Genomic DNA, 121,896 nt, shown 5'->3' on the forward strand with positions numbered 1-121,896 from the left:
CAGCAATGGAGTTTGTGACGAGAGTGTGTCCCAGGCTTTCCTACCAATTTCAATGAGGGTATTTTCTTGTTCACCCAATGTGTAGGAGCTGCTCAGCTAGTTTCTATATATTTTTCAGAGAGAGTTTCTCCGTATGCAACTGTACATTTTGTGTGTCCATGGAGGAGGGGAGGGGGGAGTTTAGGAGTCTCCTATGTCACCTTCTTGATCAGCTCTCTTCTTATTCATTTATTTTAAATGAATTAAGTAAATATTTAGAAATACCTGTTTTAATTTTGAATGCTACATATTAATAAATATAACCTAAAGAAACAAAAGCTCTTTGGGTCGTTGATAATTTTTAAGAGGGTAAAGGGGCCCCAAGACCAGAAGTTTTGAGAAGAACCGATTTTTATCACTTATTGGAAGGTGAAGACTTGCTCTCAAGAAAGGGTTGAAAGGTTGGACATGTGAGAAAGAAGTCGAGGTGGAGAGTCCTATAACAACAGACTTTCCAGCTACTGTGACCTACAACTCTGAGAGGATAGCCAGAATATATGTAAAAAGTATCAGAAAGATACTCTACGCCTGGTTTTCTGGCTTTGAATAATACTGAGAGTATCTATTTAATAAATAATTGTTATGAAAAATTGAACAAGTCATTCTCTATATATACATATGTATGTCTATATCTGTGTATAAAAGAAAATGGTATATCTTCGCAATTTCCATGAAGCCCATGTATTTTAATGCTTAGAAGTTTGCTTTTTTTCTGATTATGAAAGCGATACATGTTCACTGTAGGAAATATAAAAATTCTGAAAAGTGTTAAGAAAATATGAATTAGTTATAATTCCACCTCACGGAGATAATGAGTTGGTATATTATCTATTTCCCTATGTCTCTATTTCTTAAACAAAGTTGTTATCATGTTGTATATATAATTTTATATCTACTCTATTTACTTGACCTTTTATTGTGAACACTTTCCAATTAGACAATCATTTGAAATCATTATATATAGTGAAGTAAATATCCCATTGAGATTACACAATCTATTTAGCCAGTCTGCTACATTTTGACATGAGTTTTTTCTCATTTTAATAAAGAATATTTGAATATGTTCCTCTCTATATACTTATTTATTCTGTACACATGCACACACATACATGCACATGCCAAGAGCTCTGCATATGTTCTTGTCAACATCACTGGTTCAAAAGCATTCATTCTACTGAAGGAATAAATATTTCAAAGACGTAACCCTCTCTCAAATTAACTTATAAATTTATTGTTATATTTATTGACTATTACAATAAAAGTACCAGTGGATTTTAAAAAAACGATTAAATGAGCCTAAATGTTATGTGAATAAATTAATGGACAAGAAAGATTTTAAAATCGAAGACATAATTGTATAGCAGATATTAAAATGTATTATAAAACTGAAATAATTAAAACAGGATGGTTTTGTAATAAGGATCGACAGATAAAATAACAAAATTGTCTGAAAACAGTGTAGCATATATACAAATTTAGTATATGATTAAAAGCAGTATCACAAATAAGTAGTGACACTGAAGAATATTCTATAAATATTGCAAAAATGCCATTAATTCTTTGTAAAACAATAAACAAAAACAAAAAAAACAAATCTCATTGCTAACAAGCTAGTGTGAGATAAAATTAGAAGGAAAGATGCATGGTGCCATCTAGTGGTTAAACAGATAACTGCATGCATGTTACTTAACGCAGCATCTATTGGCACAAATTTAAAACGAATGGAGACTCCAGGGAGGTAAATTATTCATTAATAAAAAGATTTATACCTCCCACTTTAGCACTAATTTAAGAAAACTTTTGTTAATGCTTATAAAATTATATTATTGTTTTAGAGACTATTATAAATGGTAGCCTATATAGTGATCCTAAATAACAATGTAAGAAATTACAGTTGCAGACATGCACATAAACAAGCATGCCAACCTGTCATACCTTTTTTTTTTAGTAACACGATGAAACAAAAGAATAATTTGAATAAAATAATGCTGATTGAAAATTTATATGTGAGAGTTGAGCCTGCCAGCAGTTTTAATTTTGAATAAAAACACATTCCCAGAAACCTATTCCTTGGATTGTGGAGCCTGATGGAGGCCCCGAGCTTGCCCTGGGCTTCTAACTAGTGTGGCTGTGTGGTTCCTGGGCTTAGTGGAAGTTTGAACTCTTCTCATTATCCTCAGGTACAAATTCTACACATGCAACCATCTCTATATTTGCTCTGCCTCTAGGCTTTCCACCAATGTATCTAAATTGTGGCCAAGACACACAGAGGAATCTGTGAAGAAGCCTTTCCATTTCTGGGAAGAAGCGCTCCTTCTTCCAAGTGGCTGCAGCACAGCTGCCCTGTTCTCATCTACCTCTGCTCCTCTTTGGTCCAGAGATGAGCTCCCCGACTAACGCTGGGCCTAGAAGTCCTCTCCTTTGGCATTTTGGATTTCAGACTGAGAGAATCGAGTCAGTCTGTCTGTGAGTTATCAAGACTGAGACCTTAAAATCCAGGAGCTTTTAGTGACCATTAATGAAACTGAAGAAATAGAAAGAGGAGGTAAAGGGACGAAACCCAAAGGAGTGGCAATGGAATATGAATAAAGGGCCACCACGCTCCCATCCTTGGCTCCATTGCTCCTAATAAGTATCTTTGCCATTTGCTCAGCTTGAATGTTTGGTTAGTTAGTTCCTCCTTGGATTCCTCATATTCCCAATATCCTTCTGATAAACTCTTCCTTTTGCTGAAGCAAATGCAAATATTTTTGTGTTCTTCGAATTAAAAAGTGTACCAATGTATTTTTTGAAAGGGCCAAACTGACCTATATCTTTCAACGTCTGCTCATTACCCTCTCATCAAGTCCAAAGTCTTTAGGATGACCTATGAGGCTTCTCGTGGTCTCTCAGACCTCATTGCTGACTTTGCTTGCTCTTTCCTTCCTCCCATCCGCCCTTCACCTCATTTCTCCATCTTCCATGCTTGAGCCATACGCAAAAAACTCTCACGCACTACACCATGGCACTCTACTCGCCTCTCGGCCAGGTTATTTCCTCTCCAAGAAATACTCTTCCACCAACCTCTTCCCCCAGCAGTTCCTATTCATCCTTAGATCCTAGTTTAGGCATCATTTCCTCTAGAAATCCTCTTAGATTCCCATCATGCTGGGCTGGTTGCTCCTCCTTTATAAGTACCATGTCTCTAACTCCATTACAACTTTTATCACTCTGCATCAAAATGACCTGTTTGTTTGTCTCTCCCAGGAGGCTCTAAGCTCCATGAGGGAAGACAGCTCTGCTTCACTGTTGCATGGAAATGCTTTGTGCATAACCTAGAATATGGTCAGTACTCAAATATTTGTTCAATGAGCAAATGAATATACACGGAGAGCCTTATCTGTTATCTAAGTGAGAAACACAAAGGCCCAACTGAGCTGTGAATATTTTCAGAGCAAAGTGTCCAATCAACCTCATTTCTGCTTAGACGAGGATCTGTAAATCTCTAATAACATTTTTGAGAGCTACTGCCTCATATTTAAAAATCAGACAAGTACTTCTAACATATGCAACTTCTTCTTATGCTAAGTCAAAGCTAAATGCACGTGAATCAGTATAAGGATTATCTGTATTTTGTGGACATGGGTGATCCAGACACCCACAAGGAGATAAATAAATGTTTTAGGTGAGTCCTTCAATGATTTTTACAACTGATGCCAATTTGGCAAGCTCGACTGGGCCCTACCAGTGTGGGGAACCATGATTTTGGTATGATGTTGGGGAATTTGTGGCTTCCATCTGCTGGTTATCTCACAAAATGTGGAGCTGAGAAAAAGAAAAAAAAAAAAAATCACATACTGATTAAATCATAGAATCCCACACTTGGAAGGGACTTCATGAGATGATCTGGGCCCGCCTCCTGAAGGTCAATGCATAAATCATCTTGTGCAGATGGCTGTTTATACTATTTTTAAAGCTCTTTAAGGATGGAGATTACACAGCTTCCCTTGGTAGTCTGATCTTCATGGTCAAGAACTTCCTTTTTTAAAAGCCCAGCTCCTCACTGCAGTTTGGCCCATTTCCTCTTCTTCTTCCCTCCCTCTCCCCCCACCCCCAGCTCTCTATGAATATGGAGAGTACATGATCAACCTTTCCTGCTAATTATCTCTGGCCCACACTCCATACTGTTGCAATTAATCATTAAGATTTATGCTATTCTCCCCCACCTAATCTACACAGTTCTAATTCCTTTATTTTTCAGAAGACTTATTTTTTTCCCTCTACAAGAAGTTGTGTTATTTAAAAATTTCTCCTTAGACTCTATTCCATAGCTCACTATATAAAACTGGTAATGACATTTCTGTTCATGTCCTAGTCAGCTGTAAATAAACAAAGTTTTCTTCTTTTCTTATCCGAATATCACATTTACTGTTTAAATTACAGCATGTCCTTTTTGTTTCTGGCCTAGATTGTGTTCCACAATAAATCTCAAGCCTTTTGCTGTCAAACTGCTACTTTCTGTATGTCATAGCTATGTAAGTTGTCTTGGGTTTTGGGGTAGGCTAAATAATACCACCACCCCACCCCCACAAAATAGTTCATATCTGGATCCCAAGACTTGTAAATACGTTATCTTAAGTGGAGGTGGGGCGCAGGGGAGGGGAGGGAAAAAAAAGCCTTTGCGGATGTGATTAAGTTAAAGATCTTAAGATGGGAAGATTATCCTAGATACCCAGGTAGACCCAAGCAATAACCAATATCCTTGTACGACAGAGACAGGAAGATTAGGGTCAGAGAGAAAAGAGATATGAAGATGGGAGCAGAGATTGGAGATATATACTTTGGAGACAGAGGAAGAGGCGACAAGTCAAGGAATGTAGGCAGCCTCTGAGAAGCTGGAAGAGGTGAGAAAATGGATTCTTTTCTAGAGCCCCTGGAGGGAATGTGGCCCTGCTGACACCATGATTTCAGCCCATTGAAACCCATTCTGGGCCTCTGACTTGCAGAACTGTAAGGTGATTATTGTGTGTTGTTTTAAACAATAAGTTTATGGTAATTTGTCATGGCAGCAATAAGAAACAAATACTACTTGATTTGTGAAAATATCTGCACTTGTTTTGAACATCATGGTTTTATTTAACAGACCATTTTTCGATTTATTAAGTTTTCTTAGTTATGGTCCCATCATCCAAAACCACAACAATACTAGTGAGTATTTACTAGATTATTGATAACTTTTTATCAATTATTTAAAAATAATGTATGTAAATAGAAGATCCCATTTATTGAAAGGGTTCTAGGTGCAAGGTACTACACCATGAGCTTGGAATGAACTCTCTCATGGAAGTATCACCACAAAACCACGAGGTAGGAATTATTATCCCCATTTTACTGGGGCTCAGAGAAGTGAAGCACCATGGCCAGTCACTTACAGCGCTGACATTCAAGCCCCAGTCTGAGTAATTTTAAAGCCCATCTTCTCTCTACTCTACCACCTTGACTTGTTACTGCTCTATGCTCAATTTTTCTATCTGGGGTACAAAATTAAGAATCTGAAGCATCATGAATTTTCAAGGAAGATGTGTTACTATAAATGTATCTTTCTTGGGGAAAAACAAAAGCTAGTTTCCCAGAAATATCATGTATTTGTTCCAGATGTCAGATGGAAATGATTTCAAACATCAAAGTGAAATAATTTTTGGAAAAGTGAGAGAGATCATTCAACAACATTGAGGGGGAAAGCAAGAACTCTCTCTGTCTTGGCAGGAAACTGTAATTTGCCCAAGGAAATATCATTCCTAAAGAGTAAAACTTTAGAATTAGTATCCAGCATGGTTATGGTTTAAACTCATATTCTGCCTATAAAGTTTTCTGAAATTGTGTTATTCTTCAGTACACTTTTGTTAGACATGTTGAGTAAGGACTGATGCTATTTATTTCTGTGCCCTCTTCTTTCTCTCAGTTCTCTCTGTTTGAAGGAGAAGAGGGTGCAATTTCATTTTGAATACTAACCTTTCCCAACTCTGCTTTCCATGTAGTCTGTGCAGGCTGGGCGGATATACAATTATTTTCTCCAGTTATCTCTTCTGAACAAAGCAACTGACACATATTCAATAAACTAATAACAACTCTTTGGTTCTACTAATCAGCCCTCTCTTTTCCCTCTTTTACATATGAACAATTAGTAAGTTTTCTCAATTTTATATAACACATTTTTCAAATATAGTATCAAGTTCTACCCTTCTTCCAACCATACTGCTCCTATGTCCTCCATATGTCTAAACCTCACAGCTGCCCCAACACCTTTTTATTTTCAAGCAAAACTTGAAAGACCACAATGATCTATATGTGTTATCTGTACCCCTAATTTTCTTGTCTTTTCTTAATTCACTATAAGTCAGTCTGGTCCATCAGTCTTCTGTGGGACAAGTTCTAGTGGGTTCTTGTGGGGGCAGGGATAGGTGTTGAAGCCAACTGGGTATCTTTTATATTTCCCTCCAGCCTCTAAAATCATTCCTTATCCAGTATTTATAGCAGATCCTTGAATAATGTTTCATTCAATGTCATTTTGTTATAGCGATGAGATGACATAGGCATTTAATTCTTGTTTATATCAATTAGCTTACGGTAAAGATGGTTTCGTTATATGTCGTTTCACTTAAAGTCACAAAACCTATCAACGACGATAAGTGAAGATTATTGTACCTTTCAGTGAATGACACCATCTAAATGCCACACCAGAAATCTAGGATGCAGCCTCTATGCCACCTTCTTCTATCGATGTTGCCTCCTTAATATTTTGCTTAGCTCTTCCTTTCTGTTCACTCTCTTACAATTTTCTTTAATTCTTCCTTTGGCGATCTTATTGCTCTGGATGTCTTTTGCTTTAGGTACAGTTATCTATGTCTCCTCCATCTGAGCAGTCTTCTCTCTTTTCTTTTTTCTTCCTTCCCCTGGAATGAACTATTAATCTCATAAGAGAATTAAAGATTGGAGGAAAGCAGCAGTGTGAAGAGGACTTCGGTAATTCAGTTGAAAATGATGAAGACTTGAATTGAAAAACTGTAGTCTCTGTAAACATATATTATGCAGTGAGAGTTGTTGTGGTGATGAGAGGAGCTGAGTTTATAGAAATGTAACCAGAATCACCAGCTATGGCTACAAAATAATAATTGACGATGAGAATGATGAGTCATTATTCTGATTATTTTATATTCATGGGTGTTTTATTGAAAAGTTTGAAAACAATAGCTTTTCTTTCTCATTCTTTCCTTATCTTTATTTAATCTACAACTTATTATGACACATTTAAGACATTCAAAAAGATATGAAGAATAAATGAACGCCAATATACTCCCCACCAAACTTAAAATATAAAATTCCAAATACTGTAACAATCGAAGCACTGTGTTCAGTCCCTCCTTACTCTGACTTCCTACCAGGGGTAACACACTATTCTGAAATTGGTATTATTTACTACCATGTTTATTTACTTTTCATGCCCAAATTACAATGGCTCTCACTCACCTGACATAGCATCTCAACCAAACTACCCCATTGTTGAAGATAAAATATTAGGGGTAATTCTGATTCATCACCTTTTCTCATCCTGTGGAATGATGGTGGGTTCATATACTGGGGAGAGGCAAGAGTGCACATCTCTTCCCAAATCCATGTTCAGTGAGATTGGCCATGGTGGGAGCAGTCTGTTTGGAAACATTGGCAATAACTAAAAATCAAGGGTCTCTCCCCCACAACTAAGTGCAAGATGTTAAACATTTATCAACATGCTACTGTTCATCCTACACATCCAACTGATTCTGCTCTCCCTCCAGGTTACATTTCAAACCTGCCAGTTGTCTCAGAGTCATTGCTACATTCTTGGCCAAACCACTGTTATCTTTCTTCTTCTTTTTTATTTTAAAAATTTTCAAACACAAAGAAAGTAGAGAGAATAGCATAATACACTCCCATACACCTGTCACCCAACCTCAATAATTATCAATATTTTGCCAATAATATTTTATCTATTCTGCCTCCCTGTTTTTTTTGTTTGTTTGTTTGTTTTTTGATGGAGGAGACTAGAGTAATTTGGGCAAATCTCATCATTTCACCCATATATTCTCAATACGCATATCTAAATTACATGTATATATATGTATATGTATATGCATAGATAATCATTATTAGTATTCCTTCCAAAATTAACAATTAGTCCTTAATATTTTTAACACTAAAATTATTTTCAAATTTTCTAATTTTATCAAAATGTCTTTCTATAGTTTGAGTCAGGATCTAAATGAGGTCCACAATTGCCTTCAATTACTGTCTTTACCATGTCTCTCTTATTCTACAATTGATTCTTTCCTTAAAAAAGTTATCTGATGGAGAAAAAATAATTTGTCCCATAAAGTGTTTTGGATTTTTCATTTAGCTCACAGTTTCCCCCATATTTCTTATCACTTGATATTTAGATTAAGAAGTCTCATAGATTCAGGCTCAATCTTTAGTCAACACTAGTTCAGGGTGGTTCTTACTATTGCATCACATCATGACGTCAGATGTTAGCCTGACCCATGCATTGCACAGTTCCTCATCAAATTTGCATCTAATGCTATTAGTATCTTTTGATGATGATTGTTGTCTAGATCAGTTATTTTTATCAAAGACTACCAAATGATGACTTTTCTAATTCTATAACTTCTTTTTTATTATTTAACTGGAATTCTATTTAAAAATATTTCTCTTACTATTTACTGTGAAAAATAATTTGTGCATAAAAAGTATAACAAATGCCTGCTTCTTTCCCTGTTTATCATTTTTTGAAGTAATGTGTTGATATCTCAGCAATCTTCAATGATAATGAATATTTAAAAATGACTTTTACATAGAAAAAAATTAACCCTTGAAAGAAGTTGAAAGAACAGTGCAATGAGCACTCATATACTCCTTATGTTCAAGGTACACCAGTTGGTAGCATTTTGTTACATTTGTACCCCCTCTCCTACGAGTGTTGAGCATTTTCCTTGTTTTCTAGAACATAAAGTCCAAGATCACATTGTGTTTTATATAGCTCAGTGGAATCAAGCGCTTCTCTAAGGAGCTCTTGATATTATTGGTATAAAATGGTATTGCAAATTGTGTGTGTGCACACATGCATGCGTGTGTGTGTGTGTGTATGTAAGAGAGATATATGTTGTTGTGACTTAAATTCACATTTGTTAGGTAAAATCTATGGGTATGGGATGGTGAACCAAGGTTCAACAAAAGAAGACAAAAGAAAGAAAAATAGAGAAGTTTATTACTCACATATCCTTGAGGAGGGATACAACAACCTTGTGGGGGACCACATGGGGAAGTAAAGGCAGGGTGCAGGAAGAAAGAGAGAGAGAGGGAGGGAGAAAGGAGGACCTGGGGCACATGTTTTTATTAGGATCCTAGTGTGGAGTTTCTGGGCTAAGGCTGGATTGGTCAATTCAAACCAAAGGAGTGAAGTTTCGGTAAGCTCCGGGGGTGTCTTATCTAAAGGATGCTCAAAGGGAAGGCCCTGGGAAGCATGGAGAATGTTTATCACAGGAGCAGTCAAGGGAGCCCTATCAGGGACCTGCATTTACTCATGACTCTGCAGCTGTTATGTGGGGCGTGTGCTCTAGGGAGAGGCTAGAGTCAGTTCAAGGTGACTGCAAGCCACGTAGGCACACAAAATGGATGCTGAGGCAGCAATATTATGGAGCAATTTAGCTAAATTCTCAATATTGTATATATATGTGTAATAATACATGTGTGCATGTGTGTGTGTTCTATATATGTTATATATGTGTATCATATATGATATATGTGTACATCTGTATATGTCGATATACAGATATACAATTTATTTACATGTATATAAACAAGCACACGTATATTCATGCACACATATATATACTAAACCTTTAATTCAAATCTATGTATTATTTCCTTACCTTTCCTACTTCATATTTGTTTCTCCCTTCTCATCCAGTGAGAACCTGATTCTTAAGAGTTTCAGAATTATTACACTAACTTAAAAATACACATATTTTTATGAACGTTCTTTTTTTTAATGGCTTGAACGGGGACTATTGAATTGAAGGGCAAATGTTTAAGCAGTTTAAGTCGTCAAATTCCCCTCCATAAGGGGTAATAACTGTTTGCAAGCTGATCTGCGGTGTTTGGAAGACTCTGTCAAGATTTTAAATTAGAAATAAGATCTCAGTATAGTTTTTATTGTTTTATGTATATATATTTTGCATATTTAAATTCATTTATTAAGGCATAATTTTATGTACAGTGAAATACACAGATCTTAAGTGTTCATTTTGCTGACTTATGGTAAGTGTATATACTCATATAACCCACATCTCAATCAAGAAATAAAACATTTCCATCCCCCTAGAAAGCTTTCTTGTGCCCATTTCTACTCAAATTCCATACCTTCATCCGCAGAGGCAACTACTAAGCTAGTTTACCACCATTGCTTAGTTCAAACTGTTCTTAAATTTCATATAAATACAATAATGTAGTATGTTTTATTATATATCTGGCTTCTTTTGTGCAATATGTTATTTGTGAGAATTATCTATGTTGATGCATGTACTAATAATTAGTCCTTTTCATTGCTGTGTATTATTTCATTTTATGAATATCTGTTGATGAACATTTGTGTCATTTTTAATGTTTTGGCTATTATAAAGGCCACTAAGAACATCCTTGTTCAAATCATATACACACATGTACATAAATATTTAATGCTTATGTAGTGCTTCATTATTTTTGACATAACTTGATTCGTTTGATCAGGTAAGATAGATAAATGAGTATTTTGGTTGTTTATAATAATCTGGTTCTTTTTGTTAATATATACATAGGGTAAGTGTATGTTTAACTTTATAACAAATTACCAGTTTTCCTAAGTGGTTGTCTAATTTTACATTTCTACCATAAATGTATGAGACTTTTAATTTGTTTTACATCTTGGCCACCATTTAGTCTGCTGGATTTTGCAAATTTATATAATTGTATGCATTAATTTTATTTGACTGAATTTTTGTATGAAGAATGAGTGTTGATTTTTGTCCAATGTCTATGCAGCATGTAGAGAGATAATGATAAAATTTTTCTTTTTAGATCTCTTAATATGTTATATTACTTTAATAGACTTCCTTATATTGAAACACCCTTCACAATTTTAAAATAAGTTACATTTGGTGATGGTATATTAATATTTTTAATATCCTGTTTAATTCTATTTGCTGATATTTTTTAGGATTTTAAAATCAACATTTATAAGTGAAATGAGCCCACAATTTTCTTTTTGTTTCTTTTATCTTTGTAGAGTTTAGGTATCAATGTTATACTCACTTTATTAAAAGAATTAGGATGTTTTTCTTCTCCTTTTTTCTCCATAGCCTATGGAATAATTTATGAAACATTGTAATTATTCACTCTTTAAAAGTTTGATAATCTTAATATAATAAAGGCCATGTATGACAAACCTACAGCTAACATCATATTCAATGAGGAAAAGCTAAAAGTGTTTTCCTTAAGATCAGGAACAAGACAAGGATGACCACTTTCACCATTCCTGTTCAACATTGTGTTGGAAGTCTTAGCCACAGCAATAGCATGAGAAAGAGAAATTAAATGTATCTGAATTGGAAAGGAAGAAGTAAAACTCTTATTCGCAGACAACATAATACTATGTATAGCGAACTCTAAAGATTCCACCCCAAAACTGTTAGAATTGATCAATTAATTTAGTAAAATAACAGAGTACAAAATTAATATTCATATGTCAGCTGCATTTTTATACACCAATGATGAATTTTCAGAAGGAGAAATTTAAAAAAATCCCATTTATAATTGCATCAAAAACAATAAAATATCTAGAACTCAACAAGGAGGTAAAAGATCTGTTCTCAGAAAATTATGTCATTGAAAAAAGAAATTGAAAAATATACAAATAAATGGAAGCATATATTGTGCTGATGGGTAGGAAGAATCAACATCATTAAAATGGCCTTACTACCCAAAGCAATCTATAGATACAATGCAATCCCTATCAAAATACCAATGGCATTTTTCAGAGAGCTGGAACAAATAATCCTAAAATGTATATGGAACCGTAAAAGACCTTGAATAGCCACAGCAATCTTGAGAAAGAAGAACAAAGTTGATAGTATCACACTACCTGATATCAAACTATACTAGAAGGCTACAGTAATCACAACAGCATGGAACTAGAATAAAAGCAGATATATTGATCAATGGAATAGAATAGAGAATCCAGAAAGAGAATCCAGAAATAAATCCATGCCGATACACTCACTTAATATATGACAAAGGAGGCAAGAATATACAATGGGGTAAAGACAGTCTCATCAATAAGTGATGTTGGGAAAATTGGACAGATACATGCCAAAAAAGAAAAAGAAACTGGACTATCTTCTTACATCATATACAAGAATAGACTCAAAATGGATTAAAGACTTAAATGTAAGACCCGAAACCATAAAACTTCTAGAAGAAATCGTATGCAGTAATCACTCTGATATTGCTACTAGTAATTTATTTTCAGACATATCTCCTCAGTCAAGGGAACCAAAAGAAAAAATAAACAAATGAGAGGACATCAAACTAAAAAGTTTTTGCACAGCAAAGGAAACCATCGACAAATGTAAAAACAACCAACTGAATGGGAGAAGATATTTGCTTATGATACATCTGATAAGGGTTATATCCAAAATATATAAAGAACTCATACAACTCAACAACAACAATAACAACAACAACAACAACAACAGCAACAATCCAATTAAAAAATGGGCAGAGGATCTGAATAGACACTCTTCCAAAGAGGAAATACAAATGGTCAATAGACATATGAAAAGATACTCAGGGTCACTATCATCAGAGAAATGCAAATTAAAACCACAAAGAGATATCACCTCACACCTCTCAAAATGCCTATCACCAATAAATCAAAGAACAAGTGTTGGCAAGGATGTGGAGAAGAGGGAACCCTCAAACGTTGTTGGCGGGACTGCATATTGGTACAGCCACTGTGGAAAACAGTCTGGAGTTTTCTCAAAAAATTAAAAATGGACATACCTTTTGACCCAGCAATTGTACTTCTGGATATTTATCCAAAGAAAACCAAAACAATAATTCATAAAGATCTATACACCCCTATATTCATGGCAGCCCAATTACAACAGCCAAGATATGGAAGCAACCTAAATGCCCATCAGCAGACGATTGGATAAAGAAGTTGTGATTCATATATACAATGGAATATTACTCAGCCATTAAAAACATGAAATCCTACCATTCTTAACAACTTGGATGGACTTAGAGGTTATTATGTTGAGTGAAAAAAGACAGAGAGATAAATACTATATGATTTTACTTATATGTGGAATATAAGGAACAAAAAGAACAAACTAATCAAAAACAGACTCACAAATATAGAGGACAATCTGTTAACGGCTAGAGGAGAGGGGAGTTAGGGGACTAGGAGAAAGAGATGAAGGGTTAAAGAAGTACAAATTAGTAGTTGATAGATAGTCATGAGGTTGGGGAGCACAACATAGGCAATGCAGCCAGTATTAATGTAATGGCTAGAGGTAGAGCCAGAGGAGAGAAAAAGCAATAAAGGGGATCATTTCATAAACTATATAAATGTCTAACCAATGTACTCTATACTTGAAACTAATAATAAACAAAAATTAAAAAAAAAACAACTGATGGAATACAGCCACACACACAGAAAAGAGTTTGATAGCAGTTGCATGCAAACCATCTGGATCTGATGTTTTTTTCTGATACTTTTCTCCATTTCCTCTATGGAAATCTGTTTATTTAAGATTTTTTTTTTCTACTAGTGTCAATTTATAAAAAAATACAATTCCTATAAAATTTTATCCATCTCTTTTAGATTTTCAAATATATTTGTTCAGCACTTTTGATAGTCTCATATTTGTTTTAATTTTATCTGTTTAAATGGTTGTTTTCCAATTTATTTTCTTTAATATATTACTGGTTCCTTTTACTCCTTGCTTAAGTTGGTTAGTGGTTTTCTCTTTTATTCCTTTTCATATAATCATAATTTTGATGTATTATTTCTATAGTAAGTGATAGATAATAAATACAAATTATTTCTTTTTGTTTCCTTTTCTATCCAATTTCTTGCTATTTTTAACTTTGTTTCCTTGTGAGAGTTTAAAAATTGTTAATGGGCTTTGAATTTCATCAAATGTCTGCTACATTTATTAAAATGAGCATATGAATCTTCTGTTTGTTTCTGTTAGTGTTGTGAATTTCATTGATTTTTTTCAAATAATAAACCACTCAAATTCTTAGAATATACCTCGTTTGTCTGTACTGTAATATTCTTCTTATATGTTGATAGATTTGATTCTTTGTGTTTTGTATTCAATTTTTCACTTGTGTTCATGAGTCAGATTGGTTTGTTATTTTCCTTTTCTATAAAATCTTTGTCAGATTTTTGCCTCAAGGTTATCCTGGCCTCATAAAATGAGCTGGGAAATATTCCTTATTTTTCCCTTATTTTGAAGAGTTTATGTAATATTGGTGTTTTTTCTTTTTTAAATGTTTAGAAAAATTCACCTGTTAAACCATCTGGCCTGAAGTTCTTTCTGGAAAAGTTTTCAAAATAACAGATCTAACTTTTTATGATACACAGAGGACTATTAAGATTTTCCTATTATTTTTGTCTATTTTAGTACCATTTTAAAAGGAGTTTATCCATTTAATCTAATTGTAAAATTTATTAGGTATATACTTTTATAATTGTACTTTTGTCTGTAAGATCTTTAGAGATGCCCCTTTTGTTATAACTGTTGGTAATTTTTCTTATTTTTTTCTTGACTAGTCTTGCTAGGGACTTATTAATTTTATTAATCTGGTCAAAGAAACAAATTTTGGCTTTGTTCATTTTTACTGCCAGTTTTCCTATATTTCATTATTTTCTCCTATCTTTTTCACTTCCTTTCTTTTACTTTTCGAGATTCGCTGTTTCCGCGCCCTCTGGGTTTTTGAGGTGAAAGCTAGGCTATTGATTTTCTAATTTATAATTTTCTACCACATGCATTTAAAACTATATTTTACCCTTAAACACTGCTTTAGTTGCATCTCCAGTTTATAGTTATTGTTTCTTTATTATCACAGAGCTCAAAAGTATTTTTAAATTTACTTTATGATTTTTTCTTGGATTCATGGGTTATTTAGAAGTGATTGCCTAGTTTTGAACAGTTGTGAATTTTTAAGATAGCTTTTGTTTTTGCTTTCCAGCTTAATTCCACTGTGGCAACAGGGCACACCATGAATGATTTCAATCTTTGAAATTTATTGAAGATTTTTGATCTTCAAACATTTTACGAGCACTTGGAAAACATATTAATTCTATTATTACCAGGCGCAATGTTCTATAAATGTTAAGTTTATTTTGTAGATTGAGTTAATCAGATCTTACTAATTTCTCTGTCTGTTTTCTCTGTCAACTATTAACCAAGTTGTTTAAGTCCTCTGATTGCAGATTTGTCTACTTTAATTCTGTCATTTTTAGACTCATCTGTTTTTGAAGCTATGATTTTTGTCGCATAAAGATATAAAATTATTATATATTCTTGATGGATTGATTCCTTTTTTAAAAAATGCCCCTCTTTATCTCTAGCAATTCTAGTTTCTTTAAAGTCTACTTTCTGATATCAATATATCTACACAAGCTTTCTTGTGTATTTGCATGTTATAAACTTTTGTAATCTTTTTATTTTAATTAAGTTTTTATGTATAAAATATTTCTTTTGTAATAGTTGGTTGCATTTTATTTTTATCTAGTCGGATGACCTTAGTCTTCAGTATGAATATTTAGTTCACTTACATTTAGTGTAAAATTACTATGTTTGGGATTATATCTGCCATCTTACTTTGATTTCTATTCAAACTATAGTCTACCTCATTTTTTGCTGATTCTGTGTTTGAAAATTCACCTACTCATTAAAATTTATTTGTAACCCCAAAATCAATACCTAGAGCAATTCCACAGTCATTCATGAACATATACAGAGTGTAAAAAAATTAAGGTAATAAAAATGTGATCCTCTGCCTTCTTGTTTCAGCTCTCATACTCTAAGTGTCTTTTTTGTGGTCTATTTTGTGTTATGTTTTTCACATTTTTGTACTTTTTGTTGGTGATATCACTTCAGCAAATAACATTGAAAGACCTGGGTAACCACATACACAAAAATGAAATTGGGCTCCTATCTTACACCACTCACAAACACTAACTCGAAATGGATTACAGATTTAAACATAGACCTGAAACCATAAAACTTTCAGAAAAAAGAGATAGAGAAGAAGCTCCTTGACATTGATCTTGACAATGATTTTCTTGGATATGACACCTAAAGCACAAGTAGCAAAAGCAAAAATCTACAAGTGAGACTACATCAAACCAAAAAGCTTCTGCACAGCAAAAGAAACAACCAACGAAATGAAAAGGTAACTTAAGGAGTGGGAGAAAATATTTGCAAACCGTATATTAGATAAGGAGTTAATATCCAAAATACCGAAAGAACTCATACAAGTCAACAACAACAACAACAACAACAACAACAGCAACAACAATAACAACAAAAAGTCCAATTAGAAATTGGGCAGAGGAACTGAATAAACATTTTCCAAAGACATCCAAGTGGCCAAACAGAGTCGTGAAAAGATGCTCGACATTACTAATCAGGAAAATGCAAACCAAAATCGCAATGAGATATTATCTCACATCCATTGCAATGGTTATCATCGAGAAGACAAGAGATAAAAGTGTTGGTGAGAATGTAGAGTAATGGAAACCCTCGTGCACTTGTTAATGAGAGTGTAAACTTGTACAGCCACTGTGAAACAAATGTAGAGGTTCCTCAAAAATTACAAATACAAATATCATGATCCATCAATCCCAATTCTAAGTACATACACAAAAGAAATGAAAACAGGATATTAAAAAGATATCTATACTCCCATGTTTATCGCAACATTATTCACAATGATCAAGATATGGAAACAACCTAAGCATCCATTGACAGATAAATGGATAAAGAAGATGTGATATATAGGTATATAGACACCTATATAAATATATACTCTATATATAATAAAATATTCAGCCATGAGAAAGAAGGAAATCCTGCCATTTGTAACAATATGGATGGATCTTGAGAGCATTATGCTTAGTGAGATAAGCCAAACAGAGAGAGATAAATATTGTATAATATTGCTTATATGTGGAATCCAAAAAAGCCAAACTCATAGAAACAGGGCCTGGGGGTGGGAGAATTGGGCAGATGTTGTCAAAGTGTACAAACTTGCAATTAGAAGATGAGTAAATTCTGGAGACCTAAGGCACAGCATAATGATTATGGTCCATTATACTGTATTATGTACTTCAAAATTGCTAAAAGAGTAGACCTTAAATGTTCTTATCCCCTAAAAGGAATAATAATAGTGTGACTTGATAGGGGTTTTAGCTAAACCTAAGGTGGTAATTAAATTGCAATATATGTGTATCAAACTGGCTCATTGCATATCTTAAACTTACTCAATATTATTTGTTCATTATATATCAATGAAAAAGAGAGATAGAGGAAGAGAGTTGGCAATGCTGTATACAACACACAAGTCTCTGGCATGGCAACAAGCAGCAGTCTGGGGCAAGATACTGGACATTGCAGGACGGAAAGATAAACGTACAAGGTATGAGAGACAAATTTAAATGTCGGTAGGTGCCAGGCAAGTGAGATGTATAAATAAAGTGGGCCAGGGGAAAATGCTTTCATGTGTACGTTACGTGAGTCTTGGTGTGTGAGCATGTACAGGTGTGTATTTTGTGCACGTGTGTGTGTATGTGTGTAGAGGACAGAATAGTGAGCTGAAGAGCATATGACTCTTCAGAAGACAACTGGTATTGAGCTCCAGCAGAGATTTGTTTTATGGGTCTAATATTGCCTGATGTCCAAATGTTTCAGAAGAAGCCAGAAATCAATATATTTATATAAAATACCATGAGTTTTTAATATTGGCTCAAAATGTTACAGCACTGTGCAGCCGTTTACAACATAAAGCAATACCTGCGCACCCGATTTGGCTTGTGGGCTATCAGCTTAGGAAAAAGGGGTGCTTGGAAGGAGTAGGGACATGAAGAAGAAAGAAGACAATGGTAAAGAAGCTTGAAAATTTTATTTGTCTATTTTTGATATATTGAAAGCTGGACATTTTAATGACAAAAATCTTTTTTCAGTTTCACCACTATAGTAACCGGTCTTTCCCTTACTCTGTTATTACACTGTTTGATTGCAATACAATTTACATGTACAAATTATATCATGAAAAACAATTTCATTGCGAAGAATAAGTAGGTTAGTGTACTTCACCCAAAATAAGAAGGAAATAATAGAATTTTGCATTTTTATATTTTAAAGCTGATATTTTAGCAACATTTTGACAATGGCTTATTCCATTTATAATTTTTGGCAACACAATATTAAAAGAATATCTATTTATTGGCATGCAAAGCAATATGGCTTCAGTATACGCCTCTTAAATTTACAGAACTTAAAATTCCAGACATCCTACATGGCTGGCAGATGATGCTGTGATGATCTTGAATAGTGAAGTACTTACTTCCTAAAGACAAAAAACAAAAGACAGTGATTTAACACAGCTATAATACCCAGATGATATAGTTAACTTATCCAGGAAATATTTCAATCATTTATTTTGATAACAGTTATTTATCAATATTTTAATCTTACAAATCCCTAGTCTTTTGGACTCTTCAAATATTTGCATTAAAATATTACTCATTCTTAAGTTTCCCTACCATGAAGTATAAAGTGTATGAATAATTACAAAGAGCAATTATTACCCATTAAGATAAGTGGTTAATTTTTGGTGTTTAGATTTTTATTACTATGCTTATTACATTAAATATATAATACAGATATACTGGTATTTTACTTTATGCTAAAAGTTCAACATATATAACAATTCATAAGGTGACATTAATCTGTGAATGACTTAACATCTCTCTGTTTAATTCTTATCTGTGTTCCTAACACCCTGTCCCTTATAGACACTAAGGAAATGTTTTTGGAATAAATGGGTGAATTGATAAAACTGTAATAATCGAAAACAAATATAATAATATACTCTTACATGACTCGTAATTTTAATTATATACCAAGAAGGTAAAGATTCTTCCCAACATAGACGACAACCTGTAGCAGTATGATATATTCATGAAAGTTTTGATGGTTGCAGAATGAACTAAAATTCAATCACCTGTCAGTAATTTTGGTCTGAAGCAACCAGTTTATAAAGTCTCGGGTAGCAAGATTATCAAGAACCGTGTTCATTTCATCAGAGAAAGAGCCATCGGCGTGTCTGCGGCGGAGTTCTTCAATGATGGTGACTTCTTCTGGAAAACTGAGCAAAAGAGAGACAAAATCAGCAATTGTTAAATGCTTTATTATTTATTTATTTATTTGTTTGTTTATTTATTATGCCTACAGCACCTGGTCTTCCTAGGTGGTCTCCCATCCAAGTACTAACCAGGACTGACCCTGCTTAGCTTTAAATGCTTTAAATAAATGTTTATTGATTGCCTATCACTGGTACCATGTGTGAGGGTCATTGAGAAAACAATACGTTTCTATTTACAGAGGACCTACTGTGAAAAGTCTCATAGAAAATCCATTTGAACTGGTGCATGTCAGAATGGAAATTATACAGGTATAAAAGAGCAGAGCTGGGTTGTTAAACAAAGACTGTCTCTTCACGTCCTTTTCAATATTCCAGTTACTTGAAAGATTATTAGTATATTATCAACACTGAGGTTATTATTAAGTCTAATTATTTATTTATAATTCAGAAAAAAAGTATTAAATATTATAAAAGTAGTGATTATCAGAACAGCTTTACAAAGTGCAGTATTAAGGGATTAAATCTTAGTCTACATTAGATTTTCTCTTTAATCAGTTTAATTAGCAGACTTTTTGGTATCCCTTTAAAACACCAGAAATATCCTCAAGTGCGACTATTTTACCGCTGATTTTGTAAATTTGATCATTAATGTTTAAAAAATCAGCGACAATACTAGTTCTCTTTAGTCATGAGATTTCTTTAAGTCTCAGTAAGCTTGTTTTAAATCTCTCTAAAAGAAATTGAGTTGAACACGAATTTCCTACTTCTCATAATTCAAATGTCAATCAAAATGGTCAGGAGAAAATGAGATGGTTTAAGTTTTCAGCATTATTTCTTCTTTTTTCCTATCCCCAGTTTTCCTAGGACAGTCCTGGTTTAAGCTTGTTGTCCTGGTGTAGTTATCAAAAACACTTTACTTTCAAAAGTGTCTTGGATTGACAAATTAATACCCTAATTATAGCACAACTATAATTAGAGATAAAAATGCCCCTTTTGACTCCGTTAGTAGTACTTGCTACCAGAGATAAAACAGATGAGGCTTTTATAGACTGTCTCCCACCAATAGAAATTATTTTCCTCCTTTGCGAGACTATACTAATTGCTTCTGTAATTCAGATCCATATATAGACATCTGTAGTCTAAGTTTTTAGCATGAGGCAAAAAAAAAAAAAAAAAAAAGTTAAATAAGAGTGTGTAGACTTACTCTCGCCTTCCTCGGCCTTTCACCAGCCAAGCAATAAATTCCTTGGCAGCTTGGCCTTCCAAATAAGAACTTACATCACTAGTAAAGGTCCCTTCAGCATGTCTCTCAAATTCATCATGACGTTTGGCAATGTTATTCCTGAAAGAAATGTGAAAATTAAATTGAAGATCTGTCTCTTTAGCAATATGGTTCTCACCTATAAGCAGTGGCAGCTTCGGGTTCGAGATTCTACGTACAAGGGGTTCAGGGAGACTTGGGAGATGAGGGTGCTTAGGACACTCATCTTCAAATTACATTAATTATCTGGACTGAAGATTGAGAGGAGAGGGCTAATAACAATTAAGGGAGCCTAAAGTTCCCCCGTACCACCCAGTGCACCCAGTTTTCACCTCTCCTGCTTATCTATACCATTGATTATTAATGCTGTATTTACTTCAGTCTTGGTGTATGTGGGCTCTCCACTCTGCTATGCTACTTGCAAACAAGGCAGCTGTTTGTTATTAGTACATACGGGGTCAGAGTTAGTTAACTGAGTCAAGGAAAAGCAAATGATCACCGAAAGTGTCATCAAAAAGACCACATAAATGGGTGAAAGGAAACGTGATAGACAGCAATGAGGAAAGCTAATACAATGACCCCATAGCACTTTCAAGTGTGTGCAGTGTTCTGTGGAAGTGATTGACCAGCTACCTTCTGCATATATTAACCTGGAATGTCTCATGTTAAACACACAATAGAAACTGCCTGAGAGCAAGGATTATTTTGCATTAGTTTACCAAATCGTGGCATTCCCTTTCTAGAAGAGAGTTGTTTTCATTTGTTTTTTTCAAATTCGTGCTTACTCACATTTCACCAATGGCCCCATCTGCAGTCCTTAACAAGGACTCCTCATAGTATCTGCTCTAACCGCAACCACTTTTCTTTCCGTGCCCTCTACTTTAAGAACTTCTGGTCAACCGCCCTGTATCTCCAATTCCTCCTGCTGGCTCATTCTCTCATTCTTTCTCTTGCGCTCTCTCTCTCGCACTCTCTTTCTCTCTCCCTCATTCTCTTTCCTTTCTCCGTTCTATTCAGATAAATCTATGCCCTTTTCCTTCAGCTACTTTGTATGCATAACTCCCATCCCCTGTGGGCCACCCTCCAAAGAAATTGTGAAATTCTACCATCTCTGTGAAACTCTTGTGGATGATTTCCTTCAGTAGCCTAGATGCAGCAAAAAACCCAACACTGTCAACGAAAATGCAACATTAAAATGTATGCCTTAACGATAGGCTTGTGTTCTTATTTGCCTTCTTCTCTCTTTATGCGGTGCAGCTAGACTATAATTTTAAATGTGTATCTTGGATTGTACTCTACAAGAAAAAGACTGCATCTGTTTCCATGCCTTACCATGATTAACTTGGCTAGGGGATACTTTAATGTGATCACAGTCATGAGTTTGAACCTACAAGGGAATGTTGAATTTGCTCTTATTTTTTGGTCAGAGATTGGATTCCTAAACTTGCAGTTCTACAAAAGTCAGCTTTCAATTTTAATGGAAAGTGCATAAGAGAGTAAATATTGCTAAGACCACAGTTGGAAAAATAGTTTAAAATTTATGTTCCATAAGAGGGTAAGAGGATTGGAGGGGTGAGAGGTCAGACATTCAGATGCATAAATACAAAGGACAGCATCACCAACCATGAAAACCATCAAAATTGAAAGAACTTATGGGCACAATTTGATGAGTGTGATGACTTAAGGAAGGTGGAATAAGTTTTAGACACATTTAAATAATTCATTTATGTGCATATTTTGGACGATGTTTAAACTCTTACTTGTTCCTCTTAGTGTTCATCAACCACTGCACAAAATCCTGGGCACGCCTGGAGTCCAGATACTTGCTGTAGTCACTGGTGAATGTGCCCTGTGAATGGCGCTTGTCTTCATTCATCTGATCTGGATCGCTGAATGGGTCTGTCTGGGGAGCTGGGAATGAGCTGTGAAAAATAGTAATTGGTGCAACTAAATCTCTCCTCAAGCTCAGTCACTTGAGGAGCATCTTCTCACAGAATACGGGGCCACATGAAGCAGAATGGCAGGCACCTTGAATATTTCAGTTGGTACTTCTGAGAGATCTTATTTGTCATGGGAATCCCAGAGTTTTATTAGAGTTGGATACACTCTGATTCTGAATTTTAGCAACAGATTTTTCAACTTGCTTTTTTTTCTGAAATAGGATTAAATAAATCTTTTTTTAAAAAGCTAATTCATCTACTTATGATTATGCTAATAATGACAGAAGAGAGCAATGACTTGAATTAAATATTTTAAGAGTGAAGAATCCTAAATCATTTGGTAGCATATTTATGTTTCCAATTTTGTTTTGCATGTATTAATATAAAAAAGTAGTTCTGTTACCAGAGCGCATGGTAGCTAATGGTGAAAGAAAGACAAAAGTTAAAAGAGAGACTAGAAAAAGCCCATTTGTTAATTTGAAACTGTGTAGTGGATATTCTGCATGCCAGTAATCAAGTTTATTGGCATGGCAAGTATGGGAAATATTCAACATGATTAATACTCAGAAATAGAAATGAGACACTATTTTCACCTGTCAAATTAGCAATGATTAAATATGGGGGGAAGATATTGTGAAAGGAGTATTTCTATAATGCTGATAGGAGTGTGCATGTATACAACTTTTCTGGAAAGCAAATTGGCAAGATATTATAAAAGATTTAAACTCATTCAAATCCTTTGACATGGTAATTTTACTACTAGAAATGTATCCTCAGAAAATGGTAAGAAATGTAGGGAAAAACGTTTGCAGCATTCTGTTTTGGAAAATTTGAAGAACTCAAGTGTTCAATAGTGGTGGAACAGTTAAATAAATATTGTACATTTAAGTATGAGATGAAATTGTATGCAGCCATTAAATATTATATGTTTAATAGATATTTTTAATGATATAAGAAACAGATAATAGAACAATGCTAAGAGAAAAAGCATAATATGAAACTGTATAATGATCTGGTATATATTTATATACAGTACATACATAACTTTTTTGGTATATTTTCTATTGTGAACATGAATGACTTTTACAATTAGCAAAATTATTATTTAAAAAAAGAAATAAAAAGAAAAATTGTTGTGAATAATTAAAATAATGTACTATGCACTGTGTGAGTAAGTAATGGGTAGATAGGATAAGCTGCAAATTTCAAAGAGCTATAATTTCCCATGTAACCTATTTTTCAACATCGTCTACCCCATTGGTTGTGAAACAACATACTCAAGTCTATACTCCATAAACAACTTTATCACAATGATATTTTAAACATTTGAAAATCATGCAGAGTATTTACTCTAAATTTCTGAGACCTAGTCACTAATCGTAGTTTTCACAGGCTATATTCTAACTATAGTGCTATGTTAGTTCCAGTCTAAAGATTTAATACCTGGATTTCATCTCCGTGTCCTGAAGGGAACGTTGCCAGCTGCCTTGTACCAGCATCACAAACAATCCAGCCAAAAAGTAAATGCTTTTCATTTTTGCTGCCTGTTGGAACACAGAGTCAAGGGAGGTGGGGGGAAGGAGACAGGCAAACATATTTAAACATGTCAGGCTAAATTAGTTTGGTTTTGACTAAGTAAATATTATAAATAGAAATAACAAGCTAGTCATCAATTTTAATCTGAGTATATTTCCAGCTTATTTTAAATAGTAGATTATATTTTCCCCCCAATTTTTTAGAGGCAAAAAAGGATACAAAAGATGTGTACCACCATTAAGATTTTTCATTACTGTAAGACACTTCTGTTAATAATTAGAAGGCTCATTTCCAGACTCGAAATTTAAAATGTCCATGATAAACATTTAAAATATCTACTGTAGATGATATGCTACATATGGTTAGCTTGAATGGCACCTTATCCATAATGCCACCCCCTTCACTATCAGTCTGGCTTTCAATTAATAGTCCTTCACTTCCAGGCATTTACATTATACTGCATTTCAACCATCTTAAAGCAGCCTCAGGCTACAACTTGGCATACCAGCTGTCGGTTCAGATGTATTATTCATTTATATTTTAAATAGTGTAACTTGGTCTAGACTTTGTAATTATAAAGCGGCCAACAGATTTGAGGTATTTTAGGGTGCTTTGACCTGTTCTAAATTAAAGGGAAAAAAAATCATTTTAAAGACAAGCAATTTGCAACAAGAACTAATGCTTCTGGCAACTTGAACAATCGCAACTAAGAAATAAGAGATTACTGTCATAATGAAAATTAATGTTTGCTTCTGAAGTCTTGGAAGTCCCCAGGTTGCTTTACAATTGGACTTAGTCCAGGACATGTCATTCACTGTTTGTGACATCCTAGACCTGGTTATAGGATACACCTGGTTGCTTGTCCTTGTGTTGCAAGCAGATACCTTTTGAAGCCATAAGATGCCAAGAACATGGTGATGCGGTGTGGATAGGGCTGGGGCAGAGACCACTGTGAATGTGGGGCAGAATGTCCCCACAGGGTGAGCTTCTCTATTTTCTGAATAGAAACCTCAAATCCAGTATTTGTCATGAACTTCTTTTCTCTGCTACTTCAGTCAGAACATGTTTACTTCGAGAAGTGGAAATTTTAATTCAAGTTTGATTATGCTTACCCATAAATAATTTGAATGAGTATTTTTAGCAAATGGCATTTGGTTTGAAATAAGGATTTTACAAATATTATCATTTTAAACTATCAATCTTTTCTTTAGCATCCCAGCCATATTTACTATCTTTGGCACTAAAACATGGACACTATTATACCAGCAGTGGTTTTTTTTTTTTTTCTTTGAAATGTTGTCTCTTTAGATTAAGTGGTCAGTCAGACAAAGCAACACAATAAGAATTAAATATTCATCCTTCTTCATTCATCAGCATTAAATTACTAATCGATGCTGTGCTATGCTTCAGTTTATCCACTTGGCAAACTTTGAAAATCTTGCCATATATGTAGATAGTGTCTTCTAATTGTAATTCTCAATTATAAATTCATGCTTTCAGGAATTAAAAAAAATTAAAGCAAGCTTTTTTTTTTTTTATTATACCACTTTTGGAAAGTCAATTTAATCCTAAAAAAATTCCTCTATACAAAGTCCCTAAAGATTACAGAATCTTTCTTCTACTATGTTCTACAGAAGGAGATTTAGAGCAAATGGTATTCTGCTATGGGAGCTGACTGAAGAGAAAGCAGCCACACAGAAGTGAAGGTTTGAAGTCCTCTGTAGGCAGTAAAATGAGATCTACTGAAAGAGAAACCAATTTTTTAAAAATTTCATTTATTCATTTGTGAAAGTCTACAGAATTGTGAAAAAAAATTAAGATTAAGGTTAATTGTTTGAATACCGCTACTGAGAAAGCAAATAATTGTATTATTTTAGTATCAAAATCTTATTCAATAAGAGAAGAATTTCCAGCTATTCCCCTGCCCCCTACTGTAGGTAGCCTAAGGAGAGAATCTGAAGTTTTGTAAGAACTACACATTTCCACTCAAATTTAAAGGGAATATATGGTAACAATAGTATTCCCTGTATAGGAAGTTTTTTAGAAAGATTAATCTTAGACCTAGGCAAGGTGACATTATATAATATTCCTAAATGTATTGGCATTGTAAGCCAAATACTTTTTAAACTGGTCAGCTCGTTTCCTCTCATAGATCTGTAGTATGTGTGGAAAACACACCAATTAATCACTTACTTCATTGAGGATTTTGTACAATTGTCTTTTATCCTTAAGAGCTTACATGAGTACTTTTTGATTTTCTTTTCTAAAGAGGTTTATTAAAATTTCATTTCTGAATGTAGACATATTAGATATTTTATTTATTACTATTGGTTCTCAATACATAGGAGATAATTACTAATCTGTGGTTTTACTTACCTCTAGCCAAAGAAATCCTGATAATTGATATTTGTTTTCTGTACCAAATATGCTATGTCTTGTTTACAAAGAGCTGATTTCATGGACTTTGATTTTTTGATAGACTTAGAAATTTGAATATTTGAAAGATGATGTTGAATCTGCTCTTTTAGAAAACCATAAGTTTTCATTGGTAAGGAGCAATTGCTATTATAACCCCTCTAATGGGCACATTTCTGCTGAATTTAAAGGCGCCTTCTGTTCAAAGTAATATACACATTTATCAAATCCAAGGAAAATATTTATTTTTTAAAATGTTACTACTTATTTTTGAAATGCAATTCTCATAACAGTTAAAGCATGTAACAAGCATGGTTTGAATATTTGTTTTTCTTTCTATTTTATATCTTACCATTGAACTTATTTTCCGACTCACTTTGCGGCTTCTCTACGTTGAAGTATATGTAAATATGTTTTATATCATCTCAATTCTGCCCTGTGTATTATTAGTAATAAACTATAAGATGAAAGAATAATACTTTAATCTATAGTGCTTTGCCCCCTTAAAAATACGTAACTGTATCCCAAACAGGATAAATGATCTTACAAATCACTCAGTATTAACCTTACCTTCTGAAACCCAGACGTGGAACAGAGCAGGTGGAGAGAGCGAGCCCTCTTTTTGGAGCTGCAGATGTGCTGTGTCCTGAGCTCTGTACTGCCGCACCAAAGCATACCGCTTTTATATATCCTCCAATGCTGTTTAGCCTCACAGATATTACGCTGACAATATAAATTTCTCATCTGTAAATAATGAGCTTTTGTTACAAACGATTTCACTCGCTTACTCACTTTGCTCATCTCATTCTACCCGTATATTGGGTGGGACCTCAGAGGCCAGGAAACTTTTTGTTTACTTTTATGCCTTTTTTTTGTTGTTGTTGGGAATGGAAAGGGCAGTTTGGAAATTCACCTTTCACTCTCAGTCAGGCATGAAAATCACTTAAGTACTCTAAAGTGAATTTTGATGCTGAAGATATGAAATCACATAGTTCATGGCTAACTCCACTTTGAGCATGGCCTCATTTGAAGGTCATGCAAGTCCTCTGTTTTGCTATTTGGTTATAAAGAATTTATCTGAATATAATAATTAATTATTTTTTCATCTCTCAAATAATCAATCATACACTTAAAATAAGTTTAGTAAGAATTTTCTCATCCCCACTGTACAGAATTAATTCGTATTATTTTGGTGGGGAATTTTAAAGAATACCAATTAAGATGTAATATGTCCTATTATAATAAATTAGAGTCAGAAAGAAAGGATGAAACAAAATGAGGACTACAGATCCAAGATAAGTGATGCTAATAAGACAGGGTCTGGTATTTCTTTTCTCTTCTAATGGATATTTAAAGGCTAAATCTACTGATAAGACATTTGTACACTAATGTACAAAAGAATGAGATGCTACGTATACCTCATATGTATTTCCTGAGTTTTGTGATCTGCTGCTTAGGACTTCAATGATCTATAGGATTTAGCAGATATGAGTCTAATCACTTTGGAGAAAAAGAAAATGGGAAGTGATCTGGACAGACAGCATCAGGACAGTGTCAGTGTAATTAGATTTTAGTTTGGCTGCTATCGACAAGCTGTGTGACTATGGTCAAGGCATACTCTGTGCCTCAATCTCCTGATTTGTAGAATGAGAGAGTTGGTTAAATGACTTTTCTAAAATAAAAATCTGATTCCTTATGACAAAATCATTGCAACATTTCCTAACTACGTTTCAATATTCTAATACCATCATGATAAAGCTGATGAGCTATACAGAAATAAATCATTGATACAACTGGAGAAACATTCCCAATGAACTTAAACTGTTCGATTGTGGATTGGATCCACTGTTAGAAGTAGAGCTACTTAAATGCCATAGAGATCAATTCTATTGAAATTAGGAAAACTTGAACGGGGTTTTTGTGCTAATGATTACTGATGGTGGACAGCCTTGCTGTTCAAAATGTGGTCCAAGGACCAGCATCACCTGGGAACCTGCTAGAAATGCAGATTCACAGGCCCAAGCTCAGTTACTGAATAAGAATCTGCATTTCCCCAAGATTCCCAGGCAATTCATATGCGTAGTAAGGTTTGAGAAGCACAGCTGCATAAAATACCCATGTCATTTTCTTCATCTCCTCTCTGATGCTTGCTGCTGTTTGAACTGAGGACAGGTTCTTGGCCCTACCAGCAGAGGGGGTGAAAGAGCAGAAAACTGTGGTACTCAGGGCTGTCTGGATTAACACTTATAAATACAGTAATAGCTTGAAAAGTGTGAATTAGTTTAATATATGGTCAAATTCTCTCTCACCTCAGTCCTCATGAGTATATTAGGTATACTTTATTAATGGTTTGGCATTCAGTTTTTATTTTCCTCTTTGCCTTTATCTCTGTTTCTGTCTCTCTTTCCTTTTCAGATGCTACCTGTTTGTGGAGAAGTCCTAAGAAGGGAGCTCTGCAGATGATGTAAAGATACAAGATATAAAGATATAAAGCCCTTAACATGACATCTGGCTTCTCAGTAAATGTCCTTTCTCAATATTTCACTAAAACTTTAAAAGTTAAAGTTTCTTTCCCTTCATCCCACTTGCTTTCTATTTCAGAAGTGACTATCCCAGGTTCTTTCAGGAAATTTCCTCTAGCTTCATCTCCAGCCCACCAACACTGATTCTTAGGGATCTCTGACATTATAAATTCTGAGAAAGCAAAATTATTAAGAGCCCCACTGTACAGGGCACTGCTCTCCTCCCCAGGAGAAGCAAATCAGGACCCTTAATGGACATTGTATTACCAGAAATTAAGACAAACACCATGTACATTTTGAACTTGTAGATCTTCCAATGGCTGTCCCAACACTAGCTTCCACTTGACCTTCAATTCCCGTCATTGCAGTTACCTGTTATTTAGATGTGAGGCAGGGAAAGAGGTGGCCCTGTATTTATATGAATTGTGTTAAAGCTTGTCTGAAAGCAGGAGATTTCTGAGAGATGTCACACACAGTTCTCCCATCAGGTGGTGTGGGGGTGCCTGGTGGTTGTTAGGGGTTTGCCACACAATTGCCATGATATGCCATCTTGAAAGGTCAACTTAATTTGATAGAAATAATATAAAATATAATTATTACATGGAGTGGAGAGCAAAAAAATCACATCGCTTAAAGATAAAATAAGATATTTATTCAAGGATTTTTTTGCTCTTATTATGATACTTAGGACCAAAGGCAAACTCCATGGGCTTACAATCTGTGCTGTTGTATGCGACCACGTACTTAGAAGGCTCCATGCTTGGCTTAATGTTTTACTCTTATCATCTTGAAATTTTTAATAATTTTTGAACATGGGCTCCACAGTTTTATTTTGCACCTGGCTCAAAATTTATGTAGCCAGTCTTGCTTAGCACCTCATCTCAAAAATCATGGGGTAGGGGTTGGTGCATGCTGGTTTTTCTCATTTGTTCAACTTAGGTTGAACCGTTTGAGAATGGCAGAGATCCAGGTACACAGTACACTCTGGTGGCAAGAATATGGATAGGGGGACTCTCATACATTGCTGATGTGAATATAACATGTCATAAATGATTGGGGGCACAATTTAACAATATTGTCAAATTTGTAAATACCTAAAACCCTTGGCTTATTAAGGCTAAAGCACCATTCTGAAGATTTATTATATATAAGTATATATGGTGTAGGTACAAGGTTCTTCATTGCAGTATTGTGTATAATAGTAACAGGTTGGAACCGATCTAAGAGACCATCAGTAGGGCAGTGTTTAGAAAAAAAATGAGGGAGCTCTTTAGCCACCAATGTGAAAAGATTCCAGGATACGTTGTTAGGTGCAAATAGGGAGGTGCTTTATTGACATATAGGGGGCTACATTTTGTGTTAGAAGATGAAAGGGGACAGACATGTTTACTTCCTCATAATTGCATTAAAAATGGGAAGAATGCTCAAGAAACTAGTGAAAATGTCTTCCTGTAGGGGGAGCAAAGAACACTCCTCAATATATCCTTGTTATGCTGTTTGGACTTTTTAACCATTTATTTTAATTACCTATTCAAACCGCCCCCCGCAAAAAAAGCAATGTAAAAAGCAGTGACAGAATAACCACTTTGAGAAAAGGTTAAAGTTTAAAGCTAAAAGTACAACAACTTTGACTAGTAATTCCACTTCTAGATATTTTACCCATGAGAAATGAAAACATGTATCCATAAAAAGACTTATACAAAAACATCCACACCAGCTTCATTTACAATAGCTAAAAACTGGAAACAATCAAACTATCCATCAACAGAAAAAAGAATAGACAAATTATAAAATGAAATTTATGCAATGGGATACTACTAAACAATAACAAAAAAGAACAAATAACCGATACTGACAGCAGCATGGATGAATTTCACAGTATAATGCTGAGCAAAAGAAGCTGGACACAAAAAAACTGCATACTATATGAATCAATTTATAGAAGTTCAAAACAGGGAAAAATAAGATCTAAAAAACCCTCAGAACTGTAGTTGTTTCTTGAAAGAGAAGGGAAGGGGAGAGTCTGGAAAAGAACTTTCCGGGGAAATAGAAATATTCTATATTGTGAAAGGGGTGTGTGTTACCCAGGTATGTTCAATTCTCAGAAAAGTGTAGCTAAGATTTGTGATGTCAATTTATGTAAATTTGAACCAAAAGAAAAAAAAAAGTAATATTTAAAAAGGAGTGTGGGTGGATGTATAAATAATACAAGTATGGCAGAATATTGATAATTGTTGAAACTGATTGATGATTGAACACTGTTTATTATGTGATTCTGCTTCTTTACATATGTTTGAAATTTTCTGAGCTAAAAAGTTAAATCAAAACTATAATCAAATAAATGCGGTGGTAGGGCATTAGCATCAATTAACCAGTTATTTTGGAAGCTAAAGAGTTTGACCTTTCAGTTACTAAGTAGTAGTTACTAGGTAAAATAAGTGTAGTTTGAAAACCTGGGGTAGCAACAAAGCTTGGAGGTAAAATGGCAGCACAGGGCAGAGCCTGGGTAATAGAAAACAATTGCAATAAAGGCAGGGCAAGGGGGCCACCATTCAGAGGTAATGGAGTTAGTAACGTCTACTGGGCCTGTCCTGAAGGTATGTATACCTCTGCTCTGTTAGGTGAGACTTAGTAATGACTAGCAAAACTTTTCTTACTGAGTTTTAGGTCCTTTTTTATTCCTAGGAGGTGATCTTCTCAATATGCCATACTTTCCCTAAATTAGAACACTCTTTTCCATAACAAGGGTCTTCTGAAAATAGGTGGGAGCCTTCAAAAGATTTTTTATAAAAGTAAATAAAATTAAAAATGGCAAATGAGAAAACAGTTTACATTAATTGAGATTTTTTTAGCTTTGAAAAGATTAATCATCTAACAATAGCTTTTAAAATTTTTTTTTAAAAATCGAGTACATAGAATGTAATAATGAGATGCCCTTTACCTCTCTATGAGTGACTGATGGGCTCAGAGATTCAGAAACAATAAAAAAGAACTTCCAGGGGAAGGTCTGAGTTTGCCAGAAGATGTGAGAAATATCCATACTGAGAGATATTTAAGAAACAATTCTTGACCCATCCATCTGGAATAAAGAGGTAGTGGGGATGATTTGGTAGTAAGCTTAAGGGACAGTCTTCCAGCCCTGAGGCTCTGAGACCCTGTAAAGAGCTCACAATACAGAGAAGGGGACTGTGTGGCATTATGGTTTTGCATACGTTGATTTTAGCTTTTGCTAGATCCCTGGTATAATGAGATGTTTAAAATTGTTCTAAGTTTCAGTTGTTATTTTTATTCATAAAGGGAACAAGAAAAAGAAAGAAAACAAAATCACATTTGTACAAAATAATCTTATCTCATAATTTATAAGCAGAATATATATTTATATGTATAAATACATATATATCATTGGATACATGTGTTATGCTTCTATTTTTCGCATATTGTAGCTATAAAAAACAAACCATATGTCATTACATTTATCCAACCTCTTGCTCATCTGGAAAGACTTTTTCTTCAAGCTTCTAAGAGTCTTTAATGTGAACCAATTAAAAAATTGAAAACTTTCTAAGGCTTCTGTAAAAGGAAGTAACTTCATCCATTAGGAAATTTAAAATTTGAAGTCTGTATACTTAAAAATACAGAAAATGAAAAATGGAATTATAAACGCTTTTTCTTATTCATTATGCCTTGTAACTGGGCTTGCCCCCTGACTGAAGCTTGCTCACTGTTGCCAATTCATATTTTATCAGATGTATTGTAAAGATATGCTCAGTTTTTTTGAGATATAGAAATAATATAAGCATAGAATAGAAAATAATTTATAAAGTCCTCTAGGCTATTATCCTATTTTTAAGTAAAGCTTTATTTAATTTGTTTTAATTCATTGTTGGGCTATTTCACTCTTCAAACATAGAGAATTTCTACAATTTCATTGGATAATAAATTACCAAAATAATTTATTTCTGCATGCAAAAAACAGTTCTATGGCCAGGAAGTCTTCAGTACTGTGTTCTAATCCTGACTCTTTCCTGCTGAAAAGTAATCACTTCTTCATTGCCATATTGCCAGAGGAGGTAAAGACTGATATTTCATTTCCATTTTAATAAAAATAATTTTTTCTTCATAGAGCACAACAGCATATTGATTATGAGCCCTTTCTGATTCTGAAGATAGATTTTCTCATTCTTCCTCATAAATCTGGTCAATAATCACTAGCATCCTCCTCCATAAATACTGATCGACTAAACTCTGGAAGTCAAAGAACATGGCTCATACACCGTTTTTTGCACCCCCTTTTCTCTCAACATTAGGCATAATGCGTAGCAAAAAAGATAATTTAATGAATATCTTAAAATGTGGCTGATTTGCATCTAATGTTTTTCTGGATATTTGTCCTACATGAATGTATCATTTAGGACAGTTGACACTGATGAAGACAATCAAGTATAAATTGTAATTTCAGGGCTACATCTAAATACCTGGATAAAACTGTAACAGCCACTCATCCCAGTGGTTAGCACATAGTATCGACCACCTAATTAGATGATTGCTTTTTGTCATTTTCACTTGAAATTCATATAGAAACTTAATTATAAGCAACTGATATAGAAAATAATAATTTGAATGGAATAGAAAATATTTATATTATTTAAGTTTTTTTTTTTATATTTCAGGGATGAAGAATAAGTCCCCTAAGATAGTAGCAATAGCTACCATTTATCGAATGCCCATGAAAAACAAAGCTCTCTGAGTACAATATTGTCTAATCTTCACGATACATGGTAAGTTAAATATTTCTGCCTTCATCTTACAAATCCTAAGATGAGGCTTTAGAATAGGCAACCAAGTTTCTTAAAGCCACACCTGGATCTGAATCCAGATCATGCTGTCCTTCTAGAACAAGGCGCTGCAAACTAATGGTAAGAATCCAGGCAAAATCTTCTAACTGTCTTGGAATCTGCCATGACTGCTGCCTGAATCCATTCATAGCTGCCAGATGGCTAAGGTAGCAAAACATCTAAAGATTAAACAATTGGCAATTTCAGGTATTTTATAGTTTAGCTTTTATTTTTAAAGTGTATGAGTCAGTGGTTTTTAGTATATTCACAATGTTGTATAATCATCATCACTTTCTACTTCCAGAACATTTTCATCACCCCCAAAAGAAACCCAGTGCCCATTAGCAGTCACTACCCATTGTCCCTTTCCCAGCTGTTGATGACCACTAATTTACTTTCTCTCTATTGATAAATTTGCTTATTCTGTACATTTCATATAAATGGAATTACTTAATATGTGGCCTTTTGATTCTGACTTTTACTATCATAATATTTTCAAGGTTCATCAATGTTATAGCATAAATCAGTCCTTCATTCATTTTTATCATTGAATAACATTCCATTATATGTATATACCATTATATGTATATGTATATACAACTGTTGAATAGTTAGTTAAATAAAATTTAACTAACTATTCAACAGTTGATAGACATTTGGGTTATTTCCACTTTTCGGCTTCTATAAATAATGTTGCTATAAACATTTGAGTACAAGTTTTTGCTTGGACTATTCTCAAGCAATAAAAAAAAGGAAATCTTGCCATTTGCGACAACATGGATGGACCGAGAGGGTATTATGATAAGTGAAGTAAGTCAGAAAAAAAATCTTACCATTTTACTTATATGTGGAATCTAAAAACAAAACAAAACAAATGAACAAACAAAACAAAACAAAAACAGACTCACAGAAACAGAAACAGAGACCAAGGGGATGGTTGCCAGAGGGGATGGGTGGGGAATGGGTAAAGTTTGCACAGCAACAGATGATTGCTAGAATTAGTGGGGTGAACACATTGTAAGGTATAAAAATGTTGAATTACTGTAATTTATACCTGAAACTAATATAATTCATGTTATATTGTATACTAACTATACATGAGTAAAAAAAAAAAAAAAAAAAAAAAAAAAAAACCATAATCCTAGAAGTAGAATTGCTGGATTACATGATAACTCTAACTTTTGAGGGACTTCCAAACTGTCTTCCAAAGCAACAGGGGAGATTCCATTTTTGAGGAATCAGATCCTCAAATTTTGAGTATGTCACACAGCTGACTTTTCACCCTTTCAAATGACTACGGATTTCGCTTACTAACGATGAAGCTGGGGACATTAAAAGAACAGGACTCAGAGCAGGGCAAAGGAATGGGACGGGTCCAGGGTAGAAGGAGAGCCCATTCTTACTGTTTTCTCTATACTGATTTGAAGACAGAATGGGAGGAACAAAGAAAGAGGCAGCCTGAGGTGGGGTATTTGAAAAAGTTACTTTGAAAGAGCTGCTGTGCTTAGTGTAGTCGAGCGGGAAGTTGGAACGACAGGATGTAAGAGTCAGACAAGGGAATTTCCGCTATCTGAGAGGTCTAAGTGTTTTGAATGCTCAGGAGATGTAAGGTATGGATCTGTAATGACTGAGGGGGGTGAATCCTATGGGTTTCCTCTCTTCTGTATCCAGAGGTGTGATGGCATGAATAACTGGTCAAAAGTTTTAATTTTTTCTTTAGGAATGAAAACACTTCTTTTATTGGCAAAGAGGGTTGGTCAAAATAAATATTTATAAAGCACCCAAGAGTCTAATTTCTTGGAATATACTCTCTTCATGTAAAAAACTTGAGTCTACTGGTTCTAGAAATAATGCCATAATTATTATAGATTACTTAGACTGAAAATGATTACAAATGAAGTTTTAAAAACAGATTTAAAAAATTGAGATGAAATTTGTATAACTAAACCAACCCTTTTTAAATGAACAATTAAATGGCATTGAGTATATTCATAAAATTGTGCAAACTCCACCCTTTTTATTACCAAAACATTTCCATTATTCCAAAATGAAACTCCCTATCAGTTAAGTGGGTTCTCCTCATCTCCCCCTCGTGCATCCTCTGGCAACCACCAATCTGTATTCTATCTCTATGGATTTACCTATCCTGAATATTTAATATAAACGGAATCATACAGTAACATTTTGCATCTGGCTTCATTCACTTAGCATGTTTTTGAGGTTCATTCATGTTGTAGGGTATGTCTGTACTGCATTTCTCTTTATGGCTGAATAATATTCCATTTTATATATATACATCAATTTGTTCATACATTCATCCTTTGAACATGCCTGTACATGTATTTGTTTGAGAACCTGTTTTCAATTCTTTTGAGTATATATCTAGGAGTGAAATTGCTCGTTTACATGGTAATTCTGTTTCACTTTTTGAGGAGCAGCTAAACTGTTTTCCATAGCAGCTGAACAGTTTTATATTCCTACGAGCAATGCATGAGGTTCCAATTTATCCACAGCCTTGCCAACACTCCTTTTCTTTTCTTTTTTTTTTAATAGCTATCTTCGTAGGTATAAATTGGTACTTCAGTGTGGTTTTGATTTGCATTTCCCTAATGACTAAGGAAACTGAGCATCTTTCTATGTGCTTTATTGGTTATTTGCATATCTTCTTTGGAGAAATGTCTATTCAAGTCTTTTGTCCATTTTTTTAATTGTGTGGTTGAATTCGTAAGAGTTTCTTATGTATTCCAGGTACTGGGACCCCACAAAAAATGTTAAAAATAAAAATATATACATACTCATATCTTCATATACATATGCATTGTGCATTGTTCATATGAAACATATACAAATATGAATGTAATATATGGAATTATTTTTCAAAAATGAATAACATTTTAGTGAAAAAAATTATGCATTTTAATAAATTATACATTTAACAATTGCATTTATTGTTTCTATGACTACTTACATTCTGGGAAATATGACACATGAATGATATAAATATTGAGTGGCTACTTATAAAGTTTACCACAAATTTTTAACACTTTGGTAATGATAAATTCCCAATATTTGTTAAGAGGAAATACCATGCAAGTCTATGTCAAGAAATTGATACTAGGGTTTCCCAAAGCAGGTTTCACTGGGCATGGCTTTTTCACCAAAGAAGATTACGTAAGCAATATTTTATTGTTCCTGATACTGTAACTTGAAAAAATAAATAAAAGCACTCCAGAAGTATTGAAAGTGCTTTGGAAAACTAGAGGTACATGTTTTGTTTTGGTTTAGTTTTTAAACATATATTGATAGCCACTAATTGAAAAAAGGGAAGAGATACAAAATACTTACTTCACATGGTATTAAAAAATTTTACTTTTTGTTTTTCTAAAAACCTAATCTGAAGAAAACCTCAGGTTTATACTTTCATTGTTCTTTATTTCTGAGGCTTCTGCTTTGGCAGCCTGACTGTTGCTGGCAAGATGCACCTGATGCCAATTTGGGGACTATTCTTTTGTGATATCTTCGAAACTCCCTCCACCCCTCATCCTGCCTCCTTCTGTAGCTCCATGGCCAGGGTGTGGGAGTTGGCAGCAGAGCAGGTTGGGAAGACACATAGCAGGGGTAACATCGGAGAGAAGACATGGAGAAAAAATACTGATGAGTGGAGAAGAGGTGATGAGAAAATTGGAAAGCTAATGTTATTTTGAGTCCAGTCACGAATTGCATTTACATATTGGATGGCTTGCCTGTACATACACAATATTTTGCTGGGGCTAGAAACAAGATGCAAACCTTACAGAAGTCACGAAGTTATGAAGGGAGACACAAACCTCCATTTTCAAAGCCACCCTACAAATGTTTATTTAAGCAGTCACTTAATGGCTACTTCAATAACTGCATTTAAATTCTAATAATGACTGATAAGGGCCTACTACTAGGGTTGTTTATTTATACTCTGTATTGAACATTTGATTAATGACAGTAATATATGACAGAGCCATCTGAAAAAGCATTCCACATACTCCTTCTGGACTGACAGATGGCACTGCCCGTATGACATGGAGGTATCATGGGGTAGAAGGACCATAGTCCTACAGAACCGAACCTATAGAATCTTGGGTAAGTTCCATAACTTGTACCTCATTTTCTGAATCAGAAATACACATATTTTGATTTCTAATTTACAGAGTTAGGATAATTAAATGAAACAATGTAGGCAGGGGTCCCCAGCCCCTAGGCCACAGACCGATACCGGTCCATGGCCTGTTAGGAACTGGTCTGCACAGCAGGAGGTGAGCAGCGAGTGAGCAAAGCTTCATCTGTATTGGCAGACGCTCCCCTGCGCTGGCATCACTGTCTCAGCTCCACCTCAGATCATCAGGCATTAGATTCTTATAGGAGCACCGGTCTCTGGTGCCAAAAAGGTTGAAGACTGTTGGTGTAAGGCATGGTATTATTGTCTAATAATATGAAAGAAACCATTAGTTCTTGAAATATATTTAAGTAAAATGTATTTTTAAAAAAGTACTGTCTTTTTATACTAGAGGCTACTAGAGTAATCAATAACATTCCGGAGATTTGACGTTTTTGTCTGAACGTTTTGCCAAACTTTCTGTCCGCGGCGTCCTGGCCATTCATCTAGAAGCAGTAAGAATCAGAGGTAGGACACTACAGTGGGCTGTGTTGTCATTCCCTAACCCAGATTATTCTTCTTTAAAAGACCAACCTCTTTTAGATTTCTGACTAAGATTCATGTCTTTCCTAATCTCATTCTTCTGACTGTGGGCTGCCTGCTGCTCAGGGATTTTTCTTTCTCTTTGCTTTGAGGAGGAAATAGCAAGTTCCTATTACATACCAAATTCCAGAAAGGGTGAGATCTGTTTTTTCACTGTGAAATCACACATGAAGATTCTAGTTTCATGGGCCTTCTTATCCACAGAACATGGAAATACATTCAGCAAATATTTATCAAACTCCTCCTCTCTTATTCCAAGGACTGTCTAGGCCCTGGGTGCAGAGAGGTGGAAAGACAGAGAGGGTCACTGCTCACAGGGATCTTATATTCTAATGGGAGAAATAGGGCACAAACAAGCACATACATAAATAAAATAATTTCTCATGCTTATAAGTTCTAACAAGAAAACATAATTAGCCAATGTGGTTGGAAGTCTCCGGCTGTGGTAGAAACAACATTAAATCCAGAGACTAAAAAAATTCTCGTTAATGTGGTAACACATGAGCTGAGACCTAGATGACAAGGACACAGCCAAGTGAAAGTTTGAGAAAACTATATTCCAAGCCCTGAAACAGAAAGAAGCTTGGCCTGAAGAAAAACACGGAAAGGAGACCAGTGTGGCTGGAGTTGGAAGGGCAACAGGAGCAGTGGTAGAGATAGGGCGCAGAGGAAGACCTGTGTGATGTGTTGTAGATTGTGCATGAAGCTGGGTGAGTAAATTCAGTTACACACTTTCCTGGCAGTCCGTCTTCCCCAAACATGTTTCAATCAATACTATCAAATATTTGACTTTTCCAACAGGTATTGAGATACAGGAATGAACGACTCATTCAAGATAAGTACCAAGGTCGATAAACCTCCCTGGACTCTCATGACTTCTGTATTGGTTATTCCTAAAAGCCCACATTGTTTCAGAAAAATATAGAGATTAACTTATGTGATTGATGATTCTGACTTTTGTACTAAATCAACTGATAGAGAAAAGAAACTATTGGCTTTTGAATCAGACTATTAATCTCTAGAGAATTTATTGAAAATGCTAAAAAGTGGTTTACTTTTTGTATCTAGTAAACCCCTACCAAAATATTTAGCACATGCCAGACTTGGTTAGCTCCACAAATAACAACTAATTTAAACCTTCAAACAACCTGTTAGGGTTATTCCCCATTTCGCAAATAAGAAAACTGAAGCAGAGAGAACTTACACAAATTGAGCAAAGTCACACAGCTAGAATGTTACTCCGATTCAAACCAGGTGGTCTGACTTTATTATTGTGCCCTTTCCTATCCCATCCACTACCTCTAAGGTGAGCTGTAATGGACATATTATATTAAAAGAATTTACATATAAACTACCTTATATTTCATTCAAAAGGAAGTAATTTGCAATATTACAAAGTATTACTTAAATCTGTAAAAAACGAGACAGCCACATGGTTTCCTGTTAGTATATAATGTACTTGTATATATTAAAGCGTCATCATTTTTTATTATCTCTTAAAACTGGAAATTTAGCTGACTGCCAGTCTGACATAGGCAAATTTTATGACATGTCTGAAATTTCAATAACAAACTGAGTATGTGTGAACAGATAGTAGTTTTTTAACATACAAATATTTTTCACATCATTTTAAATGTTTCATTAAGATATTTATTTCAAAAATTCACCTTCTGTAACAGTGAAAAAAATTCCTGCCCCCAATAATTAATGGCTAGCAAAGGTGCTCCCATCTTTGCTTGTTGATTATGACAGAACAGTAATTATGAAAGAAGGAAGATGAGTTGTCCAAACTATTGTGGCATGACCTTGGCTTGATTATGGCTTTCTCTTACTCACAGGAAACAGACTCTGTATGACCGCAGAGTGAAGGATGTGATGCTCTACTAACAAACGTTTGTGAAAACGGATACTCTCAAAGCAATTTTTTAAGTAAATAGAATAATAGAGTATTAATTAGAGGCCAATAGAATAAAATCATACTGCTCCAGCTTGCCGAAGACATTACCTGTGTGTCCAAAAAGACGTGTTTATGACCAGCATGTTGGAACTGCGCGCGAATAATCTGAGCAGGTGGTCGTTAAAGACTTTTGCTAGAAACCAGATCATTTTCCCATGAATAGCTTGGTAAGGTCCAGACACTTCTTTCTTCCTGAATTAGAAATCATCCCATTTCAAATTGCCAAGGTACCTGTCCAATATGCCAAGGAAGTGTTTTAGTAGTTCTTTCACAAACTAAGAATGATTTACTGTGTTCAGATGTTTTAATCTGTTTTATTGGATAAATTCAAAATATCTGCTCTATTGAGTAAATTTAAAATGTCTGTTAGGTGCCTTCTTCTTTACAAACAGCATAATTGAAAGCATTGTTTTGGTAGAATCTTCTCAGAAGATCACATAATCACTATTTAAATTAGCCCTAATTCATTTTACATTTGCTTATTTTACTGTTAACTTTCCCAGAACCGTGTTTTTTTTTTACAATTAGAACATCTGAATTTTAATTACATTACCATCAAGAAGCTCATTAAAGTCACTTAATTGGCAACGTTTCCAAAAAAACCTTAGCTGGGTTTAATATATTTTAAAGAGTTACTGTCAAAGTATAATTTCACCATTACAAACAGCTTGGCAACAACATTTGCATAAAGATCTGTCAGTTTCTGAAAAATGCTCAAATGTTGGGAAAATCAGATTCGTTAAGTCGCCTTTACTGAAACAGTCCAGAAATGGAGAATTTGTCACATATATTCATTTGTAACCCCTGCAGTGCCCAGAGTACTACCATGTACAGCACAGATATACCAATATACTTCTCGAGGAAATAAATTATACATTTTATATTTTAGGGTAGATTAAAAAAAGGTTCCTTTATTTGTGCTATTTTCTTGCAGGTTCTTTCTCAGTCACTCTGAGAAATATTAGATGGTCATTTAGAACTTTGAAACCTTTTAAAATAGCTCTAAGGTCAGCATTGTGGAACTAGGATTTGAGATTATTTTGAGATGGTATAATTTTTTATGGTTTCCTTCTTACACATACCCCTAGAGTACTGATCTCTTTGAACTTACATTGGAGTTACTCACATTCATTTCTTTACAAAACTTTAAGCTCCTGCCTATAGACATGCATCCTATTTAACATACATGTCTTTTGAGGGGCATGGGGGTCACCTATAGTTCCTAAAACGGTGGCTTGCAATTGCATTTGTTGAATAAATGAATGAAAATCTCAAGTTTGTGATGTATGAAGGATAATTATACATTAATTAGGGTGTTGCAACACTCTCCTCCTCAAATCTCATGTGCAAGATTAAATGTGGTAAAGGATAGTTATCACAATTTGCTTCCTACAAATATAAAAGCTAAGATGTTTTCTAATCATTCCTTTTAGTTTAGTATTTTCTACTAACATTTTTCCCTTTTGTACTTTATATACTTTTTATCTTCCAAGTCCCTGCCCCCACAAAAGAATGCAGTAAAGTTGTACAAAATGCAAACAATTAAAAAAGCAAAAAACAAAAAAGCAAAACACTGCCTCTCAAGTTGCTGCTTTGCTCTCCACTGTATCCTCAAAGTCTTGCTCAGTGTCCAGTATACAGGCAGACTCAAAAAAATTTGTTGAATGAAAGAATAAATGCATAAACACATGCTGACACAGTCCTGAGGAGCATCTGGATGATTTTACCTGAGCAGGGGTCAGGGAAGTCTTCATCAACAGTATTGTAGAAAACTTGAGTCTTCCACGAACACAGAGGCATTCACTCATTCACCATTTGGTGAGATTCTACCATAGGCTATGTTCCAAGATATGATCTGTGAATATTCCTCTAGGAAAGCACCATCTAATAACACTTTCTGTGACGTTCTACATCTAATATCTACGATATTGTTTTGTAGACTGCAGAGAATCATTGAAGGTTTCTACAGGGGGAAATGACACAATTAGATTCGTCTTCTAAAAGTTGCCTCTGTTACAGTGGGAACAGAGGCTTGGGGCTGGAGACCACTTACTGTGTGGTGATATTCAACGCTAGCTTTGCATATTTTAGAAAGACAGAAAATAAGTTGGAGTAACATGATTTTCTTATTCTTTTTAATTGTCCTATTATCTCCCTTGATAAGGGTATTAGGAAAGGACTACTGATTGGTTCTTCTCTTCTTCCTAGTTGGAGAGGGTGAATGATGAGAAAATTATGAGGAAATCTCCTGGGCTTGAATCAGAGACTGTTCCATGCAGAACAGAAAGGGAAGATAGTAGCTTCTTTCTGACCCTCAGAAAGAGCATCAGCAGTTGCATGGTTGTAGTCCGTCTTGAATCTTTGAGGGTGTTGCCCAGGCTCTCCGACCACCACAAACCACTCCTTCCTGAGGGGTGCGGTGGTATTACGCGGCCTAAATGGGAGGCATAATTTCAAAAAGCTATAGTGGAAATAGTGTTGGACTGAAAAATGTCTGAAAACTCTTGATCTTTGAAGCTCCTTCCTGGATTGATTCTTCTGGCTATGGAGCATGAGAGAAGTCATGAGCATCTTCTACCTGCGACTAGGAAGAATCAGGCTAGGGATGGGGAGGAGTCATCCAGGGCAATCAGTGCTGGGAAAGATGTCACTGAAAAGTCACAGAGGCAGTGGCTTCATGGATACTTTTAACATTATTTTAAGAAATAGCTTTGGTGACCTGGTGTGGCTCTTTTTAATTTTGTGGTAATTACAGAGATGGCAAGCTGCCCATAGATTTCTAATTGACGGGGATAGTTACTGGCGGAGCGTTGTCTTTGGGATTGCAGGCATTGTAGCTTTTTTTCCTCCCCCGATATGAACTCTTTAACGTAGAACTAAAATTCCAGAAAAATCTTATGGACAGAACATGTTTCTTTTCAAGCTACTGATGTCCATTTCATTTAATTTTTTGTTTTGTTTAGTTTGGTGTGGGTTAGCAGCCTGAAAGCAGTTACCATTACCAATTCTAAAAATGGATACAAAATAGGAACATTTCCAAATTTGAAACATTTCTTAAAAGGAGTCTGAATTCAAAACTCTGACTTTACCCTTATCAAATGCTTTTGGCAATGTTGAAGAAATCTTCTGGGAGAAATTTAATAAACATTTCTTGGAGGGACAGCACGGAGTACAAACATCAGGGTGCCTCCACAAAATACCTCTCAAACTTGATTTCTGAACAATGTTATTGCATACTTTGGTCTAGCATTTGGAATTCTAATTACAAAAAATCCCAAACTGCTTCTAGATTCTTCTCCTCCATGACCACCCTAATATTATTCATGCACTTGTCAAGCACAAGCACTTCTTTCTGTGATAGAAATGAAACTGAAATCAATGAACACAGACAATACAATAGCACTTTAACTTCTGACTTTATTTTTTTCCTCAAATAAACAGGCGATAAAATACTGTGTCCAAAACAAAAGGCATGGCTCCCTGTTTTCTTCTTTCACAGAGTACCGGACAATGTAAACAATAAATTTTGGTCGAACTTCTGAGTCCTCTTAATTTTTTGCCAGCCATTCAAACAACATTCATTTGTTTGTTTATATCAATATTTAACAGCATAAAGAGTAAAACAAGCAAACAGTCTGAGGCATATCTGATGTGCTCACATTATGAACACGTATCAACATCATTTTTAGTCTGGCAAAGAAAAACATTGCTTTAGGAAGTGGGTCATGTGAGTGTACAAATGCTTCGTGGACAGGCCGGATATGCCGTGGTTCTGGTCAGAGTACCACTGAAATACAAAGGGAAGGAAACTGCTTTATTTCTGCAGCCACACAATGCATCTAGCTTTGACTTTTTGATGCTGTCAGGATTATTTTGTAACTTTTCTAATATTATGGTTGAAATTCTACCTAAGAACCCTTCAGCAAACAAAATAATTTACATGTAAACATTTGGAGCAGGAAGATTTAAAGATCTATTAACCTTCACTTATTCTTTAACCTTATGTTTTAGATCTCAGTGGCTAAGCTTTCACAGCAGCCAGTGTCCTTAGGGGTCAGAAGGCAGGCATGTGTTCCAGAGCTGTCTGCTGAGTCTGATACTTTGCTTCTCTAGAGCTAGGTTTCCGTATTTGTAAAATGAGCAGGCTGGATTTGATTTTCCCTAAGGCTTCTTCTAGCACAAACATCCCATGAAGCTTTTAGCCTCTAATTCTTCTCTATTGCAGAAAATCCACAACATATATAATCATAAACATCCCTCATAGGAGTTAAAAATAGTATCATTAAAAAAACAGGAACATGATATCACAGATTCAAACTTTGTCTTTGGAGAGATATTGATAAGATTATTGCTTTCATTAAAGGTGGCTATTGGTCACAGCGTAGTGTTATAGCCTTATAAGTTGGATTTACTTTAGGAGATCACAATTTAAAAAGTACAAAAACTCTCACTTGACCCTTTGTACATCATTTAAAAAAAAAAAAACAACACATTTCAAAAAGAGGGGGTTTCCTTTTCTGGGTTCTTATTCAAGTGAGGGAGAATTTATGCTCTCCGAAGTGAGAAAGGTAGTTATTAAAGATTATCTCCCTTGCTTTGGCTTTTGCCTTATTTTGCTGTTTTCATTTCCCACTCATCATGCAACCTGGATTATCAGTCAGCTCGTTCACTTATTTACTCAGTAAAAATAGGAGCCTCTGTGGTAGATCAAGCATGTGCCAGTCACTGAAAACTTATAGACGAAAGGATTCTCTAACTCTGAGTGGAGCTGTATGATTTTAGAAAGCCTCTGGGGTCTCTGATAACAATCTGCAACTGCTTCTTACTAAATAAACAGAATCTTCTAGTTGTTTTGGGACTGCCAGGTTTTTTAGGCACTCTTAACACATAGCTACACTTATGTACATAGGATGACAGAACTATTGGATGTGGGAGCTAGAAATTATTTAATCTTGTAGATACCTTTATTTTATATGATTCAACTGGGATCACCAGAGGGAACTTGGCTTGCCTAGTGTCCTTCAGGGAGTTAATGAAAGATCAAGATTCATTTACCAATGTTATGCCTACTCTACCCTGCAGCCTCATTGTCAGGTTTTAGTAAAAAATAAATAAATAAATAAAATTAAGATTCCTCCTTTTAGCTTAAGGGTCTAAGGCCTTGAACATGAGTAAAACAAAATTATGTACCATTGCCTGGAAATCCACTTGTGCATTAACCAGAGCTTTAGCAATCTGTGCTGAGTTTTGAAAGTGCACATTATCTGCAACAAAGAGAGAAAGTTAAAGTGCTGCTAAATACCAAAAAGCCTAGAGTGACAATGTACCGCCTGGAAATGAACACCAACAATTATCTAGTCATGCCGTTGACATTGTCAGCAGTGAGTAATCACACTCATTTATGGAAATGTCCCTGACTCTTAGGTACTGACCCTGAGCACAGGCATAGGAGGATGCTTAATGTTTCTTAAACAAAGTGATGCTGGCTCAGTATTTTTATGTGTAAGAGTCTTGCTTAAACCTCACCATCTGCTGTTCCGTGGATGAGAAGATAGTCTACATTTCTGAAATATTCTGCTCTTGCCATCACAGTTGAATTCTGGAAAAGAGAAAAAATTAACATTTTAGTTGCTGCGAGTTCTAATAGAAAACTAGCTAAATCATTGTGCAATGGACTTAGCACCAATACTGAAATTATGTATTGCTTTGGTTGATAAATATTTAAGAGTCAGAGCAACACATTTTCTTCATCATTTGCATTACTTCCATCTGATTCTTAGTTTGAAAAACTGAAAGTTTGTGTCATATGTTACATATGAGTGAGACCTTAGGCATAAATGATGCCCGCTCAAGCTGTGTAGGGTTTGGGGGTGGGGAGGAGGTTGGGAAAGAAAGAATAAAATCCAAAAGGAGTAAATTCTTTTCTAGTGAGGTGTTTTGCAGCTAACAAAAGATCATCATATTTGCTTGGGAACCCAGCAGAAGTGTAAACTCTGAATTACAGCTTTAAAATTATTTTGCACATTTGAAATAAATTAATGACCTAAATAAAACAGAAGATGCTTACTTTATAGTGCTCGAGATTATCATCCTTTGTTGGGAGACCCATGAATCGCTCCGTGTAGATAGATGCTATAAAATATACAAGAATAGGTTGTTTGCATAGGATATGCATCATCTCATTAACCAACAAGACTCCCTGGATTGATAACTGCTCCTCGACTCTCCCATGTGCAGCTGCTGAGGAAGGTTCTTGCTTTCCTTTACTGCAATGCTCTGTGATTTGCCTCAATAGGAGGAGGAGATTATGAAAACGGGAACATCTATCATTAGAAAGGGCTGATTTTTAGCTTTTTCACTTCTACCTAAAGCATTTCAATTGGGGGGATGTAGAGATAGGAATGACCTCATGGAATTACCTCATTATAGTTGAAAAGAAATCACAAATGTAGCCACCCGTATTACTTTTGCTGGTGTCTTAACTAATCTGGGACGGAAATGTGTCCCTCAAATCCTCCTCATCCAACACACATAAACAGTTTTTTTCTGAATAAAGATTCCCTACAAGTCACAACTGTCTCATCTCTACCCCCCAAAGGGAAAGGGATCTAATGAAAGTTAATTTTTGTACAATTTTTATAGTTAATTCCAAATAATATTACATCCTGCATTGATGCTAGTCATAAATATAGGCACCCATGGGAGGTGTACTTCTCGAAGAAAGTTTTTATTTCTCTGATTTCTGGAGCGATGAAGCTGGCAGCTACAAACTGTGGAAGGTAATTACTCGGACCCTGTCCAACTTTACATAAGATGCACTTAAAAGCCAGTTATGCTGCATCAATATGCCTGCAAAAACACAGAGTTAGTTCTAATTTTAAAGGTTTGGTTCCATAAGGGGCAATGGAGTTCTGGAGAGAATAAGATATATTGGATTTTGGAAAAGTCCTTCCTCACTCTTAAGATGTTTGATTGTTACAACGTGATTATAATATATCACATAAATAATCTCCTTTATAGATTTTATTTTCCCCAGTGATGCTGAGGTGAATTTTATTGCATAATTTGTTTTCCTAGCAACCTCAAATATAGAGTAATTATGTGTTAAATGTTTTTGCAGCAACATTTATGAAATGTTTCCATACCGTAATATTCCCAGCTGGAGACTGGAGCCACTGCTATCCCACATTTGAAGAGACCAGTTCCAGATGCAAGGGCCAGTGATGAAACATAACCTCCGTAGGACTATAGAGATATTGTTATGTGTTAATCCCAAATTTTTATAACTCTCCTCCGCATTTTTGCTATAATATACTTGACTCACAATAAGTGCTGATGGGAGATGGGGGATTTGGATAGAGTAGATTAATGTCTACCCTGCACCCTTGGCAGCAAGCTCCACCAGACATAACAGTAATTTCACCCCTAGTAAAGCATAAATACTTGGTGTGCTGACCAGAATACGGTAGAAGTTTAAGAGATGGATATAAATGCAATTTTTCAGCAAAAATTTCTCTTTTTTTCCTCCTCTATATTTTTCCAACCAGAACCTTGTTGGAGCAAAAACAGGATTTTACTTGAAAGAAATGCACCAAAAAAGGAGATTTTTCCAAAATGCAAATGCAAACTACTTCCAAGAGTTTGCAAAAGTGCTGTGAGGCAGGACTTGTATCTGTGTGCTTACTTATTTTCATAACAGAACAGCAATGGGAGTACATAAGAACCTTCTAGATAGTTTAAGACATGGCTACGGTTTATGTATAATGTAGTTTTTTACTTATTTTGTTTTGGGGATTGCTGGCAAAGCAGCTCAAAGGAGGAAAAGACATTGGTGTCTAAAAATTTTGCATAACCTTCTACAAAGTGAATGAAAACAAAAACAAAGAAATACAAAAAGGAATACAAATTGCAGAGTCAAGAGTAAGTTTAGCTTTCATCAGTTTTCTTCCCCTAGAAGTCAGTAGGTAATTCAGAAATGTGGCCCTAATAACAGAAGGAGATGTTTGCTTGCATCACTTGGAACTCTGAACTTTATCCTAAAAATGAAGACAGAGAGCATCACGACAAGGCTGTGTCTCTTACTGGAGGCATATTTGGTCTGTATGAACATGCTGGCAAGAGGTGCTTCTCCTCAAAACATCAATTAAGCGGTATTCTGAGACGTAAACCCCTAAAAATGTGTGTGCTAGGTTAGGAAGTGATTCTCAGTGTCTATTCTTGCCCCAGTGCTGGGATGGGGCAAATCATACAAATCATAAGAGAAAAGTCTAACTCTCCAACTAAAGATGTACTTTTTTTTTTAAAAAACAAAACAAAACAAAACAAAACAAAACATCTTATTACCGCAAAATTCTGGGAATCATTTCACTCACGTCAGGAGAAATCATATCACCCTTTGGTACTGAAAAGTTAGTCTTTAGAGAGAGTGAAAGAGTGAGAGCTCTATAGAGCAAGAAAGACAGGCGGACATGGCGATGGCAGCAGGTCAGTGGCAGGGGTCTCTTTTTAATCCACGAAATATATGAAATGGGGGAATAAGCTAAACAATCTTGCTGAATGCAACAGTTTAAAGAAGAATTCTCTAACTACTTTACAGTTTTATGTTTCCAGCTCTGGGAATTTTATTGAGGACCCACAGCTCCAAAACACAGAATAAAAGAGGCAACTCAGATTATACCATGGGCTCTTTTTATTATACTTGAAGGAAAACTAAAACATAGAGGGAAAAATGTATTTTAAAAACAGAACAAACACTTGGTTTTTAAAATCATTTCAGTAAGTGCAAATTTTCTCTCAGGTTCAAACTTTCACCTATAATATCAAAATAATTTGTTTTGATGTGTAGGTTAGCAATAACTATTATGGAAACATGAGAATTTTCCTTCCTTCTTAATTTTAGGTTTAGATGAAAGTAGAGTAAGCTGGAGTCCTTTAGAAATATTCTTATTGTTTATGGTTTTATTGGAAAAGTGTGTTCACTGCAAATAACAATACTGGGTCCTGCTTCTCCTTTCCTATGCCCCAGAACAGGAAACAGCATGAAGCGAGAATTGAAAATGGAAGCATTTGCATATAGTAAAAAGGTTTTAGGAATTATTAATCTGTATCTACAAAGTGATACGATAATAGTGCTGTATCTAAGTGAAATTTTCATGTTTTCAGGATGAATACAAACTGTCTCCAAGAATTTGTAAGAACAAAACTACTAGAGCAGCAGCACAACAAAAAAAGGTGTGCTTTAAATTTCCAGGCAGCTTAGAAAAGCTATTCCTATTGTAGAAATGAAGAGGAAAAAAAAGCACCCGAGTTAACTTTTTTCTGCTCTCCCATGGGTGGGGCTCCAAGTCAGAGTGGGTGGTTGCCGCAAGAAAAGAACCCACGGAGCAGATTGGCCATGAGAATTCTAGAATTTTGTCCTTTGCACTTAGACGCCTTGCCATTTTGCTTAAATGAAGGATATCTTTAAAAACATTTTTAGAAGGGCACAGAATTTTGAGGGGTTTATAGAATACTCTTATGTGAGCTATAATGCACATTGGAACATTTTACCCACAGGCAATAATAATAAGGAGCTAATGTTTGTAGGCCAAGGTTATGGCAAAGGTCTTTTTGGTCCCACGCAGTCTGTCTCCCTTCTCCCACCTCTCACCACCTCCTTGCTCATTGGCCTTGTTGATGTTCTTTGAACTCTCCAAGCGTGATCTAGCCCCAGGACTTTTGCAAATGCTGTACCCTCTGCCTAGAATGCCCTTTCCTCGGAAATCAGCACAGCTTACTATCTCTCCTTTTCAAATCTTAAATAAAAAAAAAAACAATGTCTCACCTGTCCTTCTAATCTAAAATTCCACCAACCCCACACCATGCTTCTTTCTTGTTTTGTTTTTCTCAGAGCACTTATCATTGTTTAACATCCTAAACATTTTAATTATTTATCCTGCTTATTGTCTTCCTCCCAACCATTCCAACTTCACAAAGGTAGTTTTTTTCTAATCTGTCTTCTTAACGAATGCATCCCTAGCATTGAGAGTATGACTTGAAACACAGAAGAAATTGCATAAATATTTGTTTGCTATATGACTTCCCTATTAATTCATCTAATCTTCACAGTGACTTGGTGAGGAAATTATTGCTGAGTTTCATGATGAGAAAACGAGCTCAGAGTACACTTAGATTAGTTACAGAGTCAGTAAGCAGCGGAGCTGAGACTCAACCCCAGGACACTTGACTCTACAACTCATGCCATTTCCTCTACACCCCTACACTAGAGCAACCTCTTTGGGAACTTTAAATTTTGAGTCTAATACAGTCTCATCAGAGGTGCATTTGTCCTACTTTTACATCGTTGATCACACATAGCAATTCAAATTGCTTATAATTAGTCACTGGAAGAGAAAGGAACTAAGATTAAATCATGAACTAATGCTTATTCAACACCACCTGGCTAGGCCTATATTAACAAAGCAAAGCCCATAAATGAGGTTGTTATTCTAATAATTTAGGCAAAACCCCCGCTGCTCTTCAATTGTCAGAAAATAATTGCTTCAGTTTTTCCTTGCATAAATCAGGGTTTTGCAACCTCAATGCTACTGACATTTTGGGCTGCATAGTTTTTTGGGTTTTTTTTTGCGGGGCGGGAAGCGGGAGTACTGTCCTGTGCATTGTGGAATATTTGACAGCATCTCTGGCCTCTATTCACTAGATGCCAGTAGTACTCCCCAAGTTGTAACAACTAAAACTATCTTCAGACATTACCAAATGTCCTCTGAGGGACAAAATTGCCTGGTTAAGAATCACTGTCATAACAGAAACTTCCTAAGCATAGTGCTGGGTACATAGTGGATAGCTAATAAGCAGCTAAAAACAGAGCTAATAGACTTTGGTTTGCGTGAGTTAGAAAAATGAAAAGGTAAGATAAAAATGCCTCCTCTCCGCTTCTAAATCTGGATAATGAAAGGAAATGTAGGATTTGCAACTTATTGACCAATTGACTACAAAAAATGTGTGGTTAGCTATTGTGTATTTCTTAGACCACTAATGTGCCTAACACTTCATGGAAGCAGATACCTCCTTCCATGATATGAAACACAATAATAGCTAAATAACCCGCATGGTCATTCCCAATGTATTCCTCTTTCCTATCTCCAATTTCTCATAGGTCTCTGCTTACACTATAAAAGGCCACTTGGAGCTATGACTTCTCATCTCCTACTTTATTGTCTAAATTCAGGCTCTTGGTATTTGTTGCCAGAATTTCTGCTCTCTTAGACCCTTGGCCCACTCCCTCACCTACTCCAGGCCATCCTTTGCTCAGCAGCCAAGAGTATCTTTCTAAGACACCAATTCTATTCCCTATTGCCTCCAAGAGCACTTCTCAAAGAGAAACCTATGGATCAAATACATTTTGGTGATACTGTATTAAACAAAATTTAACAGGATTCTTTACTACTCCTTCATACACTATTACATAGAATTTATGATTTACCAAATTATCAGATCAGAGAACATTTTCTTGAAAAATTTCCTGGCAATAACAGAACACATTTGGGAGAACATTGATTTATAGGGTTAAATTCAGTTTAAACGACATCATAGATGTGCAAGATGGTGAAGTTTAGTGCTAAATATTTGATTAACAAAGCTAAAAAAAGACAAAGTCCATTCCCTTTACGAGCTACGTTTTTGTGAGAGAAACCGACAGATAAGATAAAACATTATAATTTCTATAAGAGCAGTATAAAGAGCTACTGTAGTACAAAAAAATGTCTTTTCTGAGTTGTGTCTTAAAGAACAAGTAGGAATTTTCCATCGTGGAGTGAGAAAGAGGTAGGGAATAGAAGAAGAGAATGGACATTGCAGGTTGAGAAAACAGAATTTATAAAATCAAGGGAACAAGGAAGCACAGACAGAAGTCAAATTATTCAATAAGGTGTGGAGAAAAGTAGAGAGAGATGAGACTGCAAAAGTACGTTGCAGCCAGATTACTAAGGGCCTTGCATGCAAGTAAATTTGTTTGGACACTAGGATGAGGTCAATGCATAGCTTCAGAGAATATATATTTGTAGAAAATAACTTGGTAAGAACTGTGTTTGGAATAATAATTTCATTGGCAGCATTGGAGCTTGTGAGACCATAGCAGTGAGGCTAGTTAAGAGGCAATTGGAATAGTTAAACTGATACCACTCAACCTATGGTCCATGAACCAAAAGAATCAGTATTACCTGGGATCTTGTCAGAAATGCAAATCCGTGAGGCCTATCTACCCTGGAGTACCGAATCAGAATCTTAGGTGATAGGGCCCTGGAAACTGTGTTTTAACAAGTTCTCCAGGTGATGCTTATATAAGCTAAAGTTTGAGAAGCTCTGGTCTAAATTTCATATGAAGAAACTTGGACTATGGCAATGTCAGTGGGGATGATGAGAACAAATTTTGATGTTTGAAGGTAGAATTGATGGGCTTCAGTAACCAACAGAATGTTGGAGTCAGGGAGCAGGAGAAGTTGAAAATTGCTCTGAACTTACTAACTTGGGTGACTAGGTATGCAATGAGGTCCTTAGTAAAGATGAAGACTTGTTTTAAAGTAGAGACTATAACAAGTTTAGCTTGGACAAGTTAAGTTTGAGGCCCCTCTAAGTCATTTGGAAAAGGTGATCGGTAAGCATTTGAAAGGTGGAGCTCAAGAGAGAGACTGGAGCTGGTGGCAGAGATCTGGTAGTCACCATTATGCTTGAGCTACATGGGTTTCCCAGGACCCAAGGAAATGAAAGAATGAGATTCAAGGCTGGACCCAGAGAAACACCAACATTTAAAGAATGTATGGAGTGTAACAATCATGGAGGCATAGAAAAATGAGAAGAGAAATGTGTCTTAGAGCCATGGATAAAGCCCACTCTTCCTTATGTGGCCTAAAAGGGCTCTTATTCTCTGGCAACCTACCTACCTAGACTCATTTTCTACACCTTCTTCACCATATGCCTTATGTTTCTGAAATTTTAAGCTTTCCTAACCAACTCAGGGTCCCCACACATGCCATATTCTTTGTTACTTCAGGGCCTAGGCAATGTTATTTTCACGCTGTCTGGAATACCCCTTAATTAACCTCTGTTCACCAGGCTCAAATGCTATCTCATTTCTGAATCTTGCCTTAGCTCTCGCAGCCAGAATTAACCACTCTTCTCCTTGGTGTTCTCCACAAGTTACATCTCTCTTAACACTTCGAACATTTCCTGAGCAATTTTTTTTTTTTTTTTTGCTTTCTATTTTCTCTACTAGTGGTCCAGAGCGATAACTTACTCATCTTTTCATCCCTTAAAGAACCTAATATATGATCTAGTTGAGATTCACTAAAAATTCTATACATGGATGAAAAAATGAATGAGACAATGATAAGGTAGATGGATTAATAAATATGGATTGGTCTTAAACTCAAAGAACTGATAAAAACAGCACATTATTAAGGTCTTTTTTCTTCAGGACCTTCTGGGTCCTTCTGCTAATTTAGGGGCTGCTCAAGTGTTCTATCCATTAGCAGTTCACGCATTACTTTCTTCTCCCACACATACTCTCACAAAAAAAATATTTGATTACCTCTCCTCAAAAAAATCAGGGTTTACCTCACAGTCACTGCTATGTTGGAATGTAAGCAATGAAGGAGGCCTAATATAATATTTCCTCCGGAAGCATTTGCACAGACATGGTGAGAATCTCTTATTGAAGAAATTCAGACTGATATGGATGTATTTTTGGGTGATGAGTGGGTTCCTTAAATCATCCCACATAGATGGTTCTCTACCAAACTAATACTTAGAATGTTCCAGAAATGACATTAAAAGTTCCACTTTATGGTTATTTCAAAGCCTGCAGTAAAAGCGAAGTAAAACTCTTAAGAGAAATGTTAATAATCACATGTAAGTGTTCAGCTTGAAATTTGAATCTTTTAAGGATTTACTTTAGGAACTTTCATAAAAATGTATGGTAGGAAAAATTATACCTGAAGTATTTCACTATAAACATTTTATTTATTTCAACCCTTTAAATTCTATTCTGTTTAGATATTTAATATTTGATAGTTTTAAGAAGGACTAAATGTCTTGAAGTAACAAATTTCTACAAATTCATTAACAGCTCTTCATCTGGTCACTGAGCTGAGAGTGGAGCCGAATCCTGCAGATGCCCTCCAATATTGGGTTTCATTCCCTCCATCTTGTGCAGGCCTCTCTCAGAGAAAACAGCCAAGAAAAACAACCCAAGCACAAATGGCTGCAAATTGACTTGCAAATATACAAATTCAGACCAAAAAGTGAAACAGGAAATCTTTCTTGAAGGGATTATCATAATTTATAATGGGCAAATCTAAATTCTTTTCAATATCTCTCTAAACTTTCCAGTGAGTTCATTGCTCATGACTGATAACTTTCGCTACCTCCTTTTAATGTGTATTTTAAAGACCCCGCACAGTTCCTCAAACAAGAGAAATTATCACCATGACCCAGAACTAGGAAACTAAATATCTCTCTCTAGTTAGCACAAATTACCATTCAGTCTGGTAAAAAAATTTGATTACCCCCCCCCACTCCAAAATCAAAATAGTAAAGATATGACTGGCATAGGCTAGGCGCTAAGGAATTTATATTCTGAACATTTCTGTAATTTAAAACTTTAGCTTAGCTTCTCAAAAAATGAAACAATGAAATATAAAATAAAAGGTATATAGTAACTATAAAATAACAAAGGAAATTATACCTCCGATGAATATGGTTCAGTTCAGTATATTATAATCTAATACCAAAATTTAAATTAAAATGTATCAATTATGAGTTAATTTGCTATACATTTGCTAAACTAAACGATTGAAAGAAGAGAAACAAACACTTATAGCCATTACTTTGAAATCCAGATTATTCAAATGAACTGTTTTCATTGGAAGATTAAATTATGCTGCAACATTAACATTTCATGAAAAACCTTATAAGCGAACAATTTAGAAAAATGATGATTGCTGAACTGAATAACAGGCATAGAACATATAAAACGACTCACCCAGCCCCATATGGCTATTCTTTTTTCATCAATGAAACCCATTTCTATGAATTTTCTAAAGCAAAAAACAAATTTTTAGAATTTTAAGTACGTACACATGACATTTACTTCATTACACAAGCACATTTACTCCAAAGATTTAATAGAAATGTTATATTTTCTTTGTTTAAACACATGCATAATCAGACTGCATTTACAAATAATTAAAAGAATATTATCATGTTTTCTGCAAAAAATAAAATGATTCTTTAGTCTGTACGGCACATCTATTGAGTATTACTTCAGGGCTGGAAGGCCTTGTATCCTAATTGTGTTTAAGTCACTTGGGCCTCAGAGAGCTCAAGAGACAGGCTCATAGTAACACAAGAAGTAACAGCACCACAACTAGGACCAAATTTCCAAATCCCCAGCTTTTGAAAAAAATGTTTTTGTTCTTGTTGTTTTAAATCGTGTTAATTTCACATGACCTTCTTTGCTTAGGTGTTAATCACCACCTCATTTTTGGTCACATCCATTCATGAAAAAATATCCATCCCTCTCCCATTTCATACTTAGGTACCCTCAATTTATCATGGTATGAATAATAATGTATCTATTAGGGCATGGACATGATTCAGTTGTGTTCCATTATAGAACTTCCATTTGAAAACTATTTTGAAAATAAATCTCTCCTTTGGAGCAAGGGGCCATACTGAAGGGCAACCTTTAAAAAGTCATGGGAAGCCCTCAAAAATGTAACTTCAAAATTGGAACAAAACAAGAGTGTTTTAGGCTAATTCATTTCATGCTCCCTTGAGGGCTGATGTTCTAGAGCAATTGTGATTTATTTTGGGAATGGTTTGATAAAAACTCATGAAATTCTCAGCGAAACAGAAGCAGTGGGAGAAAAAAGCAAACTAGATGAGCCACTGCAAAGGCCTGGATGCAACAGTATGGGGAAGAAGGGGAAGACACAAAGTGACACACATCGCCCCAGACAAATACTGTTTTTGCTCCCTTTAGTTACATTAATGATCTTTCTGAACCTTCTCTGGAATCAGGACAGAGTGATTTTCATTAGTTGAAAAACTTAGTTTCTTAAAGGGATTTCACAGCAACCATTTTGCTCGTTGCATTGATTTGATGCATGTTTCCATTGCATGGAGGAGCTGGGCAAATGCCCTGGACAAACATATGGGAAGAAGCCCTGTCAGTCACAGCTTACCCGACACTGTCTGATGGACACTGAGGAGTCTACAGGGAAGAAATGCAGTAACAAATGGAAAGTTGCTACCTGTGTGGATGCCATTTATGATAAAGCAAAGAAAATGTGTGGCAAATTGTGGCATTTCAGCAATCTACAAAGTTCAAAAAACAAATGAAAGAAAATGTTCACTTTCTTTGTTAAAAAAAAGTAAGCTTGCCACGAGTGCTTGAAGATGGTTCTGAGCCATAAAATCAATCCATGATTTTATGATCTCCCAGAAGCTAGCAATCATATTGCCTTGTATCTGGGGTAAAAGCAAATAACAGGTGATACATGGAAACAGAAAATTCTTAACAGCTCCCTTCCTAGGTTAATTCTGAAATGATGACATTTACAGGAAATGATAGTGCAATAGTTAACATGGAAATGAAACATTAACACTTAATGTGGCAGGACTAGGTTAAAGGTTACCTAGATATTATGAGCACATTGAGACCAACAAGGCTCTATATAATTTACCTCCAAATTCTGTAGAGCTTCCAGGAGGGTTATCAGAAATACTGTTGATAATGTGGTTAAATCAACAAAATGTTAGTAACAAATGAAAAAGCATGTTTTCCTAATTTTGGATGCTGGACTGAACTTTACAACTTTTCTCTCATAAAAATGGCCTTAGACCAAAGGTCAACTTGGAATCCTAGTGATCAATTATTATTCTAATTTGGAAATGTTCTTATTGATACCATGTATAACAGTATGCTAGGATATATTTTTTTCTCATATAATCCTTCTTCACCGCTAACTCTCAAGTTATATAAAATTTTGAAATTGTGAGAATGTCAAAAATGCCAAATATACTCCAAATGAGCAGAGCTGACCCTATGACTACCAAAGTTTTATGGGTCTCACATACACACCATTTGCAAAGAAGTCTGAATAAAGCAGATCCCGGTTTCACTTATCCTTTGACCTCGCAAACATCTGTGAAACACTTCTTTTGTATAGTCAAAAGTAGTAAAGTTGTGTGGCTTCTTTTTAATTTTTTCCTGCTTTTCTTTATAAATCTATTTATTGACTCCGACTAGTATTTACTGTTGTTTTCAAACATGTACGTATGATTTTCTTTTGGTATGTAAAAAATTTAGCCAGATTGCATTTTTTTATAACAGCTTCAAGGTGACAAATTTTATTCTTTTGGGAGGAGGTAATTTGAGGGCTACACAGAGAAATCATAATCCTAATTCCCTAGGTCAGACATCTAGTGTCTGATTCCTAAAATACTTCTTTTAAAAAAAATTATTAAATTTATTGTGGTCACATTGGGTAATATGATTATATAGGTTTCAAGTATACAATTCTATAATACATCATCTGTATATTGCATTGTGTATTCACCACCAAAGTCCCCAAACACTCGGGGAGACATGTGGTTATTTCCAGGATTGTCATTATAAATCTGTTCTTTTTAGTTTTTATTTTTTCAAAAGACTTCCTTTTCATTTTTGCAGAATAATGGTTTCAAGCAAAGCCAAGGCCAGTGCCAACTGGCATCTGCACTGTTGCATATGTTCTGTGCGTGAGCCATGCAGCCACCTCTTGTTCATAAAGGTGTTTACTGAAAGTTTTATTGAACAGCAATGCTGTCCCTTTAGAGTGCAGGTAGTTTATTTACTTTACAAAGATTGTAAGTACATTGAGAGTAGAGATTGTAAACTGCACAATTTTATACAGAGGGTATTGCAATGGTATATATTAATATTTGATCTCTTGTTGAATGACTGAGTAAAGAAGCGAACATTTATGCCTGCTCTATAGCAGGAAGACTTTCTTCAAATGGCTCATTGATAAAGGGATCCAATTATACTTTCTGGTCCATCTTCAATTCTAAAGGCCAAAGATATTTATGCTATTGTGAAAATTGGTAGAATTTGTGGCTTCCTGTCTATATACTAACCATCAGAAATAATGGTTTTTAAGGTCTATACATGGGCTTCAGATTTAAATTTCCATTTCATCCAAGGAACACATTAAGAAGCTATCTGCTCTGCCTCATGGGGTGTTCTTAAATTTGGATGTTGAATTTTTGGTGGTAAATACATGCACAAAAATATAATGTCATATTTTATTGTTATTGGTAGGTCATGATGATGAAACGATAATGATGATGAGATTGTTTTTTGTTAACCAAAGTCGAAAGAAACCACTTTTTTAGCTCTATTAATTTTGGAAAAGATGTAATTGAGATATAGTTTATATCTCTGACTTTTGATGTAATGCCAGGATTACATATCCTTGGCTTTTATTGCATGGTCTAAATACAAATAGATGTGACCCACAATGTCAAAAAAATTCTAAAAGAATGAAATCTATAATTCTGACAATTGTGTTAATATTCCCATTAAGGTGCGCCATAGTCTTTGTATGAGAAACTGATCTCTCCCTGGGGCGTTTCTTTGAACTATCTCTTCTCTATCTCTTCCTCATGCAGAAGACTCTCCCAAAAAAATTAATAGCGGAAAGGTAAAAAATCTGGATCAGGCAGAAAGATAGAGCCTCCTACAAGTTAGGCATGAATGATGCCTATAGATTGTGCAGTATAATTTGATAATCTACTTATTTGTCAGATTTTATGAAAATAGACTGTTTTCAATGAAATATTTTACGTGTAAATGTGTTTATATTGTTGTTCAGAATGGAAGAAAAATATGAAAACACATGGGCTATGATTACTTTCCTATACTTTTAAAACAGAATTACTTGTGAGGCTAACCTCTTCTGCTTTGATTTGAGACAAAAATACAGAAAAGTATTGTCTTGGCCTGGCTCCTAGCTGTTAAATACAATCTGTGTTGTATATATTGCATTGAAATCAATAGTTATTGATAACATTAAGATTAAAATAAATGTACTAATGAATTTTATAAATTTCTCTTTGCTGTAAAAAATGTTTAACCTTTAGCTATCATGCACGCATGCATATCCGGGACTAAGAGTGTAATTGTCCTGAGTTAGCTTTTATGTTTATAAACTACCATTCTTTAACCTCATCTTCTCACACTATACTAACAGAAACCCAACAAATATGGAGAAATATCCAGAAAAATAAGTATTTTCAAATAAGCAACAATTTTGGTGACTATGAAATTTTGGTTTAGGAAAAGATAATTGAGCCCTAAATTGTGGTTGAGAATGTAGTTGGGAAGAACTCAGATATTGAATCTGTCTTTCCTCTAAATGTTTTCATAATATAATTTGTATTATGTAAAATAAATTTTTTGTCACATGAAACTAGGGAAACACTTTCTCGCTAATATAGCTGAGCTTCATAGCTAGTTTAATCACAAATAAATGCTTAACATCTATAATATAGAGTGATGATGAAATCTTGACCCATTTCTAAATCTATGAGGGAGAACCCACAATGTTTGAGCAAATTCAACTGTTTGGTTTCCTGCAGACTGTCTCTAGAGTTAAACAATTTTTTTTAGCTAATTGTGAGCAGTGTTAATAAATGAAAGGATATTAGAATGACTGAACTATTGAAAGAGTATTTGTCATTTGTCAATATAAATTATTTTTCAAACATTTATCAGCTCTCTTTCATGAATCCTTTTAAATCATATTGGACAAAAATATCCCTTTAAGATTAATGATAGCTTTAGATGAAGTTAGAAAACTAGACATTTAAAAAATAAATGAAAAGAATGAAGTCATTAAGGATGAGAAACCTAGTAGTGATTGTGTGATTTTTGTTGTACATCAATTTCTGTTTGAATGAGAAGGTGCTCACCTGACAGCTGTGATCTGGTCTTCAACTTCATAAACACCCAGCTTTCTATATACTGCATACAGGTGTTTGTCACCTTGGAAAGCTGTTCCTCGACCATCCACCAATGCAATGACTATCCCTTCCTTACTTGCAAGATAAGAAATCCAACTAATAGCGAATACAGACCTTACACTCTGACTGCAGGGACCACCATATCTAAAGAAAAAAAAAAATTAGAGAGAGAATCTCTGATTCTTTTGTAAAATTCAACTTCCCACCATAGCCCATAATTGCCTTTAGTACTTCCCAGTACATTTGCATGATAAAATTTCAATAACAGTGGCATTAGAACTGGCTCAAAATCAAGAGAGGACCAGGCTTTTCCCAGAGGTTTGCTACAAGGAAGTTGTTTTGGGACACAGCATCTCTTATTCCCCAAAACGGATACATCTAGGGTTGGCATTTCAAGGAATATGTGTGGGTTTTTCGTCATTTCTGCCACCTGCCACTTGCTAAAAGCAGACATAAGATATACTAAAAAAATGCATGGTGTTTTAAGCAAATTGTGTGTAGGTCAGCACTGATTTTGGGTGTGATTCCACTAAATGTATTCCATTCCCTTATTTCATATCTAACTCAATTACATAAGACGTTAAGATGATTTACAATATTCTTTTTTGGCTGCAGTTTATCTCAAAGGTATTCTGACACATTCGGCAATTTGCCATACAAAGGAAATTCAACACAGCAAATGCAAGCAAGTCCATCTAAAATCTCAAAACTTCCTCAATCTATTTTAAATAGCCATATTTTATTTACTCTGATTAGTTGAGGAATATATAAAAACAGCATCAATAAGAAATGTTACTAAGAAGAACAGTTCATTCTATTTCATAAATGTATATTTAATCCAACTTATTTTCAGAAAGTACTCTTTTTACATCAAAGAGAATATTACGTACACTTGAATTAGTAGAGGATACTTCTTTGAGCTGTCAAATTGAGGAGGAAGAATCATCTTGTACCATAAAGCTTAGAAAAATAAAGGAGAAAAATCTTTATTCCACTATAATCATAGCATTATTTTCTTTAATAATGATATATAACAAAATCAACTTATAACTAGTCAATTGTTAGAATCAAGAATATGTTTTAAATTGATTTTGATTACATATTTTTGTCTAATTAACAAATTACTAGAAATCTAAAATTATTTTTTTCTAGAAGCACATTCTAAAATTAAAATTAGACCAGGTCTTTTTAAAAAGTATCAGTCCTGAAATGAAGTTATAGAAAAGAATAACGTCAACTCTATTCACAAACATATTAGATATTTAATGAAAAACTTGACTATGTTACAGTAAGATTGTTTTAATTAAGATCCTGTAATATTGTAGGATTTGTACTATATTTACCCCATCATTTTTTTAAAAGTAAGATAAGCGTTCAACTTTATATCTTTAAATGAGACGTTTTTAAAAGATCTTACTAATTTCATCCACTTCAAGTTTCTTTATTTCCTCTTTAGGCAGCTGGATATTTTTCAAAGCATTTTCCAATTCCTTGTTTTCTTCCAAGATTTTAATTTCTTTAAAAAAATAAAATGTTCATTTTTAATTAGTAACATTTCCATAAGAAAATTTCTTTCTAAAAATTCTTTTGGCTTTAATATGGATGAAACTGAAACTGTATAAAGATTGCTTAAGGAATTTCATATTGGGAAGAATATTTTTAACCCAGCCTTTAAAGCAGGTATGAGTTTATGAAGGACAGCAATCATTATCTCCTAAATTGATCTTTACCAGATCAAAACACATTTTGAGTAAAATCACAGAAGCAACGATGTTTATTAAACCATATTTTCCCATCTCCAACTTTTCTTTTTTAACGTAAAGGTATGATCTGAGTAAGTGACATTTTTTTATCATTCACTGAAAAAAAGTAGACGTAAAATTTATATTTCTGAAACTGCAAATTTAAAATAATTAATTATGTAGCTACAAGGGGTGTTTTTAAAATTTTCAATGTGTGAATTCAAATCCATTTCTGTAATTTTTTTCCTTAGTTAAGATAGCAAAGGAGATGATTTATTGTACGCATTACATTCAGCCACAACTGAGAACAGAGTTAGTCCAGAACGTCATAGGCCAAGGCACCAAGAGGGACCAAAAAAGACTGTTTTGTATGAGCAAGGTGGCTCTTTCAAAGGTGGTCACAGCAATTAGATGGCGATGGATGTTCTAGATTCATTGAGAAGTTCTAGACAGCAGGCATGCAGTACAGCAATTTGTGCCAGTGTCCCTGGCCTCTCTCTATATTTCTGCTGTGCTTTCCACACTAGCTTTCTACTCGAACCTCTGTCTCATCTTTTTTCTTTTGTGATTCGGCCTGCACATTCTCTTCTTCCACTTGGTTCTCATGGCCCGGATGTTTCTAAGAGCATAGCACTAAAGAAGAGAGGAGCATTTCTGTGATTTTTTAATATCTATTTCTTTCTTAACCCTTTCATGTTGTGCTTGATTAATATAGAATATTCTTCCTCTTTTTTGTATTAAATAACTGTGCACTCTATTTCTTCAATTCTTTCTCTCAAAGTAGTTATGTATTTTACTAAAACAACAGTACATACACACTATGATTTCTGTCTTTCACTTTAAAATATATTCTAAAAAACTGCTATTTATGTGTGAACTTAGTTGTGTTTCACACTTAAATCTTTAAAGCTGAACAAATCCTATTCATCTCCTGATGCTATAGATTGGTGGTGTATGCAAATGTATTTCTAGCAAGAGAGGGTTTTTCATAAGCTTTATTTTAAACTGGAATTGATACCAAGCATCTTCCAGTAAAAGTTAGACTTTCACATAATTTGTAGAGATTGTAGCTTTACTTTTTGAAAGAAGGTCTGAATAATTTCTGAAAATGGAGGTTTCTACAAAAGGCAACCTGTAGACTTCTTGTTTTTGTTTTAAAAAAGTGGTCCTCGAAGATAGAGAACTAGAGAAGTACTTGTAACTATACTAAGTTTGCCAAATCACTTCCTTTATAACTCTGTTTTCATATACTCATGGCATTTTGCTCCAACATGTTATATTTAATCTTAGAACAAGTATAGTAAAAGTTATATAAGATACATAATCCATTTCATTTTAACTTTGGATAATCCATCAGGAAAGAGATACTTGTGTCATCTTAAGAGTCACAACGATAAATAAATAAATAAATAAATAAATAAATAAATAAATAAATAAATAAAGGAATACACAATTCTAAGTAAATGAAATCAGCTTTTCATTTTCCTTGTGTGGGTTCTATACGCGGAGCTATCATGGATAAGGGAATCTTGTACAGAGCAAGCACTCAGGGTGGCTGCATTATTTATTTATTTATTGCTATTTTTTATCATTTAACCAACAAGTACCAGAAATCGGAGACATTTGCCATTTTGGTTTGACTTTGACTCTTTCTCTATTTTGTTCCTAGCTATTGAACTTTTCCTATTCATGACTTACTGAAATGTCAAAACTTTTTAAATTAAAAAGCTTTTAATTTAAAAGCTTACTAATGTTTCTACAGTCCAGGGTTGCATTTTTACTAATGATAAGTAGGCAATTTTTCCACCCTTTGGAGCAAAATGGAATTTAATAGGTCTATGAGGAGAGGGAGGGGTGGCAATTGGGCTTCTCTATGTGGCTTTACATTAAGAGACTATCACTTAGCTGAGGAGTGCTACAAAGGTCAGACTGCACCTTTTACCTTGTTTCACTAATCATTGCATACACAGCTCCCAGTATATACTTAGTACTTACTTAGTATCTGACATGTAGTTTGTGTTCTCTACATATTTGTACTTTTTATTATGATGAAATCAAGCAGTAAGAATGATGGATCGTATATGAGACTTTTGTTTGTACTTAAATCATATTAAGTACAATAAAATCATATTAAGTACATATATTGCTTATTAATTAAATTATATGAAGAATCTGTAGAAAAGCTGATAAATGAGGTCAATTAGTCAGGTAATTTTAATGAGCACCTGCTGTGCTCTAAGCAACTACGGCTCAATGGTGCTCTTAATGTCAAGTGCCAGATCTTCTGAGTTTCTTAGCATCTGCTTTTACAAGTACTGTCTGCTCTTTTCAAATGACCTTACTCTACTTTGCAGAGAAAATGAAGCCATTGTACTGTTTTCTGCAATGTCTTCAAGCTTTCATATTATTACATCAATAATCCTTCATTCTCTCTCATCACAATGCCAGAAAATAATCCCCTCACCTGGCTCTGGACTCCATCTTTTCCCAGCTTCGCAGGGACCTCCCTCCTTTATATCTTCAACCCCTTTTGGTCTCCTAATTTCTTCCATCAACATTTAACCATGCTCAAAAGTTCATCATCTTTGAAAAACAAAATTAAACCTCAATCCCTTTCAGCTATCATCCCATCTCTTTCCACTTCTGATCAGTCAGACCTATTGAACATACTCTCTCTCTTTTCTTTTCTTCTTTCTTTCTTTTCTTTTTTTTTTCTTTCATCCCGCTGCAAGCTCACCGCCTTCATCTCTGCAGGCCTAAATTTACTTCAATCTGGCTTCCATTTCAGCTGTTCCACTGAAATGGCTCTGACCAAGCTAATGCTAATCACTCTCTTGCTAAGTTCATTGGTTTAAAGCAGGTCTCACTTCACTCTCTGTAGCACTTGATACAGATCCTCTCCTGCCCTGCCTTTCATGACACCATACTTTCGAGGTGGTCCTTCTTCTGTTCCCTCTTGGTTTCCTTTACAGGTTCATTTTTCTCTTTCCATTTCTTGTGTTGATGTTCCACACACTTTCATTCTAGGCTCACTCTCCACTACTCCCACCCACCCTCATTTTTCTCACTCTGCTGTCTCATCCACTTCCATGGCCGTAGAAAACATGTTATTAATGTCCATAAATGAACGACTTCTTGATCATCATCATCAGTACAAACCAGTCCTCCACCATCCAGATCCAAAACTATATCACTCCAGGATGGCCCCACTTGGATAGCCCATCAATAACTCAACATTTAACATTCAACATTCAAAACAAAATTAATCATCTCCCCCCAAATTTCTCTCCACTGTGAATCCCCCTTTTTAGTAAAAGGGATTAATATCATTTCCCTTGACCAAGCCAGATATCCAACCAGCATCAATTCCTCCTTATATTTATGAGTTACCAGTTTGGTATAGCTCTCATTAAGAAACATTGCCTAACCCCCAAATCCAGATGAGGTACTCTGCTTATGTGCTTTCCATGATCTAGTATCCCCATCTTAATACTTTGCGCCTACTATATCGTAACTGCCTATTCACACATTTGTATTTTCCTTTGATCTATAATCTCCTTGAATTTAGAGACCATATCTGACCAATATCAGTTCATATTAAGACTCTATTATCCAGTACAGGGTCTGATTTAATGTGATAGGTACTTAATAAAGATCTGTCGAATAAAAATTGTTGCCACCTAATGCAATGGAAAATGAGTGAAAAACTACAAATAAATAGAAGATGTAGCATTTGCCTTTAAAAAGTAGCTCCATAAGTTTTCTGGGAATTTATTAAAAATGCAGTTTTCCCAACCCAACCTAAGACCCACTGAATTGAAATTCCTGGGAAGTGTCTCAGAGTATTTATAGTAAACATCTCTGGAGAATTTTATCATTAGATAAGTTTGCAGAATTGTGCTCTAAAAGAATTTGCATTCTATATTGCAAGTTAGAGGACATAAAAATACGTATTACACATATGAGAGTGACCTCAATACTGTACCTATTTGTAAGTGTTTGGTGACATAATCAAACTTTGTGAACCTTCTAAAAATTGGTATCTAGGAAAATAGAAGCTGACCTTTATTTTGCAGTCATGGTAAAATAGGAATTATATATTTACGGTGATTTCCATTAAAAAATTACAGATTTGAAAGAACTGCTTTAAATTCTGAAGACTGAGATAAGACAAATTGAGAAATACAATCTGTTATTCTTAAAAGTATTTCATTATGAGACACAAAGTAAAAAAAAAAAAACAGAAAACTTCGAAATAAAACTAAATTCACAGTTCCATTATTAAAATGCCTGTCCTGTCCAGAGCTCCTGAACTGACTCTGTTTTTCCTCATTACCTTATTTTCACCTATCCTTGAACTATTGGACTGGCTGCCGAACTAATCCCAAAGCAGTCTTCTGCCTTGTCACCAAAGCTGTCCTGGGATGATTGCAGGCATGAGTACTGAAGTCTCTTATTGTACCTAGTCACTAACAACTTCAACCCTATGACATTGTTTAGTAGTACATCAAAAGATAATGAAGAACCTTAGGAAAAGATTCAGGGCAATACACTTGGATAACTTTGCTGAGTGCAAAAATGGTTATCTTTGATCTGTGAACTATTTTGAACCAATATTACAAATACAAGATGGACGAGGACTATCTTGGTAGCAGTGGAAGAGAAAAAGAGCCTTCAAAATTCTGGGTGTTCATATGTAGCTGTTAAAACAACAAAACTAGCATGATAGTTACCGTCTGCTTTGAACTGGAGTTATATCTAAAATTTGTCTCTAGTTTGAAATGTTAACACACACACACACACACACACACACACACACAAGGAATTTTTATTTGGGAGGGTGGTTGTATGAAATATCCTAAGTTTCCTTCCAATTTTAAGCTTCTGTGCTTTTTTACAATTTGATTAGGGAAGACAGAATTAATTCCTTTGATAAAACTCATCTGTGTTATGTCAGGTTCTTACTGCAAATAATTATTAAATTTCATATAATCAGGTTTGACTCAAAGAATACTCAAATCTGTGTAATAATAAGCTATATGATAACAGGATTCTATCATACTTCCCCTTGTTGGTGTGGGTAAACTGTCTTGCTTCCTCTAGTCTGGTGTCACTGAGAGTTCAGGGTTTCTACAAACAGGACAACAGCATGCAAGAGAAAGTACCTTGATCTGTGTAGCCATCATGAAGGGTGGAAATGGGGAGGCCTGGGCCTGTGCACAAAGAGAAGACAAAAGCATGGCTTAGTTTTAAAATAACACTTAGTTTCCAACAAGAACTGATAGTAATATTTGTGATTGGTATCAAACTCAAGTACATCTTTTAATTTTGCAGCTATTTTCCCCCCTAGATAGTAAATATCACCTTTTAAGTTACATTTAAACAACACATGAGATCAGAGCCCAGTCAAAAAATGAATGTGAAAAAGAGTTGCCGGCACGTTTTTCCAAAAGTGGTACTTTATAGTTAGTATCTAATTACACAAATGGACCTCAGAAACTGCAGTGATATATGGCCTCTGGGAAGATGTCATGCTCAATGGGCCAGTTTTTGCTGTGCCTTTATCATTAAGTAAGCTTCTCTGATGTGAAGATTGTATTTTCAATTTGGTTTTTTGGTTCACTTTATTTTGGTGGGTAGAATACAGCATTTTAAAAAGCAATTAATATATGAAGAAATAAATTTATATAGAATATGTTTCCTGTTCAAATATGCTGTGGGAGGTCATTTTCCTTAAGAAACAGACCCAGAAGGAGTTGTGGACCTCAGTTTATCTGGGGGTGCTAATAGAATGCATACCTATGAGAGAGGGGAGAAAAGTTGGAGCAGCAAAGGAAGGTGAGCTTCAGTGAAGTCACAAGGGAGACCTCAGCCAACCCCATGAGGACCTCTGGAGCTGAATGGCCTGCAGAGTTGTCTCAAATGGGATCAATGGAGCTGGCTTTTGTACTCCAGAATGGAGCAGTCATTGGATATATCCTGGCATAAGAGCAATCCCCAGAAGGGTGGACGCAGAGTGGGGCTCAGCGGTGAGCTGTCAGCCACCAGCACTCTCAGCGGCTAAAGAAATGAATGACTCGGTCCTGAAGTTGAGAGATCCAGGTGGCACACCAGTGTTCACTATATATTCCAACATGGAATTCAAGTTCCCTATGCAGAAACCGGCCATTTTAATAAGCTCTATAAATAATGAAACACTATTACTTACTCGAATGATAGAACAAAATACATGGCAATATACTTTTAAAGGATAAATTAGCTCAGGCGGTCAGTGGGTTAAAAGCAATAAACATGGAGGTTAGAGGTAGACTACATTTGCACTCCCTCTGAAGCTTGCTTCCTTCTATGTGGAGGGAGCATCATTAGAGTAGCACCCTTGGTTCCAAACAAGCAGAGGGGAAATGACCTCTTTGATGAGTTCCTAGAAGACCTGGGTAAAGTAACTTTTTCTTTTGCTTTGTTTCTGGCATCTTTCTGCCTGCAGAGAACATGCTTTGATCTCTTCCTCAGGGGTCTAAGTGTTACTATGCCAGGCCCCCTGGGGGGAAGGTAGTGGCCGTCTAGCTGTACCCGTGTTTGTGAGTAACTAATTCTGGGGTTTAATATTAGAAAGCTACACACCTTAGCTACAGTTTTCAACTAACCTTTATAGGTAATAAAGCTAATATTTTGATTTCCTTACTGACACCTCAGTCTAACTTGGGAGTAAGGAGAAAGGATATTATTTATTAAGATTCCTCAAGAACCAGCAGTTCTTTATTGTGTAGAGTTTCAGAATTTTATATAATTTAATTTCAGAGAATTTCATTTTGTTCAGCTTTTCTTCAAAGTTATTAAAAGGAACAAGCACACATTATATTTTTGGTCAGGATATAAGGAAATGAGACATGAATCTGAATTTCTTGACTTTAGTCAATCAGCATCCACCTTATGGAATTTTCATGGTTATGCAGTTCCAGAAGTGACAACTGGCATATCTTTTTTGCCCAAACTATGAGGCAAACCAATGACTAACTGCCCTTGACACAAATGGCCTCAGGGTGTGCTCCTGGTGGCACAAGCATCAACTATCTAGAACTCCTTTGCATTGCTTTTGTTCCATCAGCATCATAAACTTGATTTTACCTATTTTAATCCTATTATCTTGGATTTACTCACCAACTCTCTTGGAGAATTTGAAGTTACATAATGAGGCTTTACTCTTAATCCTAAAGGGAAAGATTTCAAGGTTTTTCTTATGATGGCGCAGTGACTCATTTTACTGGAGCTTCAAAAACACCAGACGATGTGATGCTTCCCACACAGTATATTTTTTGCTAAATGGGAAATTACCATACTGCCGAGCAAGAGTGAGTGTGGAAAAGTCAGGCAATTCAAGTTCTAGAAAGGACTCTTCCACCAACTTTTGATGAGAGCTTAGTCTTTGCTTCCTTATTTGATGAGAGCTTTGCTTCCTTATTTCCTCAGTGGGCACTGAGGCTTAAGCAAATATTAAGAAGATGGAGATATAAAAGTGGTGTAGTGCTTTCAAAAGGGTTTAAGCTTTGTACAAATGCAGAATGTATATAGATATATTAGGTCACTGATATCTATCAGCGAATATATCAGCATAAGAATGATTTTTTTAAAGAGATTTTGCAAAATGCCGCAAGGCTTTGATCCTTCTAGCACCTATGTTCATTCAGCAAGCATTCAATGTTTATTAGGCATTAGCCCTTCTTCTTGGCCTTATGAATACAAGAATTAAAAGAAAGCAGCCTCTGCCTTCAGGAGAGAAAGAGGTAAACAGTTGACTCAGTACAGTTAGTTCAATGATACTATATGCCTGGCATGTAAGCTTTCAAAGTATGTTGCATAAATACATAGACTGGGTTGAAAAATGTTACATATAACTTAAGAGGGACATTTAATTTATTTATGCCTTTAAATGCCATAACCACACATATGGTCATGAACAACAATCTCTTGACTTTTCAAAGATGCCATTGACCAAACGTTTTGTGAAAATGTATCAAGCTGCCTTCTTGAAGGGAGCATTTGGAATTTAAACTCTTATTCATTTCAAATGAGTTGGGACTCAGGTTCTGGAGCCAGGTGGTTGGGGTGAGGGAAGTGGCATGTCAGGGTGGCCTTGTTTCTGCGAAGTAAAGGGAACCTCAATGTCCTCTGCAACTAGGCAGGGATCTCAATGAATAAAAGATTCCATTTGAGCCTCCTACTCCCACATGGGAACCTGAAACCAGAAACTGAAGAGTAGCATGTGTTTTGTAATAACCTCCTGTTTTCTGTCCCTTCCTAGGGAAACTCAGGGATTAACTGGGGGAATAGGACAGAGAATGAAGGAGTAGATATTTCCCAAGTCTGTTTTCTAAATCTCCATGATAACTACCAAGACCCCAAAGGATCTACTGATTGCCTAACCTAAATCTTTTTTTTTTTCTTGCCACGTGTTCAAGATATAGAGAAAACATTATGCATAAGATAAAATTATTTGGATAGAAATTATTCATTAAACGTACATGTGGCCTAAAGAACCTGGAAATGTTTATTTTATTACCTATGATTTTTAAAAAAATTGAATGAATACTTATGTTTCCGAAATTTAGAAAAGACATACTAGATGACAAAAGTTCATTTTCTATTTCCATTGAAACTACAGTTCAAAGAATTACTAGCCTCTAAGGGAAGAGCTCAGGTTTCTAGGCCATTATTCTTTCCCTGGGCTGCGTGAGTTTGAAATTTCTCCAGGCAAATGGGCGAAGTCCAGTAACCGTTTTATCAGAGAACGCTTCTTTTTATGGTAGTGTTCAGATTCTGCTGTGACAGCTGGTAGATAGTGTTTGCATACAACGTCATGGTGCAATGGCACGTGGTGGGTAAGAGCTTGGGATTTCTAGTCAGCAGACCCTTGCTCCCATTCTGTCTCTAATGCGTACCAGCAACGAGGACCTTTTGCAATACTTTGTTTTCTCAGCTGCAAAAATAATGGCAATAATAAGGCCTTCCTATCTTCTTTTCATTTTTTTCCATGAGCATTAGACAGGATAATGTAGATATGATCTTCACATATAACAATCACTCAATAATCGGTACTAAAGATTGACTGGGTGGTGGTGATGGGGATGACGCTAGTGGCAGCGAAGTGATAGAGTTTGTGTTAAGTCCATTACCTACCATAGCATACGAGTGCATAATACTTGGAGTAGTCACTGAAACTTGCTGTGTAATATTGGCACCTTTCTTGCCTTAGATGGCAAGTAATGCACTTCTTGATTGGAGGATAGCTTCCAATGTTAATTCTAGAAAAAAAAAAGAAAAGAAAACTAAGTTCAAATTATGAGATTGTATTTATCAGAATGTACTACTCTATGTAAAATGACTAATTTACATATTGACATCAAACCCGGCCTATTTTTCTGATGCCAACGTCATTTAAAGTGAAGGAGGAAATCACAGTATTCTGATGCAGCCTGAATTTCAATCCATCTTTTCCTGAAGAGGCACAAACCATGAGGGAGAAGCCCTCTGTGGTTTTCTTGGGATAGGAGAAATAGCTAACACCTCAAATGGAAATGAGGTAATCACTTTCCATAGCCATTCAGCCCTTATACTTTACAAAGTGATTGGGAATGCATAGTTCTTCATCTTCCCATCTCTTTTTTTACACTCTGGCAAAACGTACAAGGAGAATCTGGCAGTCTCACCAGGAAAGGGGTCCCTGTTCTTATCATATTTCTGGAAGGGGAAATTAGTAATGAGCAAACTGGAAATAAAAAACCATGGTTCTAAGTGTCTCCTGTGCCTTTCATTCCATCCGGCAGGATATTTGGGCTCATGAAAGCTCTTTCTGGAAATGCTCCCTCCACACATTCCTACATGAGTCAAACTGTACCTGCTGTGTTGAGCCCAGCCTCTCCTCAGCAGAGCCGATCTTGAATGGGATGATCGGCTCTAATATACAGCTTCTCAGACTTTTCTCCAAACCTTCAGAATCAGAATCTCATATGAAGCTGACTATGTGGCTTTATGCCAGATTGGGGCATGGTCAGAGACACAATGTGACTGGAAAGGTTACCTGTGGCCACCGCAATGTTTCTTCTGCAGCTGCCCCTGACCTTGCCTTGGGCATGGTAGAGGGTGGCCATAGGCATTGCTAGCACCACAGAGAGATTCTCCCCAACAGATAAGGATCTATGATCCACAAGGGAACAGAGAAATGCAGCAGAGTGAAAACATCTTATTTCCTCAGTTACAGTTAATATTCATGTTCATATTTTAGTGCGATCTTGAAAATGTTAGGTAGGCTGTCAACAGTAAGAGGTCAAGGTCAGCATGTTGAGGTACAAATTCTGGCTCCAACACTATCACCTGCCTCGTAGATTTGTTGTGATAATTAAATGAAATTAATGTGTAAAGCAGACAAAAAGGTACGTGGCATATAGTAGACTACCAGCCTATAGCAACTGTTGTTTTTATTTCTGCACCCAGAAGAGGCTGTCGAGGGCACCATTCCAATCACCAAAGGGACCACTGGATTAACTTAAACACTAATTTAGGAACAGAGATGAACTCCCACAAATCATAATAGGTTAATGCCAAAGTGAGTTATAGTAAAAGAAATCACACATCATGGAAATAAATACAATGCCTGGTGCGCAATTGGTACTAAATAAATGTAAATGAATAAATGTCCTCAGTTATTTCTTAAAATTAGTTTAATTATTTAGTGTCATATTTATATCAGCATTAGAATTTATTAGTTTTTCTTTTAAAAAAAACACATTTTGAGTTAGCTAATGTTTTGAGGATATAGAACTTCACTCTGATATGATATGCAACATTCTCTGAGTGTTTTATCTTAATTCATAAGTTATTTTTATTACATTTCAGGCTTTTAAAAAATTGTATATATCCTGAGGACTCAAAGATTTCATTCAAATCTTAGTATATAAAAATATTAGAGTGAATTGACATAAATTACCTGTAGATATTTCTTCTTCCAGGGTAGCCTTCAAATTCATTGCTAGAATAAAACCTGAACATATATTCAGAAGTCATTAAATAAGGATTGATAACTAAATGGTAATAGAATTGCTAGTACTAATACTAATATATTAAACAATGTAGCCTCATGTTCATCTAAATTACTCTATTAATAACTAATAAATGAACTATTAATTTATAAACTAATAATAAACTGTGAATAAATAGTTCATGACATCATTTATTAATTGGCAATTACATACATAAATCACTGCTGTTTATAACTCTGAATTTTATGTACTTACTTTCAAATCATAGGAGAAAGATTAAATTATGGGAAGTACTCTTTTTATTATAGAAATATATTCTGATTCATTAATTATGAGCCACACAAAATAAACTAGAATATTTGATATCACCAATTTCTTTTTCCATGATTAACAGTTTCCTGGTTTCTCTTTGCTATATTATTTATTTTGTGCATGATTCTGAATGCATCTTCAATTTATTTTATAGAAGCTCTGGCAGTAAGTAAGTAAGTTTGATGTAAATCAGGAATCTCATTCGCACTGGGATTCCACACAAAAGGGCATGTTAATTTACCCGGATGCAAAACAAGTCACAAGAGAACGTACTTGTTACTTAAGTGCCCAGGTCCCAGTTCTAACCTGTCTTAATATAGACATGAAGTGGGAAATCCAATTTAGCAGCATGCTTTTCACTCCTCTATGAGTTCGTCTGAAAATTACAAAGTAACTTTTTTTTTTGAAGAGCATAAATAATAGGGTGTGAAAAGTTTGGAACAACCAAGGTTTGGTTACCAATTTTTAATTCTCAGAACTGTCCAGCAGCCCAGGTACTTCTCTGTTCTCACTGTCATAAAAGCCCTGCTATTCCCAAGTAAAAGGAAAAGGCAACAGAGTATAGCTCACTCTTGGTATTAAATTTATCTTCTAAATCGGCATCCTTCTCCCTGTCTTTACTAACTTCACATGACTCCAATCATCACTTGCACTTGCCTTTCCCACATCATCTTGAAACAACCTGTGAATAAATTACTCAGTATCTTTTCCAAACAACCCTTTGCAGTTTTCTTATGTCATAGGTTTCACAATTGTCTTCATCTCTAACACTGCCAACAGTACTCACGTTCCCTCCTTCTTTTCCCTTCTCCCTTACAGCCACTAATTCACCAGTCCTGTTCAGCCTCCATCTGTCTTTGCTGTCTATCTACCTTTCCTCTCATTCATGTAACAAATATTTATTGAACTCTGATTCTGTGTCAGACTCTATGCTGTGTCAGAGATGCAAAAAAATGATGGAATAGTTTTCCCTCAAAGAGTACATTATTTCATTGCCGCTATTCTAGTTCAGGCCTCTGTCACCTCAGGCCTAGGTTATGACCACAGCTGGGTCTTCTGTCTTCCGTTTCTCCCTACTTCTTAAATGCATTATGTCTAAAATCTCTCATTTGTTTTGATTTTGTTACTCGTTTTACATTGGCGATTTTAATGGCTGCTCCCATAACGTCCAAACTCCTTTGCTGACTCTTCGAAGAATTCCATGGATTGGCAATAGATTTCTGACAAGTTTTATCCAGTGAGCCTGGACTAATATCCTCTTTTGCTCTTACCATTCCAGCTAATGACAGGACAGATTATAAGAGAGTATCCTGGATTTGAACTTTATTAGGAGTGAGGGAACAGAACTATACATTGTTGATTAGAGAAGTCCGATCATAAATAATTATTTTAAGGTGGTTTATTTAGACAGTACGCAGGATAGACTGAAAAGGAAAGAACTAAAAGGAAAAAGTCCCATGTTGAAGTTAACAAGAAGAAACTTGGATTTAATGCATTTTAAGTCTGAATCCTAATTCTGCCACTAAACAACTGTGTTACCTTGGCCAATTTAATTAAATTTCCAAATTTGTTTTTCTTATCTGTAAAACTGGCATAGTCATTTCTACTTTATAGTATGTGGTACACAGTAATTGTTCAATAAATGATAGCTGTTATAGATAATGTTAAATTTATACAATAGTGAATCACTACAAAAATTTTATATATCTATGGGCTGCACATCATGAACTTTTCAAGCTTTCTCATTGCTTCAAGTGCTGAAGAGTAAAATTTGTCTTTAGAACTAGTTATTATTTTTTTAATTATATAATTAACTACCAAGTATCAGAAGACAAATGACCACCTACTATAATATATTCTTTCCAAAAGGAAATAGTGCTGACTAGTTATTAAGGAACGTGCAATCTTAAACGAAACCATAGCTGTCTGAACTAAACTATAAAGTAACAAAAGTGCTCTTAACTAAAAGAGGCAGAGCAGTATCATTTGTATGTCCATCAGTGCCAATTAAACCCTGAATGGTACAACATGCTTCATGCAATACTTACAGTGAATCCTGTGTTACTCTGAATATATTTATGGCCTCCCACTTGCCACTTGTAATTTGAATTGCATTTTCCTATAAAAAGACAAACATTATGTTGTGTGAAGCTGTGCGTTATTTGAGCAACCTCAAGTGAATGATCTTTGACGAGATAAATCTTGGAAGGAACATACCACAGTGTCTTTGATATAGTGAATATGTTTGTAGCCATCCTTGTCACTAAATATTTTGTAGTATGAAGTGGAATCATAGCTGAAAACTGGTGTTGAAACAAAGAACTGAAAAAAAAAAAATAACAAGAGGTTATGTTCTAAAGATAAACCAAACTAAAACTATAGATTTTTTAAAAGCAAAGCATACAGGAACCAGAATGCCTTGTCTTCCCTACCTTCCGTCACTCACATCTGAAATTCTATTCTTTCAGATACACAACTTTTCTAGTGACTTTGACAAGCACTTGCACATTCCAACTACTGCTTAATTGCTACTACATATCCGTGAGTTTAAAATGTTTAATTTGATTAAATTTCTATGTTCTGAGATTATATGGTTTGAAATAGAGTTTAAAAAATCACACAAGAATGTTGATATTTAATCAAGCCAAACTTCAAAATGTGGTAATTGACCAAAGTGTGACTACTATGAAGGCTGATGGCCCTTTTAATTCTTGATTTGTCTGATGCCAACTACCTAGTGCCAGTGATCCAGTGAAGACAGTTTAAAGATTAAAATATTGTGGCCTCTTAGCTGCAGTTTTCAACAGTAGGGAGAAACTTCTGAACTTGAGAAAAATAATGTTATCCAGGACAAGCAAGTCGGGGATTTCTCCTTGAGCTCAGGGAGCAGAGCAGACCTCATTATTCATCTCTGACCTCTTCCCAGAACCTCTGCTGGGAATCACTTAATAACCTAAGACACTCAGGTCTGGTGCAGCTTGGAGCATAGCCACCTCAACCTCCTGAATGGTACAGATAACTAAAATTCTGCCAATGTTCTCATACTCATTTTAACTGGTAGTTCCTCCCATTAAAAAAAAAAAAAAAAAAAGACTCATTTTACATTTTCTGGCCTCTTCCTAATGCTGGTCACCACGTTTTGAAAGAAGAGCAAAATGGTAAAAGAACTGCCTGAGGAAAGAGCTATTCTACATCATATGGAGTCAGTGTTCCCATAAATAATCCCAAACCAGCTCTCTCTAGCCGAGTGCTTCCACATGACAGTGAACCAAGATGTCTAGCTCCTTTAGAACTGACCAAGCAACAACCACCAAAAGGCTACCAGTATCTAATAGCTACGAAAACCTATCCTGCTGACACCCAGTCTCAGACTCACTTTTGAGCAAGAAGAGAACAGGCAAAGTCACTGTCAGCCTCTTTAGTGATGGCCCCATGTATGATCTGACACTTGATACTTTTTGATAAAATCGATGGTTATGATTGCGTGATTTTAAAATGAAATTTATTTGATGTGGTGTCAGTAGTGTTCCAAATAGTGTTTCCTAAAAGTCACTCCCACCCAGAACCGTGGAAGGTGACTGTTATGGACTGAATGTTTGTGTTTATATGGTAACATTTTATCCCCCAATAAGATCATTAGGAAGTAATTAGGGTTAGATGAAGTCGTAAGGGTGGAGCCCCCAAGAATGAGATTAATACCCTTATGAGAATCACCAGAGAGCTTGCTTCCTCTGCTCTGCTCTCTGCCACATGAGGATACAAGAAGTTGGCAGTCTGCAACCCAGAAGAGAACTTACACCAGACCCTGACTATGCTGATCTCAGACTTCCAACCTCCAGAACTGTGAGAAATAAATTTTTGTTGGTGATAAGCCACTCAATCTAAGGCACTTTGTTATAGCAGCCCAAACGGACTAAGACAATGACCCTATTTGGAAATAGAGTCATTACAGATGTAATCAAGGTAAGACTCAAGACGTGATCATAGTGGATTAGAGTGGGCCCCAAATCCAATGACTGCTGTCCTCCTAAGAAGAGGAGCGGACACAAAGAGACAGAGAGAGATGCAGAGATACAGGCCATATGGGGGTGAAAATAGGGATTGGAGTGATGAAGCTGCAAGCTCAGGAAGTCCAAGGATTGCCAAGAGCCACCAAAAGCTGGAAGAGGCAAGGAAAATTTTTTTCCTGGAGCTTTTCAGAGGGAATATGGCCCTGCTCACACTTTGACTTTGGACTTCTAGCTTCCAGAATGGTGAGATGTATTTCTGTTGCTTTAAGCCACAGAGTTTGTGATAATTTGCTAAAGTAGCTGTAGAAAACTAATACAATACCTTAAGTCTTATCATTTCAGGATAGAAATGATAAATCTTTAACAAAAAATAGAATAATGCAAAAGTGCTGTCTCCTACGTGATTCCCTTATTAGTTTCATTAATAAGACCAGCCTTGGTAGGATTTTGTGTATTGAGACTAATGCCTCTAAGTAAAACTGAAAGCCAAGAGTACCAGGAATAGGAGATTCTGATTAGCAATTTTGTGGATGGAATTTCATTCGTGTATTTCTGACAAATCGTTCTTTCATTTTAGAATGAAGCTATGCCCTTTCAGCCAAATGATGATATACTTACTTACCAGTAACCACTTCATAACACCTCCCTCTCACTCTTCAGGGGGAAAGACAAAAAATGGCTCTATATCGTCTTAACTGCTAAAATGGAACCAGGGTCCCAAAACCAGATGCCAGAGTAAAAAAGTTCTCATATCTGTAGTTAAAGGACTTGAAGATAGGTTGTATTCTAGATAAAAGCTTAAAATTTCATTTTCATTGAAAATAAAAAAAAAAAAACAGGGCAGAATGTTATGTTTTAAGATATTAGAATCAGGCAACAGGAAGAGTATTTTTGCTAAGCAAAGACTGTTATCTTTTCCCCTTTTATTGCACACACCAAAGATAGCTGCTTTAGATGAACAGGTAACTTGGGTGAGGTAAAGAGAGTGTAAAATATTTCCTCATTCACTTTGACAGAACGAGGTCTATAATGCATTCTGAGTTAAGTGCTTCTTGCAACAAGTCACATGCACCTTAGATAATCACACATTACTGGGTGGTCCTCACTTTTAACCAGGTCTCCTCGCAGGTCCCTTTATCATGCTTAGATTTTCTGATAAATTACTCATCTCTATAATGCAAAGCCATTTAAAATATTTTATTTGGAAGGTAAGATTATTTATCACCAAATAATTAACAAATCAATTACTTTTAGCAAGTCGTTTAGTCTCAATTTTCTAATTCATAGGTTATCTTCGAAGGTCTTCAGTTTAAATCTCTTTGATAAATTCTAAAGGAAGAACTGTTCTAAAATTGCTCTTTAAATTTATACTAATATGACTAGCCTGTTCGCTTTGATTACAAACCTCATAAATATTACTTGAACAAATGTCTGCAAGACATATTTCTGGGTGATTATATTTAAGTCACTGGTTTGATTTTAGTCAAAGAAAGCTATTACATTCTATGATATATGAGTTATAACTATATGAACTTGTGGCCTGGCTTTTTAAGAAGACATATCAAATCTTCTAAAATCTAATGAATGACCCCTTTAAAGCAGTTTCCTTGGGAGAGTATGAACTTACTCTTGAAAGTTATCATTACAAAGAAATTCTGACAATTCCTCTTCAGGTATTTAGAAAGTTTACTGACTATTGGAAAAATTTTAACAAATTGAGATTAGTACACGAGAAAACTGTTTTCCAACAGAATTCTAAAGCTACAGATATTAAAATGATCTAACACAAAATCATATGTTGCAGATAAATAATTCATTTATTAACTAGATTTATTTTGGCATTACTTTTGATTTCATGCAGGGATCTCCTCTTACCTGAAAGGACACATATGTTCTTTCACTGAAGGTATTTAAAACAATGTTCTAAGCTTTATAAGCCAATTAATTAATTTATTTATTCAATCACCCATTCATCCAGCTAATATTTGCTGAGATTGCAAAGTTGGTCCTACACAGATTGTATAAATTGATGAATGACCTTAAGATGCTTAGAAATATAAGATTTCAAAAGATACATACTAAAATGTCTCAGAGTGTTTTGAACGCTGGTAGCATTTTCAGAATAAATCTGTATTAATTCTTAAGATCATGTCATTGAGGAGGTTGTTGGTATCATTGTTAAATATTTGTAAAATCATATCATTCATGTTACTTTATAGTAACCCTAGTTATATTATTATTGTGGAGAACACAACTAAAGGAAGCTTTAAGTATTCTTCCCCTCATTCTTTACAATAGAGTGAATTTATAGATTAACTTCCCCCTTTCTTCAAATTTTTAAGTGCTGATCTAGGAATTATCTTTCTGGAAGGTGAGCTTCTGGTTGAACAAGAATCAAAAAAAAAAAAATTAGAAAATCCCATTCTTTTACTAACTACTCCTAATTTTTCCTGTGTTATTTAGTATAGTGGCAAAGAGGAAATTTAAATAAGACTCACTTTTTTCCTGAATTACACACTTATCCTTGTTACTTTGTAATTTTAGAATATATTTTACATTTACTGTGTATAATTAAAACCTAATAACTATTCTCTAGTTAATGAATACAGCTAAAGACAGAATAAATATATGCAAGATAAACTCACTAGATCAAGAAAATTGAACAACTGGTTTTTAATATCTGAAGATTTTTACTTTGCAATTTACCTTCTCCCTACCCATTTTAACTCTATTTTTTACAAGACTTATTGTCTTAGAATTGACTTCTGAATTCTTTATCATCCTTGTAGCATGGATTAATACGTTAAATCAGGTCCTAAGAGTTTCTTCTTTCTTTGTATGTGCCCAAGTTTCAGAGAAATAGCCTTTTTTCTTTATCCAAATGCTGTTGAATTCATTCCTATGTTTGTATTATGTGGCAGCAACCATACAACATTCATTTATTCTCTGTCCTATTTTGGATTCTTCATATGCAATGTAAGATACAATTAATATTTCCTTAAAATGTAATTTTTACACTAAAAATCCTCATACATCCCTTAAAAAAACTTATCCAAAAGAAATTCAGATATAAGTGATCACGACCATAACAAAACATTTACCTATTTGATAGGTAAAAATTAGAATGACTGTATATATGTATGTATGTATATGTACATATATATAAGTTCATTTATTCATTTTGGTTTATAATAAAATTTAATAAGAGGTATATTTTCTCTAAATTACCAAGGATACCCAATGTTTTTATTTTTTCTGAATTAAAATGGCTAATGATTATTAAAATTATTTTAAGTTTATCAGGGATTCTGTCTTTTTAAAAAAATGATTTTATATTTGCTTAAGAAGCAATATTAATTATAGAACATCAGAGTCAGTTGAAAAAGTTTAGGTTGGGATATGAGGAATATGATTTGTTCCCAATGGAATTCTAAATATATAAACATTAAAATTGCCTAGCAAAAAAATTGCTGAAAGGATCACTACCTTTGTATTTTTTACTTTGATGTTTTTTCTACTAAAACAAATGTGCCAGTCTGAATACATTTCAAATAGTCCTTTGATAGCTGAGAATCTGCCAAGTTTCATTAAAATATAAAGAAAAGAGAGCAAAATCATACTCCACCAGCCCATCCAGTTCTGCTTTCTTCTACATGTTCCTGAGTCTAAAAGAAAAAAAGATCACATGAAGCATAGTGTTAGGAGGACAATTTTTCCTAAATATAATCTGGACATTTGAACCAGTTAAGCTGCCTCAACTAACTATTGTTAGTCAACTAACTTCACACTTGAGTTTAAGATGGCTATATTCAAAATCTTATACAGCACTATTTTATACATTGCATACATATGAATAATCTAAAGATTTTACTGCAAATAATTGTTTAAACTTTCAATGGAATTATCACAGCATCAGTGGAGGCCTAGCACAATCCAAGCACTTGCTCTCATATAAGCAAAAAGGCAATTCACAGTGGAATTTAGGTTAAACTTTTTTCTTTTCTCAGTCTTATGAAGTAGCTAAGAATCTCAAAATTTGTACCAAATCTTATTTGGGTGTATATTTAAGCATAATGCAATCAATCATTTATTGAACCAATATTTTGTAAGCTCGAAAGGATGAATAGGCTTTTCTAGACAAATTATTAGAGAAAGAATAGTCTAGGTAGAATAAAAAGCAGAAACCAGGCCAAGCTTAGTAAACTACAGGTGGTTCAGTGTGCTGAGAAAGGTGACTATGGGAAAGAGTTAGAAGATGAGGGAGAATGCAGAGATATCCGCAAGGTCTTGGAGAAAGTTTTATGCCACCCTAGGAAGTTTGGATTTCTCTTGTAGGTAAATCCTTTGAAGGATTTCAAAATCACAATTTGGAAAATACAATTGTAAATATGACTCAGATAGTGAATTAGACATGGGTAAGATAAAAGGAGGCAAAGGGATCAGTTGGAAGGTTACTGTAATATTTGGAAAAGGATGATAAAAACCCAAATCTGAGGATGGAGTAGAGAAGATATAGCCAGAGATATTTAAAAGTTCACATTCTCAAAATGAATTTGAGAGGCAAGTGGTAACTGAAACCTCTGATATAAATAAAAATTATCTAAAGAGAGTAAATAGAGAATTGTGACAAAGACTATAAGATATTCAGCAACCATTTCCTCTTTCTGCTAGAACTATAACAAGGTTACATTTCCCAGGCCCCCTTCCAGTTGAATGTGTCATGTGATAAGTTCTAATCAATGGTGTAAGAGCAGAAATGACTTCTGCTACTTTTAGACCTAACCTGTAAAAGCCTCTTATATATGTTTTGCTACTGTTTTTTTTTTCATTCTCCAGAAGAATGTCGAATGACCTTGGACTTGCCTTGGAAGTCCCCAGGCGAAGATAGCAGAAATGCCATCAACTTGGGTTCCTTAATGACTGTGCGGAGCAGAGCATGCCATCCCCCACCTCTCACCATTTCCTACTTACCTAGACTCACTATTGGATGAGAACATGAATGTGCAAAAATTTTCTACTGTATTAATCCACTGAATTACTGGAGGGGTTTTGTTGTTGGTGGTTGTTGTTTTATAGTAGTTAGCTTATCTTGCAAATATATTAACTTGGAGAGTACTAAGATTGCTAGAGAAGTCGGAAGAAGAAGAGCTTGAAAGGAAAAGAATAATCAGTGAAGTAGAAAGAGAATCATGAGACAAGAACTGTCATAGAAACCAAGGGAATAATAAATTTTAAAAACATAGTTTGGACTTTCTCCTATAGAGATAGGCCAGTGCCTCAGAGAAAACAAGAGAAGACTTGAAAAAATAGTAAAACTGTTTTGATTTGTTATTTTTAGCCATAAGGAAAAAATTAATTTTAATTCTCTCTTCACAGAAGGTAGAATAATATGAAATTGTTTTTTTCCAAAGTTATAAATTTCTTATTAAATCTTATTTATTAAGAAATAAATAAAAACTATTAACAGTTTTGTTTTTTGTTTGGGGTATAACTTCCAATGTGAATAAAATGTTGTCAGGTCACTTAACCTTAAACATTATTTGTTTTCACACACACACACACACACACACACACACACACACACACACAAACACACATCAATCGTGAGTATAGTTACTGGAAAATCAATACTCTGTTTTTTCTTAAATCTGAAAATGTGTTGTATGTATTTATTAGACTATGTTGAAAAAGAGGTTGTTTTGAAATCCTAAGGTTATTCAAATCTGGTATTCTAATATGCACTCACTGTTTTTGGCCATAAAACTAAGGTTTATATTCCAGGGAATTCCACATCTCATTGAATGAGCATCTTATATGTTCTGTCAGTTTGGATATAAGTTGTCTCAGATTTTGATAAATTAGAATTTCAGACTCCAAAGCAATCATAGTTTTTAAATGCCTAGTTTAGGAGCTAAAAATGATATCTAAATGATATCATTTATAGTTTTAAACTAACAAAATTGAAGCAATAATTTCTAACACTCAGATTCAATGAAAATGTTAAAGACATACATCCAAAGCTGACTAATCAGACCAATGGTTTCTAATTAACTAGCACAATCAAGTTTATTCTATCCTCTTTTTTTCCCCTATGATATTGCATTTAAGCCAACATCTTTCTGCTTTGTATATCAAAATATAAATAAGATAAAAATAAGTTTCTAGCATATTCCTTTAAAAGTAGTAAAGCTTGTTAGAGACACAGTAGTGATTTTAAAAAATATTTTTAGCCTGAGTAATGTTGACTGTTATAGTCCTGATACATTTCCAAACAGATTCACATGACTTTTTCCTTGCAAAACATAATGTCCTAATTTCTAGATGGAATTCAGTGATTTACTTTGATTGCTCTATGCTTTTTTTCTTACTTTATAAAATAAGTTTATTCTATATTTGGCTTAATGAAACATTTCTTCATAATTAGACTTCTCATGAAATGTACCCATCAAATTTCCTATTTAAAGACAACATTTTGTATTTCTTAGTCTCTAATGTGTGTACTTATGAACAGGCTTATTTTAAAGCTTTTAAATTGGTGAAGTAGTTTTCTGACTCATTAATTCAACAGATTATGTTTGGATTTAAGCAATAGAAACAATTAAAACTCAACAATAAATCTTTGCCTAGTTTTCAAGTTTTTTTCTCCTAAAATTAGCACAGTATAAAGCACTCTCCTAAAATAGGATTGCAGGTTGATTTGATCTAATATTTTATGTTATATTCTCAGTTATCTATTTTTGATTTTAAAATGGGAATACTTGGCTTTCTTTTGATAATATCCATTTCCTTTTGAATTTTTATTTTTCAGGTTTGACACTGAATTGAACATGCTGTCATTTACATATTCCATTTTTTTTTTTTGATAGAACACATCTATTTTCCTAATAGACACAGCTTATTTTTTCATCCTCATTATTTCGCTCTTTTGGACTACCAATTTTGTAATCTTAAAAAGATGGATTTTATCTTAATTCAGAACCAGATACCTGATTTTCCCAATGTTACATTGTTTGAGTTAGTCTTTTTCTCTATTCAAACTAAAGTCATTCAAGAAAATAAGATATATCTTATTCATTTAGTAAAAAGAATGAACCTGTGAATAGAGAGGTTTTTTTCCTCAAACAATTAGGAATTGAATGCAGTAATTCTGTTTATAGCTGTAAATAAGTCCCCATTCTTGTACTTTCACCTTCAGAAATACACTTCTGTGGTTTCAGTATAACCTACCTTTGGACAATCCCATGTCTGCCAATCTTCCCTGAAATCACATATAGACAAGACTGAAACATTCTGAATTCTTTTTAGCCACTGCAAACATATTCGATCATCAGTAACCCACGTAAGCCAACTGAAATAGTAATCACTGCAAATAAAAGCAAAAGTCAGTCACAACCATAAACCAATATTACATTAAAAAATTTCTTAATTTCTGTTTTCTAAAGGATAAGTTTTATTATCATAAAATATTTTATCCTGGATAAGGAAGACAAAACTTTTCTTTATCTGCAGAGAAAGTTTAAACAATACCCACTGACTTTTAAGGGATATCTATGATGAAATTCATTCATCTAATGGAATTATTTTATACTTGAGTCTTCTTCCCATTTTGAATTTTTACATCTTAGAAAGGAATTTAAGACATAAGGCCAAAGCTATTGGTCAATCTAGAGGGGGGAAAGCATTAAATTGGCTATTATGCATAGGAAAACTCAATTTTTTACTTTTTAACTAGTTAAGTGAGGGCCAAGTGTAGCCCTCATCTTTCTCTCCAGGCAGGTTTGTGTTGGAAGTCGAGTTTCAACTGTGACAATAGTTGGGGAGGGGGGCGGAATTAGGGTTAGTATAATAATCAGAGATGATGCATACAAAGTTACTCAAATAGTGCTTGGCACATAATAGATGTTCATTACTGGCAGCGATGATTATTTGGCTAGTAGATAGAAAATATCAATGTAAATGAACCACAGAATTCTGGACATTGATGTAAAAGAAATCACAGAACTGGAAGGATTCTCTGACTCAGATTCTGGCTTTATCTTTTACTAGTTATATTATCTTAGGCTTGTTATTTAACATATCTGTGCTTCTGTTTCTATATAAAATGGGAATAATAATATTACCAATTTTAAAGTTTTCCATAAAGATTTGCCCAAAGTGTTTAAAGTCTTAAGAACTATGCCTGTTACATAGTGATTGATCAAAAAATGTTAGCTATTACTGTTATATTGTTAGTATTCTACAGATAGTCAAACAAGGCTCTTGACTCCTTATATGGTACTCTTTCTGCATTCCATTTGCCTAAGGCAAAAGACATTAAAAAAAAAAAAGATTTATTTAGTCAAGTTTTCATCAACTATATTAGCATGGGGAGAAAGGGGTCAATCAAAAATTTAAACACATTTTTGATTATCCAAGAATGGATTCACCAGCAGAGGCCTCAGGTAAGGCTCTTCTCCATGTTAAGGATGAATTATTCAGTCCTGGTTGACTCTTCTTTACGAAGTGAGAAGAAAGAAGCCAAGCCTTGATCTTTTAGGGTTTGGGAAGTGGTAAGGAGGCTCACTACACAGGGTTTGGGGACCCCTACTCTGGACTAATCAGACAAGATATACATAGGACACCGTGCTGGGGAAGTGAGAATGCTTCAGCTCCTTGTCTGTGTGCAGTCAATCTCAAAGTAGTTAATTCTACAACCGGTAATTGCAAACAGACTGCATCCTAGTTAAAAATGTTATTAGTTGGAGAGGCTTGGTTTATCTTCTCTTATTTGTCACAGACATATGATAAGCACGATATATTTACAAACTCTGGGTTGGAAAGAAAGTAGGCCAGACTTGAAAGAAGCCAAGCTGAGGATGTATATTAATTTTACTATCTGTCTATTAGTCCCAAGTTGACATTCACACACCTGAAGAAAGTAACCTTTAAGTTGATCACTGTGGTCATTTTACATATATAATAAGAAATAATGTTTTAAAATCAATTTAAGAAACATGATTTTTGTCTGTATTTAGCTTTGCATGTCAATTTTATTTATTTACTTATGCTTATAGTATCCGCATCATAAACTCACCAGAAAAAAAGTATAAACACTGATTAAGAAATTTGTGTTAAAATTCAGTTTAAAAGATGGAAAGCATCTAAGATTAATATACCTTGAGGCTATCATTGCTGGAACTGGCACTTCTCTGGGTCCTACATGTTCAGGATAAGTAGTGTCGATGACAAATATCCGAACAACAGGATTCTTAGCTCCAGCCTACCGAGAAAATGGAGATCTATAAGATCTTAAAATTCTAATAGTCACCATTTTAAAGACACTTTAGGAATTTAAGCATACTTGTACAAGCTAAAAATGTTACTGTTGAAAACATTCTAATTATAACATGACCAGGAATTTCATTTCAATTTTACTTGCAGGACAATTACAAATATTGTGTCAATCAGAGTGAAAACACATATTTTAAATGATTAATGAGGAAGCTTTGATTCATAGAGAAAAAATTTTGGATTTGAAAATGCAGTTCCGTAATTGATATTCTCATTTTTAAGACATATTTCCTACTATTATTACTATTAATATTAAGATAACTATAATAATCATTTTTCCATGTGTTAGGGGGAGTGCAGAGATGGACTGGTTTTGGGAGGAGAGTGTAAAGAATAAATAATGAAAAATACTTTTTGCTCTTACCCTATAATTTGATCCAGACAATCACCAAACTATCCATCCCCTAGCTGGTTACATTACTACTGCTATCATCCCCCTCGCCCCCAAATTAAGAAATTTTCACCTCCAAATAAAGGTCCATGGAATTTGCACTTTTCTTATTTTGTGTTTTCTGTGCTATTTTATGCTCTAAATTTTGCATGACCGTATCATTCACACCCAGACAGCTTCTAAAATTTCTCTGTTATTTTACCACAGAAAAAGAGAATTTTATAATTGTTAAATAATTTAAATTCACAAAGTTTAGATAAGTAGTCTTAAATGACTTATACTGTTTAGATTTATCAAAGGAATTGTCCAGGCTCTCCTCTGGCCTCCCTATTTCACTCAAGGTTTAGCTGACTTCTTGCTTCCACAGAAGCCTCTCAGTCCAATGTCAGATGATTCAGCAACTTCAGCCTTCAAAGAAACATGAGAATTGGGTCCTAACTTCTCTGTCAGTGTCAATTACTTCTCAGTTCCGGGTTTCTTCATCTCTTCCTGTTCCCTTACATCCTTCTAAATATCCAAGTCTTTTTACATCTTGAGTCCCAAGGATCACCCCTCTCACTTCCAAACGTCTCCAGCTTTCAAGACTTTAGACAGAGCCCTTAAGGGGTCTCCTACTAAACGCTCATCTCCTATCCGTTGACTATTCTCAAGTGACTTTAAGCATATATTTTAGGCTATATGGACTATTTCTTTCACTATGGCTACTTCAGCACACTTCAGAATCCATTTGTGTCTATGCACATCCACCACATCTTTGTCACATAGAAACACACTGATCCATGCATGACAATGTTCCTCTTAGCAAGTAAAAATAACGAAGATGAAAAGAGGATGAGCTGCCTTCTAAAATCACTTTCATTCCTTGTACAAGAGGATAATTTATGTTTTGATACCCTTTCATATTTCTTGTCTAAATTAAATTAGGATACAATGCTTCACTGTGAACTGGCTATTGTCTAACTGTACATAAACATCTCTTCTCTTCAGACATGGGAGTGAATGAGAAGTATGCACACTAATAATTCTAGAATATTAATGTAAAGCACTTTGGGCTCACACCCTGTCTAATTCATTCAAAAAAAGAACTAGGCTCACAAACTTAAGCTACCTTATATATCCAGAAAAGACCATAACTCATGCCTGCTTCTACCTGACAGGAACATAAAGTCCACATTTGTATTTCCCATTCTAGTTTGCATTTACATGAGAATTCAAGAGGGAATTGCAAAACAGAACTTTACCCTGAATTTGGAGCATGAAATATGAGAAAATTAAAATTAAGTTAAGCTTGTTTTTCCTCCATGATCTAGACCATATGTTTTTCAAAGATTCTGCAATGGATTTAGCAAAGACTATTTCATCCAGCACAACCAGATGTCCAAAGCAACAGATGTCCATATAAATAATAGAGCACAGTACAATGTTTGCTTTACAATGCACAAGGATAAGAAGCTCTCCAAACTTGTTGATCCCACCTCTATTCATGGTATTGGTTGCTCATTTTGACACCAGGGAAATAGAAGCATCTGCTAAAAATAGTCAACATACCTTTGGGTATGGAATATTTATTGTCCTAGGATATTGCTCATCACCATAATAAGAATAGGCAATAACTGGTATCTCTGTATCATTAAACTCTGCATATGCCAAAAATTTTCCATTAGGAGACCACCAGAGAGCATATTTTGCAGCAAGCATTTCCTCTGAAAAATAAATATTAGCATATTAGTTACAATTACAGCTTACTCTTAAAATCACTATGAAGGTTTCAGAATACATTGTATATATCCATGTATTGACTGAAGTAATTTATTTAATGTGGATGTGACATGTCATACTTTGGTTATTAGCAGATAAATAATCTGGTTTTTAGAGGAATAGTTTAACCTTATATCCCCTTATCAAAGATCAATTAGTCTCCTTAGTTATTAACATTAATCAGAAATGTAATTTTTAAAATAAATAATAAACATATCAACAATAATTAATTTTTCCTTTTGGGGCAGCTTTTGGTTTTTATAGTCACCTAAAATAGCCAAAATAAAAGCTGTAATTATACTAGAGAGTGACATAAACATTGAAAGTTGACTTTCTCTCCTGTGAATATTAAAAAAAAAAAAAAAAAAACAGTTTAGTTGTATATTTTTTAATGAAGGAAAAGACCAGAAAAACTTTTAAAGTTCAGTTAAGTCCTGGATCTGACATGACCTAGAAAGAGAACAAAATACCCAAGAGTATAAAAAACTGAGAGTATTCTCCCCCCAAATCATTCTGATAGTTGTTTGGTTTTGGAAAAAAGGATTTATTTCTCAAGAGAAAACAACCCTGAGAAAATGTGCTAACATAGCATCTAAGGATCATATACTTTTTGGAATAAAAACTATCATTACCATTTTATAATGTTCGAAAAATAAATTCTACCGGTCTGATAACAAAATTTTGTTCTTTCAGGACATGTATATCCTGTTTGTAACCTGGATAACAGCTTTCAGAAATGCCACCATCTATCTCAGTAGCATACCACTTATTTAAATAAGATTAAATGTATGTAATTATTTTCATTTAAAAGCCTAAAACTGCAGCAGTAGAATAAGAATACAGCTTACCTTCATAAACCCAGTCGGGGATTCCATTAAATATTTTATTTTCTCTTCCATTATATGTTACTTGAAAAGGTGGGTCTTCTGGTCTTTGTTTCAAATAGACATTGTTTTGATAGACATATGCCTAGAAGTAGTGGTAAGCTACTTAATAAGGAGAAATTCCATAAGAAATACAATGAACTGTATATTTGTGTTAATTATTCACCTAATACCTTTAAAAAGAGGGGTAATCCAGATACAAAAGACTCACAACTAAAATATCATTTTAGTAGGTCAAAAAAACCCAACCAACTCACATTAACATCTATTACAATTTTTAAAATCTACATCAAATAAAGAATAAAGCCTATAATTTTATTAGTTGTTTTATCACCCCCCCAAAATAATTATGTGTATTGACAGAAAGTCAAATAAATCTTTAAATATTAATAGCTAACCAGATCTAATCTTTATTTAGAGTCTTTAAATAAGAGCTTGGACAAAATTTCATGTTGTCTGAAGCTAGTCTGGGAAACTTGTGAAAACCATATTTTTCTTAAGCTTTCTGGCACAACGCATTCTGGCTGAGTATAAGGATAAAGTTTCTGACTGCGATATTTAAAGAAGTCTATCCATGAGCATGAGATTTTGCGGAATTCTCAGATGGATTTCAATTTATCAAAACTCTTTTTGTTTTTAACCACTAAAATAGTGATAAAAATTTTGTTTTGTTTTGTTTTAAGCAGGGAAATTTAACAAAGGCCAAAATCAAATGGCTCCTCTTTTATTTAAATGATTAAACACTTCCATAATTTAAACACTTACTAATTTACTCCCAACAGGTGACCAGCATATATACTGAATTGAGTGAGGGAGTTCATTTTTTCTTACAAACTCTCTAGAAGAAAAGAAAGACAGAAAGAAAAGAATAGATAAACCTTAATATTCAATGTGGGAAAAAAAACCTCTGCATAAACAGAAAACAATAAACAATAAAAATGAAAGGTTATCCTCTCTGCTTCTTCAAACCTAAAGGAAGAAGGTATCTACTTGGAGCTGGAAACATGGGGTAGTAGTTGCAATTATTCGCTAGTTACTTAAAGGTCATTTAACTTCTCTGGGTCTCTGACCTTTAGAGTGTGGTGAATGGATTAAAGATTTAGAGACTGAGAAAGTGGAAATATCTCTAGAAATCATCCAATGCAACTCCCTCATTTTATAGAAAATGATATGGCCGAAAATCATATTGGTAGTTCTTGGCAGACCTCTAATTAAACTCAAACCTTTAACTCTCAAGACTGTAAAATTTGTACACATCAGGCTGAGATGGTTGCTGAAGTACCTTCCAGCTCTGAAATTCTATAATGGTGCTGAAGTTTAATATGCACTCTTCCACATTTTCATTCACAGCCCCCATCTCTGTGAATGCATATGCATTTCAAATTTTTGAAAGTAAGATGCCATTTGACAATCTCCCCAGGGATCTGACTTGAAATCAGAAACGAAAAGGAACATCTGATCTCACGCTAAACTGAAAAACAGATCGTATATTGGGCAATAAGCCTTAAGCTTGCAAAGTCCTCCACCCATGGGGAAATTCCAAATATCCTGTTGGTCAAGAATCTCACTTTGATCCTTGGAGTAACCCTGCAAATATTCAATTGACTGGCTTGCACTGTAGAGATTTATAGTTCTTCAGTAAGAATGTGTTCAGATTTTTATGTGTTAAAGAGTCATAGGATGCCATGTTTGAATTTTGATTATCTTCTTGAAGATTGTATTAATGGTTTCATCAGGAATGCATCTGTGGAGACAAAAACAAGACACGCTTCCAAGGTGTAATGTGAGGAGCTTGAAGATTCTCTGGTCTCCTCTTCCAAAAAAATATCTCAAACTTGGAGCTAACATATGCCTGACATATCTATTTTTTTCCATAGTTTTAAAGTCTGGACGCCTGTGAAGACTTGTAACACACATCACCTTGATTTAACTTATTGGGTCATGGAGCATGAGGCCTAATGAATAGTGAAGGAGCATGGTACTGCACGGATTAGGTTTGATTGGACGGTGATGCCCCTTAGGGAAGAAGACCATTGGTGCTGTAATGGGAATCTCGACTGCCAGAGGGCAGTTTATGAACACTCAGCCCCTAGAAGGTGCGGAACATATTGAAAGACATAGGTTCAAGGGCACAGGCAAAGAAATGATCCAAATAGGAGATATTCTTCACTTATTTTTTAATGTTGTTTCAAATCAGTGTTCATGTTACCTTTGACACTGTAACATTGTCTTACATTTCCATATGTTGTGGGATCACCTATGCAATCATGTAGACAGTACCAAGCTGAAAATCTCAGCACACAGTTAGTCTCTTGATGACTGGCAAGATAATAATGTATGAGACAAAGTGAAGGAATCTGCTTTACAAAGGTTGTCAATTCTTCAGTATTCCTTCCCTTGCTTCAAATCAGAACTATCTTCATTTTTATAGACTCTTTAGAGGCACGCAAAAGACGTGAAGTTAATTGTATCTAATCTTGTCTTGAACCTCACAAATTTGTCATCCCTCACTTCCTAAATTATCATATATTTACCTGACCAGTCCTCCAAAAAAACAATCTGGCAACTTAATAGTTGTAAAGAAAACAACAACAGCAACAGCAGTGGTTTGAATAAATTCACTGCACAAAAGCTAAATATTTAAAATGATACCATGCCACAAAACTTCTACAAACCATAATTAAAATAGTAATATTGCCACATTCTTCTGGAATGCTGTTTAATTTGGTGAACCTCAACATAGTTGGACTTGGAGAATTTAAATATGATTAAAAGAAAAATAAAATAATTATAGCCTTAAGGAATGTACTGAAAGAGAAAGGTTTCCACTTCACTACTAAGTGTTTCTTTAGAGTAGAGTCGACACCTTGATTTCACTGGTATCCGCCTATATATGCATTTCACATAGTAAGTACTCAATAAATATTCCCCGATTTTGGTGACAAAGTGGATACAGAGAAGAGAAAGACTCAGAGTGCATTAAGTAAATTTAGATTCTACTTTATGTACTTTATGTACTATTTCTTAATTTGACAGTTTAAGGAAATCCGAGTTATTCTTTTCTGAACATTTAAAAGGAGACAGATTTTCTAAATTCTTGTGCTTTTGCTAGACAAAAGAGGAAATAGAACATAAGATTTTTCAATACCTCTTCAAGACATATAATTATTTTTCCCTTTTATATAACAACAAATCGGATAGCATATTAAGATGAGTAACTAGACCCATTTTTGTCCATTATTAGTCAGAGTGTTAAGTGCAAATCTGATCATGTTATTTCCCATTTAAAACCCTTCAATACTCCCTATTGTCATCAGAACAAAATCTAAACTCTTTTTAATGGTTTCCTCATTATTATTTGGCCCATGCTTCCTGGCCTCAACTCTTTCCCAACCTTACTTACACCACCTCCAACTAGTCCACATGCCCTTCTCCGATTTCAACTCAAGTGACCTACTTTGAGTTTCCTAAAAAACTCCAGGCTTTCTGTTCCCTTTGTGCTTTTAGATGAAATTCCCTTTGCCAGGAATTTTTTCTCAGTCCTTAGCCTACCTATTCATTCGTTTAATTTTTTCTTTTAAATTGTAAATATTTCAAATACATATAAAGATAAATAAAATAATAGATAACAACTTATCTACCATCCAAATTTAAGAGATATTAACATTTTGCTATTTTAAAAACAATTAATTTAGAATCAACTAGTGGAGTATATGTTCACATGCAACTAATGCCGCATCTCCCTCCCTTCTGCTTCCTTCCAATGAAGTAGCCCCTCTTCTAAAAATACTGCATCATTCCTGTACATGTTTTTGTACTTTTACTATGCTTGTTTATTTTCATAAATGGTATATTTATAATTTGGTGTTCAAACTTTGGGGAGGAAAAGCTATATTGTGTATAAAAGTGCAAAATATTAACCAAATAAAAAGAGGTGAATATTACATAAAAATATTTCCTTGCATTTCTTATTTTATGAGTGCACATATATTGTAAAGAAGTAAGAAACTAAGGTTAGTAACAAGACAATACAGTATTCACTTCAAATCTGAGTTTAGAATGAAAAAGTCTTCGTATTAAAGTTAAGCAGTATTACAGCATAGGGAATGCAGTTAGCATTAATATGATGGTTATAGATGGAGGGCCAGGGGAGGGAGGGAGCAGATGAGGGGATCGTTTTATGAACTATACAGATGTCTAACCAATGTACTGTATACTTGAAACTAATTTAAATTTTAAAAAGTTAAGCAGTTAATAAATAGACATAAAGTTTTACCCATTCGTAAGGTCATAGATGTGATATGTTGCTGTGTAAGAGAATCTCCAAAGCTGTCAGAAAAAAAAAAGAGGTAAAGACAAATTATGGTTTTTAAAAAGCTTATGTCAGTAATGCATAATCATTCAATTCAAGGTTCAGAATTATAAAAGGATTATTTTCAAAAGTCACTAGGAAGGACATGTTTCAATTCCTAATGAGTCTTCAGCTGAAAGAATTTTACTGTGGATTTTTGTGCTGTTTGTCCAAGTTCCAGAACTAATCTCAGCAGCGATTCAAACTCCACGCCACAAAATAACCACACTGAAAGATATTTCTTAACATAAATTTTTCTTTAACATGCTCTATCCCAAGAATTTTCTCTTTATACTTTACCTTGACCAATTTCCATGGCCCAGAGGGATTACCTGCACCTGAGTAATTCATTATCATGGTGCCCATTAAAATAGGTAAAAATAATTTCATTCAAGATAATAGTTTTATTGCAAAGTGTTTGCTTTTTTTTAAGTCGAGTATGGTTTTTTTTTTTTAAATAATAGATATTAAAAAAACAAATAGGAAAGATATAGCTTATAATTCCTCCTTAAAAAACTGCTCTTTTTCTCATAAGTATATTTATATTGTGGTTAGTGAATAATGCAAGTATTATTTTAGGTTTTAATTTTTAAAAGGGCTTTCAAACTCTTGGCAAACAAGTTCCAGGTAGAAACATGTCTTTATGGAGATTGCTGACTAAACAAGCATGGAGGGGCAAGACTGATTTTCCATTCTGAATTTTAAGCAAGTTTTGCATCTCAAGTAAGATACGAAAAATGACAGAACAAAAGGTTCTTGATCTAAAAGTAATTGTTAGATGTTTGAGAGTATATTCTTTTGCCCTTTTGTAAAATAAAATCATCTTGAAGATGTATACATACAAAAATAAGATGATTAACTTCTTATTTCAAGAAGGAGAAATTATGTAAGAGTAAATAGTCTAAAAAAGTAAAAATAAATTTTTAAAAAGAATAAATTGTCTGGTTTGGTGAGATTTTCCTACACTATGCTTTTGAAGACAAAGATTTAAACCTTGGTTTGCCATTGACTATATATTTTCCTGCTTAAGCTAGTGAGTTAAATAAGTTACATTATGATTTTTCCAATTTCAACAATAATAAATTTTTATGAGGTTAAATGTGAAAATTAACTAATGATTTATGATATTAAATAGCTTTAGAAATACAAGAATAATTCTCCCATTTCTGATGAATATCATGACCTCAAACAAAGTTTTTTCCCAAGAGGAAAGTAGTTTCTGCTACTTGATAATAACCAGACAAATACACTAAATTCCAAATTATTTGTATATGTTTCAGTTACGCTTTTTGGTCTCATCTAGAACCCACATTAACTTCTTGAATATTTAGAGATAAAGATAAACTCTTGATTCTCTTACATTTATAAACCAAACTGTGGATTAGTAGGAGATATAATCAGATATACCCAAATTAAATAGTAAATACCTTTGAATAATCACTTTCTAGATATGCAAATTGCCGGTCCGGTGATAAGCCATAATTTGAAGCATTCACACTTTTCTGAAATTATGAAGAAGTTAATCAGAATGCAGAAAACATAACAGAGGCATGTTAATTTGTAGTTCTAAAGGAATAGTATATCATGGATATACTACTACATATACATACTTTCAATGCATTTTAAAATTGTTTATGTAGTATCTACTGTATACAAAGATATTTACTAGACATTATGGGAGAAGGCTATGATAAAAAAGATATACTTTGTGATTTCAAGAAGCTTATGTTAAATTTGTAAATTGGCAACTTATATTACAAATTAGTTCTATAAAAAAGATAAATATAGCATTACTTAAGGAAGAAGTGATTGAATCTAAATAAAAGAGTCAAGGAGGATGGAGTAGTAGGTGCCTATATATCATAGCTACCATTTATTGAACATTTATTCTATGTTAAGCACTATCCTAAGCACTTACATGTGTTACTTCATTTAATTGTTATATTAATCCAAAGAGATATTATTATTTCTATTTAACACAAGAAACTAAGGCATAGTGAAGTTGCTGTAGTGTGCAACTTTAGTCAAGTTTCCATAACTAGTAAGTGACAGAGATAGAATTTGAACCTCAGTTTGCCTGACTATAACTTAGTTTTTATCTCATATTGTACTACTTCATAGAGGAAGAAAGATGCTAGGTAATTTACAGTAGGCAAAGATAATAGAAGAAAGAATTAAAGGAAAACTGTAGTGAGATGGAACTGAGAAGATAGATTGGGTCCGGATCAGTTGCCAAGTGTTTGGCCTATTTCTTGGTCAGCGAAGAGCTGGCAAAGTTTTTTGAGGAAGAATATGATATTGGATACATACCATAGTAGTATTACTCAAAATGGTATATGATTCTCCTGTTTCAATATTATAAAATATTATATTATTATCTGTAGATTGGTGAAGATATTCTTGTCCTTTAAACAAGAAAGAAAGCAAAACTTTAAATAATCTCCCTTAACAGGAAATACATTTATAACAAAGAGAAACATCTCTTATTTCACAGACTTACTTTGTTTTTCCTCTTCATCCACTATATATTGATTCGTCAGATTTAAAACAATAAGTTGATGGTGGAAGGAAGGAAAGGATCCTTTTTCCTACTTTCCACAAAAATGCCTTATTTGCTAGTAGCAGCTCTATTCCAACTAGTTCAGGTTGTTTAGGAATAAAATTGGGTTTTCGCTGTTACAAAAGGATAAACTAGTTTTAAACGATGTTTCTTTTGAAATAAAAATACATTTCATTTGGGTTGTGTTTGATTTAGTTTAAGCCTTTTTTATGAGCATTTTATTTTCTAAAGAGAAAAATGAAAACATTCAATTTTGTTTAGTAGCACTTTAGCAAACTGTAGCATCATAAACAATTTAGTTGCCTTTACCATTTGTTTGATTAGACTTATTTGACAACATCCTATTGTGAAAAACTATATGTAAATATCAATTTTTTATAGATCTTAAAGAATTTTTTGTTAGGGTGGCATTTTTCTATTTCTTTTATTATCCTGATTTACCATAGATTTCTTTTTTGGTAAGTCTCATGACCTCTCCTATACAAGTACTCATCTCCCATTTCGAAAAGTTGTATCATATGCTCTAACAAATGCAGTCTCAACTTTTACTTTTCTGCTAAACTTCATTTGACCTCACTACGATTGGGAAAATATAGTCTAAATGGTTCTGTCACAAGTTTTTCTGGCCACTTATCGAAATAATTGCTCTTCCCCCCGCCCCGCCCCCTTTTCCACTTATACAGCTTCTGTTACCATAGAGATGCATTGGCACTAAAAGCAAAAACAAACAAACAAAAAAGACATACATTTTAAAATTCAAACGTAAAATAATAATTCACCTACCTGAAATCCAGTAAGGAAAAAATGTTTTATAAAAAAATGTTCCATTTAAAATATCTTTCAGTGTGAGTGTTCTTGCTGTATTTCCTTCAGAGTTATGAACTTTGGAGGAGAAAAAAACAAATTATTACTAAAAAGATCACTAACTCAAGTAAATACTAAGACTCTCATCTATTCTTTCTCATATAATGAAAAGATCTGCCATTAGCAAAACACTTCACTCCTGTCGCAATAGTTATAAGTATTATCTTCTTTTTTATAGACAGGGTAACTGAGGCTTCCTGAGATAATTTGATTGCCTGGAAGGGAAAACTGGTGGGAAAATCTTGAGGAATGTGAAAGCCATAGAGAAGGACCATGCTGAGCAGTGGGCACGTTATTCTTCAGGCAGTGAAAAATTGTCAGAGATTTTTAAGAAGGAAAATGAAATGAGGCTCCAACAACTCTAAGGCTTACAAGACTGGGATCGCAGACCATGTGGATTTGACTAAATACCTAGCCTTTAAGCACATTACTGCATTTCCTCACATATGCTTGGCTAGGATTTCTACTGATTTATCAATGATGTGTTTTAACATCCCAGTTGGTCAGATGAGATCAGCCAGAATCATTACCTTCAGACATCTCAAGAGAGGCATTAATGAGTAGAGATAGCTGCTTATCTTGACTAAGGATTATTATAAACAAAAAGTGAACCAGATGAAAAGAAAACCACATCATCTAGACAAATAATCTTAGAAATTCCATGTTTTCCCTATGAAAGCGAACCTAATGTAGTTCATAAACTACAAGCAAATTTCACCTATATTTAAATTCTCCCAAACAACTGTGTTTTTCAAACATGACTATTCTCAGAACAAATTCGTTATAGAGCCCTGAAACAGATCTGCTATGTGGATAGTACAACAACCAACTTCCAATCCTCCTTCATGTCCATATTGTCATTCTCCATCTCTCTCACCTTTCCCCTTCTCCAGGCCGTCACTTATAGAACCAACGCTTTAAAAATGTCCTATACCTTGAATAGCATTTATGAATCTGGTATTCATCCATGTAAAAATAAAACTGTTGCAGATGAGAGCTTTACTCTACTGCTAAATACTTCCATAGCTTTTCATGACCCTTAAGATAAAGACCAAAAATGTTAGTCCAGACTATAGGCCCTAGCTGGTCTGGATGGCCTATTTCTCCAGCCCCTTCTTGCCTCTCTCTTATTACTTTCTAGACTCCAAACATGCTGGGCTTTCTGTTCCTCAAATGCTCATTTCTTTCTCTAGGGCTTCCACACTTCTTTTTACCCTCTCTCTTCTCATAATTTCTATTTAGCTGTTAGTACTCAATATAAGGGCCACTTCCTCAGGGAAGCCTTTCCAGACCAACCCCTCCACCCTGCCCTGTTTAGGTCTGGCTCCCTTGTTGTACATTATCACAGGCCATGTTCCTTTTTCTGAAAAAAGAACATTTGTCTTTGTTTGTAATCATTTATTTATTTGAGTGATTATTTTATTAATATTTCGCTATCTCCCACTGTATTATCAAAACAGTCACTGTAAGGCCAGAGACCATGTTTAGTTTAACTCACCATTACATCCCTAGTGTCTAGCACATAATAGGCATTTAATAAATACTTATTGAATAAGCAGATACATGGAATAAAGAATGGATAGATGAATGGGATTTGTGAACTCTTCCTTATAGGATGGGTCTACTACTAATTTCCTGTATGGCTTTGGTAAGTCAATCTCTGTCATCACAGCTTTTTCACCCTGTAATATAAAAAAATGGACTAGAAAATGCCAATAATATCTTCCAGTTCTACTACATTAGATTTTGAAACTTGAGACTCAACATATTCTATTAACCTTGTAGTTACATAAATGTACTGCCATGTGGTAAGAGCTGATTAACCAACTGGATAATAGCATCTTCTGATATTTTAACTCAATCACATTGATGTATATATGCTCCACACACTTGCTTAAGATCATGAATTATATTCTTAATTTATTAAAAATTATTCTGGTGGCTATAAGGACACAAGTGACTGGTGAACCCTTTTGCAACCAGTCATAATATGGTCATAGTATGGCTTTGTAACTCTAAATATTTAATAACATTAGGTTATTCTAGTTTTGAAAATGATCATCTTCTTGCATTCTCTTTGCATCATAAGTAAAGTTGTGCATGACATACAATGATAATGTAAGTTCTTCTATGTAATTAACTGGTCTTGTGCAAAACTCTAATTTTATAATTCCTAATCAATGAATAAAACACCATTTTACTATAATAGCATTAGAATAATTGCTAAGCATTTAATTCAATTTTATCTAACTTTTTAAAGAGCAAATGACAACCTATTTTTAAGGTAGTCAAGAGGAAATTCTAACTATTATTTGTGGTAAAAATTGTTTTCTTTTTGAGATACATTTAATTTGCGTCTACACAATCTTGAACATGTAGATTTAAAATTCAGTGAATCCCTTTATTGTGAATACAAAAAAGAAATTATTTTATTTTTTAAAAAAAAATTTTGATATTAAGTGGGTAAAAATATAACCTTAGTGATTTTTTTTGTTTATTAAATAATGCTTTGATTATGGCTAATGACATTTAATAATTTTTCCTATTTAAATATCCTTACATACGATTTTCCTTACTTGCAATTATGCTTGAGAAATTCATAGCTGAAATTAATCTCTATTTTTATATAAAGTTAAATTAAATGAGCTAATTTAAGTGAAACATTTAACTCTATGTTTGGCACATGATAAGCAGTCAATGCATGCCAGCTTTTGCTATTATCATAGCTTATCAGTATTCTTCAAATAAATATTTTTGATCAGTGTTTCCAAAACTATTTTGACCAATGAGATTTTTGGTTTTTGTTTTTGAATATCTAGTAAAATCACAGTCTGAGAAAAGCAGTGTCATATTAGGCTATTAGTATGTACAATTAATGTTTACTTTTATTCTTATTTAATGAAACATCAGTTGCGCTTGAAACATTTTGGTCATAGTATGGCTTTATAACTGAAATATCACAATTATAATCATATATTTAGTACTAATATCACACATATGGATAAATACAATTTATAAAAAACAAAAAATTGAAATTATTTTTAAATATCTAGGCCTACTAATTTTTCTTTCCTTATTATTAATAATCATGCTGATCCTTACCAGATTTCTCCAAAAAATTTCAAGGATTAGTTATTTACTCTTTTGGAACATCTAATGTAGAACACCCAAGAAAGTTACATGAGAGTATATTTCATATTACTTCCTAGTTAGTCATTTATTTTAAATGTGTTCATAGCAGCTATAAATGCCAATAATCTATACAGAGAACTCAGCATATGTCATATTATGACTCAAAATATCTATATAGGAATTTTATCATGTATTAATTGTACTACTAATTACCATGATGATAATAAGCTCCACCAGCACCCAAGAGGTAATGAGTGTATGTTCAGAAAACATATCCAGAGGAGCCAGCTATATTTATGTGGAAATAAATTTTACGCACTTATTTGGGATAAGTGATTACTCCTAACCTCACATGTGGTGCAGCCAGGGCTCAGAAGGTGTGCTATGCTGGAATCAATCTGGGCTCAGAGTGACACCAAATCAAATGGGAATACTTTAAATTAGGCATTCTTATCTGTCTGCTGAAAATGACCACATGTTCGTAAATGCAGTGGAGTAAAATGTCTGCTCTGAGATGTTGCATTAGGTTACTTATTCATAGTTATAAACATAAAGTTTACTTAGAATTTCTAATCCAAGCACTGGTTCTTTGTATACCTAGAAAGATTATAAACATAATAATGTTTCACTATACTATCACTGTTGATCCCTGTATCAGCCACCAGCAGAAATGACCTTCTCTTGGGTTCTATAAAAATGCCATTGGTTTATTGCTCTCTCAACATCTACCTCAGTTTATTGAAAATGAACCTTTTTTTTTTTGTCTCTATATTTATATGAATTGTATAAGGTAGGTCTTTATTCATAAGAGTAGAATCTGTGTTTGATTTTTCTCACTATTACATGCCCAGAAGCTAGGACAGTGCTTGGCATATAGTGTGAGCACAATAAATGTTTGTTGAATAAAATAATAAATCAACTTGACAGATTTTAATGTTCACTTATTTTTACTAATCTTTCCCCACAGATATACCTGCCCTTACTATCTACATTCCTGTCCATGTTGTAAATTTCATGTATATACTCTTCTACTTGGACATACCTTCATTTAAATATGTATCAAAATTTAGTCCTTGGAGTTATTTGGAGTGCTTGTTTAAAAAAAACAAATTCCTAGTCCTTATCTCAAACCTACTGATTCAGAATCTCTGGGGATAAGGCCTTGGTAGTTTTCATTTTTACCAGGCTCCCCAGGTGATTGTTCTGTAAAGAATCCAAATTTAGTGATTTCACTAAATCTACTCAGTTCATTGTACTCCTGTACCTATCACTGGCATCACTCCTTGTCTAAAAAATCCTGGTAGGTGGGTGGGGCTGGCAATCCATACCTCATGGACATAGACTCCCCACAAATAAGTGTTGATCATGGCCTTCAAGGAATATTAATGGTCTCTTTTAATGTTTATGCCCCAATTCAGTCCTCTTGCTCAATCTTTTGAGATTATATATGAATGGATTCTTCTTTAAGTACATTCCCTCTGCTGATCCTTGAAGAATGGAGAGTTATAGGACGGAGTCGATTTAAGTGTATTACAGGTGGTTACTAAAGAGGGAAGTCACTACTTAGTACTAATAATGCAAAGTGCAAGGTAAAAAAAAAAATCAATATAAAGTGCATCTCCATGGTATCATTTGCACTAAACATATTCCACTAATAATTATTGAATAAATAAATGGATTTTCATATGCCTTTTCAAGTAATGTTTTAAAATTAAAATATAATCTTTTGATTATTTTTGAAATTTAGTTTTGACATCTATAATTTTAAAATTCTAAATAATTGAGCAGAAGTAGAAATGAATTCAGAAAGCATATCTCTCTTCTATATATAACTGACACTTACTTGATTTATACTTAATTCCTGATAGTGCCCTTGTATTTAATTTGGACCAACTTTAGCACAGTTACTCATATACCACTTAAACACTCTAATTAAGTATACTTTAATTATTTGCATTTTCAGCTTATTAAAGTAAAGCTGAAAATAATTTCAGTTATGAATCTAAAAAATTACAATTCACAGAAACGATTCACAAGTAAGTAATGATTCACTATTCTAATTCTTTCTTAAAACTTTGTGTTTATTCTTTATTAAGATTCTGTTTCTATTTCTGCCATTTAATTTTCTAGTCCTGACAAATTGGAAATAAGTGTCTGAGCAGTGGCATCTGATGTTAGTTCTAACAGCCATCATAAACTAAATGAGAAAATAAGGTTTATTAAAGTGGGTACGCAAATGGTTGGCAGGTCCCTTTGTTCTCATTTTTGTACTTAATTTGGAACTGATGCTTATGAAGCCAACCCAAGGAAAGTGGCATGGGCTCCCAGGCACCCACACCTCTCCTTCTGCTGGCTTTGTGGAAATGCTGTCTATGAGGAGGCATCATCTCCAGCCACTGCACCAGGTCATGTTTGTTTTGGAGTGAGCACCACAGGGGCAGATATATGAAATACTAGGGTGTAGAATCTACTATATACAAACTACTATTATATTTGGGCAAAGGCTGAATAAATAGGCTGAACTTTGAAAAAAAAATGGATCCGAGGTAGCATTAGATTAATAATAAGAGGCATTATAATTTTCCAAGTTTTTATAAGTATCAAGTACTCTATATGCATGGTCCCATTAAATTCTCACATCTACTCTCTGAGATAACTATTATTAACTTAATTTTACAGATTAGAAAATGGAAGTTAGAGAGGTAATGTAACTTGCTTAACAGAGTTTAGGCTTACATCCAGCTCCATCTGATTTTAGAGGCTGGATACTTTATCAACATACTATGATTTAAAGTGAAAACACATGTATAATAAAACAGAAAAACAAACGAAAAGTAAGGTCAAGAACCAAATAACACACAAGGAGACTAGAATAATTATACCTCAAAATATAGGCCCACTCAGTCTCCTTGGCCAACTCATCTTCCTGTAATCTCTACTTTAAATTTTGGTGTGGCTCATACTGGTGTTACTTGGGGCCTGAGGAAGAGCCACTTTTCTCAATCATCTCATTCTCCCCAGGTTTCTGTTACACATCCCTAGTCTAATTCACTCCCACCACCACTGCAGCACCTGACTCCCACTGAATTTTTTCTCTGAATTCTAGACCTGTATATTAAACTTCCACCTTAATATCTCCACTTTCATATCTCATAAACACTTCAAACTAGTTAAGAAAAAAATTCATGCTGCCCCTCCAGCATGTTTCTGGACTCAATTCTATTTCATTAATCTGTATGCCTCTCTTCATGCCAGAACCATATTGTTTTGACTAATAAACTTTGTAGTAAGTTTTGAAATAAGGAAGCATGATTCTTCCAACTTTGTTTTTCTTTTTCAAGATGAACTATTCTGGGCTCTTTGATTTATTTCCATATGAATTTTAGGATCATCTTGTCGATTTTTGCAAAAAAGCCATTTAGGATTTAGATATGAATTGCATTTAATCTGTAGATAAATTTGGGGAGTATTGCCATCTTAAAAATATTAAACTTTTTGATCTGTAAACATAGGATTTCTTTCCATTTATTTAGGTCTTTTTTTTGTTTGTTTATTTCTAAAGTATAGAAATTGATTTTTATATATTGATCTTATATCTTGTAACTTTTTTGATCTTGTTTATTAGTTCTAATAGTTTTTTAGTGAATTCCATAGGATTTTCCATAAATAAAATCATGTCATCTGCAAATAGCAATAGTTTTACTTCTTTCTTTCCAATCTGGATACTTTTTTTCTTACCTAATTATCTTGGCTACTACCATTAATAAGATATTGAATAGAAGTGTTGAGAGCAGTTATGCTGTCTTGTTCTTGATCTTAGGGGAAAGCATAGAATCTTTCACCAGTGTGATATTAGCTGTGCATTTTTTATAGATGCTTTTTAATGAAAAGCATCTATAAAAATCCTTTTTCTATGTCTACTAATATAATCATATGGTTAAGATAATCATGTGGTTATTGTCCTTTTTTCTATTAATATGATTTATTATAGTAATTGATTTTTGGATGTTATACCAACCTTGTATTCTTGGAATAAAACCCACTTTGTTTTGGTGTATAATCCTTTTTATATATTGCTGAATTTGGTTGAGGATTTTTCCACCTATAGTTAGTCATAAGAGATATTGGTCTGTAACTACTATTGATCTGTAACTTCTTTTCTTTTGACTTCTTTGTATGGTTTTAGTATCACAGTAATACTGGCCTTGAAAAATGAGTTCAGAAGTGTTCTCTCCTCTTCTATTTTTTAGAAGAATTTGTGAAGAATTGGTAAAAAATTCTCTTTATGTGCTTGATAGAGTTCACCAGTGAAGACACCTGAGCCTGGGGTTTTCTTTGTGGGAAGTTTTAAAATTACTAAATCAATCTCTTTAGTTGTCATATTCTATGCAGGTTTTCTATTTATTCATTAGTAAATTTTGGTAGTTTGTATATTTCTGAAAATTTGTTCACTTTATCTAAGTTGTCTAATTTTTTTGATAGCTTTTATCCTGTTCTTTTAGAGAGTTCTATCACATCAGTTTTTCTACCAAGTATAAAATGATAATCTGGACAAAAAATTAATTTAGACACTAAAAAAACTTATTCTTTCTGTTATTAATGGGAATAAAAGTTAATAAAAATTGTAGGTTATTGTTTTTACTAAATAATTTTTGTTAGTTCACCAAGATACTGAAAAAAAAATAAATTCTTTGTTTTACATTTTAAAAAGGTTGATTAGTATTTGATTATTCTATGGAAATATCATTTTAGTTTGTGCCTACTGTGTTAGTTATTGTTACATTTTAAAGCTCACTTCAACTGTCTCTGGTTCTTAAAAACATTTAGCTCCAATTTGAACTTTGGGACATGTTTTTCTCAAAATTTATCTATGAGTAGATATTCTTGTATAAATTGTAACACAATTTGTTTTGGAAGTCAGAAACAAGTAAACTCCTCTGCATTATAGGAATCATTCAAAGATTTAGATTATTTTATGAATTATTTAGAATTTGGTAAAACTCAAAGAGAGTGTGCCAAGATTCATCTTCTGTGATTTTAAAATCCAAGTGCAAATTAGAGAAATATAATCTGCAAAGCTGATTTATTTACACTCAACTCAAAAGCTTAACTTTTATGTTCATAAACTTTCTAAATCTTTTCCTTGACCTTTTAGATTTCCCTATATTTCCTCCAAAGGAACAGTGAGTAAATAAGCTTAAAACTCATGTTTGAGGGAATTTGTTTCACAGTTCTAAATGTTTATACTGGGAAAATTTCAACCTTAAAAACATATTCACATGTCCTTTGAAGATGATTTCATCTCACATGTATCTTATTTACAAAAAATGGTTGTTGATGTTATGTAGTAGTAGTAATAGTAACAATAATGATAATAATAATAACAATAATGGATTTCTGCCTAAAATACATTTTAAATGATATTTCTTCTTAGAAAATATTGATTTCTGTTCTGTCTCAATTGTCTGTGATTTTATATATCTTCTGAAATAAGTCATATAGGGCTTTATTTAGCTAAGTATGCAATCACTATAATTTATACATGTGTATAATCATAAATACATATGCATATACATATTTTTGTTTGTGAATTTGTTTATATAATTTTGGCTTCACAGCTATCAGTCTCCTTTTGGTTCCTTGAATTTCCCTAGCTTCCAAGCCTTTGTACCTGCTTTTCCCTCTGCACTGAGGATTTACCCTACAGCTGTGTCCTCCCTGTCCTTAATGGCTCAGCTCAAATATCATCTCAGAGAAATCTTCACTGACCGTCCTTGTTATGGACTGAATTGTGTCCCCACAAATTCATAGGTTGAACCTCTAACTCTCAATGTGACTGCATTTGGAGACAGGGCCTTGAAGGAGGTAATTAAGTTTAGATAATCATAATGGTGGAATCCTAATCCAAAATAACTGGTGTCCTTAAAAAAAGAGACACCAGGAGTGCACATGCACAGAGGAAAGGCCATGTGCGGACACAGCAGCAAAAAGGCAGCCATCTACAAGCCAAGAAGGAAAGTCTCTGGAGAAATCAAAGCTGTCTACACCTTGATCTTGGACTGCCATCCTCCAGAACTGTGAGAAAATAAATATCTGTTGTTTAAGTCATCTAGTTTGTGGTATTTTGTTATGGCGGTCCTGGATATCTAACACAATCCTCACTCCAGGTGTTCTCGATTGCACTTTTAAGAATTTGAAATATTTTGTTAATTTATTTGTTTAATTCTTTGTTAACTGTTTTTTCTTAATGGTAGAGACCTTGTCATTCATGTCATAGACCAGTGGCTGTTATTCGGAAGATGCTCAATAAATAATTGTTGTACAAGTAAGCAAAGTGTCCAGGAGCCACAACGGACTAGATATTGTGAATAATGGATAACTAAGGGATGCTAATCTCAGTTTTTTCCATTTTCAGTAGATTGTCATTCTTAATCCCAGAAGGCATCCTATACTTTTTTTCAGTCCAAGGGTTAAAAATCCAATGTTTATAGAAGTCAGGCAGATATTGTAAATATCTACTCTCACTTGGTTGCATCTTCACACAGGAAGAGGGGTGATGCTTGGGAAGAAGAGAAAAAGTGAATAGAGGCAGGAGAATAGAAAAGGAATTAGTTGAAGGAGAGCAGGCTGAGGCCAAGGAGGACAGCCTGGCACTAAGGGCTAGAAACCCATTTGTGTTTTCCATTTGGTGAAACTAAAAATGGGAAATGTTGAAAGTTTCAAAAACAGCTATCCCTTATTTTTATTATTATGTGAGTGATCTAAATGGATCTTTTTCATTTCACTACCATATTTTCCTATTTGTTTCTAAAATCCTGCCTAAATCCTTCACAGCAATTTTAATCCTGAGGCTGGTGTTCCTGAGACCCTCTTCTACAGAGGAAAAGCCCCTCTCTTTTCTTCTTTCACTTGGACCTGGTAAGGAGTGACATAAATCCTGACCCCCCTATTGGTGTGATGTTCGTGCATCCATACTGGGTTCTCACTCTGCTTTTCAGGGGGAAATCTAGACTGCTGCACCTTTGTTTCCCCAACAACTAGCACGATAATGGGCAGATAGTTAGTGGGACTTAATTCATTAATATACAAATAAATGAATGTTACTTAAGTGGGTCTTTAAGTTTCTCAAAAAAAGACTGTTCTGCTGGCACATAAATCCTGAGCTAAGAATACAAGGGCATCGAAAGCAAATCAGAGGTAATGGCATTTCTGAGGAAGGCTAACTAGAAGCATACTTGGTTTTGAATTCTCTCTTCCTCTTCCTCCTTCCTCCTTCCCTTCTCCTGCCTTGCCACCCCTTAGATCCTATTCTCACCAGGCACTGGGCAGATGTCAGAGTGAGAACTGGACTTGAAGCTTTAGACTGGAGGTAATTGAGGAGCGGGAGGTAAGATAGGAGGAATCAGAAGGACCCGCTTAATGTCAAGACTGCCTAGACCACACAGACCAGAGGGAAGACAGACTCCAACCCTCATCTTGCTCAGAAAGTAGGGGAGTGACTCGTTCGTACAAGTCATTTAAGTGGCATTCTGAGAAGTTCTTCAGCTAATTTAGAATAGAAAAAGAATGATATTATGGACAAAAAAAATATAGTTCTCAGCTTTTATTGTGATTTTTTTGTTTATTTCTGAATAATAAAATTTCACCTAAAGTTTAATTTGATTACTTCACTCTATAAGGATATTACTTTGCTCTGAGAATTGTCATGTTGGTTGAAACAGAGAACTATGCTATAAATGACACAAGATTTTACTTTATAACATACATTTATGTGCATATTATACATGTCTAAACCTGAGAAGATGGTAAGGATTGGGGTTATATATAATTACACAAATATCTATGTGTGCCTATACTAATATGTTATTTGTAAATGTATAAATACAGTATATTTCTTGTTAGAAATTATAGCTCAAATTCTGAAGTACAAAGGCAATCTATCCTTGCCGGTGGACTTTGAATGAGGCTCACAGTAAAATCCACACACTTTTGTCCTCAGAACTTTTATTTTTGAGGGACTCAAGTGTCAGTTTCAAGTACTTAGGCGTTTCTTTTAAAATCTGGAGCTAATTTTGAGTGAATTCACACTCGACGAGTCAATTGAACCTAATCTGTCATGTGACAATTGCTGGTATAAGAGAAACATGGCCCCCAAACCACGGAGGTAAAACACTAATCTAAAAATAACTTTAACTAAAAAAATATTAAAAAAATACAGATGTACACAATATATCTCAATAGCCTAAGAATATCGTATGATAGCAGAGAGCGGGAATAAGAACTAAAAATTAACACTGAAGATTTAAGAAAACTGCTTTCATCGTATTGGTTAACCTTCTCAGTTTGTAATTTTGTGAAAATCTCATGAGCATTTTGAATGATTCAAAATATTTTCTGTACTTTAATTTTTTAAAGCAACAGACTATTTAAGACTCATACATTCTTCAAAGGCTTGTTATTGATCTTCCTTTACTGACAGTTAACTTTTAACCAAAGATATTTCCCACTGTAGCTACCATGAGCTTTTAATGTTTGTCAGTACAAACTATTTCCCTTTCCCTAGACCCCAAGGCACTATTGTATTTCTTTTTCCTGCTTAAAACTTGAGCTTTTCTTCATAATAGTTTCACAAAATCTACCCCAATAATATCAATAGATTATTTATAGGTAGAGTCTTAAATTCAAACTAGTCCCAATACTAGTCCATAGTATCTTCCAACTTTCAGCAAAGGGAGATCAATGTTAATCTAAGCCCTTTTTAAAAAGAATCAATTTATCACTAAACATAATGTTTACTTAATAACATTTAGTCTTCTAATTTAGTTGTTTATCACTACTGCATCTAGAACAACAATTTCAGTTTTTCTATATAACTGTTCCTAAGATCTCTGTTCTAAACTGTTTCTTTAAATATTTAAAAAGACAATATTTTTTTAAAAAGGTTGTTTTAACTTTTCCATTCTTATTTGTTTTTACTTTTCATGAGCCAATTCAATAATGAAAAGCAATGTTAGTTAAAAATATTGTCTCTAAAAGCCTGTCAAAGCTTGTAATTTACCATATATTTTGGAAAGATGTGGGGTCATTTAGAATAGTGCTTAGTTTTTACTGTTGCTGAAATAATACTAGAAATCTCTTCCTACCCATACCCTAAATTCCTCATTATTTCTGATTGCACAAAAACATGTCTCTGAGCTTATAGGTCTTCTTATTGTATTTCAGAAATAACAGACTTTGGAAAATGAGCACCCAGGAAATGTTCAATCAGTTGTGAGCATGTGTTAGTGCATTTTCCAAAGCAGATCGAGCAAATTAGAGAAAATTCTTACCTTTTGAAGGACGTAAGACAATGCACATCACCAGTAAAGCAAGTACAGCAGAGGTGGCAACTCCAAATACAATTTTTAACCATGTCTATGTAAGATAAAAGTAGAATACACACAGTCTCAGCTAAGTAGTAGATATGGCAAGGTTTTGTTTATAACTAAATCTTATTTCTCCTTCCCTGTAAAACTTTGATTGTCTTCCACTGATCTGGCTATAATTGCTGGAATTTTTCCAGCTCAGCAAGACCAAATGTTTCTACAGTATATTTAGAACAATTTCCCAATCCCAACCCACTCCAGGAAGTACATACTTATGTACAAATCCTCACCTTCTAAACAATAGAAAACTCTGATCACACTCATTTCAGCCGGTCTCCATTCTTTAGCAACACCTGAGAGTGCATATACTAACCTTCATTTTTCCAGATGTTTTGAAAGTTAGCTACTTCTGACTTCAGAGCGTGGGTCACTGGATCTGTGAAAACCGTTGAAAGGAAGCAAGTCTGTCTTCGGGATTGGAAGCTGAAGCTAGGACAAGGTTTTTTTTCTACGGACTTCTCAACACCGTGCCAAATTTCAAAAGATTTCTGTAAAATTAGAAACAGATTTTGGGGGCTTCTTGGCCTGGAAATGAACTGTGAGTGGCTCAAGGGAGATTTTACAGCCTTCTCATCCTTGTAAATTCTACACCAACATCTGCTTACGTTGACATACAGAGGTTTTAACTTTTTTTTTTTTTTTTACAAGTTCAGTTTTAAGTTTCATTTTCTTCTAGAAATCACTTGTGAATGACTTTGGCAATTTATTGGGTTTCGTGTAACCTTTCTGTTTTCAACCAAAAGAATTTTAAATAATACAAGCTTCCAGGTGTGTGCAGTATACATATATCTAATTTTTAGCAGAAGAAGAAAATTAAAGCCACATAGATTTTGTGAGAAATATAGCCATACTTTTTCTTCCTCTGAGAGATTATGAGGTACAGCAGACAGAAATGTTTTTCTTTCGGCACAATTTCTTTGTCCATATAGCACCATATGCACTTTCAGTAAATACAGAAGTTTAAAAATTCAACTGTCTAAACCCACGACTGCTTTACTTTAAAGAAATAAAATGCCATCTGGTGAAATTTAGTATGGGTTAGGTGTGTATGCACAGGCCAGAAAAATGAAAAGATCAGTAAGAATAATTTACCAGGAGACCTTTGGAAGAATGGAAATGACTTTGCAAAAGTGATATTTTTGCTTCCATTTCAGAATATCTTCTGAGAGAGGAGAACATTTAGTAATTATAAAACCTTTAAAATAAATACAAAAAAAAAAATTTGAAAAAGAAGGAAATCATATGTACAAATTTATTTTGGCTAAATCCACATAATTCCAAAGCAACTGGTCAATTTGACAGAGCAGCAAAAGTTAATTGACTGAATTCAAAACAAAACAAAACATACAACAGTTTCTTGGAGTATTCTGACTGGTTCAAGGCGATTCACATGGATAGAGCCTGTGCTTCCACATAAACACAGTTGTTAACCTACTGTGTCTTTAGTTTTTCCACTAATAGTTTTATTTGGAAGTTTATAACGTTCTCAATCTGACTAAAACTTCATGCTGACCTTTCATGGATCGTTCATGAAAGGTAATAAAGAAACATTACCGAAATCTGTCACTGTTTGCTTTAGTCAACTGGTCTGGCTACCATGGGAGGCTTTCTCCAGCAAACAGCAGGACAGTGGCTTGTGAACTTTCTCTCAGACATTCTCCAGACATCCCTCCCTGAATTCCAGCCTTATGAAAATTCTATTGAGGAAAATGAGTCATTAAGTCTTACTGGCAGAGAGATGCAGCCACCCAGCTTCCAGATGAGGCCCCCTCCCTTGTGGTTGATGGGGCCAGCTCTTTACAAACTGAAACAATTATGAAGAATAATATCTAAGTTATGCTATACACTTGTAGGCATCTCCATGTGATCGTGAGATTCTCAAATCTGAGATAAAGCCACCAGCGAGGTCCCAAATGAACTGCTCCCATGTGAGTCCTCTCTGATTGACTGACTTCTTTGGAAAATTCACACAGTGTGTTCTCAGAAGTTCTGTCTCAGCCTGCCAAAGCCCCAAAATCCACAAATACTTTTTACTGGGTTATTTCCAAGACTTTATACTCTGAAGAAAAACTGACTGTAATAAATGATTAGAGTATAATTAAAATAGATACTATTCACGTTAGCAATTAAAAATGCACTGACATGTGACTGGTCTGTGTGCCACTTAAGACTGCAGCCAAGTATGGGAATCCACAAGAGGCTCATTTAACAGGTTCTATGAAGAAATTGGGGTGCTTTAAGAGGGACAATTGCAAATTGAAACTGTTAGTGAGGGGGGAAAATTAGGAAATTGAAACATGTTTATTTAGTTTTTTTTGGAAGTTTGGGTAATGCAAACTGCAACTTACTGGTTTGAGCTGTATTAAGAAAAATGAAACTCACTACAGAAAGAAAAATGCCAAGGGTTTTTTTCATTTGATTTCATATGTTAGTGATATATTGCTTATGACAGAGCTACACATATCCATCCTTTTGAGATAATGTGCAACTATTCCAATTTTTCTCCAAACAGGGATTCCTACAAAATTTGAATTCCTTTAAAATTATAATGTCTTAAATTATATGGCTTTTTCTCCTTTTAGAGTCAAAATGAAAATGCTTATGCTAACACTTTTTTTTTTTTAATCATTAAAGCAACTGAATACTATTCTTAGTTTACACAGTTAACATATAGTCAACATTTTTGTTGGGAAAACAAATATAAAAAAGTCACAGTCTGTGTTCTCAGGGAGCTTACATTCTACAACAAGCATGGCAGGTAAGTTCTTACATATTTGTTTCTTCTCCCTCCCTGGAGTTCTTGCTGAGAATGAGCCTGAAGCTGGGTTTGTGCCTAGTAGGAAAGGATGCCCTGACTGCTTATTGATTTCTGCATGGACCCAAGAAGAAGGGTAGAAAGTACACATAGCACATGTTTGTAATCCTTAATTCAAGTCTAATTTTTGTCAGGACCGGAACTTCTCTCAGAAAGCAAATGTAGATCTACTCAAATGCTACAAAACTCGAAAGTATAATTTCGGCCCGTAGAAATTAAGAGCAAGTATTAGTACACTAGATGCTCAACTGAGCTTTTTCCAGATATGGACCTCATAAGGCTTAATTTAGAATGTGATTATATTCTGTTCAGCCCACTGGGTAAGTTAACTAGAAAATAAATCCTTAGCTTTCTAAGAGAGCCTTCTAGAACTATTTAGTAATATCCATTATATGACTGCCAAAAAATGATTTTGATTTAGATGTTTTCCTAGCAAACACATTCAGCTATACATTCTTAAAGTGCTGAAAGCATAAATAAGGATGTTGTCTTTTTGAGTGTAGGGAGGTAAAGAAAGAGGGATGCATTTATTAACCGAAAGCCAAGATAGCTTATTTAAGGACAAGTGATAAGTAAGGGGTATAAGCACAGGAGTGGAGCCAACATAAGCCTTGATTTTATACGCTTCAGAGTTTGCTCCTAGGAAAGCCATGCCTACCCATTTGATTCATCAGATTCCATAAACATTTGCTGTCATATACAAAGTACTTTAATACATTATTTCATTTAAATCATACCAAAACTCACTTTACTCATTAGGAAATGGAACCCAGAAAAATTAGATAACTTGCCCAAGATTGCAAAATGATCCAGTGTTACCATTTTATATTACTTCTTTGTGATACTTCCTGAAATTAATTTCAAAGTAATAAGTATCTTTTAAAAAATTGACACCTTAACATCTTACTGATTTTCTATCGAGAGACATCTTAAGGGTACGATGGTAGAATCATTAGAACCAAAATATGCACAATCCTCACATTTTCTGAGAACATTGTTATACATGTCTCAAAAGACTATAGTCTCACTCTAGAGGGACTGTGTCCAAAATATTAACTTGATTAGAGTTTTGTTAGAATTGGGGCCTAGAAGTAATGAGAGCAATAGTTACATGGTGCCTGGAGGATAAAGGTCTGTCTCCAGGGACTTGTTTAAATTAAGGGATTCATCAAAATACTCATCATTAAAGAGATTTTGAAATACAAGGTAGGAAGAGTCCTGAGATCGTCAAAGCACATAATAACTATCCCATATTTATAGATCTGAAAGAAGTGACATAACATAGCATCAATGAGAAAAGCTACAGTTTAAAGTATTTATTGACTCTGATCTATTTTCTAAAACTATAATTGTCCTATAAGGAAGAATATGAAGCAACATGCTCTCCAGTTTGTAACTAGTAACTTCTACCTTAATAAATGGTATAATTAAAAGTCATTGATTCATTATCTTATAATAATTAGGGCAAGTTCTCTTTGGAGGTATAGATAATTATCTATCAAAGATGAATTAGAAAAGAAACATTAGAGAAACAACCTATATCTTCAATGTAGTTTAAAAATGCAAATATTACATCTCCTTAGAAGTGGTTAATCAATGGGAAGACTGATTAAATAGTATAAAATGAATGTGTAAGCACCTTATCTATTTTGATACAATTAACCAAAGCACACTGTTATTTTACTAGTCTTTTTAGATTAGATAATATTCTTACTACTAGCCAATGTTTATTGAACACTTTTATTGAGCCTGTCATTTTTCTAAGTACTTCACATATACTATCTCATTTTATCCTGAGAATGTCAGTACTATCATAAACTTATTAACTTTGTGACTTTATACTCATAAACTATGCAGGTGGTAGAGATGAGAGATGTACTCAGACAGTTTTATTCAATAACAAAATTTGATTGGTCTGTGTTTCAGTTTCTGACAGGAGGGCATATATAGGTACAGTGATGGGATATGTAACTGAGGCTAGATCTAGGAAGAGGTGAAACAGGAGGATGAAATTAGATGGGCTATTAGATATCCTGAGGAAGTTAAAAGCATGTAACTGGGTGATAAAGTGGGAAGTAAAAGAAGTTGATAGCAGAAAGCAACAGATTTCAGTTTAAGATTTTAGGGCAAGGCCTAAGGTGTAGATTCAGAAGTAGATGACTGAGGTAGAGGAAAGAAGAGACAGTATCTAGAGATATAGTGAGTGGCAAAATGGTGAATGGCTAGGGCGTTGTTTGGCATGTCTGTCAAATTATGACAATACTTGCGGTGGGGGATACCCTAAGTCACATTCTAATCTCTTTAGAAAAGTTGAAGAGATTTCCAGTTCAAGATGGTAGATTGAACTTATACATCAATTTCTTTGCTTTCTGAGACTTCACTATGCTGATTGTGAATGGAGGAAAAAGATTAGACAGACAACAATGTAGAGAATGGAGAGAGTATCATCAGTGGATAAAGCAGAACAGAAACAGCAATTGTCTATTTCTAGACAGGAACTTGTAGGAAACAGTTCCAGAATTGAGATGGCATTTACCACTAATGGTAGAAAAGGCAAATGGAGCTGAAAAATAGGGAACTTGTTGGACATTTATATATGAATGCTTCACCTCTGGATACAGAATGATCTGCACCTGGGCATTTATTCAAGGAAAAAAAAAAGGAGATTTGGTTTTAAGAGATATTAAACTATTATTGGAGAATACTAGAGGAGCTAGCTAGGAGTCAGTGCACCAGAGTAAATCCTGTTTTCCAACTTGATGGCTTCCTGGCCTCTTATCCTTAAACAAAACCCATCAGCCAACAAGCCCCACCTGCATACTAGGGTTGCCTCATTCTTACCTTATTCTTAAACCTGCTACAAAAAACAAAAATCTGTAGGCAATAATAATATTTTTTTAAAAAAAGAATAATCAAAATCATAGAATATAAAACAAAAAGTAAGGATGCTAAGAACAAATTTTACACACACACACACACACACACACACACACACACACAGACACTCACGGAAAATAGAAAAAGACAACCATGAAGGTACTTCTGAAAACAGATGACAATCTTTAAATAAGCTTGAATTCAGAAGTCCCACTTCTGGCTACATATACAAAGGAAGTGAAAACAGGATGATATCTGCACTCATTGCCTCATTATTTACAATAGTGAAGGTATGGAAACAACTTTAATGTCCATCAGCGAATGAACTAGGTGAGGGGAAATCCTTCTACAAATCACCACAATGTACACTTTAAATATCTTAAAATTTTACTTGTCAATTGTACCTCAATAAAGATAAAGTTAAAGAAAAATAAAAATTAAAAAGCTTGAATTAGCATCCTCAGTGAGATTCAACAGATATTGCCACAATTAGACACTAAGTTATAAAATAATAACATTCAAAATAACTCTTACATAATGAAAATATGATTAGCAAATTTTTAAAAATCAATACAGGTTTTGGGAAATAAAATTTAAAAAAATATCTCAAGAGAAAGACAAAGATGGATAATACGATAGAAAAGGTAAGAGACATAGAATATAAACTGAGAAAGTTCAACATTCAATTAGTAGGAGTCAAAGAAGGAGGATCAAAGAAAAGCAGAGGGCTAAGGGTTATTACAGAATGAATACAAGAGAATTTCCCAAAGCTGAAAAGGAAAATACATCTTCAGGGCCCACAAAATGTCCAGCACAAAATATCAGAAAAGACTCACACATAGACACATAATTGTGCAATTCCAGAATATTATTTACAGAAGAAAAAAATCTAAATTCTTCCAGAGAGAAAACAAACCCCCCACAAAAGAGCGATAATTAGACCGACAACCAACTTACCATCCACCAACCAGATGCCGCAAAGCAACGGTGGTACTGTTTTTAAGTTCAGAAAGAAAATGCTTCTCAAACTAAAATCTATTTAGCCAAGAAACCTGTCAAATATGAGGATGAAATAAATACATTTTCAGATAAGCGAGAACTGAAAAAGGAACTGACAAAGCAATTTGAGAGTATATCCTAGCAAAATGAGGTAGTGCAGTACTGGAGTCATCATTCAGAGGAGAACGAAGCTGATACGAAAAATGAGGAATCTGGTTTTTAGAAATCAAATGTAAACATTGTGTGAATCCCATGTCTCCAGACATTTCTTAAGTCAGATCTATTCTTTGAGTAACTGATGTTTTTCTAAATTTGGGTTGTTTTCATGCCACTTGTAAACAAGAGTCTTAATAGTCACAATACTGATGGAATGTAAAAGTTGAATTTCAAGAACAATCTCTACTGAGCCACATGAGAAGTACAATTGGACCCAAAGAGAAAGAAATGTAGTCTTCCCCAACCACTTAGCTCAAAAGCAATATTTACATAGTCACAATTATTTAAGTGGTTTTGAATTTTTGTACTTCATTATGGACAACTTACAAAAGATATTTTTGTAGTCAGAAATTATTAATCAAAAGTATTTCTTTATTATTTACATATCAACAAAATTAAACTTATACATAACAGAAGTTGGAAAGTGGAATGGGCGAAGGAACAGGAACAGAAGAGCAGAGATACTCATACCCTCATCTCCCAAAGCAGGCAGTCAAGAGATCTCATCTGTGAGAAACAGAATAAGAATTGGAAGTACACATAACAGTCCCTGCCATGTCATCTCCAAATGGTATTCAAGGCATATTGTAGGAGGGGGATATTTACATCAGTAGAAAAATAGAGCCATATGATTTTTTATATGCTTTCGGAATTTTAAAAAATAAATCTACAAATTCATATGATGGATGTTAGCAAATGTCCTCCACTAAGTAGTCTCATACAGTAGATGACATTATCCTGGGTATACTTTTTCCCTCTTTTGGAATATTTACTCTACAGCATAATAGAAAGAAAGTAAAGGGCAAAACAGGCAGTTTACTCAAGCAAATACACAAGTTATAAAAATATAAAATATTATTATAAAAAATAAATGACAATGTTAAACATTGCTTGAAACCAAAAAAATGTAAAATAAAATTCCGAAATGGTATATTTTTCATATATTGACTTGGTAGAGATTAAAAAATGGTAGAAAGGATGCAGAGAAAAGCACTCTCATGATCAGCTGATGGTAGAGAAAAGTACTACAAATTTTCTGGGGGGAAATTTAGAAGTAAATGTCCAAGCTGTGTATTCCCTTTAGGGTAGCAATTTTACCTCTACAAATGTACTGTATGCATGACACTGAATAAGTGTACAAGGATGCAAATACAAGAATATTGTTGAAACTCAGCTTAGAATATCTAGAAAATGAACACCATGTAAAAGCTCATCAGGGAGAACTAGAGAAATTCATTCTAGAATTATGAAAATGAATGATAGTCTAAATTTATTGACAGAGAATGCATCCACAATTTATTGCTTAGTATGTATAGTATGATCTCATTTTTTGTGGAGAGAGGTAGAAATTGTTTATGTAAGTGTACACATAGAGGAACTCTGGAAATACATGCCCAGACCATTGGGTACCAAGGTGGGTGTGGTACTGTAGTCTTCGCTAGAAGCAGAAAATAAAAGGAATATGTCATCTATAGCATATTTACAAACAATAATAAAACCCACTAAAATCAGTCTGCTTTTTATTATCACCTTGTCCAGCAATTCTAAACAATTTTAGTGATAAAATATTACTTCTCACTAAAGTAGACCACTCCACTGGCACCATACCGCATCCTTGGTATACCATTCCAACAAAGGTCAAAAAGTGGTATCCCGGTGGGAAATTAAGTTAGATCAGTGGGCTAGATGGTCAAGAAGTTTGTTTGAGAGCATTTTTGTTTGTGGGAGTGAAAAATATTCCTCTGTGTTTATTATACAAAGTATACCAGTGTAAGTTTAAGATCTTAACAATCCTTGTTAACTGGTCTTTATCTGTACCCCTCCTCCATGCCAGTTTGATCCCTGGTCTACCAGTGCAAGCTTGGAATCCCGTGTCTATAAACCTGCCAGCCCATGCCACAGACAAAGACTTTTCCCTTCATGAATATGCTTGTCTTTCTCTTGAGTCTTATTCCCATGGCAAATTTGAATTTTAAAAGAGAATTGCTAATGATACTATAACATAATGAATACCTTAATGGTGAATTCAGGCAGTTTGGCTGAGTGATGGGAAAATTATGTAACTTCTTTAGGAAGTAGATTTTAACATAGTAAAGGAACTGGGAGAGGAGGAGAGAGAACTTTTGGGAGCACATCTCATGTCACATCATTTAGGACGGAGCCTGCCTGCTGCAACCTTGAATAAGGTTAGGCCTATTCGGTTTTCAAGAAATAAATCATATACTATCATGAAAAAAACTGGCCTTAGCTTAACATCTATGTAGTCTTAAGCCTACATATAAATAATTTTTCTTATGTGTCTAGTAGATGGCATCAGGAAAGATAATGATAGTAAAGTAAGATTTATGGATGAGAAAATAGGAAAGATATTACCAACATGGGTTCAAGTCCTTGTTCAAATGTCACCTTTTCAATGAGGCTCAATCATTCATTTAACAGTGAACCCCCTCAACCTCTAGTTTTTCTCAGTTTACTCTTTTTTTTCCTACATATTTTACCACTTCCAAATATCTTATAATATTCATTTATTTATGTATATATGTATGTATGTATTATTTTTAATATTTATTCCTCTGTGCCCCACTAATAGCTTCATTTTTGGCTTGTTTCATTCATATATACCAAGGATATAGAAAAATGCTTGGCATAAAAAGGTGTTTTACAAATATTGCTCAGAAGGAAGGACGGAAGGAAGGAAGGAAGGAAGGAAGGAAGGAAGGAAGGAAGGAAGGAAGGAAGGAAGAAGGAAGGAAGGAAGGAAGGAAGAAGGAAGGAAGGAAGGAAGAAAGGAGGAGGAGGAGGAGGAGGAGGAGGAGGAAGAAGAAGGAAGGAAGGAATGGAAGGAAGGAAGGAAAGGAAAGAGGATGGACAGAAGGAAATAGAGGATATGGAGCTCACCTCCTGCTCACTATGAGCCCAAGTTAGATAACTGCTCAAGGAGAGCACCTCCGGGTGTGACAAAGTGCCAAGCTTATTATTATTAAACAATTAGACATTAACCATTGTTATCTAACAATGGTCATTTAATCCTTGTTGTATTGCCTCAGGGTGTCTTTCAACATGAATTGCAGTTTTGTTCATTATAAATGGAGAATTAGTAATAGGAGATTTTACTGCAGCTATTCAGTTAGTTTTTCCTGAGAACTGAGGAAAATTACCAGCTATTTATGAGAAGTATCTGTTTTATGGATTAGTAAGATGAGAATTAGTTGAACTCTGTGTCTACTTCCTTTTGACATTTTAATAAGTAAAATTCCAATGAATGCATAATATAATCAATGATGTGTTCTACTCTAATAGTTTTTATAACAACTTGTAGTTTGAAATATACTGTACGTAAATAATAGTATCAGAATATTATAATTAAATATAAGAGCAATCATTTGATTTAATCCTAGAAATGCTAGAGATCTAGAAAAACTTTTTGTGGGGCTTATGTGCCAGAATTGTGGGACTCTATTTTGACAAGTGCTTTGCCATGTTCATGGTAGATGATGGTGTAATAATCAATTTGAATGGCAAAACTAAGCTGATGTATTCGAGAAGCTGTATGGGAGCCCGTGGGCTCTGAAAAGCCTGTGAGGCTCTCTGGACCATTAGGCAGCTGAAGGATTGAGATTTTTTTCTAATTAGCACAAACTCTGAAGTACCAAGTTCTCCTTTCCATGCTCCTTTTCCTCCTCCAGGGTTATACCGATGAACCGTCTCAGAGGAGGGACTTGTGAAGAAGGATGGAGGGAGTAGTAGACTGGAGAAAGGAAGAGAGAAGAAGGTGGATGCTGTGGAACCATGCAATCAACTCAGGCATTAATTTGTTGTCCTACAATGTGATGCCACAAAACTGGCCACAGTGATGTATGAGCTCAAACCTCCAACTTCCCTCTTGGCAAATACCGAAGGCTAGAGAAACTACTTTTTTTAAATGTGACACTAAGGTATAACCTTATATTCTTTTGTAACCTTGTTCCTACTATCACAGGAAAAATAAATAAGAACATTTCCTCTTTCCATAAAAACTCCCATTTCCTGATAGAAGGAAAAGGAAGAAAAGTCCCCTTGGCTAAATGCAGGAGGGGCTGTGCTTGACTGCATGAGGGCTTGCTCTAGTTTTACTTTTACTCAGCTAATAGAAATACTCGGCATACATTACTAGATATTTTCAAACGTATTCTCAGAGCCTGACGTGTTATTTATGCCAGAATCTCCTTATTCTTCTGTTTCCTGCAATATGTCCTTCACTAAGTATATAGTTTTTCCTTTGAAAAACCTTAGTCACTGACCTCTTGGTGCCATTACAGTATCACTTTGGTGACAAATCTAATAGTTCATAGGAGCACAGAAACTTCCATGGCTTAAGTATTTCTAACACAGTCAATCTTAATTATAGACAAAGTAAAAATAC

At 34.4% G+C, this 121,896-nt stretch overlaps 2 protein-coding genes across 4 annotated transcripts; both read right to left on the reverse strand.

Moving 5' to 3' along the window:
• Positions 1-18,690: 18,690 nt before the first annotated feature.
• GCG (glucagon) lies at positions 18,691-24,271 on the reverse strand. 2 transcript variants are annotated; one of them, XM_039855508.1, is made up of 5 exons: positions 24,178-24,271; positions 22,555-22,716; positions 20,738-20,875; positions 19,393-19,536; positions 18,691-18,735 (listed from the first exon to the last, which is right to left on the reverse strand). In XM_039855508.1, exons 1-5 carry the CDS (start codon positions 24,267-24,269, stop codon positions 18,729-18,731), a joined length of 543 nt encoding a protein of 180 aa, XP_039711442.1. In that variant the 5' UTR covers positions 24,270-24,271; the 3' UTR covers positions 18,691-18,728. The 2 variants fall into 2 exon arrangements, with proteins under 2 accessions (XP_039711442.1, XP_039711443.1); XM_039855509.1 differs by lacking the exon at positions 18,691-18,735 and having other exon boundaries at positions 19,389-19,536.
• A 19,857-nt stretch (positions 24,272-44,128) lies between these two features.
• Positions 44,129-111,194, reverse strand: FAP (fibroblast activation protein alpha). Of its 2 annotated transcripts, XM_039855356.1 has the most exons (26): positions 110,901-111,194; positions 110,492-110,576; positions 97,950-98,048; positions 96,917-97,011; positions 96,034-96,108; positions 94,532-94,584; positions 91,021-91,093; positions 90,220-90,340; positions 89,162-89,316; positions 87,048-87,151; positions 85,120-85,255; positions 81,513-81,557; positions 76,100-76,204; positions 75,931-76,001; positions 73,519-73,572; positions 71,712-71,836; positions 67,703-67,750; positions 62,213-62,311; positions 61,686-61,755; positions 60,745-60,939; positions 55,769-55,823; positions 47,877-47,976; positions 46,799-46,863; positions 46,258-46,330; positions 45,922-45,995; positions 44,129-44,518 (listed from the first exon to the last, which is right to left on the reverse strand). In XM_039855356.1, exons 1-26 carry the CDS (start codon positions 110,904-110,906, stop codon positions 44,417-44,419), a joined length of 2,283 nt encoding a protein of 760 aa, XP_039711290.1. In that variant the 5' UTR covers positions 110,907-111,194; the 3' UTR covers positions 44,129-44,416. The 2 variants fall into 2 exon arrangements, with proteins under 2 accessions (XP_039711290.1, XP_039711291.1); XM_039855357.1 differs by lacking the exons at positions 97,950-98,048; positions 110,492-110,576; positions 110,901-111,194 and adding an exon at positions 97,107-97,271.
• Positions 111,195-121,896: the final 10,702 nt, after the last annotated feature.

The sequence above is a fragment of the Pteropus medius genome, unplaced genomic scaffold (genome assembly GCF_902729225.1).
Source record: "Pteropus medius unplaced genomic scaffold, Ma_sr-lr_union100, whole genome shotgun sequence".
In the NCBI taxonomy this organism is placed as follows: domain Eukaryota; kingdom Metazoa; phylum Chordata; class Mammalia; order Chiroptera; family Pteropodidae; genus Pteropus; species Pteropus medius.

Excerpts from the sequence above, each read along its gene's own strand:
- GCG (XM_039855508.1), bottom strand. The coding sequence starts at position 24,269 with ATGAAAAGCATTTACTTTTTGGCTGGATTGTTTGTGATGCTGGTACAA. Across the intron at positions 20,876-22,554 it reads ATGAACACTAAGAGGAACAA|GAATAACATTGCCAAACGTC; the intron begins GTAAGAGTTTAA and ends CATTTCTTTCAG. Across the intron at positions 19,537-20,737 it reads AAAGGCCGAGGAAGGCGAGA|TTTTCCAGAAGAAGTCACCA; the intron begins GTAAGTCTACAC and ends TCTTTTGCTCAG.
- FAP (XM_039855356.1), bottom strand. Across the intron at positions 94,585-96,033 it reads TAGAAAGTGATTATTCAAAG|CTTTGGAGATTCTCTTACAC; the intron begins GTATTTACTATT and ends TTTTTCTGACAG. Across the intron at positions 46,331-46,798 it reads ATAATCTCGAGCACTATAAA|AATTCAACTGTGATGGCAAG; the intron begins GTAAGCATCTTC and ends TCTCTTTTCCAG.